The sequence below is a fragment of the Telopea speciosissima genome, chromosome 2, assembly GCF_018873765.1.
Source record: "Telopea speciosissima isolate NSW1024214 ecotype Mountain lineage chromosome 2, Tspe_v1, whole genome shotgun sequence".
Lineage (NCBI taxonomy): Eukaryota > Viridiplantae > Streptophyta > Magnoliopsida > Proteales > Proteaceae > Telopea > Telopea speciosissima.
In genome coordinates, this window is record NC_057917.1 from 70,315,612 (window position 1) to 70,423,517 (window position 107,906).

At 40.6% G+C, this 107,906-nt stretch overlaps 3 protein-coding genes and 1 long non-coding RNA gene across 5 annotated transcripts; 2 read left to right on the forward strand and 2 right to left on the reverse strand.

Annotated features, from left to right (window-relative positions):
* Positions 1-5,141: 5,141 nt before the first annotated feature.
* Positions 5,142-63,554, reverse strand: LOC122651467 (DNA topoisomerase 1-like). The gene is made up of 23 exons (XM_043844863.1): positions 63,508-63,554; positions 63,317-63,406; positions 61,819-62,667; positions 61,235-61,734; positions 45,396-46,050; positions 39,849-39,935; positions 37,935-37,981; positions 32,983-33,092; positions 32,728-32,828; positions 27,815-27,904; positions 25,599-25,682; positions 24,716-24,799; positions 24,470-24,538; positions 23,357-23,416; positions 20,618-20,689; positions 19,728-19,835; positions 19,566-19,636; positions 11,241-11,324; positions 7,910-8,021; positions 7,684-7,773; positions 6,901-6,966; positions 6,721-6,816; positions 5,142-5,443 (listed from the first exon to the last, which is right to left on the reverse strand). The coding sequence occupies exons 1-23, from the start codon at positions 63,535-63,537 to the stop codon at positions 5,333-5,335; spliced, it is 3,666 nt and encodes a 1,221-aa protein (XP_043700798.1). The 5' UTR covers positions 63,538-63,554; the 3' UTR covers positions 5,142-5,332.
* On the forward strand, positions 29,156-29,527 carry LOC122651469. The gene is made up of 2 exons (XR_006331461.1): positions 29,156-29,287; positions 29,378-29,527. It is a non-coding gene; the product is annotated as an uncharacterized LOC122651469 (long non-coding RNA).
* A 5,864-nt stretch (positions 63,555-69,418) lies between the features above and the next one.
* LOC122651862 (heat shock protein 90-5, chloroplastic-like) lies at positions 69,419-78,480 on the reverse strand. The gene is made up of 19 exons (XM_043845422.1): positions 78,151-78,480; positions 77,578-77,651; positions 75,594-75,719; positions 75,411-75,504; positions 75,117-75,200; positions 74,833-74,976; positions 74,628-74,744; positions 74,292-74,339; positions 74,117-74,203; positions 73,455-73,559; positions 73,234-73,374; positions 72,944-73,036; positions 72,636-72,713; positions 72,293-72,547; positions 71,420-71,522; positions 71,127-71,301; positions 70,918-71,023; positions 69,807-69,896; positions 69,419-69,684 (listed from the first exon to the last, which is right to left on the reverse strand). Exons 1-19 carry the CDS (start codon positions 78,421-78,423, stop codon positions 69,493-69,495), a joined length of 2,385 nt encoding a protein of 794 aa, XP_043701357.1. The 5' UTR covers positions 78,424-78,480; the 3' UTR covers positions 69,419-69,492.
* A 25,661-nt stretch (positions 78,481-104,141) lies between these two features.
* On the forward strand, positions 104,142-105,965 carry LOC122652766 (F-box/kelch-repeat protein At5g15710). 2 transcript variants are annotated; one of them, XM_043846612.1, is made up of 2 exons: positions 104,142-104,383; positions 104,417-105,965. In XM_043846612.1, the coding sequence occupies exons 1-2, from the start codon at positions 104,242-104,244 to the stop codon at positions 105,556-105,558; spliced, it is 1,284 nt and encodes a 427-aa protein (XP_043702547.1). In that variant the 5' UTR covers positions 104,142-104,241; the 3' UTR covers positions 105,559-105,965. The 2 variants fall into 2 exon arrangements, with proteins under 2 accessions (XP_043702547.1, XP_043702546.1); XM_043846611.1 differs by having other exon boundaries at positions 104,144-105,965.
* Positions 105,966-107,906: the final 1,941 nt, after the last annotated feature.

The following is a 107,906-nucleotide window of genomic DNA, read 5'->3' on the forward strand; positions in this document are numbered from 1 at the left end:
CACATACCATTCGATTATGACGATCCAAAGGGCATAGATCTCATCACACAATGGATCAATTCCAGATTTACCCTTATTTAATCTGATTTCCAACATAATTCCATTATCCCATATAAAATGATACCTAGCTATGCCCCTATTAAGGATGTAAATGGATCGAATACGGATTGAATATGAATTGAATGTGATCAGATCTGGATATCTCTTGATCGGATACGGATACCCCTAACTAGATTACTAGATATAGAGGCAAATCGATTTCGGATTTTCAACCATCCATTTACATCCCTAACTTATGTAACCTAGACCTTCCTCTCGCTGCCCCCCGAGATATGATTTGCTCTCAATACATGTCTCTCAATTGTCTTAATTTATTTTCCTCATTCTCTAAAACATGTTGAACCTTGAAGAACCTTCAATATCATTAGATATTTAATTTTTTTATTATTAATTGACATCTATTCGGATTGAATAGATTTTGTTTCGGATTATCCGAATTTGGATCTAGATAACCTCTGATGGATACAGATACCTCTAAATGAATAATGTAAACAGATAATTTCCAACTATCTGATTACAATCCTACCCTCTATTGAGGGAGGAGAAAGATAGACTAAGGAAGTGTTGGCGTAGGCCACACTCTCAGGCAAAGAACACTCGATCCCTATATGAAATATCCTCACTGCCCTCCAATGTCTGATACTTTTTTATTACGCACAAGTCATTGGTGGGTTTCTCTATTCCGCTTGCTCAGAGAAACCTCTCCCTTATATTATAATTAAATGTAGGGAAGAGGTTATCTAAATCGACATGATCGATAAGCTGGAATATTTCGGGATCATGAGGGTATGCTTTTGTGTGCCTTCAATTGCTTCTTGGGCGTAGGAACTAACTATGGAGCCGAGCCGAGCCGAGCCGAGTTTATAGTTCTCCTCGGTCTTTGGATGGGTAAAGAGATGGGCATTGATAAATTGCGGGTGAAATGTGACTGTTCTTCAGTGGTTTACTTCAATCGATCCTGTCAAATTTTGTCCCCTTGGTTCTGTCGCCAATCGTGGTGGACTTTGGAGTCCTTAGCTTCAATCACTTGGAAGATTAGTCATCATTACAAGGAAACAAATGGTGTGACTGATTATCTAGATAATTAAAGGGACTGCAACTCATGGAACCTTCGAAGTCTTTTCGAATCTTCTTCTACTTGTGTGGAATAAGCTGGTTTAAGATACGCAATCTCGTCCCAGATTTTGTTTTGAATATTACTTAGTTTTGCTGATTTTTGTGATTTGGTATCGGCCTGCTAATGGTTTTGCCCAAGGTTTGTTTTCTTATCAGTTGGTCGTGTGTTGCAGCGTGTCCTATACCCAGACACAGTCTGGCATAAAATGATAGCTCCGTCCTTATGAAAAGACAGGGTGGGGGGGTCAGTCATTTTGCGTCCAACTATGTTTGAGTGAAGGTACACTCCACGGCACATGACCCGATGGCATTCCTTGGTGCTTTAATTCAGAGTAATTTCAAGACCTTAATTCCTAATATGTCGTCGGAGTTTTTGAAGAAGATCTTTAATGATGCCAAAGCTATTAAAATTCCAAATTTTCCAATGGATGATCGATGTGGCTAGAGTCTTAACTCCATCCGGTATCTTCACTGTGTTATCAGCCTGGGATAATTTTCCAATGTTATCACTCTGATAGTCTTGCGTTTGATCGAATCAATTATTAAACATGTGTCTTGCGGAACCGTTGAGTGTATAGATGGTTCATATTTGGAAATATCGAAAGACCAGACTTTTTTTTTTTTTTAAAACTTTTATAGTATGTAATTTCAAATAAAGAAAGAAGGGAAAATTATCTCCTCTAGTTCACTGCCCGGCCCAGCCCGTAATAAGGGATGTGGACCCCACCCGGGTATAGTGTTCGACAAGGGTAGGGTGGTTATTGTGCCCCCTTTATTAGAGGTACTGGGGAACTGGGCAGACAGGGAACTGGAGGGGACAAACCACGTACGGTCATGAATGTTTGGAAATTTCGATTTCAAATGATTTAGACAACTAAGTCAATGGATCATTTCTTTCATTTTTTTTAATGGAAAAGAGATCATTAAATTTACAAAGAAATAAGATGAAAAATGGATCCTATCTTGATTCAGATACCATTTAATTACGACGATTAAGCATAGATCGAATCTCATCACAAAATGGATCAATTTCAGATTTACCCCTATTTATTCTGATTTTGCCATCATATATAATATAAAGGAGAAAGAATTCTGACAGGCTGCGTAGCATTAGCTACCACCTCCTTGTCTCGATCTAACTCTTATGAAATCTACCCATATTGTGGGAAGAGAGATAGACACAAGGAGACAATAGTGTACACTACGCAGCTAGACAAGGAACTCAATCAATCCTATATTATAATTAACTATATAAATAATATGGAGAGAGGCCGAGAGAGTAGACACACTGCCCGCACCAGCAGGTGGGATGGGGAGGGGCAGGTGATCTTTTCCAAAAGATGTGGAGAGAGAGTGACACAATACTGAATATTAAGCATAATCACCTCCTCAAGATAACCTAATTCTGAGATATCAAATGAGACCAAAACAGAAATAGAAGACACATATTTCGCTTTCTTTATTTTTGGGGCGGGGGGGGGGGGGGTGGTAAAGAAGAAACATATTTCTTAGAACTGAGGAAAGGGGGACTGCCAGAAATATTTCCATAATGTAATAGTAGTTTTTTTTCCCTTCTTTTTCAGAGATACGATGCCACACACATTTCTTAGGAAAATTATCCTCTCAGGTTTTCTCGTGCCACTAATAAGAGGGTGGTGGAACCTACCCGGGTAGTATGTTCTAGCAGGGGATAAGGTAGTCATTTTTGCCTCCTATGAGAGGAACTGTACGAACTGTACCGAGCAGGAGACCTGAGAGGATAAAGATCCCATTTCTTATAGCCCATAAGTAGAACACACGTATAATATGCAATATGTATAAAACGGCCTTGAATAAGAGGGAAGTTTTCCAAAAAATAAATAATAAATAATGGGTCAAAATTAAAAGCCCTTCTCTTCACTTATAGGATTTATAGGTAACTTCATTTAAAACAGGGAAGGGTTTTATGCACAGCCGCATAAGGTAGTGGCAGCAGGTTACAAAGTTACAATGCGTCAAATATATAGGGGGTTTTGGTCATTTCGAACCCCTATTGTGAGTGGGGAGTAGGACATTGTATTGTGCACAGCCATGCATGGAACCTATTGCCTTCAAAATAAATGATGAAATATATATATATATATATATATATATATATATATATATATATATATATATAGGTTCTATGGTCACATGCTTAATTTTATGGTAACATGTTTTTCATGAATGCAAACCTCCACAAATATACATTTGTTAACACTTACAAACCTAAGAAAGAGAGAGAGGTTGTAGACTTGTAGTGATGGTGGAGGGAATATGATTGCAACAACTAATGAGTTAAATAGCTCAGATGCAAAGAGGGGGATCCGATGTTCAAAAAGATGCTAACATGAAATATTGCATTACACACGTTAACGTGTCGATTCCTTTCCCTAACAAATCTACTATCATTATTATTCTCTCCTATTTGATCAAGGTCCAAAATACCCTTCACTGTTCTCAGACATTCATCAAAAACCTATGATAGCCATTGGTGAAGGAATTCCTCCTGCACCGTGACTTAAGAAAAACATGGTACGCCCTTTGTTTAACCTACTTTTGTTTGCTCATAAGTGTGAATTAATACTTCTAAAGTTCAGATATTTACGCATCAAGTATAATAACTAATAGATATGGCACAAATGCCCTTATTTGCAGAACTAGTTACAATTAAACTTCACTGCATAATATAACGTAATACACAATAGGCACATAATTAGTTACTATGACCATCCTATTCCAATTTCTTAGATAATCTGTTCAACAAATTAGATCTAGAATAATTTCTAGAATACCTCAGAAAATTACTTATTAGTATATAATAATTTATAACAGTTTGCAAACCATTTACATTTACAGAATATGCAATGAGATTCAAGATTCGTATCAATCTATAAAAAATTCTCTCTCCCGATATTTGCCTCATACCCACCCCCAAAAAAAAAAAAAAGAAAAAAAAAAAAAAGAAAAAAAAGAAAAAGGTGGCATCCAACATGGTCACAAACTTCACAATGCATAGGGGTGCAACTTGAGCCCTCCCAAAGCCCACATAATTTCTGGGTTACACTGGAATTTCAAGTCACAAAAACAAGGTAACCAAATAGTTAATCTGACACACAGGACAAATCCACAGAAAACCTCTTTATGGAATTATGGCCACAATCAATTCAGGCACCTACAGAATTAGCGAACCAAACGCAACAGGAAATACGAAGCTGTTTGGGGTTTTCCTTTATTATAAATAAGAAACAGAAATTGAACTACTGAGAGTGCTGGCGCAGGCCACTCCCGGGTAGAGTTCTTTTTCCCTAATCGTTATTTCATTTAGTATGAACGAAATCAGGTTATTAATAATAGCAAGAAACCAAACCCCTATCATATCTTGAATGTGATTAATAGGTGAACATTTATTGGTTGCCAGGGGAACAAGCAATCCAAAATCAACAAAGAACTCCATCAAATTCTGTAAATAATGATGTTCATCTTTTAAGCACATTTCATGATCATACCAAATGAAAAGGAACTCGAGGTACTCCTCGAAGCTGGACAGCAGACAGAAGATGCAATTCATGACGATCAATTACCCAGGGTTGGGAAATCAATACCAAACATTAGTGAACCTCGAAAAGCCTAACCCTATTAGATGGAAAGGATAAAAGCAAAAGAAAAATGCAGCCATTCGTGCTTTGCAAACTGAGATCATTCTTTGGCTAAGATTTTCCATAACGGGAAAGTTTCACTTCGGGTAAGCGATCCTTCTCGTCAATCGAAAGCATTTCTGGAGATCATTAGTGAGAAAGATTCAAAATGAGCAGTTACAAGGAAAGATGAGCAGACTCAATGAATGCTTTCAGCTTTTCTTCCATAATAAGTTCATAGCCTTGTTTGTTTGAGGGAATTTCTTAGGAAGTTACAAAGCATTAAAAGATCCAGAACAAATAATAGAAAAACAAAATTGACTAAATTAACAATTATTATATACATCTCATTTTGCCAACAATAAATAACTTGAGATGCCTCAAAAACACATGCTCAGTCGCCCAACCAGCTGTTGATCAGGAGATTAAAAGAGATTCTCAACGAATAAATGTTGATTGAACGAACACTCAGTCTTTCGAACTCGATCATTAAGCATTTTTTACACAACTTCAACCTTCGGCTTACTCTTAGGTCGGCCACATCGTCTTACATTTTTACCCAACAATAGTTTCAATGCCTTCTCTAGAGTAATGTCCTTCGGAATCATGTTCTGAAACAGACGGTGATCAACAGATGTTCAGTTACAAAAGCTAATTTGAGTGCTAAATCACTAGCCAGAATAGTAGTTATATGAGAATTTTAACCATGGCATTTCTTCAGCAGCATTTGAATACAAAAACTAACAATTGCAATTACAAGTCCTTGACTAGTTAAGATTGGGTGTATATTATATTACTAGCATGTGAATGTATACAAACTTTAGCCACAACGTTCTTTCAGCAGCACTTTGAATAAAATAAGTAACAATTACGGCTACAAATCTGTAACTAGTTGAGATTGTGCTCATATTATAATACTAGTATGTGCATTTGCACATAGTATATTAAATCTATTTGGTGTGCAAGATTGGTGGTTAAATCTAGAAATCGAATCAAGCATATTAATTGAATGTGCAGTGTAAGACTGCCACTTACAGGCAACAACAACAACAACTCAGCCTTATCCCAACTTACAGGCAATGATAGAAATATATAACCAGTGGAAACAGGAAGAAATTAATCTCCAAAAAAATAGAACACTAGCGACGATGAAGCAACTGATCCGAGGCAATGACTGGTTCATAGTATACAGGATCACTCACTTCGAAGAAGGATATTATAGTTATTCATTTAGTAAGTACCAAAGATACGGTGCTGATCAAAGATACTCATTACCCCGTTATTCCTACTTATTTTAGATGTTTTCGATTCTGAACTACAATTTATTAATAATAGGGTACACCAAATAGAAAAGAACTGCGAAAGGATGACATTCTCATTTTTCATACATAAATACATTAAAGGGCAGTTTCATTTTAGTTATGTCACAGCCTGAGGTAGAGGATTGTGTAAGGAAGCCAGGAAATGAAAATATTAGTTAAAAGATAATCCCTTGAACAGAGGCCAGCCCATCCACATTAGATCAGAGTGGTTTTGACAACTCAGATAATAGCAGTATTAAGGATTTAAACACAGAGATGACCACCAAGCTCAGCATGTGCCTAACATGGTTAGTTCAATCGCTTAGTGGTACAATGATACAATCATTCATTTTCTAATATTTAAATACAGAAATAAGATTGTTCACTTGCTGTGTATTCAAATGAACATCTTTATTGCATGGAAGAGAAAAAAGATAGAGTAAAAGGAAATAAAGCAACTTTATTCCAACAAACAATTAACTATAAAGGCATGGATCCCAATTGATCACAAAAGACAATTAATCTCAACATCTGGAGGGCACTTGAAGTCAACACCGACCAGGCAGATAAAGGAAAACTGCAAATACCTTAGGAACTGGTGCAATCGTGCGCCTATGTCTAATTGAAAACCCATGACTTGCAAGTTTTAAATAGACTGGTTGCTTATCCTCTGGATGCTCCCCCTAAAAATAAATAGATTATATAGAGTTTGCCAGAGTCAATAGATAATGGAAAATAAGAAGGAAGAATTATGAAAAGAAACATACCAACAGTACAGGATACTGTAGCAACTCAAGTGCTTGTTCTAAGGTGATGGTCTCCACATCCTTTATCTGTAATATGATTTGTATTAGTTTCATAGGGATAATGTATGGACTCAATTGTAAGTGATAACTCATGACAGCTGTCACAACATAGAAACAATATATGAACTCAATTGTACGTTTTAACTCATGACAGTTGTAACAACATAGAAACAATAATGGCTATTCAGAAAATCTTCTATGCACTTTCACCAAGCATATTGTAAAAAGAAACCATTACCCCAGAACAGCTGACATGATCAAAACAATTGCATTATGGCCTATGGAAAAGCAGCGTTTTCAACATAAATAATGTTTCTCAACAGCAGTAAATAACCACCATGATGCTCATTTTCACTTTGTTGTATTACACTTAAAACAAGGAACTGCTGCCATCTCTGTCTAAAGCCAATGAAATATGATGTCTGAGAACTCACATATTAACACCTACCAAACAAGATTCATGTCTCTCTCCTAAATGCTCTACAATATAAACAGAATTCCAGAATGATTTATACATGATCTAGTCATTTGCGTCATGTAACCTCCACATATTATTTTTTTTGGAGGGGTTGGAGTAAGGTAGAACATAGAATCCTGTGCATTTGGGGGATGTTGGCATTGAAGCCTCTGATCCCAAGTACTGTGCCTAGACTCATTTAAGACAAATGACAGATAGAAATAGATCTGATGGCCCAAGCTGAGGATGGAAGTATTATTAACAAGTGAAAAAACTGTGTTAGATACCTGAGAGACAGAAGCTCTCTTTGGCAAGTATCCCTTTCTATCTTCACCAAGCTGGACATAGAACCCATAGGGACCATTCTTCAGAAAAACCTGAAAGAGGAATGACTTCAATGTGGATCCATAGATGAAAAGATGAACAACTAAACATCACAAGGAATGGTCATGTAGTTAATTAGTATCATTTCTCAAAGGACAATTAACCTCAAAATGAAAATAAAATACACACCTTCTCATTAGTACCAGGTTTAAGACCCAGCAGTTTTGGCTCGGAAATCATCTCCTGTTTCTCAGAACTATCATCTTCTTCATCACCCCCGTACATAGTCTTTGCAATATACCTACATCACCAGTGCAAAACAAAGAAGAAAATAAGGATGACCATCCAGTGACATCATGGACCACTTTTTCACAAAGCTGGCTATAAAAAACCAGCTACCAACAGTAATGAAGACTAATTCTGAACCAGGAAAATCCAGTAGGAAATTAGCTTAAAAAGAGTCACAATTAGAGAATTGGGTGTTCAAAATGGGCTCAAAGTATGGTCGAGTGAGTAGTAGGTGGAACAGACCTGCAGAATTTAGTAAGGTTCTTTTCACAGAAAAAGAAGTTCCAGCAGTGTCCTAGCACTGTGAGGAAACCAGGTACAAAACTAGAAAAGAAATAGTAACCAGAATAAATAAGACACAATCAGAATTTCAGAGAAAATAAAAACAGAAACTCAGAACTCAGATTTGAACCAGATCAGAACAATATTTAAGGAGAAATGTGAAGTTGAACACAAACAGAAAAATAGATGAAACCAGGGTATCACAAGTAGCAGAAGAATGGATAAATCCGACCTGTTTGAATAGATTAAGTAGATTAAAAAGATGGATAAAAGGGTCACTAGGGCAGGAATCCACCTGCAGTGGTTTGGAATCCACAAAAAAGCCAAGAAGAGACCCACACTTCCACTAAGGAATCCCCACCTTAGCCTTCACTATGAATCCAAAAAGCACGCTAGTGAATTCACAACAACAAAGTTTCAGAAAAAAGAACTGATATATTACTTCAAATCTATTGGGTAGGCCTATGGCCTTTACATCTATTTATAATGTAGCTAACCAAACAAGGTATTTAGTCCCAATATGGCCCAATATGTATTGAGATCCTGGCCTTCGAAATGGTATAACCTGACATGACATGATAAATTTAAAAAAAAAAAAGTTTATGGATCGTATCAATCTGTATCGACCGAGTTAGTTCGATACAGGTCAATATGACTCGAGACCTTGAGAAATCCCGAGACGCTATTGCCAACAGCAGTGGCCACCACTACCACCACTGGAGCAGCTGCAGCGGCCACCGCCAACGCCACTGCCACCAGAAGCAGCAGCGCGCACCACCACTTCCACATAAGCAAAAAGGAAGCCCTCAAATTTCAAAAATAGGACAAGGGCAGTTGATTTCTTGGAATTCTTGACCATGCCAGAGAAGATGGGTAGAGAGGGATTGACTGGGATGCTCTGACAGGTTTCAGTTTCTGATGGATATGACAAGGCAGCTCATCACCTTAGCTTAAAGATGACCTTGGCTCCTCAGGGTGCAAGGCTTGAGTGATGACAGGCTACTGAATATAGTGATGGAAGGTAAACTGAACAGCGACGGGTCTGGTACTTATGTTCAGACTGAAGTCTACATATGACCATATGATGGCCAAATTGCAGTAGTAGTTACAAGAAGCTCTGCAACAGAAAATGAACCACTCATGATATGGCATTACTAGTTTTTCCTTTACTCTACTGATAATTCCTTTTTCACCCTCCAATATTTCCTTCAGCTTGCCACCTCATCCTTGTTCAGAGTACATAACAAAAAGATACAAGAAAGTGTTTGGTTATCCGATTGGTGACTTAACCCAACAGTGGGAGAGAATCTTGAGTTTTGTATGCCACGTGCTTCTTTGTTCTACAATTTGCCTTACTCTCTGTTTCTTAAATATTACAGGCTGACAACTATTTGATTAATTAACATGTTGATGGAATCAATGTTTATGTATATATGGTCAATCAATATTTTGATTGATATCCCAATTCATAAGAGCCATCCAATAGCAGAAGCAGGAAGAATAGCACAATTCGACTCAAGAACAGAGCATAGACCACAAGTCCAGTGCACATGACAAATGAAAATTTTCAGAACTCCTCGAAAGAATTATTCAACAATTTCCAACCTGGAATAAAGCACCATTTACACTAACATGGAGAAGGGGGGAGTCTAAGAAGACAATGAAGAAGTAGAAGAGAGCTCGAGGCATCCACTCTGGCATTTCCAGAGTCAAATATCATTCCAATTGGACACTTGGTTAATAAAAATAGTGTGACCTAAAGCATTGTTTGGGGCATCAAGCTCTAATACAACACAGGTCAGGAGTAAGGCATTTGGAGAATCCACCCATCTTCAGTATTCTCTTTGGTGTACGGCCTCTCAAACACAAAGATATCACCAGAGCTCTTCTCCACTCTTCAACCCCGGCTCCTTGTCATGCACTCTTTTTAGATAACTTTATGATTTGTCAAAATGCGTCAAACCCCTAATGTGAACTTTATTTAAGTTCAGCCCTGCCAGTGGGCAGATGGGGGTGCATCCAATGGACTGAGGACATCAACTTATTTCAAATATCAGCTCCAAACAAGAAAGGACCCTCAAAAGTAAGTAGAAGGTGACAATAGAATTACAAAGCACCAGTGTGCCAATCTATCCCATTAAAAAAGACAGAAGTTTTGTTTGATGAAACATAGAACAGATCATGAGGCACTTCCCTATAGCTCATTTGTGGCTGAACTTGACCAGTGAGATGGGTGAGGCATAATTTTTTATATGAATCTACCCATGCCAGTTCATATCTGCCACATGGCAAGCTGTGACCATTTTAGGAACCCTTTCAACCTTTATCGGTGAACTTTAGATTTGCCATTATACAGATAAGATGGTGTGAGAGGAGGCTCATCATGAGATTTCATTCTCTTCTTTCTCATATTTTCTCCACTTTCTCAAAACCTCTGGTCTAGATAGATCTCACCTAGTATGATAAACAACTACAGTATGAGCAACTAGGGGACGCAATATAATACAAGAGCACCCCATAAACATGGGGAACCAAAGCAGCAGCAGCAGCAGCAGCAGCTCCAAACAAAAAATTAACTCCAACAACTCCTACAATCAACACCAATATTAAACCCCCCCCCCTTCAATTCACAAAAAGAGAGACAGAGACCAAGCAACCCCATAACCACCCTCATCACAAATCCAGAGAAGTATCGAAAAAAATGATGAGACAGGAACAGAGAAAGAAATGAACCGGATCTAGGGATCGATGACAAGAGAGAGTCATAGAATCTTCAGATTTAGTTTCTAAAACAACCGCCTATATATGACACAAACACAATTTATACAAGTCTAGATCAAGAAAAGAAAATACTTATACAATATCAGAACAAATACAAGTATCAATAGAGAGACGTTGAAACTAAATATAATTTCCAACAAGTAAATAAAAAATGTCTATCCTAACTTACTTGCATTTCGGGTGCTCATCACAACCGATAAAATAGCCTGCACCAATCCTACTCACTTTAAAGACCAAAGTACCTGTTGAACAACTGCAAAAGAGTGAAGTGACGGTTATAACAAGAAGTAAGCTTTCTAGAAGCAAAGATGATTAACATGTTGCACAAACTAGGGGTGGCAAAAACCCTCATATTTCATGTATTGCCATCTTATGCAGCATTATTCCAAATTCTTCTGTATGTAAATGTTCGGCACTCATCATTCAAGGGTGTTGAAGTTACACATACACCCTAAAGAGAGAGCGCAAGAGAGAGATTCCTCAATTGACAGAACTTGAATTTTGTTGAAAGGTGAACTAGCATAGTATGACTATGTATGTCATGCCCAACAAACATAGTACAAAAACTCGTTAAAACTCGATCGAGATTTCAAGAATTTCGAGTATCTCGGTTATACCGAAACGAAACACACTTTTGAATTGAAAAATTACAATAACTCGATCGAAATTTCGGTACTTTGTAACATCTCGCCGAAATATCGGCAAGATGTTTCAAACCCAAGTTAAAAAAAAGTCCAAGTCCTGTGAGTCTCAGTCGAAATTTCAACCGAGAGCTCACAAGACTTGATTTTTCATTTTCTTCCACCCATTTCTTCCTCCTTCACTTCTCTTTCGTGATTTTTGAACTGGCCTTCGAATCTTCACCGCATCTATCTAGCTCTGTTGGTGGATTGACTATTGGCGACAAGGACAGCAGATGGAGTGGGCATTCTCGGGCCCCATTTTTTTCACGTAGAGAGCAGTCCATCTCCAGCACCATCCGAGTACAGTTCATCTCATTCACATCCATATGGCCATAAGCAGTTGATTTGGGGGGGGGGGGGAGAGCATATATCTTCTCCATCCAGTCCCAGTTTTGAGTACGACTCCCACTCAGGGACGTAGTGGATCGTCTTTTGTGGATGACATCTCATACCCAACCCTCCAGCCGTACCCGTACATGCTCCCAGAGCTGTTATATCATAGTGGATCAGTGGATAGTCGTGGTTATTCACACTTTGGTGACCCATATCCTAGGATAGGTTACCTTCAGCATGTTGATGATGCAATTTACATGGCAACTGTGGATGACTACACTCATTTCTTCTCCTAGACTATAACGTGGCATTCATATATCCTCCAGTCGGAGAACAACGCACATCGGCTCCATCGGACTATGAGTGGGGTCGAATTTGGACAACAGAGTAATTATTATTAGTAGACATTTGAGTCACTTGATGACTACTTAGACTTGTATTGGGAATTTGGGATATTGATGTTATTGACTTATTGTACTTAATATTATGACTTATGAGTTATGAGTCATTGAATTTATGTTTCCAAGTGAATTTACTTGTTTAAATTGCTTATTAGTTATTATGTCCTCTAGTACTTACAGTCTTAAACAATGTGTATGTGTAATTAATTAAGTTATACATTAGGATTCGACTGTCTACTGTCAATCAATGGTGCAAATCCAAAACACTACTTTGGGTGACTATTTTGCAATTTGAACATTTACATGTGTTTAAATAGCCTAAAATAGGGTTTCCATGAAGTTTCAGGCCTTAACTTAGCCTCAAAACCCACCAAAATGACCTATTGAAACCTTATAGAAAAAATACAATATTTCGACTGAAATTACCGAAACGAAACGAGATTTTAAACATTGCCAACAAATACATCTACAGTAACATGAAGGGTGAGGAATGGATGCAAATTCATCTCCAAAACTCCCTTGATCATATCTGCAAACTCTTTCAAAATGAAACCTATTCCATTAACCAAAGAGCCCCAAATTTGGTTATGGCTCCCTTATATTTCTTTTCTTCCACAATTCTCCCATAGGAATTGATGAGCACATTTAAGTGTGAAATCTTAGGACATAAAGCATGCATTTTACCAGATTGAACAGAGCTACTGGGGTTTTTTTCTGTGTTTTTCAAGTTTTAAGTCATTTTATGCTATGTTGGACTATCAGACGCCATATCTCCCAAGTTACACGTAAAGTGGTCCAATTTCTTTTCATGGTTGTGAAGAGGACGGAATTCTGAGCAAGGTGGACTACTTGCATGTCAAGTACGCATTTGTTTAGGCCATCATGCAAGCGATTATTCTTTTTAGGCTAGAAAAGAATAATGGGCCAGAAAATGAGTTGAAGTGCAAGCCCGAGCCCAGAACCAAGGAAGGATTTGATGCAATCTAGGCACCAGTCTACCCATGGATCGATTCACATGTGATCAAGGGCGAGATGGGAAGAAGTTTCACTGAAGATCCAAGGGCATAACCGTAATTTCAAAAAATTGGGAAATTTTCAGAAGATATCCGATATTGGGCTCATATCGTCCAGAACATTAATTGGAGCAACTTTAATTCTCAGATTGGGTCCATCCGAGGCTAGGATGGAGAGATATTTCCAAAAAGAGGATTTCATCCATTTTCCAATTCACTTTTCTATTTTTTTTATTATTTTGTTTTTCCCAAATCTTTCCACGTGATCCCTCTCTCCCCATCCCTAAAATCTGATTTCACTCTTTCACACGTTTCTCTCTCTCATATCCCTCTAATTCCCAATTCCTCTCGGGTTTTATCTCTCTTCTCTCTCTCCAAACCCCACACGATCCTCTCAAATCCCCACTCCCTTCTAATTCCTTTCACATGCTCTCCTACTTTCTCTCCCTCTTTCCTAACTTCTTTCACTCACTCTCAATTCTCACAGACTCTCTCTCTCTCTCTCTCTCTCACAATTCCACTCTCTAACCGTGCTCTCCCTCCTACCTCTTATCTCACTTATTTATTTTATGGGAAAATATCATCCCCCTCCCCTCTAAGTATCCATAATATCAACCCAATCCCCAAGTTTTGAATAATGATAATGCCCTCCCCTACTTTCCCAAGATTCTATCAACAGTACCCTAATCATTAAAAAATGCCATTAAGTGATGATGTGGCATGTACAAAATTTCTAAAACCCCAAAATACCCTTAACCCAACCCTAACCTAACATTCTCTCTCCTCTTTCACTCCTCCCCATCCCTCGTTTCTCTTTCTTTCTTTTCCCGTGAACACCACCACTGTCACACCTGCAACTCTTCTTCTCCTGCGAAGCCTCAAGCCGTAGATTGGTTTGGTGCAAGAGATAAAAAGAAGAAAGGGAACCAACTCAGTACTCTCTCAAGCCTCCCCTCTCTGGCTTCCCTCTTTCAACTCATCTCTATAACCCTCGGTATTCCAGGCGAAGGCCGGCGACGGTATCCTTTCTCACGCCTCCCTCTCTCACTGCCAGCGCACCCTCACCTCCCCTCTCCTCTCTCACCAGACCTTCCCAAATAGATTCACAGCAACTCTTCTCTCTCTTCTGCGATGAAATGCAACCACAGCGGCACCAATAGATGAATCAATGCTCTGAATCCTCTAAAGCTGCTCCATTCAATCTTCCTCATTATTATTATTCTTCTAACTAAAATTCTGCCACAGTTGGAGACGATCAAGAGAAAACAAAAAAACCAGAGAAATTTCCTCTCTCTTTCTCTCTCTCTCTTAGTTTCTCTGCATTGTGGTGATTGGAACTTGGAAGCAAGGAAAGTGTAGTTATTGGTTTAACGACAATGAAAGTGTGGGGACAATACACAATATACACGCGATTAAAGTAGGATCAGGTTTCTGTTGGGTGGAACTGGAAGGAAAGAGGGGAAATTTCCAAAGATAATTTTAGTGGATTCGTGATTCCTTCGCGCTTTTGACTCCAATTTTTAACTTTGGAGTCTCAGCATCACTGCAACTGAAGCGACCCAAAGCTTTATCTTCTCTCCCTTCTCAGTTCGTCTCTCTACTGCTCCTTGATTGGATTTTAAGTTCTCTGTTGCAACTCTAATGACCCATATTATTACTTCTAAGGAATCCCTACAAATTTTATGAGCGATTCTTTGAATTGGAAACACTCAAATTCTATTCGTTTTAGAACAAAGAGAGAATATCAGGGGGGAAGAAAGAAAGAGAAAAGAGGGATGGGGAGGAGTGAGAGAGGAGAGAGAATGTTAGGTTAGGTTAGGATTGGGTTGGGTTGGGTTGGGTTAAGGGTATTTTGGGGTTTTAGAAATTTTATACATGCCACATCATCACTTAATGGCGTTTTTTAACAGTTAGGGTACGGTTGATAGAATCTTGGGAAAGTAGGGGAGGGCATTATCATTATTCAAAACTTGGGGATTGGGTTGATATTATGGCTACTTAGAGGGGAGGGGGATGATATTTTCCCTTATTTTATTTATTTATTTATTTTTAATTTTCTCAATCTCCCACAATTCCCACTCTCTAACCGTACTCACCTTCCTCCCCTTGATCTAATCCTAGCCCTCCATCTCACCTATACTTTGTGTAAACCCTAAATCCTCTTGCACACCTTTATATACCCTTTTGTAAAAACGTGGAGGAATGCTTAGCTTTCAATTTTTATTTTTTAGTCTCTCTCTCTCACTCTCCCACGAATTCTCTTAGGCTCTTTCTTTTCCCTACCCCCTTGCTCATGTGTTGAGCTCATCTTTTAGTCTTTTAATTTTTGTTCTTCATTGTAATAGCTTTCAAGTTTAATGCAAATTTTATTTCAACTTCTTTACTTGTTCTTCTTAACTTAGTTTTAATGGTAATGTAATTAACTAGGACAGCCTATATGGATTTAGAATTAATTAATTAATTAGCATCTTCATCACTCAAACTTCTCCAACTTGCAAGATCGTGTGGGGAGTGCAACCTCTCCCCCAAGGTAATTGTCATTGTCTTCTTCTCTTCTTTTTATTTTATTTCATTTTAGCATTTTAAATTGTTTCTCATTCTCAACTTTGGGTTTTATCCTAGGCAAATTAGGTCCTTAGTTTTTAGGTTCATTCTATTTATAATTCAATATTTCCCGTATCTAGATGAATCTTTAGGACGTCAATTTCGGTAGATGCATGTGTTAGGACTGTAGTTTAGCTTAATCCATCACTTGTTACACTTTCGCCTTACGTGAGAAAGGTAAAATAGAGTGGCTACATCTCCCTGTGTTCGACCCGTGCTCGTACGACCCGTACGCTTGCGGTATTTTTTTAACTCAAACAGGAATCCTCCATGTTTAATAACTATTATCTAAATTACAAGTAATGATACAAACCCATTTTATATACCTTACTGCAAGTCTATTCCCTCAAAGTAGAAAGCAACTATAGAACTCTAATCAATTAAAAAGAAAAAAACAATTATAAACTCTGAAATTAATTCCTAAGTAAACTGAGAGACCTACCATGACTCCAATTAGTACATCACACCTTTTACAAACAGAAAAGCATATCAACTCAAAGAAACTCTAAATTCTTAGTGAAATTAAACTTTCCGGAATGGGAGCCTAATAGCTAATCTTCTAATTGCCAAGAACTTCCCCAATATAGCTTAGAATTGCTAGATCTTGGTGTTGTTGGACACGTAACTGAAGAATCTTCATATGGCACCAATATTCCAATAAACAAACAAGATTTACCTTTTAGAATATCCATAATTATAAATAATGCATATAATATGGCTCTTCTTTTTTTAAGAATATATCTCATGCAAATTCAAGCATTCATAATCTCCTTGAGCTGAATATGAACTTTCTATAGAGGCACCACGGCACCACCATTGTTTGAAACACAAGATGGCCCTGCATCAGCCCCCCTTCAGGCACGAAGTATGGAGGATTCTTCCAATCCTCTCCAGTTAATTTCCCTAAAACTTGATTAAGGACTACTATTGTTTCAAGGAAATAGCTGATCGGTTACTTTTAGGAACTAAACAAAAAAGTATCAGACATCATTCAAGTAGGTCTACTTGTTATTATTTCAATCCTGTAATAAATGTTATTTTAATTTTAAATGACTCCTAGAAAAAGAAAAGGAAAAAAAAAGTGGGTTAGGGTTACTTTAGTTTAAGCTGACATATGCCTTCAACTCAACTGAATAATGAACTTTTAAATGAAATAAGTAATGTTACAGTTGACATGATCTAGAAAGGTTTAGAGAATACATTTCCACCTAAATATTATCTGAATTTCATGGGATCCTGTGTCAAAATTTTAAACATGCTTAAATACTCCAAGCAGCTCCAGCTCATCCAACTTCTCAAACAGCCTGGTTGGCAATTCTACTCTTACCACATGAATGACTTTTCAAGCATGGTACAAGATCTCGGCGAGATGCATGGTGATATATAAAATATACCATATCTCAACCAAAATCTCGCTATCTTAGCGAGATTTCGGTGCTTGTTTCGATTTCAGTTCATCTCGGTCGAACCAAGCCTAGTACTATTGTTATAAATACCCAATTTTGACCCGGAACTCGACAAAACTCACCTAACTCGACATATCTCACCTCTCTAGTTTGAAAAACTCCTCCAAACTTGTGCTTTTCACTATTTTTGTTGGACAATGTCACAAACTGCTGGAGATTGAAGATTGGAGATTGTTGATTGAAGCTTCAAGAACAAAGCAGTTGCATTTCTTCTAAAAAAACACTGTTAGGTAAAAAAACTCTTCTCAAAAACTACCTTTTGCATTGATCCACCATAAATACTTGTTTGTTGCCTACGTGGTTTTTATCAAGGTTCTAAAACTCGATTTCGACACTGCTTTCGACCAGCCAGAAACTGAGATATGGTCGAAACCAGGGATTTTTTCCCAGCCAACTCGAGTTGGTGGTTTCGAGCCCAAAAAATGCTTTTTTGCCCTGGTTTTTTTCTAGTCTATTTTTGACATTCTAAACACAATGCATGAATGATTTTCACACACACACACACACTCAAAAAAAACTCAAAATGGTACTTGTGGTTATTGACCCAAGTTTACTAGTGTACGCACAGTGTACTAAGAGTCATAGTTGTCAAGGGCGATGCTTATTTTTTGCCAAATATCATTTAAGTTTCTTGAGTCAATAACCACAAATACCATTTTGAGTGTTATTATTATTAATTTTTTTTTGTGAAAATAGTTCATGCATTGTGTTTAGAATGTCAAAAATAGGCTGTACACAAAAAATCAGACCTAAAAAACCATTTCTGGGCCTCAAAACCTCAGTCTCGAGTTGGCTGGGAAAAAGTACCAGGTTTCGACCAGTTTCGACCTTATCTCAGTTTCAGGCTGGTTGAAACCAGGTCGGAACCCAAGATTTATAAGTCCAGGTTCTTCTACATCCATTGAAAGGCACAAACTAGCTTAAGATTTAGTAAAGCACCATAAAATATTAAAATCTATAGCAAGCTGCAGCTGAACCAAGGAATTCCTCAAACCTTTTTTTTCCCAAGTCAATTTAGTTGGCAACGCGGCCATTGCCAAATTGCCATGATTTAACTTGCATCTCGCAATAGTTTTCAGCTTGTTAAGCCACAATTTTTATCTTCTAAACAAACATGAAACTAGACAGTTCTTCAATTAACATAAGTCATTATGTCACAGTATCTGCATTAACAAGTAAAACAACACTTCTAGATTTTGACTAAAGTATTTGAGAATTTTGCATAAGCTTCAACCTACAGTTCCCTTCGTTCTAAGGCCCAAGAAAGGGTCGAGACAAATGGAAAACAAGTGAAGAAAATTTCACACCAGCTCATCAAGAGAGAGAGAATGAATCATACAGGTGATAGCAATATGATAATAATCCAACTTATTTGCACAATTATATGAAGTACTACAAGCCATCCAGCTCACAGTGCCATTTCCATTTGGCATTGGTCCAAGTTCATCAATCCATTAATCATACATTTGAATTTGAACCTTTAGATTACTGCCAACCATGGAAAGAAAACTCGGTTGAAACCTGTCGAAACCACCGAGATATCTCGTTTCGCAGGTTTCTGAGACAAGATGGAGGGGTATTTTAAAAACTACATGGTTTCGAATTGGTATCGACAGTCTCGACCATGTTTCAACCATGTTTCAGTCGAAACATGGTTGAACCACTTTGAACCAGGCCCATATAATACCTCATCTTGACCGAGAAAGGCATATCTCGACTTGGTTTCGACAGAAACCCCTCCAACCAAGGTTTCCCCATATTGGAAAAATTACCAGGTTTCGACCTGGTTTCGATTGGTTTCGACCAAATTTCGGTTTCAGCCAGGTCGAAACCTGGTCAAAACCCGAGTTCTTGATCCTTGCTGCCAACCCAGCAGTACCCCAGCTAGGTAAGCAGAGGGACGAAACGTCCTCCCTTAGTCACATAACCTGAACAATTCCCAAACTGGCATTTTCTGCTCTTCATATCCATAAAAGACATTACAGATTTAATACCTTGGGCATGTCCTGTTTGGAAGAGACGCAAATAAGAAATCTCCAAATGTTTCCTCTAACATTTTCTCCACCTGCAACACAAAATGTCAATAAAAAGAAACTAAAAGCTGCAATAAGGTAATCAGACAAATAGCCTAATTTAAACAACCAATCAATTCTCACCTGCCGTGGGCTGACATTTGCAGCATTATCACAATACATGCTAAATCGTGTCCAATAATCTTTTAGAAGGCCCTTCCATTCAGTCACTCCCGCAGAAACATTATCAAGCTATTTAAGGTGTCAATGGAAAAATGGGTTAATTACATGAAAGCAAAGAGAATCGTCAGCAATGGCGGACAAGAATTAATTTCATGAACAAAAAAATTAACTCTCTCTTCATCAGTTCGTCATAGGATAGTTGCAACCAGAGTAGCAAAGAAAAAGACAAGTTTCACAAAGACAGACAAGCCACTAAAATATTTCATGTGCCATTCAAATTTGCCTAAGCAACTGTCTGACGAGAAGGAACATCTAGGTGGAATCTAATGGTCATCAGGAAGCAAACACGAGTTGGATGACATATATGCATTATCTACCCTCAGCGTCAGGGTGCCTGATGGATGATGACAAATAGAGTAGATGAGGTAAGAGAAATGAGGAGACCATTTCTAGTGGGGATCAAAGAAGATTGGGTGTGACTTTGAGAAGCAGGTAGGTCATCTTGGGTGTGTTGCGTTGAATTTTGGGGTTTTATCAGCTCCATTTCTGGTAAGTAATGTTGGGGTCTCTCCACTTCACTTCAGGTTTTGAAGTAAAGATTGAATGATTTAGAGTGAATAGTCCCCCCCCCCCTTTTTCTTTCCTCAAGGGTGGGCCATGGTGGGAATTGACCTTTACTGTACATCTCCATATGGAGCTGGAGTTTTGGCTTGGGTGGGGTTTGTTGTGACAAAATCCGTTTTTGGCATAGGAAGGGGAGAGTTGGAGTTTGTATTATTTATCCTGCCACTAAATAAATAATATAAATTTACCAAAAAATAAAATCATAAAGAATTGATCAAGGAATTCACCTCAGTCTCCATATCAGCAGTGAAACTATAGTCTGTCACCTCAGAGAAATGGTGGGCAAGAAAAGCCGATACCTAATATGACAAGAAATCCTTTAAAACACTCCACAAAATTCTCTAGGACTCTCCATTTACAAGAATCGGTACAACAAAAAGGGAAGGAAGAACAAGAGACATGCAAGCACCAACAGTGAGTGTAGAGTAATGATAGTAAGATACAAATTATTTAAAAAAATAATAATTACATATTGAAAGATAATGAAGAAGAATTTTTTTTTTAAAAAGGGAAAATTTCACGGACACCCCCTATAAGTATATTGTATATCACGGACACCCCAAAAACTATCAAAATATCTACCTTCCCCCTGACGTTAAGCACAGTTAGCATCCAAAGTTGAAATGTCCATTTTAACCCCATTAGTTATTTAAATAATAACCTCTCATTCCATCTTCTTCTCTCTTCATACAAAGCAATGAGGCGGAAAACCAGCAGGAAGGGAGTGTATTTCAGCTGTGAGATCTACACTGTTTTCTCTTTAAATCAACCCCATGTTGAAGCTCACCGAGTTTCCACTGCTGATATTATGGCTTTCTTTCCTTCAGAGTCTTCTCATTCTGGTTTACTAGAGGAGGTCGTTAATGGATTCGTACCCAATTCTGGCTCCTCTAACATTGATAACCCTTCTCCACTGTACCAGAACTATGGAATGTCTGTGGATGGGGTGAGATGGGTAACAATTTGCGATGTGGGAAGGAGGGAAAGAACAAGAAGAAGATCAAAGGATCTGTTGTGTTGATGAAGAAGAATCTCTTGGACTTTAACAACTTGCACGCCTCAGTACTCGACCGAGTTCATGAGTTCTTGGGAAAAGGAGTTTCATTGCAACTCATCAGTGCTGTTCATGGCGACCCAGGTCAGTCACTTCTTCCTTCCTATTCCCCATCCCATCCCCATCCCCTTTTCTTCTCTTCATTTCCAACTTTCTCTCTTCATTACCATAAGTGAGCTAGTGAACTGAAACCCCAGAACTCTGGTTTTCTTCCTTTTCCTTTTCTTTCCGTTAGATCGTCTTATTCTGTCCCTTTGAGATTGCGATCGCATGAAACCCAATTAGTGGGAGTTTAGAATTTTTTTCTTTTTTCAGTTGTTTTGGGTACTGAAACGAAATTAAAACGTCATCCATGGCCACACATGATCAGAGATCAGAGTAGCTCAGATTGATTCAAGGGGTTGCAAGGTTTGAGCAGTTCGCAATCCACAGAAACAAAAGAAAACAGGAAATCTTGGGGGTTTTTGTTTTTGCTTATCTGAGGGACTCATCTCCCAATTGAATCATTGATGGCTTCAAGGCTTAACGGGATACGCCGATGGGATTTCCATACGGATAGTTACACTATTCTTTGTTCTTTTTTCTTTTTTTTTGGGTAAAATAACTATTATTTTTTCAGTTGTGCTTAAAAGAGTGTTCTTCTTGCTCCTAGAAGAAATAGGACAGACAGAAGTGGGAATCAGAGTAGAGATGGGACTACCATTCTCGTTCGTTTCAAACAACATTGTACAAACTCTCTTTTCCCTAGCTTAATATATGTTCTCTTTCCCATCATTTAAAAAAAAAAAAACCCATCCCTATTTCAGGGCCCTGAGAGAACTGACAGAACAAAGGAGAATTCTGATTAGGCTCAGGAGATTTGGGTCCCAAACCCAACCCCCTTAGCCTCTTTTGCAGTATCACCGTCCCTTCCCTCATTTGCCTTCTCGCTGAAATTGCAGAGTCGAGATTCAAGATCGCGAACAAAGGGAGCAACCTAGGGATCCTAGGAGTTCAGCACTAAAACCTCAGAAGCAGTGATGATCGCCTCGATATGCTCCAAATTGACAACAATCACCCTCTCTCTCCCAAGAATCGTCGATGGATACGACAGCCCAGGATCAAGAATCCTCATATCATGAGTTGGAAGCCCAGTTCGCCGCATGATCGAGTGCTTCCCAACCTCTTCCACGAGATTTTCCGCAATTTGACACAACGAGCCAAGCTCTGATTCCAGGCGCCTTTGGTGGTGGCGTAGCAGCAGTTGTAGGGCGTTTCAGCGGCATCGTTCAGGTGAAGGTTTAGGGTTTGTTGGATGTGAGCAGAGCAGAGAGGGATTTCTTTATCTGAATCTTCTTCTGCTTCATCTTCATTGGAAGGATTTGAAGACTTTGTAAGAGTTAATGAGAAGACAAGGACAGAAAACAATCTTCCCCAGCTGCAAACTTCAGGATTTGAGCTGCATTGAAGACGATGATGAGAATGGTTCTTGTATTCGGGGTTTTAACCTTAAGGGTATTATGGGAAGTTCAGCCTGTGGTAAGGGGAATTTCGCCATTATAAAAGAGTTAACAGAGACTTAACTGCACAGACCTAAAGGAGTGGACTAAGTTGAAATAAAGTCATAAAGTAAGGGGTGTCTCTGATATTTTGACATTTTTTTGGGTGTCCGTGATATACGATATACTTACAGGGGGTGTCCGCGAAATTTTCCCAACAAAAAAAAAGATAAATATCCATTACCCTAACATTAAAACCATCCAAGAATGCAGAGGAAAGACAAGTTTTATATCTGTTTCCAAATAAATCAGTGGTACAAAATGATGTAGAACAGTGAAAAAATGTTCAAACATTTTTTGATTGAAAGACATTGTCAGCTCCCTATAATTTACTAAAACTAAGGGAATGTACCATAAAAAAGGCCAGAACATACCATACGGCCACGAAATTCGGGATATAATACTCGACTCTTTACTGTCACGTAATTCCTATCCTGATGCCACAAGAAAAATCAAAAGTTAGGATTTGCTAAATTAATCTAAATATTGAATCTAGACGAAACGATAGATTTTCACAGTTCCTATCATGAATCAACTTAATAATTTATTCCAAATAAAATTTCATGTTGGACTATTTCGTCAGTAGATACCTAGTAAAAATGACAATCTTCCGTAAGTTAGAGTCAAAAATTTTGAATAGGATAGACAGGAATTCAAGAACCAACACTGGTGACGGCTGCTCAATAGATGAAGTCAGAAAATAAGCTAACTGCGGTTGAAATTGATTTTATGCGTACAACCTCCTCTGAACTTCTAAGCACGTATCTAAAAGTCTCAACAGATAATGAGAAGCAGCACAAAAGATCAAAACTACACACTGTAAAGAAAGTTCCTTTACAATTAGCAAGCATCTTTAATCCTTGGTATATAAATAATATATACTTTTTTTATCAAAAACCTTGTGGGAGGGGGTAGGGTGAGGGGAAGAATAAAGTGCTTCATGAAATATATAATGGGTGAAGGGAGTTTCTTAGAAACTTAAAGCACTGGAACAAACCACCTTGAATATCTTTCACCAACACTCTACTAAAGGCTTTTGTGACAAGAATAAAGAGAAAATAAGACATTGGATCCCATTGTCTTAAATGCCTTCTGCAGTCCCTAAAAAAGATTTTCTAGAACAAACGATAAAAATGGAAAGTTTCATTGTAGTATGGCATAATTTAATCTAGGTACAAACCAAGAGAACATTGATGTCCACAAGTTGCAATTCAGTATCTGATATAATCCATGATGTTCAATCTCAGACATGTTTTAATGATTCCAGCCAAATGTTTCATTTTTTTATCTCTGAAACCGGGAATCATTTCAGCGACAATAGTTAAAATCAATGGAATCCGTACATAAATTATAGTGATTTTCGAATCAAAATAGAAATCAATAACATTTTAATCTTCAGCCATTGCCAAATAGATGTTGGATTCTAGGATTAAATTAAAAGGGGGAAAAGAGTCTAAAATCAACACAATTGCACACTTTGGAGATACCTGTAAAACCTTCATAATACTTGCATAAGTAGAAGGTCTTCCAATCCCAAGTTCCTCCAGCTTTTTAACCTTTCACATGTTAAAAAAATAAATAAAGGTAAAGAAAGGCAAGAACCAAAGGCACATAATAATAGAACTATGCAAGACTAGTGACTGAAACATCAGTACTATTATCTCCAACCAAATATTATTAAAAAAAGTGATATTGAAAGGACTGAACCCACAAAAATGATAAAAGGAACATACCAATGACCCTTCAGAGTAGCGCGGAGGAGGTTGTGTGAAGTGCTGCTTGAGCTCCACTTTACCAAGACACAATGGATCTCCTGACTAGGAAACAAATGAATTGATGAAATACTAACAATTAAAAAAGGATTACCAATTGCCAAATTAATCTATGATATGAATGACAAGTAACCAGTAGTAAATGAGAAGGAACAGACTAGGACCAACCAAAAAATCTGTAAATTACGGAGCGGAAAAAGCTCTCATCTACAGGTCCCTTAAAGCATGAATTTCCTAAGAAATTCAACCCAATCAAGGCAGCAATAAAATTGCTTGGGTATAGTGCACCCAGGAGGTAAATATTCAACTAATTTGGTCTTGTGCAAAAATGCAGTTGCAAACATTGTTCAATGTATTGTTTCGTGAAGCATGGCATTGTCATTTTCATTTATATCCACATAAAGTGGCTTACAAAACAAGATCATAGTGTAAGTACTGAGGTTGGATGCAAAACGACACAGTGTACTGGGTACCAAGAGATTGAAACAAGAACATATTGTAAGTATTGAGGTTGTATACAGAACAGTAGAGTGCACTGGGTAAGTTGAGATTGCTTGTTAGGTGGTTCATATAGAGAAACTTTTTGCCAGCAAGGATTTTGATGTCTCTTTCAAATTTTTCTCAGTATCTTCTTTTTCTACATCAAATCATTGCATATCAAGCAACATAGAGGATAAAAACAACAGGTATTGGTCGATAGGAATGTGTACTAGTAAAGCACACCAAGCATTATAAAAACCATACAAGGGGTGGGAGGTGAATCTGTATCAAGGAGCACTAATATAGTCATCCCCAAGATAACTAAAAAAGCAGTGTCATAATGCCACATTACAATGAGCATTACCTTCAGAGCAGAGAGAACACCAAAAAGTTCCTCACGAGGATCCTTTTCCTTTTCTTCATATCCGAGAGGTGCAGCTTCTGTATCCTAGAAAAAATGGAGAACATGAAAATTACATAACCTTCCTCTACCAGGCATGAAGAGGTGAAAAGCTAGAAAGAACCTCCTATAATAAAGCCCATGACCAAATGCATGTGGAAAAGAAAATTATACATCAAAGTTTCCACATTCTAAAAACATTTAAGAAACAATCAAGTTTGGATAACCTTCTAGCAATAGGAACAATAAAGAATGAAATCAAATGTCAAAACTTTCATAAGTTCGTAATCAATTTAATCATATTGGAGGAAAATAATTAGGAGATTTCATCCCCAAATGCCATGCAAACTATAAAACCTTAGTGCCAGCTGGACTCTTGTGGAATAAATTATACCAAGCTCATCCTGGAATTAAGAGGTGGAACCAAGGTTTCAAGTATCAGTATCGGGTATTGTATTATAACGATGATTTAAGAGACATAGCATATCGGAGAGACATAAGATACGATAAAGATATAGATGGAAATGGTCAAAAAACACACGGAAATGCTAATACATGAAAAATACAGTTTTCAAGCATCAAACCTATAAATAAACAATATATAAAATGTACCATGTATATAAAGGAGAACATACTATGGTGAGATAATTGCATTCAACTGATTATGCATAAAGGATGAGGTTTATTACATATACTAATACCATAGAGAGCTTCAGGCTAGTTCAAACTCAGAGATGGAAGTGATCTTAAATAAAGGTGCAACTAATATGATCTTGTGCACAGACCGAACATACGTGCAATACTGCCCCCAATTGACTAATGGTAGTACAACCAAAGTTTAAAGTACCCATATATTTTTCATTTTTTCATCATTTTTAATATTCCAAAAATAATAAATAAATTTAAAAAATACATAAAAATAGAAGAAAAAAAATGAAGCAATTTATCCATAAAATATTTCATACTTGACATTTAATTTTCAAACAACATTACACTCATTTGTTTCAATCTATACGTAATTTTTTCATTTTTCATAATTTTTAATTTTCCATAGTCCATATTGTATTTCATACATTACATATAATTTTCAAACAACATTGTAACAACATTGTACCCATTTGCATCAATGTACCCATAATTTTTTTATTCTGCGAAAATAGGTGTTTTTGGAGGTTTTAAGGTAAGTATCGAGACGTATCGGTAATACCGGCTGATATGGTACGATATAATTTTTTAAATAATATGTACCATATCGACTATATATCGTACTAGCACCTTAAAGATACGACACGTATCGGTAACTATCATCCGATGAGGTAGGATACTCAAAACCTCCGGGAACCACTCCAGGCTTCACATGGGAGCTCCCAAGGCATGCTACACAGATGATTGAAGTGACGCAAAATGAAGATGCTTAGAGTTTTGGCGTTTCCTTGCCCGTCAGTTTTAACTCTTTCCACATTCTGGTCCAATCTCTGCAAGAATTTGACTCCATGTATCACTGTAGTCAAATTATTCTGAAACTATTAGTAGACCAAATTCACTTGTTCCTTGCCCAATAATTGTCACACTTCTCAAACAACCCTGACATATGCTTTCTAAATCAATATAGACAACATTAAAATCCTTCAGTAGAAACCAGACGAAAACTCAGCTCCAACAAGCACCAGATCATAAAACTTAAAAAAGGCCAAGTACAAAAGCAAAACAGGGGAAAAATAACAACAATGTAGCATTTTAACTAAGTTATCAATTTGGTTAAAATATGTTTGACAAGAAGAAAAACAATTGTAGGGAAATAGAACGGAATACCACAGAAAAGAGAACAAGACCTCCTACAATAAACCAGAAAGCAGAAAGCTAAAATTACAATGAGTGCTTTCTCAAAATATGATGGAAAGGGAATTTGAGTGTGCTTAACCATACCAATGTTGTATTGGATGTAAAGACAAGCTATAATGAGAAAATATTTCATGTAGAAGGCCATTAACCTAAAATTTCTCCGCCTGTGATGGAACTTGGAAAGTCGGAAGGGACTAGAACATGGTTTAGAAAAGCACCAACAAAATAACAAGTTCCATGAATGATTTAAATTTTGTAGCAAAGCAACATCAAACAATAATTCTTAAAGCCAGCAATTTTCATGACACTGCAAAGAAAACCCAAAGGCATCGAGATACCTTATAAACTGCTTGATATCCAAGAAAGTTGATTCTTGAGCAGGTAGATCGAAGAATGGACTCACCATCACCTCCAATATCAAGTTGTATCTGGTTTGATAAAGTAAATATCAGATAAATGGAAATTTCAATTATTTAAGAACCATAAGAAATAACTACCTACATGTATAAACGTCATTACCAGAAAAGGCGAAAAAAGACCATACGATCCATAACAAGAAGGATAATTTTTATGTAAACAATGCAATCTGGTTTAACACAAGAAACAAAGGAGAAAAGCTACAGGGAAACAAAGGCATATTCTTTCCACCAAGAACAACAAACAAGAATGGTGATGGGAAAATGCAATAAATAAAAGCAAGTCTCCTTCCATATCCCTCCCTTCCTCCATCTTCCATAGGATTGCTCCACCCTTTCTTTACAGGGAAGGAAGTGTATCTATGTCTGAAATACAAGAAAATGGACTCCACATGACCAAAGCTACAGGTAAAATAAAGGCACATTCTTTTCCACCAAGAACAAAAATGGTGATGGGAAAATGCGATAAATATTATATAAACAAGCCTCCTTCCAAATCCCCCCCCCTCCATCTTCCATAGGGATTGCTTCCACGCTATCTTGACAGAGAGGAAAGAAAATGGACTCCAAATTATTCATTTACCGTGTCATATTCTGTTGTCTCAACACGAACACTTGGGGAAAAAGAAGAGCCCGGTTAAGACAGGTCAGAACATCATGAGTACATAATATAAAGGAAAATTACACTGCCACCCCCTGAGGTTTGTCCTAAATACAGAGCGACCCCCTGAATGGACGGTGTTAAATAATACAATGTAAAATGCCAACTTTGCCCTCTTCTAATATCTTTAACCAAAAACTGTTAAATAATACAATGTAAAATGTCAACTTTGCCCTCTTCTAAGATCATAAACCAAAAACCTATTCAAATGGCAATTTTACCCTTCAATTAAAATAACCCTATTCTAATTTCTTATTTTTCTAACATAAAAAAGTGGGACCCACCACTATTTCTTCTTCTTCTTTCTTCTTATTCTTCAACCACCGCCCCATCACCGCTGCAACATTTGTCCCACTCCTTACGATCAAAGCATCACCCTTCTGAACCCTCAACAGTAATACCCAATTTCAGATTCAGATATTAATTACAGTAGGAAAAACAGTACCCAAATTGGACCTATCGATTAGGGCCACTTAGAATTTCAGATCAGAAATGAAGAACAGATTTAAAAGTGAGCAAATAGCCCCAATATTGCAATCAAGTGAAGCTCTAACATAGGGGATAAAGCTCTTAAAATTTCAAATCAATCTAATAGCACAGAACTGGAGAAAATTAATAGTTTACTAGCACAGAACTGGAGAAGCTTTGCAGGCCAGAACTATTTTGATCCACATGGCCTTTTCATCCCAGTGCTTTGATCCGGGCCCCTTCTTTTCATCTCAATTTTATTATTGGTCAGTGATCACAGCCATGCCTCTGTTTCATGTTCTATTTCATAGGTTTTTGTCTTGTCTGCTGAGCTCAAGTTTTCCTTGCTTTTGCAGGTAAACAGCCTTTTTACTTTATGTGTAACAATCGTCAAATGGAAAAAGGCTGAGCTTAGACACTGTGCTAGGCTTTCTCGAAACAAGGAGGATTGATTTACTTTGTATTGCTACCCGTTTTTCACCAACAAAAGACAACTCTTTCTGGTCTGAAATCGAGGCATCTCCGTGTTCTTAGCTGTGTTCCAAAGATATCAGATCACCTCAAGACTCCAATCGAACCCCCTTCTCTAGGTGCAGAATCAATCCTCAAACTTTGGTCTTCAACAGATTGCAGGTTGGGCAGATCGATCTTCTTGAAGTTGCAGGAATTTCTCTCCAATAAGCGAGATCTATGAGCATAGCGAGAGAGAGGAGAAAGCTTTCACTTCTTCGTTGAAGTACGATCGGTACTTGGAGATATGAAGCAATCCAAATGGAAGAGGAGGAGAACCAGAGAGATGAAACAACCACTGAAGAAGAACCGTACAGCCGCCATAGCTAAGGGAGCTTATGCTCTGGAAAACCCTAAACCTTCTTTCTGATTTGAGTAACAGGGGAAGGGGGGTTGTGAAGTTAGGGATGCCCTATGGGCAAAATGGTAAGCTCACACCTTGGAAGGGGTATATTAGTCATTTGAAGGCAAACTTAACCAACATTGTAACACCTAACTAACGGAGTGCGGCTGACTGTAACAACTAACCTAAACTCAGGGGGTGCGGCTGTATAATTTAGAAACACAGGGGGTCGCTCTGTATTTAGAACAAACCTTAGCTGGTCGCAGGGTGATTTTCCCATAATATAATGAACTCCTCAAAAAAGGATATCACTAAATATGTTCCAAGAAGCAGGCCACCAAAACCCCAAAATTTACATAAATTGCATTTAAATCAAATCCAGTTCAACCGGCTCGAAAAATTATCCAAGATTTGAAAGACCAAAAGTAGCAAGAAAAAACTGCACAATAGATTCTGGGAGCAGAAAAAGCTTCATATGGATTTCTGCAGGAATGTTTCCTTATCTTTGAAAGAAAACCCACAGTAACCTTATTTCTCAACCAAATCATAACTTGATATATAATTTTCCTCTAAATCAATGAGCTATCAAATGTTAGGCTCACATGCCAGATTGGAACAACTAGCCCATATAGCTGTACAGTCCGATGAAGTTAGCAACCTCCTTATCCTCCTAATGCCCCAAATTTAGTTCGACACCAATATGTTTGTAAAATGTTTATTCAGTTTGAAAAAGCAGAAGATAACACGAAAGAAATCAGGAGACTAGACAAAGCTCCTAAGATATCGCTTCTCCCACAATCCATTGATATGATATATTCAAATTCACATAGTCTACCCTCAGCTATGTTGCATGGGTTTAGGTTTGGGTTTGGGTATGGGGAGCAGGGGTTGCAGATTTCCAGAAAACAGAGCATCCACCAGTTCTGTATTCAGTGACTATTTTCTATATCAATTCTCTATCTATTGGTGTAAATTTTGATAGCTGAATTGGGCCCCACAAGAATCAATTGATTTGAAGAACTATTAAAAGATGTCCTGACACAGTGAGGACTGCTGGACATGTGGGTCTTATTAACAGCCTATCGACTTCTATTTCTAGTGTCCTATTTCTTAATTTATTTTTTCCCTGTTCCGGACTATTTTACCATTAATCCATGCAAATTAGGTCATATCAGTACTTTAAACAGTACATTTTTTGGGTTTTGTATGTAAGAATAGGTCAGACCATTCCAATCATCTTGTTCTTCTTATAAATAATGTATTACAGCAGCAGCTTCAGCCTGTATTCTCTCCCAGATTTCATTTTTGAATCTTTGGTTCTCTATGCAGTTAGAAATCCTAAAAATTATTCACGACATTAGACAGGGTGTGAATAATTTATGTAAATGAGGTCATTTCAATACTTCAAATCACAGTTGTCACGGTGTCAACGGGACCCAAGGCATTGGAGGAGGTCCAGACATAAGGCGACCAAGGCGTAGGCGCCCAAGACGTTCAAGGTGCCCAAGGCACATGGACACCTAAGCGACGCCTTGACAACCATGCTTTAAACAGTAGATTTTTTGGGGTTTTATATGTAAGAATAGGTCAGACAATTCCAATCACCTTTTTCTTCTTATAAATAATACATTACAGTAGCAGCTTCAACCTGTGTTCTCTCCCAGATTTCTTGTTTGAATCTTTGGTTTTCTATGCAGTTAGAAATCCTTATTCACTATAGTAGACAAGGTGTGGGCATATGTCAAGGAGTTGGATCCACATGAACCCAAAACCAAAGACATGAGACATCTGACTAAAAGGGTACAGATATGAGAACTCAGCTCAAATGTATCAAAAATGAGTGTTAATCATATTTTTACAGACTTGTTTGAGTGGACTACTGCAAGGTGTGTGTTGGACACATATTCCATACCCATACCCATGTTGTGTCGTGTTGACAAGGGAACTCCTAGGGAAGAAGCCGGAAAAAAGCAATTGCACTTCAGAATACAACATGCGACAAGTAAACCAAAAACAAATACAAATATGAAAATGCTCAATATATAAACTATTATCTACAAACACTTCTTGAATTTCTTCCTCCTTAGAGATGATTAAACACAACTCAACTCAACTCATCCTTATTGCAACAAAATGGGGTCAGCTACATGGATCCTTTTTTTCCATTCAGCTCTATTCAAAGCCATACTTATTACAAGTCCAAGCTATGCATGTCTTTCCTCACTACTTCTCCTCGAGTTGTATTATATTAAAGCCTTATAGACTCATGTTGCATCTCAAATGGCAAAAATTATACACAGCATGCATGCCTAGGTGCCTGGCCACCGCCTTGGGTCACCTTGTCACCTTGTCACCTTGACAACTATGGCATATACAGTAAGAAAATGATGCACATAGCAGTACCAAATAGTGAAGGCCATGCTTTCGTATAGAATTAGGACAATTAGGTCCAATAACATGATTTTTATAAAATATAAAAATAAAATGTGTCATTCTAGAGGTGTGTATTTAAGAAATCGCATCACATAATGCCCCACCGGCCCCACCTAAGGAAATAGTGGAGCTTGCACCATCAACATGCAGTTGCTAATGAATGTGCAGAGAAAGTCAAAGCATGGAATTTAGTTTGGCACTCAAGCAAGTGGCCAAAACCCGGCATTACTAATTAAATGGTATCATTCACTGGTTTAAATCTGATCACAGTGGATTCCATTTGGGATGCCATTGTTCAAGTCCATGTAAGAGTATAACTTCAAAGGATCTTAATCAAATATTACAAATAGGATAGCTGGAAGGAAAAATAAATATGACACTTTGGATGGAAAATGAAAAAGATGACACAATGATTCAAACCTGATCAATCACAGTGGGTTCCATTTGGGAGGCTATTGTTCGAGTCCATATAAGAGTATATAACTTCCAGGAATCTTCATCAAGTATTCCAACTAGCATAGCTGAAAGGGGGGGGGGGGAGGTGACAGCATTTTTAGTGCAACCTGTCTCCAGGTTTCCAACAGGAGAGGGAAAAAAAAGGTCCAACTCGGAATAATTACTCAGGGAAAGTTCAACCATAGAGATGTAGAATCAGTAGTAAAATTTATATATTACATGGTAATCTCCGAATGCTGGTTGGCCTGATAGCTTCATGGGCCTCTTGAGCATTCTTCACCTTCTTAAAGTACTTACGAGGGCGGTCTGATGCAAAATCCTGCCCATACCTACATTAAAAAAATAATAATTAAAAATCAATTTATCCAAAAAAATATTTTATATCAAGAGAAGCAAATTTAGATATATCAAATTCAATTTCTGAACCATCAGATCTAATGTTATTAGATTGGATTAGACATAAATCCCCTGTCGAAACAGAAGTACATTAACTCCTTAAGTGGGTTTTGAACCTAAAATCTTCTACTTACCAACTTAACACCCACACCTCCAAAGCTAATAGTTATCAAGGCGGCAAGGCTACCAAGGCGTTGGAGAGGGTCCAAAATCTAGGCAACACCAAGAAGGCGGACCAAGTCGTCCAAGGCACCCGACTAGGCGACGCCTTGATAACTTGTGGCACTGAAGTCCTTGACATTATACGACATACATCTTGCCAACTGGTTAGGCTTTCGACCAACAGAAATCATTGAAGATCAACTGAATGTGATTTTTAATTTCACATATCTAATTCACATACTATCACAGTGAGTTGCATAAGGAAGCTGGGTAAGATAGCTGGGAAGGGTTAAAAGGGAGAAAGGGGAATGGGGAAAAAATAGAGGACATCGTGTCACAGCTATTCATGTAGAAAACTCAAACAGCCTCTAAGTTGCAAACCTCTGATACTGTTGATGCAGAAAGAATTTATTTTAATACAATTGACATTCAAATTCCAGTACATCCTTGCTAGATTAGCTACATGGCTGCCTTTAAATTTCTATATGTTTTAATATGATTTCCGTTATGCATTAATGTTTTCAACAAAATCAACAAGAACATTAGAGCTGATTTGGGAGTAGCTCCAATACATGATAAGCTGCGAGAAAGTCATTTGTGGTGGCATGACCATGTACAACAGAGGCCTTTAGATACTCTAGTACGGAGGAGAGATTTGATTCAGATAGAAGGAGCTAAAAGAGTCAGGGGTAGACCTAAAATGACTCTGGGAGAAATGGTGAGGAAAGACATGCATAGTTTAGGCCTTGTAACAAGTATGGTTTTGAATAGAGCTGATTGGAGGGAAAGGATCCATGTAGCCGACTCCATTTAGTTGGTATAAGGCTGAGTTGAGTTGAGTAGAGTATAGCTCATGAACTGGAACATCATAGAGTTGTCATATTAAGAACATTTCTAACACAAGTTCCTCCAAATGTAACTCAGGCATAACATGGTTAAGCCAGAACTGGGCTAGACAAGGTACGTTTGGTACCCAAGGACTGAACAAAGCACGCCAATCCACTCAAGTGCAGCTGGAATTATATGCAACCGAACACCAACACAGGCATAAAATCCAAGTTCTTCATCATGAATGGATATACATTTCGAACCATCATACAAAAAAAGGTTACATACCAAGTCCTAGACTCTAAGTAAATATAGGTGAAAGGAAGTTCATTTTGATTGAGCAGAGGATGGAAAATGGTATGGAGTTCCACTATACCCCACATGCAGCTCACATGTACACCATAATTCAATGCAATTGTCGATATTGAAACATGACCTACCCAAATATCATAGACAACACCAGCCCTACAGAATGTCACCCTCAGTGATTAAATACCTCGTCTAACATTTTGATGGGGTTTGTGTAGATTGTTTATAAACAGTGCGATGCATGGATCATGCCTTGTATTTAAAAAACAACACAAAAAAAACAGAAGACGGAAAGAAAGAAAATCATGGAACGAAGGAACCAAAAGTCTGAGCCCTTCTCTGCTATGTCAGCAGTGACTCTCTGATCTCCTTGGCCAACATCTTTCTTCTTTGTTTTGATTTTTGACCCTGTCTCTTTCTTCTTCTCTTTTTTTTTTTGGTGCTAAGCACACCTAGATGTGATGGCAGGGAAACCAACCGTCAACTCTCTCTCTCTCTCTCTCTCTCTCTCTCTCTCTCTCTCTCTCTCTTGTTCCCTTTGAGAGTTTATACCTCAGCCGAGGAATCAAAGAAGAAAGCGAACAAGGGAAACTAGCAAAGGTTCAATCCGCTATATCAACAACAATCAAAATCGTCTATCTGGCCTCCACTTGCTTCCTTGGACAGTTGTTTTACCCAAGTTATTTGGATTTTTTATATAAAGAAAATGGAGTCTGTCTGGGAGTGTAGCCCTCGCGCCCAGACACAGAGGAGCGCAAAATGACCACCCCACTCCGCCCCCTATGAAAGACGGAAATCCCGCCCCTTTTAATGCTTCCGCGCACGCTCCCAAAGGCCCCCGCACTGGCGCAGGGACCACACTCGTGGAAAGAGAATGCATTCCTTTTAATATAATAGTGTAAATTATAAACTAAGGGCGAAGAAAGCAAAAAAAAATAAAATATAGCATAGTTAGTGGATGATATTTATCCACTTTTGCCCACGTGTCCTTTCCCAACCGACATTGTCTCAAGAATGTCTCCATGTGACTCCTCCACTCACTACCCTTACGGTCCATGTTTTTAGATCATTCATGCACAGCTAAGTTGCCTTGACCCGTGACAACTATGTTTAAAAGTGTACAAAGTTTGGTACAAGCTTAAAACTAGATTGATCAAAACAAGGAAATTACACAACAGAGAATTTCTTGGTCCAAGAAATACCATTTACAGGAAGGGAAAATTAGGTTCACCACCACTTTTCAAAACTTATTTGTGATTTTATACGGTTAGAATTTTACCCCGAAAGATTCGTGTAGTTTACAAAATTTATTTATAATAACATAGAATCAGCTACTACAGCATTCCTTTGGATAGGAGCCGAAACTTCTAGGTTTCTCCATCTGATCATGGAAAGAGATCTCGGTCGAAACTTGAGGAAACTAGGACAGACACTTATTTATGCGAGAAACCAGGGCAGACACTTATTTATGCCAAATATCGTTTAAGTAAATATAAATATTTTCATTTACTTAAGATATTAATCATAAATAAGCAAATACCACCCTATTTGAATTCAATAAAAATAGTTAAAAAATCAAATTCCAAAAAGATAAAAAGTCAACCCCCCCCCCCCCCCAGTTCAAGAACAAAAACTGGATTTTTCGACAGTAGGTGAAATTTTCAACTTTCTAATGCTGGGGTTTTTTCTCAAATCTAAAAATTTCATAAATCTTAATATGGTAAAACATTGCTAAAAATAAAAAGTGCAGTAAAATATTCATTTGTTTTGAAGTCTACAAAAATATTTTCATTCAGAGCGATTTTAAACAGCATTCGCGCACACCAAATTAAGCTTGACCGGAACAGTACTCCTTCAATATAAATCAGATTTAAGCAATCTAGGATTTGTTGGAAAGCTTTCAAACAAAGCTTTATTGCCCCAAAAATCAAATTTTAGGGAAAGGTCCCCTTGACCGGAGACAATTCTGGGCGTCTCTGTTTGATCGTCTACACTTGGTGCATATGTCCTCTAATTTTTGGCTCCGAACAGGTCTTAGTATTTTGGCGATAACCTTCTATTCTGAGCTCGGACTGACTTGATTCTTTTTCCATAGTAAAGAGGACTCAGAGAGCTACAATTTCATGTTTTCTGAAATTTGACACAACCATGGAAAAAGAACTCAGTTGAAACCGACCGAAACCACCGAGATGTCTTGCAAAACCGAGACGAGACAGAGTGGGAGTTTAAAAAGTTAAAGGTTTCGGTTGATTCGACTGGTTTCGGTCGAAATTGGTCGAAACCAGTTGAACCAAACCAAACCATGACTTCAAAGTAACAAGTTTCGATCGAAACTTGCCATTTCTCACAAGTTTCGATTGAAACATAGGAGAACTTGGTGGTTTCAACACAAGGAGTGGGAGTTTGGCTAAAAAGTGTGGAGTTCTTCGCATATTTCCTTCGTTTGGTGCATCTACAACCTACATCAACGCTCTTAATCCAATGTGTAAACCTCTCTTCTCAAAGGTAACAGTGTTATTGTCCCAAAAATCAAATTTTTTGTACAACACTGTTGAATACATGACAATTTGTTAAATTTAATATATGTTAGCGTCCTTGGCCCGATCTACGACTCTACGGAGTCGGATTTTTTTTTTTTGGTAGGCCAATTTAATCCAGTGTGTGAACCTCTCTTCTCAAAGGTAATAGTGCAATAGTGTTATTTTTTTATGTTAGCGTCCTTGGAATTGAGCAAGTGTTAACTGTTGAGAACCTTTTTTTATTTGGATAAAATGTATTATTCAGTGTTCTTGTACTTTAACTACGTATTTATAATACCAGATTTAGTGTATCCTTCAGTGTACACTAGTAAACTTGGGTCAATAACCACAATTACAATTTTTTATTTTTTTTTTTGCGAAAATAGTTCATACATTGTGTTTAGAATGTCAAAAATAGGCTGTACACAAAAAATCAGACCTAAAAAACCATTTCTGGGCCTCGAAATCTCAGTCTCGAGTTGGCTGGGAAAAAGTACCAGGTTTCAACCAGTTTCGACCTTATCTCGGTTTTGGGCTGGTTGAAACCTGAGATTTAGAACCTTGCACATGACTAATCTAGACCATGTCCTCTTTATACTGGACACATAATCTGTCTGATGGCAGAATAGGGTGTCTTGTGATGTTCGGAAAAGTAACAGACCCTTGTGACAATAATAATTAGCCAATGACATGTCTTAGCTGATTTACACTTATTATGTGAACTAGAAAGGTACATGAATTTAAATGATCATATGAATTCATAAATAACTTTGAAAATAAGGAAACTTCAAGAATAGGATTTCATTTGTATAAAACCATAAATAAGTTTTGGAAAGTGAAGGAGACCCTAATTTTCCTTACAAATACATGCTAATAACACATAAACATCATAGACAACCTCCAGCAAACAAAATTATGTGCATGCATGTCCATGGATGTAAAATGTCTTATACTGACCTATCCATGACCAAGGAATGTATGTCCTCCGCAGCTTCATTGGAAACCTTAAATCAAATATGGGAAAAGTGAGAATATTAAAAGATAATCATCTCAATTATAAATGGTCCAGACAAAATATAGGGGTGCAAGAAGCAGTTCAAGCAGATGAGAAAAAATATATATAGTAATGTGTGTGTGTTATTAATAAATACTTAAATGAGTTTTATTTGTAAAACATACTATCACATAAAAATGTGAGAAGGTAACCATGATAATATTTAAAGGATGTAAACATGAACCAATGTGAACCGCTTGTACAGGGTGTGGTTGATTATTTTAATGGCCAGAGCTCATACCAACCATTAATAGCTAAGGAGCATGTAAAAACCAGTTATGTGTACTCAACAGTTGACACAAAAACCATATTTACAGTAATAGTAACCAACAAACAGACATGCAAGAGCATGCCGCATATGTGGAAACACCAAACAAGTTATAACTTGATCCCAAAACATCAATGCTTGTACAAAATTGAACTTCTTGATAAAGATTTGTTAGAAAAAAATGTTAAAGGAACAAGAGGGGAAAGTTGCACCACCACCAAACCACCACACTATTCAGAAATGGAAATCAAATCTCAAAGTTGCCCACGATAATTCCATCAATGTTTGAGGTCAATGACATGCAAGGCCACATTACCACAAAATCATGGAGAAAATTCAGGACTCTAATAAAAGTTCAATGAACCTTTGCCAAGAGGTAGAGAGATCTGGTCATACATCATAACATTACAAAAATTAACAAAATATATTTTTTAGAACAAGGTAAAAAAAAATAATAACAGCCTTTGGAATCACTTTTAGAATGATGGTAGTGTTCTTTTTCTTTTCAAAATAAGAAACAGGAAAAATGCAATGACATTTTAAAACAGATTAATTTTCAAAATAGCGGGAAAACATAGAAGATGCTCCCACAATAAAGACAATATTCTCTCCTTTTGTGAGTTTTCAAAAACTTCTTAGTTTAAGGCAAAGTACAGTCACCAGCAAATGCAGATGGAGGACAAAAGATTCTTGCATCTGTGAGCAAAAGTACAGCACCCCACCACCCTCACTCCGAATCAGAGAGCAAAAAGAGTATCACATTCCCCCTTTTTCTTCTACCTCTCTCTCTCTCTCTCTCTCCTCTGTGCACTCTCAACCTCTCAAACTGTGAATGCCATTATGGGCTTATTTTTGCCATAGAATTGAAAGCCCTTTCCTATCCTCTTAACTCAAAATCCTCTTTGCTATTTTGTTGACGATATCACATAGACAATCCCAATTGTAGGTCATTCCCCTCGTTTTTTGAGGTCCATATGGTAGATCTGGGAAGAGGTGGTAGGATTAAATTGTCAGAGGACTGCTTGTGTGGGGAGGAGCCTTTCCAAGTGAAATGCCCTAGTCTCTATACATTTCGTGGGAATAAAAGGAGGATAGTTCAGGAATGTTATGAGAGTGTCAGAAGATGGGTTGCTGATCCTTGATAGGCAATGGGAAATTTCAAGCAAACAATCTCATTTGTCTTATATTCCTCCCCCGGAGAAAGAGAGTCAATCCAGCCCAGATCTTTCCCTAGACCCTTCTCCATATAAGTTAATTTGGAAGCCTAAAGTAACCACCAAAGTACAAATTCATAACATGCAAAGTGTGTTTCTGAAGGCTCACTGTATGACTTTATGGTATTTTAACAAAATCTTACTAATAAAAAAAAATTACAATATGACATTAAATTCATCACTGGATTAAGACAACAAAGAAGAACAAAAAGAAATGAAAGGTAATATGCGTAATAGCTCGAAAAGTTTAAAGAAAAATTTATTGTACATTACTGATAGTTGAATCAAATAACCACACTAAAAGGAAGGTTTCATGCAGCCAAAGTGATACCTACGTGGAGACCATCTGTCCGCATGTATGTTATCAATCCCGTTGCCTCCTGATTCGATAGTTTAACTCCCTCATATAACTTCTGGGCAAGCTGAATTACATTGAAAAATAAGTTCCATGAGACAGCAGACAATGAAACAATACATAATAAATTTAAGGAAAATTAATAGTCGGTAACAAATAGATTCAGGCCATCCACAGAGAAGCGCACTGATGAATTAATGCTTCAGGTGATTTGCTAGTTTGACACCATTATGACGATGTGGAGCCCGCGTGACACTTATAGCTTCTTACTGGCAGGGTCAAAATGTTTTATTAGCAGGGATGGGAACCTGCAAACCCTAAAAAGCTACACATATTTACAGCCTGCAACACAGACAACAGAAAGTAGTTTTGCCTATTGCATGCATGCTATTTATTTTCCTCTTTAAATTCTTTAATTGAAAAAACATAAAAAAGTAAAGTTCCTTCGAACGTGCAACTTCTTTTAAAACTGTTTTTGACCTGATATTCAAAATCCTGTCGTTTTTTCATGCTAGATGGTCCAATAAAAAGAAAATTGAGACATCAACAACATCAATCATTCTTAAAAATAATCCTACAGGCGTAAAACATAATATGTAATAATTAATATATAACAACAACAACTCAGCCTTATCCCAACTAAATGGGGTCGGCTACATGGACCCCTTCAAGACAAAGTATGGAATACTGAGGTCCTCACAAAGGGAAAGGGAAGTAAGAGAAATGAAGAAATGAGATAAGAAAAGTGAGAAATAGAAAATTAAAAATGAAAAATGAAAGTAAGAGGAAAGAGGAAAGCCCAGGAAATCAAGGTCGGGCTAGGCAAGGCTGGGCCCTGCCTGAGGCTTCATCCCATGCCCGCCCTGCGGGGTGAAAAGCCTAGCCCAGGCCATGTCCAGACTCAAGGCGGGCTCCGGTTCTCAGGGCCAACTTACTCGTCAATTTCTAATAGTGATTACATGCCTACTGATGAGGAGACAGATACGGTAAGTTCAGGCAGTAAGTCAAGTCACGCATCAGGTGGAGAGGGTTAGGGCTACAGATATGGGGAAAGGAGCTGGTCCCTCTCGCTCTAGAGCAGCTACACCAGAGGCATGGGAAAAGAGGAAGAAGCAGAGATAGGGAAGATGCCTTTCAGGAGATCACAAAGTGTGAGGGTAGCCCTACCACCATTACCAGATGATGATGATGATCCCAATGAGGTCCGTCAGTAGGATCCTGCCATATTGAGGACTCAGGATACTAGTGACTAGGCAGAGAAAACTTAAGCAAGTCTGGTCTGATTGGAAAGGTAAAATGGGGGAAGCCGTTTCGAAGTTTTTCTTCTATCATAGCATCCCAGCTAAAGCCACTGAGTGAGCATACTACCAGAGAATGCTTGACATTGTGGGCAAGGCTGGCTAAAGAGTGAAGGGGCCTACTACATATGAATTGATGAATGTTTATTTGCCTCCATCAAAAGGAGCCGGAGTATATTGACACAGGGGGCATGGGAGAACTATAGAATGACTGAGATGTGAGATGATTGGACTAGACCCATTAGACAGTCCATCATCAACCTCATGGTCTATTGTGATGGTAGGACTACTATCTTTATGAAGTCTATGAATGCATCCAAGGAGAAGAATGATGCAAAGTATATATATAAGTTGCTGAAAGATGTTGTACAGGAGGTGGGAGTAAAGAACGTTGTCCAAGTGATGAAGGACAACGGGAGCAACTTTAAGAAGGCTGGTGAGACATTGACGCACAACAAGAAGTACCACCTCTTTTGGACACCATGTGCAAATCTTTGCATTGACCTCGCGCTAAAGGACATGAAGAGATCCATGGTAACGGGTGTGATTGAGAGGGCAAGACAAGTGACCACATTTGTCTACAGCCATGGATATGGCTTACATCTACTAAGGGAGAAGTGCAGAAATTTGGTGAGGCCTGACATTACTCGATTTACCACCAACTTCATTGCATTGAAGAGCTTTGAGGCGAAGATTGTTGGTCTGGGGTCCATGTTTGCTTCAGAGGATTGGTTTAGTATGGTAGCACAGGCGACCGACCATATCTAGTGACCAATTTTGGCAGGACCTGAAAAGGGTCATTCTTATACTAAAGCAAGTGGTAAAGGTATTAAGGATGGTTGATTCTAAGAAGAAGTCTACCTGGCCACACCTGTATGCAGACATGGAGATGATGAAGGAAAACGTGAGAGTAGTGTTACCACGTGGTAGGAGCATGTACCTGAAGATTATTGAGGATCGATAGGAGAAGCACATGATGCATCCACTACATAGGGCTGGTGAGTTTTATATTTTTATTTTAAGGTATTTAATTTACATTCCATTTACATCTTCTAAAGCATTGACAAGTTTTTTATGGTTGGCAGCATATTATATCAATCCCAAGTACAAATACAAGCGTCAATTTGGGATAGAACAATTACTGATAGATGTAGTGGAAAATGTGGCATCAAAGTTGGAGCCAAATCCAACTATATAGTCGAGGTGCATGAGGTGAGACTTGGTAGCTTGTTAAGTATTTTTAAGGAAGGTAATTACTCGATTTCGTATTAATGTGAATATTACCAATGTTTGAAATGAGCATAGGTAACGACCTTCAGGGATGCTCTTGGGACTTCCGGTCATGTAGCTGCAAAGTTTGGTCGAGAAACCACAGCTCCTAGTAAGCCCACAGCATTAGTTGTCATTTTGTCTCCATTCAATTAATTTCATATACATAAGTACCAAGTACAATCACTTAACATGAATAATCTTAATACTCTAATGTAGGGAAATGGTGGGTGCACTATGGGAGTGGTGCACCTAACTTGAGAAAGATAGCAATAGTGGTGCTCCCCCAGACATGTTCAGCCTCCGGATGCTAACGCAGCTGGAGTATATTCTCACATCGACGCAAAAAAGCGGAACCAACTGGGTCACACACGGTTGGAGCAGTTGGTGTATGTGCATTATAACATGAGACTGACGATGCAGCACATACGCATGGACATGGATGGTGATAAAGACTTGCAAACATTTTCCAAGTGGAGTCAAATGAGGAGGATACCCTATACAAGTGGGTGAGGGATTGAGGTGAACCTGCCATGGATCGGCCTGGAGATAAGCCTAACCCCGAGATAGCTAGTCAGATGGGTACTAATGTCAACGAGTTTATGGTGTCTCGAGAGGGCCATCTTCATTCATAGATACCTCAACCTTTTAAATCTCAAGCTAGCGGGGATGATGTTGAGAACATCGACCGGTCACATTCTAGTGGCCACACTCACACACCATCCCCATATGATCGTGGCGGTGATGATGATGATGATGATGATGGTGATAGTGGTAGTAGTGGTGGTGGTGGGAGACATAGATTTGCAGGGATGCACGAGGGGTACCACAAGCCGAAGTTGGAGCCAAAGACAGCCGATCTGCTTCCCAAGCGAGAGTTAGTTCGATCATGCCACACAGGAAGTCGACCATAGTGCACGTGGAGGCACGTTCAGGTTACTCGAGAGGCTAGTGTCGCCAATTCATACCACTTCTTGAGAAGGAGGATGATAACATGGAGTCCATGGACATCGATGTTATGAGCTAGACTGACAACAGAGGCTGGTTCTATAGGATAGTAGTAGCCTGAGGGCACCATCATATGCCACAGGGAGCACCGGTTCTGATTATGCTAGGTATGGTAGTTATGGTGGATATGGTGGATATGGACAGTTTAGCTCTTCATCGCTATTACCCTCTATGTATGAGGGTAAGTCGCACATTGGGTCAGATTTTTTGGACAGAATCTTCTCCTTCCCGGCCCCCTAACCATACATATGGGGACGGTTCCAAAGGCACCATCCAGTAGCAGTGGCTCTCAATCGAGTTCCTCATGGTTCAGAGGTCTGTACCCTAGGTTAGGGTACCTCCAATATGTTGACAATTCCATTTACAGGGATGTTGAGGACTTCAATCGTTTCTTCAGCCATACTATGACATAGCCAGCTTTTATGGATACAGTCGGAGGATAAATTGATTTGGCAACAGCCGCAACATTCTCATGGTTTTAATCCTGCCCGGAACTCGATGTGGTACTAGTATTCTAGGTCTCTAGGATGGGCATAGGAGTGACTTGCTTGTATTTTTTGACTTCAATATATTTGACCCTTTGTAATGAACCATGTATGATGTATGATATATGAAATGGTTTATAGTTTTATGCCTACTCACTCCTAATGCATGTTTATGATGTTTTAATTGAATTACATGTGTTCTAGTGCTAAACAGTGTGTGGAATAGGCCATATTAGAGAATGTATACAGCAAGGTACAACGTACACTACCAACCTAAGGTCTAAAGTCAAACTACCATTTTGTGTATGAATTTTTAAAACCTAAGGGTTCCACTATGTTTAGAGGACCTAAAATAGGGTTTCCTAGAATTTTTGGGACCTAATTTGGCCACTTGGGCCTCAAAACCTTTCACCGAAACTTGCATCCAAAACTGTAGAGATTTCAACCGAAATATTGGTTTCAGTCTAAATATTTCGGTTTCCAGCCTAGTTTTGACCAGGCTCGAAACCAATATCTTGAACCTTCATTGGAAATAGTATTAAATTGCTTGGCAAGATGTGTTCATGTACCAACACCCAATTGGTGGTTCCATGTAAACCGAGTTCTTGTATCCAAGATTAGATAGATCTTACTCCTAGATACATACATACATACATACACCAGAACTCCATACAATATAGATGGTCCCAACTAAGTATTTCGGCTCTCTTTCAGGCTACAAGAACTCGTGAAAGCCCCAACACTTCGCCTATTACTTGTTTGACTGGCAGCAAAAAAGATTAGCAGGTTGTGATTTCAAGAAATAAAATCAACCAAACATCCACATTTTTCCAGTCCACCAACCAGATTCAATGTTACAAATCTGAAATTAGGTCATCTATGTAACACCTAAGCATGTCTATCTGTCACAAAACTTAAACTCACATATGTAGCACTTATTTCAACAGCAAGCCCAAATGGCAGCATCTCAAGTTGCAAATGACTTCCCACAGGCCATCCCCTTATTTCCCTTCTACACAGGATCTGATTTGTTGAATTTGTCTCGGCATTCGGCAATGACAAATCAATCAGGGGGGAGTTCAGTAGACCCATAAATGATACATGGAAGGAAATAATTTATTCAATGATCAAAACCAACAAAATTCAAAATTGAAGCTGAACAGTTCAACCAAATGTAAAGTTTACAACTATAAATATCCCCCTTAGAATGTAGTATGCAAACATTAAACCTTCATGGTTCAAACATCACTATAAAGTTTCAGCGAACCTGTAGGATTGATCAAACATACGAAATTATTTAGATAGAAAATACCCAAAATAAAGAACCATTCGACTTCATCAGTCACAATGAGAAAGGGAGAATAAAACCAGAAGTTTATCTATATATAAGATAAAAAAGAGTTAATGCATGAAGAAAAAGTGGAGAAATATGAGGGAGGAACAGAAAATTTTGAAAATGACACTAACCTTCATCGTGTATGTGGCTGTGAAATGTAATTTGTTTGCAGCGTCCTGCTGAATAGTTGATGTTATGTATGGTGTTGGAGGATTTTTTCTTATTTGGCTCCTTTTAGAGCGTACCACTTCAAAATTTGATGAAGTAATCTTCTGTTCAATGGATTTTGCCTCCACATTTGAGCTGATTGACAGCTGCTCTAACTTCTTAGAATCGAAGTGTGTCAAGTGTGATGTGAAAGAGGAGCCATTGTCCAAGGAACCAGGCTCCTTTTTGTTAAATTCGACATCAACAGTCCAATACTCATGTGGTTTAAATTCATCAATTTCCATTTCTCTATCACATATTAGAGCCAAGGCTGCTGATTGGACCCGTCCAGCAGATTGGCAAGCAGGCAATTTCCTCCACAACAATGGTGAAATGTTGAATCCAATCAAGTAATCAAGAGCACGACGTGCAAGGTAAGCATGAACCAAGTCCACAGCAATGTCTCTTGGAGACTGCAGGGCAATTTTGATGGACGATTCAGTTATTTCATGAAAGACGACCCTTGCTACAGTGATGTTTTCATGCAAAGCATCCTGCTGTAGCAACATCTCTGTAATGTGCCAGGCTATCGCCTCTCCTTCACGGTCGGGATCAGATGCAAGGATAAGATTTTCTGCCCTGAAAATCCAACCAAACCAAAAGAAAACAAGAACAGTCAGAACCAGAAACAAAAACCCAATTTTAATAAAGAAATGAAGGCAAGCTACACTTGTCTAAATTTCTTCACTAGACAGCACCCAGTATTTCAGTCACTAGGAGGGATGATGTAGAAGGTCCACTGTCCAGTTAGGATCCAGGGACCTCCTGTATCAGCCATGCTCTCAGTACCCACATATATTTCTGCTCCTTATCTCTGAGCTATTGGACTCAATGCTAACCATTAATCAGGTATGGAACCATAGGGCAACATCAAATAACAACTCTCACATACTACAAAATCAAAAACAAAGAAAAATTACAGTGGATAAGATCTCCATACTATAGGACAAATCACAAACTGCTGGGTTTACTCGTTAACTAAGGCATTAGCCCATTATTAGCAACACTGTGGACCATCTATATGGAACCATAAATGAAAAACCAATAGAACGAGCGTGGAGATTAGAATTGGTGGAATTTCAGGGCCCATCCTCCCCTCTCAACATCCACCCTGTTAAGGCAGCTAGTTGATATTTTCAATTGTTCAATTCAAACGGCCACGAAAAGAGCATTATTTTGTCAACCTCATAAAAAATGATGTTGCAAACATGTAAAGCTCATTTCAGCCACAAAACGTAAGCTTTTCAGGTCATTTATATTCCTCTGTTAAAAACTCAACCATCAAAGTCGCCTAGAAAGCCTCGTCCAACAATTAGTTGATCAACTCAAATAAAGAAAAAATTTATCGACAGCACCAATGGAAAGTTCAATGGGGAGAGGAGATTCTAACACAACAGAAATAAAATGTGTCATCCAGGGAGGACTACTTATTTATGCTACACAGCCTTGGACACATCTAGTGATAGATGGTGACTCAGCCTTAGTGAATAAATGGTCATCTCAGGATTTCAGATCCCATGGAAGTCCGTGCATCTGAATTTTGATTAGGCTAGTGAAACTCTTATGCAACCAGGGGAATTTCTTGTTTTCTTGGGGCCGGAAGGCCACTAATGCCTTAGCTGATGAGTTAAAAAGAAGGGGTTCATAGAGAATTGATGTATATAGCATCATTCCCAATTGTATGTTTGCTTTTCTAAATGGCCCAGCTTTGGGCATTTTGTAATGTTGTATGTGTTTTAATACTCATGTGCAGCTTCTATATTATCCCAAATAGCCCTTTTGGCCAAATGGCCAATAAAAATTTATTACTTCATCAAGAAACAGTATAAAGGCAAAGTTTGTAGAAGATTGCTAGCTGATGGACTCCTCAATCCTCATTGGTCGATAAACTTGTAGCCAGTCACTGACCTACATGTAATGTAGACCAGTCACAAGTAATAACCAGTCCACAAGAGGATTGCAAATCAGGTCCAGCAACAGTAAATACTTTGATCGATTCTCAGATTTGCAGGAAATTTCAAAACAATAAAGTAAAAAACAAGAAATCAAAGAAGGGTAGAAGAATATAGGGTAGTCTCTTTCATACTCGGGTCTCTCACCCATGGTCTCTCTCCATATTTTGGCCACCATACTCTCTCATAGAGCAAAGCACAAAGCTATGTTTTTTTTCCCCTCAATCTCGTCAATCAAATTCGTGTACAAGACTCTAGTCCATACAAACTTATATAGAAGAGTCAAAAACAGACTCAAACACTAAAAATGAAAGGTCTAAACCAATCCTTAACTAATAAGGTAACATAAACTGGGTATGAAACTAAAATAATGAAAGAAACTGACTCAAAACAGAACTCTAACCAAGGCGCCGCCTAGGCGTCCAGATGCTTTGGTCGACTTAAGCGCCTTGGTGTCGCCTTGAATTTTTGCCCTCTCCAACGCCTTGGGTCGCCTACACGCCGTGACAACTATGAACAATTCAGAATCAGAGTGAGGAGAATAATTGGCTTGTCAATAATGACAGAGGCCCACTTTATTTATAATGAGAATTACAACCCCAAGGGCAACTCATAGTTGTCAAGGCGTAGCCTAGGCACCGCCTAGGTGTCCAGGCGATTTTGTTGGGGCCTAGGCGACCTCCGCCTTATTGCAAGGCGTCTTGCGCTGGTTTTTATTGGTATCGAACCCGGTATTGGCCCTTATTTATGCCAAATATCATTTAATTAAAATGTTTCATTTACTTAAGATATTTTTCATAAAAAAGCAAATACCCCCTATTTGAATCCAATAAAAATAGTTAAAAATAAAATTCCAAAAGGATAAAAAGTCAACCCCCCCAGTTCAAGAACAAAAACTGGATTTTCGACGGTAGGTAAAATTTTCAACTCTCTAATGTTGGGGTTTTTCTCAAATATAAAAATTCGATAAATCTTAATATAGTAAAACATTGCTAAAAACCAAAAATGCGGTAAAATATTCATTTGTTTTGATATCTAAAAAAATATTTTCATTCAGAGCGATTTTGACAGTATTCGCGCATACCACATAAGGTTTGACCAGAACATAACTTCTTCAATATAAATCAGATTAAAGCAATTTTGGATTTGTTGGAAAGCTGGTTTTGTGCTCTACCTAATACTAAAAATCTCATGTAAAAATAAAATCATCTGACTAATCAAACTTCTTAGAGAACAAGAACATTTCTCTAAATCGAGAACAATTTAATTATTTATAGATAAGATCATATTTTCTAAGAACAGTATAAACCAAATGTATGTTTGATTGTTTCAAACTTCCAATAGCTTGCTTCTTCAGTTCTGTTGTCTTCTAGTTCTATGTTGACTTTTGATGACTTGATGTCGATTAATATTGATTTTTGATGACTTGATGTGACTTAATGTGGCTTAATGTTGATTTTTGATGATATAAGTTATATATTGTAGCATACTAAATAATGTTAGAAAAGGGGGAAATAAAAAATAACACTTGGGGGAGCCTTGGTCGCCTAAGCGCTTAGACACCCCTCCAACACCTTGGGTCGCTTTGCCACCTTGACAATTATGGGCGAACTAGTACATTAGGGATAAAACAATAAAATAAGAAAACCCTAATATAAAGAGAAATTATCCTAATCCAACGGTTCTCAACACTCCCCTTCAAGTTGGTGCGAAGATATCAAACATGCCCAACTTGGAAACCATCGGATGGAAGACTTTACATTTTAAACCCTTGGTAAAAAAATCAGCCAGTTGATCACTAGTACTGACATAAAGGATGCAGATGATTCCTTGCACCAGCTTTTCTTTGATAAAATGCCTATCGATCTCCACATGTTTAGTCCTGTCATGTTGGACCGGATTGTGTGCAATGCTAATAGAGACCATGTTGTCACAATATAGTCGAGGGTCATTACTGGAAATTCCCAAGTGACCCAACAAACTTTTAAGCCACATAAGTTCACAGATCCCTTAAGCCATGGCACGAAATTCGGCTTCTAGACTGGAGCGGGAGACAACAGCCTATTTTTTTCTACGCCATGTAACAAGACTTCCACCCAGGAAGGAGCAGTAACCGGAGGAGGATCTCCTATCATCAATGGATCCGGCCCAATCAGCATCGGTGAACATTTCCAACTTCAAGTGACCATTATGGGAAAATAGAATTCCTTTTCCTGGGGCAAACTTCAAATACCTCAAAATCCGATGAACTGCATCAAGATGAGATGTCCTGGGATCATGAAGATATCTACTAACAATGCCCATAGCATAGACTATATCCGACCTGGTATGGGATAAATAAATCAGCTTTCCCACGAGTCTCTGGTATTGTTCCCTGTCAACTGAGTCACCTATACCTGCACATAACTGATGGTTGACCTCGATGGGAGAGTCGGCCGGTTTGCATCCCAACATACCAGTGTGCTGTAGAAGGTCCAAGACATATTTCCGCTGAGAGATGAAAATACTCTTGTCGGATCTTGCAACTTCGATGCCCAGAAAATATTGAAGTGGAACTAGGTCCTTAGTCTCAAATTCCTTAGCGAGTAGGGTCTTCAAATGGGAAATTTCAGCATTACTATTCCTTGTTATAACAATATCGTCAACATAGACGATGAGGACAGTGATCTGAGAATCACTTCTTTTGACAAACAAAGTATGATCAGCTTGACTTTGTTTATACCCAAATTTTTGCATAACCTTCAGGAACCTGCCAAACCACGCCCTAGGCGATTGCTTGAGACCGTACAGAGACTTTCTCAATTTACAAACACAACCAGCAGCAGATGGGAAAGAAAAACCAGGAGATGGATCCATGTAGACTTCTTCTTCCAGGTCTCCATTCAAGAAGGCATTTTTTATATCCAACTGTTGAAGGTCCCATCCTAAATTAGTTGCACTTGAGAGAAGGGCCCAGACTAAGTTCATCTTTGCTACAGGGGCAAAGGTTTCTTAATAATCGATTTCATAAGTTTGGGTGAAACCCTTGGCAACCAGACGAGCCTTGTATTTGTCAATCATCCCATCTGATTTTTGCTTGAATGTGAACACCCATTTACAAACAACCAATTTCTTCCCTGTTGAGCGAGGAACAAGCTCCCAAGTACCATTTTTGTCTAATGCCCTCATCTCTTCTTCCATAGTGGCTTTCCACTTTGGATCAGTAATGGCATCTCTCCAATCCTGTGGAGTAGACACAGAAGACAAGGAAGAAACAAAAGCCCTATAGGAGGGAGATAAGGACTCATAAGAAACAAAGTGAGAAATAGGATGTTGAGTAGATGATCTAACACCTTTTCGAAGAGCAATAGGACGGTCATCATGTGAAGGAGAATCATGTACAAAGGATTCAGGTAAATTATTAGTAGAGGAAGAATCATTACCTGATGGAGGAGTCGGATTTGGTGGAGGCTCCACAGTAGGTGCTGGAGGGTTGTTTAAGGTCCCTTGCTTCTTGGATTTCTTCCTAGTATAGATCTGGAGATCTTGAGGGGCAGCAGCACTAATTGTACCTGTTTCAGTAATAGACTCAGACTCCCCCTGACCCGAGATTTCCCTAGAAACAATGGGAAAGTTATTATCAACAACCAAGGGTCAGTCGGAAAAGGAACCTCTTCTTCCTTAAGACTCTTCCCCTGAAGAGGTGCCATGAAATAAGGTTCAGATTCATGACAGGTAACATCCATAGTGATATAAAGCCGGCGGGAAGGAGGGTGATAACATTTGTAACCCTTCTGAAAGGCCGAATAACCAAGAACGATGCACCTAAGGGCACGAGGATCTAATTTGGAACGAGAAGGAGAAGAGTTGTGAGCAAAGCAAACACACCCAAATATTTTGGGAGGAAGAGAAGAAGCAATCGTGGGGTCAGGGAGAAAGGAAAGAGGGGTCTTGAAGTTTAAAACACTGGAGGACACCCGATTAATGAGATAGGCAGCAGTTAGAACCGCATCTCCCCAATACATTTTTGGAACACCAGTAGTGAACATCAAGGCACGGGTCACATCCAAAAGATGGCGATTTTTTCCTTTCAGGTATGCCATTTTGTTCGGGGGTGCGTACACATAAGGTTTGGGAAAGAATACCATGGGATGAGAGATACTCTTGAAAGGCACTATCCACAAATTCGGTACCATTATCACTACGGAGTACCCGGACAGCAGCATTGAATTGAGTACAAATCATAGTATGAAAAAATTTAACGCATGTAAAAGCATCAGATTTATGATGAAGAAGTAAACCAAGGTAAGACGAGTACAATTATCAATGAAAGTAATATACCAACGACATCCATTACGATCAACAATCCTAGAGGGACCCCAAACATCCGAATGTATAATAGGAAAAGGGACATCACTGCATAGTTATCAAGACGTCGCCTTGGCGTCCAGGCGGTTTTCCAAGCCCATGGCAAAAGGACGCCATTTCGTATGTCGAAAAATGGAGCGCCATGGTCTGCAAGGCGTCGCCTTGGTCGCTTTAGGACGCCTATGCTTCTGGGCGGTCGCCATATGTATTTTTTTTAAAAAAGATTTTTGTTTTTTAATTTTTTAATGTAATTTAAGATATTCTAATTGATATAATCTGATTGGTGTGATGCTTTTGGTTCCATGCTCTGAGAAGCATGGAATCATATGTTACAAAAAGAAAAAGAAAAAAACAAAAACACCTAAATCGATTCAACATTTCAACACTAATCAACTTAACCCCAAACCCATTTGACCAATTGACCCCAAAAGTTGAAAAACACGAAAAAGAAGAAGAGTTGAGGACTGCGAAAGAAAAATAGAGAAGCAGTGGCGACTTCGAGTCTTCATCTCTTCGACTTCGACTCCGTCGAACACTCAAACCTCACTCCTCAGTGCCCAACTGCCCATCATCCACCGGCGTCCGGCGACTCGGCGAGGATCTCCAACGGTAAGTATTGTTCTTTTTTTTTTCTTTTTTTCTTTTTTCCTTCTAAAACCTAAACCCTTTCTAAATTCTAAGTTCAAACCCCTGCGGCCCTACTGTTCTTCTTCTTCTTGTCTTCTCCACCCTCAACCTCCACCGGTGACATATCCATCTTCCACCGGCGTCCGGCAACAACTCCATTAAAGGTAAGTCCGTGAGTCATTCAGCTTTTCTTCTTCTTCTCTTCTATTTTTTGTTTTTTTTTTTTTTTTTTCTTATGCTGCATTGCTGCTGCTGTTCCATCACTTGATTCACTTCCATGTCCCTCTTCTCCAACTTCCATCCCCAGTCCGGCAGCCCCCAACGGCGACATCTTCAATCTCCACCCCCACCAGCGAGTCGACATCTCCAATTCCACGCCTCCACGGTAAGAGGTGCCATTTTTTCTTTTCTTTTCTTCTTCTAAAATCTAAAGTCTAAAGACTCTAAACTCTGTTCTTCTAAGTTCTAACCTTCTCTGTGACTGTGTTTCTTCCTTTTGGCAGCAGCAGCCTCGTACATCGTCCGGCACTATTGTCTTCCATTCTAGCAGCATTTCCAGCCAGTAAATGTCTTTTTTTTTTTTTTTTTTTTCCAAGTCTCAGTGCTTCACTTATTCTCTTCCTCATTAGTCTAATTATAAATCTGTAATCAGTATTTTTCCTTCCAAGTTCCAAATTTCATTTTTTCCTGATTTTCTTTTCATTTTTTATGCTTCACTGCTTACTTGCTTAGAGTTTCAAATTTCAGCAATGTATTACTGTGTTACTAAATTCCTGCTTCCTATATGCCTTTGGTTGGACTAGCAAACACTTCAATATTTTATTCTATTGTGAATCTGTGATAGTTTGATTAGTGATTACACTTTCTATAACATAGTTGTTTTTTTCTTTACTTTTTAAGCTTTTATACACTTCAATTCTCTATATTTTTTATTTTTTTCTATTTTTTGTCATTGTAGACAACTAGACATCAGACAAAGGGGGAAGTGGAGTACAATGGCCAATGTTGATGGTAGTAGTGGGGCTGAAAATATAAGTACAGCGGGGTCAGGGATTGATCCAAGCAAAGATCCGAAAAGAAAGGCCAAGTCTAATGATCCGGGGTGGAAGTATGGATACTGGCCTAATTTAGAAGACAAAAATTGTGTCAAGTGTATCCTCTGTGGGGTGGATACCAAGGGAGGAATAAAAAGATTGAAGCAACACTTGATTGGTGGCTATGGAGATGTAGCCAAGTGCTCAAAGACAACTGCCGAAATTGCTAAAGAGATGAGAGAAGCGATCTTGAAAAACAAGAAGAGGAGGATGGAAAATTTGGATGATTTGGATGTTGGAGGTGGAGATTTTCATGTTGAAGGATCCGAAGAAAGGCATATAGAGTCCGATTTGGGGGGTGGGGACTTGAGCCTTATTCCAAGCTCTGGAACAGCTTCAAAAAAAAATAAAGTTGTCATTCAAACGCCAGTCAAACAACAAGTAAGGGGTCCCATGGATGCTCATGTAAAGAGGCGGACTCCTGAAGAGGTTGTTGCAGAGAGGCACGGTAAAGGTCCCCAACAGACTACAATGGAGAACCGTATGAGATCAGAGGAGGAAAGAGATAAACTCCGTTCTTACTTTGCAAGGTGGGCTTTTGAAAGTGGTGTTCCATTCAATGCATTGAAGCTAAGGAGCTTCGAGGAGTTGGTTGAGGCAATTGGACAATATGGGCCAGGTTTCAAGCCCCCTTCATTTCATGATTATAGGGTTCCTCTATTGAAGTCTGAGAAGGAGAAAGTTGATGAAATAAAAAAGAAACATAAAATCTCTTGGAGGAAAGGGTGCACTCTCATGTCTGATGGGTGGACCGACAGGAAAGGAAGACACTTAATTAATTTTCTTGTCAATTGTACAGAAGGGACTTTTTTTTGGGGGTCTGTGGATGCATCAAGTCAAATACAAGATGCAAAAATGTTATTTGAGACCCTTGATAGTAGGATTGAGGAGATTGGAGAGGAGAATGTGGTTCAAGTGGTCACTGATAATGCTTCCAATTATGTTGTTGTTGGAAGGTTACTAATGGAGAAAAGAAAGAAGTTGTATTGGACTCCATGTGCAACTCATTGCCTAGACCTTATGATGGAGGAGATAGGCAATATAAAAATATACAAGTCTGTGATACTGAAGGGAAGAAAAATTACTACATTCATCTATAGGCATGCTCGCCTTCTTGAAGCTATGAGAGTACAAACAAAAGGAGCAGACTTGGTAAGGGCTGGAGTAACCAGATTTGCATCTTCATTTTTAACACTTCAGACCTTATTGAAGCATAAGGATGCTTTGAGGAGATTATTTCTTTCTGACCATTGGGAGCAATCTAAGTTGTCACATACAAAGGCAGGGAAGCAAATTGTTGAAATAGTTATTTCCACACCTTTCAGGAATGGTGTGCAGGATTGCTTGAGAGCATCATTGCCTCTTCTTTAAGTATTGAGGATAGTAGATGGAGATAAGAGGCATGCATTGCCTGAAGTATATGTTGCAATGGAAGAGGCAAAGAAGCACATAATATCAAACTTTAAGGGCATAGAAAGGAAATGGAAGAAGATTGTAAAGATTATTGATAAGCGTTGGACAAGTCAGATGGAGCGACCAATATATTTGGCTGCATTTCTCCTTAATCCAAGCAAGTACTTTAAAGCAATTGAGATGGAATCAGATGAATCTTTAGCCAACTCCTTAAGGTATAAAGCAAATGATGCCTTTAATGATGTTCTTGTAACGATGGTGCCTGATACAACCTTGCAAGACAAGATCAGTGAACAATCTGCTGCTTATACTGGAACTAGAGGATCTTTTGCAAAGGATATGGCAATTAGACAAAGGGACAAGTTGAGTCCTCGTAAGTATTTTTTCTTTTAATTTATATTGTTTAGTTGTTTTACTTGTTTGTATTTTGTATTGTATGTTGATTTTAATTTAAGCTATATTTTTTCTTATATATATTTATGGTCATTTGGTGGGAAAAACATGGAAGCTCTACACCTGAGCTTACAAAGCTTGCAAGGCGCTTACTTGGTCTTTATTGTTCATCTTCTGGTTGTGAGCGCAATTGGAGCATATTTGAGTTTGTAAGTACTTGAGTATTTCAGTACTAAGTTAATATTATTTTTATTTTTTGTTTTTTGTGTGGTTTTAATGTTTTATGAAAGAATGACTTAAAGAATAAAAAGTAATATTTTCATATTTTTTATTTGTTCTTCAGATTCACACCAAGAAGAGGAATAGGTTAGAGCATCAACGTTTAAATGATCTTGTCTACATCCAGTATAATCACCGTCTTCAAGTAAGGTTCTAAGAAAGAAAGGAACAAAGCAGAAATTATGATCCATTGGAGCTTGATGAGCTAGATTGGAGTAGTGAGTGGATGATTGGGGCATCAGATGATGAATTAGTTCATCCTGGGGATGATCTCACTCGGAAAACTGTATCAGCAGTAACTAGGGCATCTTCATCGTTTTATGGCGCCAAAAGAGCGAGGAGGTCTGGACCATCAATAGCTCCAGTTCCACCCCTTCCCTCTTCTTATTCACGGCGTGCTAGGGGGAGGGTTGAGGAGTCTTCAAATGAAGAACTGGAGCTCGGGTTGGAGTTGGATGAACAAGATATGCGTGATGATGAAGATGTTGAGGATGATTTTGGTATAGAAAGTAATGATGCGGACAAACAATAGGAGCAAGAAGATTTAAATATGCTTAATTGGGATTGAAATTTGAAGTTGTGAAGTACTTACTGAACAATTTGTTTTGGATTTTGGATGGTTTTATTTTTTAGACTTTTCTTCACTCTAAGTATTTGAATGTTTAAGCTTTAATGATTACTTAATTTTGGCATTTTACTATTTTAGGTTATGTTATGTTTTCTTTTATTGAGTATTGATTGACAGGGTCACATAAGTAGAAATATAGTAGATGACCTTAGGGCCTGCTGCCTAGGCACTCAATTTGGCATCACAGAGGTAAGTGTACTAATTTACCAACTCTTTATTCTTTATATTTAATAATTTATAATGTTGTTTGATTCTTTGATATTTATATTTCATTATTTTCATATGCTATATTGCATTATTGCTATGATAATATGATGAACTTAGTTTGTTAATTTATTTTTTGATGAATATCTTGCATTGGTTTGACTCTTTAGTATTTATTTGGCAAAGAAGTAGAATTATATAATTTTTAATATGCTATTTGTGCCAAATAAAATGGTTATATAATAAAACAGAACACTAGAACGCTTTGTTCGCCAAGGCGCCGCCTTGCGGTCGCCCTATCGCCAAGGCGCTTAGGAAGGCCCTCAAACGCCATGGTCGCCTTGCCGCCTTGATAACTATGCATCATTGTTACTGCCACTAATATGGGTAAGAGTTCCTTGTGTGTTTAGCAAATTCACACACATCACAATTTAATTGTTCTAAACCACAAATCCGAACTAAATCAGGAAACATACAACGTAAAATATGAAAAGAAGGGTGGCCCAAGCAGCAATGCCAATAAACGAGCTTTGTCACGGCGCTATCAGAGCGGAGAGTATGAGCAGAAGAAGGCACCGGAACTGTTGGTGGAGAATCTAAGAAATAGAGACCATCACGGACCCGACTATACCCAATCGTGGCGCCCGTCACCAGATCCTGAAATAAACAATGGGATGAAAAAAAATGAACAAAACAATTTAAATCACAATTAAGACGGTAAATAGACAATAGATTGGCACATAACTTGGGAACATGTAAAACATTAGAAAGAGAAATACTGGAATCACATGACATAGAACCTTTACCAGAGATGGAAGACATGGACCCATTGGCAACACGCACCTTATCCCGCCCCAAACAAGGAGAATAGGTACGGAAGACCGTGGGGTCACTTGTCATATGGTCAGTAGCACCAGAGTCAAGTAACCAAAAAGGACAGATGGAAGAGACGTGAAAATTACCTGATTGTGCAAGATTCGAATTAGGAGTAGAGGAACTAGTAGTCATTTGAGTCACCAGTTTTTGGAGAGCTGCCATTTGATCCGCAAAGAAAGGGGTCATGGTAGGAGATGCAGAGCTGGTGTCAGATGTCTCAGTAAGATGTGCCTGGGAGTGTGTGCCAACCGGTTTAGGGTTGCGCCCATTTTTGGGGCGCCCATGAAGTTTCCAACATGTTCCCCGTGTATGACGGGGTCGACCACAGTATTCACACTGAACAGGTGGCTTGGAGTAAAGTAGAGAACGTCTCATGCCCTAAAATCTGCACACGGACTGGATCATATTCTGGATGGAGACCAGTCAAAAAATCATAAACCCTTTCCGTTTTTCTCTCCTTTTGAAATGTACCAGCATACTTCAGCATACTCAGGGTGCACCATAGGAACAGGATGATAAAAATCCAATTGCTGCCACAGGGTTGTCAAGGCAATGTAATAAGCAGTAAGAGTGGGTTCCTTCTGGACAATATTGCGAACTTGGCAACGAATCTCATAACTTTGGGCATAGTTTCCTGCCTGTGAGAAAGTTTGGCGAACAGCATCCCATAGGTCCTTACCCAAATTAAGTAAAACAAAACTCGGACTAACTGAAGAATCCACGAAGTTGATCAGGAAAGACATTACCAAAGCATCATTAGAGGATCATGTAATAGCAGCACTAGGGTCAGTAGGCTTTGGAGTGGTTCCTGTAACAAGCCCATCATAGTTGTGTCGACAAAGAATGAGCAGGCAAGCTCGTGACCAAGTCAGGTAGTTCGAGCCATTTAATTTGATAGGGCCCGGTTGAAGAGAATTGGAGTGCCCAGCAGAGGAACCATTGTGCCCAAGAGAGGGCGTGGAGTTGGTGCCCGTAGATGTGACGCTAGTTTTGTCATCACCCATCGTAAAAACAGTAGGAAGGCAACAGGGGAACCAAATTAAAGGCGCAGCAATCGGAAGGGAAACCAACATAAGGGGGAGTAGCGATCGAAGATCGTGACCAAGAAACGATCCCAGAACAAGGAGGGAGCCGGTGGAGAGGGGCGTGGTGACTTGATGTCGCAACGGCAGCACCGGCAAGGACGAGCCAGCGGTGGAGGCATGGTGATGTGTGGTCGCGTTGGAGCAGGGTGCAGCAACGACAGCACCGGCCAAGAAGGGGCCGGCGGTAGAGGCGCGGCGACTTGAGGTCGCGACAGAGCAGGGTGCAACGGCAGTAGCGCCGGCAAAAAGGTACCGGCAGTAGAGGTGCAGCAACTTAGGTCGCGGCGGAGGACAGCACGGCGACGAGGGTCGAGGCAGCGGCACCAACCAAGAAGAGGGTTGGTGGTGGAGGCACGGCGAGTTGAGAGTCGGAGCGGTCAGGGAAGCGGTGGAAGGGCGCAGTGATCGAGGTGCATAAAAGGGAGATATTAAGTGTGCATGGTACGAGAATCGTCTACCATGCTAGACGAGGAGGCGGATTGTCCAAGGTTGAGGCGGTGGCGGCGGTGGAACGGAAAGCGAAAAGAACACCAAAGGAATTTTTAGGGTTCCGTGCTTTGATACCAAGTTCAAAATCAGAGTGAGAAGAATAATTGGCTTGTCAATAATGACAAAGGCCTACTTGAGTTATAATGAGAATTACAATCCCAAGGGCAAACTAGTCCATTAGGGATAAAACAATAAAATAAGAAAACCCTAATGTAAGAGAAATAATCCTAATCCAACGGTTCTCAACATAAAGTAATAAAGTTTTCTTACTTTCTACCCATATTTTAGGCCCATTAAAGTGGCTCATTACAAAGAAAACCCATGGGATCAAAGGCCCAACACCTACATAGCCCAACCCAAGACTTATTTCCAAGCCCTTTAGGTGACTTATCTGCATCAACATGTTTCGAACTAAATAAGTTTGACCACCAGTCTCTTTAGGGCATTCAATAAGCCCAAAAGCAAATGTTGAATTTACCATCTTAAGTTGGGAATCTTATACTAGTCAACTAGTGATGCAATAGAATCAAGGCTCTCTCATTCTACTAAGGTGATAGTGTCTTTTTTTTTCCCTGGGCCCCTTTTGCTCTGATAAATCAGAATTTTGTTAATCAAAAAGGAAAGCATTACTGTCCTAGATCTTATTACTTAAAGATCATAAAATTTAAGGACTTCTAAATCTTACTGTTCAAGGACAAAGTCTTGCCCACACTTCAGGATGGATAACAGATCAAGTTATGAGCCTTATGCCCATCCAGACATCCACATAGGCATGGAAGTCATTATGAACACAAGCAAATCTTCTAATCATGAGTCTCAATCAGGCAGAGAAGATATATAACTATAGAGGGAAAAATAAGGATCACAGAAATCATCCACAAACGAATCAAACTTGAGGAGGGAGCATGGAATCACTTGGAAACGTAGATTGGTTATTCAGAAATTTTCTTTTATGAATTAAGCTAACTGCTCCTGTGGATCAGAGTCTGGTTTATCTCAAATTCTGTTCTGAATCCACTCAAGTAGGCTTTATTCGAAGGGAGAAAGCTGTATAACTTCCATTCAGTTTTTATTGTTGCCCAGCAAGTGCTAGGATTACTTCAAGATATTTCAACTCACACTGATTTGTGTCATAGAAGTCAGACCCTATGTATTCAGCTGCAAGTCTTAGAAGCTGTAAGAGTTAAAACAAGGTGTAAATAGGCACACCAGGAATAACCGAATAAGTAATCAGATTTTTTAATTTTAAGGAAAGAAAGAATGCATGCTACTGTTCCAGCTGGAATCCTTTACCTAGCAGACTAATAAAAGACAAAGTAATTAGCTACTAGCTGCAGCTAGGCTAGTTTCAAGAGCTGTCTTACAATCATGCTATGTTGCTACTGTATCAATTCATTTCCAAATACTAGAAGTGTTATTCAGTCAGATTACCAACCACAGGTCTGCTACTGGATTTAGTTGCTTAATTCAAAAATCTAGGTTTTATGTGTCTCTGGTTGTACATTCTTCTTCAAGTTTTTGAACTGATTACATGATCAAAATATAGTTAGTGAACTCTCGCAAAAGATATTAACTTAAGGAGAAAAGTTCTCTGTGGGGGAGTGTGCCGCTCACGCCCAGACACAGTTGGGGGGGCGAAACAACCGCTCCGCCCCAGTGAAAGGCGGATATCTTGCCCCCCAAGTTGCTTCTGCACCCCTTCTCAGTGCCCCCCCCGGGGGCCGCAGGGGCCATGCTCCCCGACAGAGAACGGCCTTCCTTAACTTAAATACAAAAGATTTTTCATTATCTCAAGTACCATGGAAATCTTAATTCTGCTTTTACATTCTACTCAATTCATATCAATTTCCACACCAACTGTTCAGGATTATTTGGTTTGTTTGGTGGATGATTGGTTCAATTAGCAAGGTTTGAGATTTCAAGTACTGTTACCTAGTACAGATTATTTCAATCTGCCAGAAAGAGATTAATATACATCAAATGTCACTAGCAAATACTAATCAGACCAACATTTCAAAGAATTGAAGCATCAATGACTGAAAATTATGCATGTATGACACACTATTTCGTGCATGTTTCGGTAAGCTACTGGGCTTGGGCTTCTGCACTTCCAGAAGCCAGCTTCTAAGGAGAAAAAAGGCACTATTAATGAGCTTCTCATGGAGTCGTGGTTCAGGCGGTAAAGATTATAATAGAAATAATTTCACTGCTTCTGCTTCTTTCTCGTAAAGATTATAATAGAAATAATTCCACTGTATCTGCTTCTTTCTCCTAGAAGCTGGCTTCTGGAAGCCAGGAGCAGAAGTCCCAGAAGATTAACCAAATATGCCTTCTAGTTTGTAAATCAATTAAAAGTAAAGGAGGCCCAGGCAGTACCCATTTAACGCAACCTTAATACTCTTAAGATGAGTCCATGCAGCAGATGGAACCTCCCACACCATACTGAAGTCATTGTCTGGTCGTACAGATCCTGACCTACCAGCCAAATCTCTCACATGACCATAGCTAGGCAGGACTTCAAACATATCCCCGAGGTAGCCCTGAATAACCTTTGCTTTTGTGAGGGACTCCACTACTACCACAGATTTGCCAGTGGGAGGGTATAATGGCTTCAATATGCTCCCAAAAGGCCTAATCTTTCCCTCATCTAACAATTTCTGAGCCTTTGGCAACTCATTGCTGGAGGAATCTTGCACAGACTTGTTGCTTTTTCTCAAGGAGGCCTTACTTGATTTTGTAATAGTATTTTTCATCTGAGATTTACCAGTTCTAGTAGACTTCCGATTTGATTCCAACTTTGTGGACTTCTTGTCTGTGGAAGGAGCACTGCTGACCACTGTCAACAGTGTCTCCTGGCTCTCCTCTGCTGGAAGATTCTGAAATACGTCAGCTCTAGTTAGAAATTATTTATCAAATAAAACATCAAACCTTAGTCTTTAACACAAGCCACCAGTACTTACTTTTGAAGCAGTGTCGGATTGGGTGGCTTTGGCAGCATGAGTAGATTTTTTAGAACCTTTAGCCTTAGTTCCAACAGAAGATGAACTTGTGCCAAAAAGTTCACCATGTTTCTTACTTCTTGACTGCTGCATCTTTTGTCCTTCCGTGTTAGCTTCTTGGTTTTTACTGGATCTTTTAGATGAAGAATTAACAGATGATCCTGACTTCACATCCTGCAAGGCATCTTTGGTTACCTTCTCATCCAGCTTCACTGAATCCTCAATTTCAGCAGCCGTCTTGCTAGCATTAGGAGCACTCCTTTTAACAGCTAGGGAGGAATCTGAAACTTGTATATTTCCATCATGACTTCTTCCATGAGCAGCCAATGACTTTGTACGCTTCAGCTGTCTGCAGACTTTCTTGTCAGAAAAATTATCAACTCCACTATTTCCAACTCCCAAAGCCAGATTATCAATTCTATTAACTGAATTTATTGACTCCTGGGGTATCTCAACAGAATGAACTGAAGAAAAACCTCGACGACCATATTGACAAGATGAATTTGATCTAAAACTCTTGTTTGAACACCTCAAAGTATTAATGGGATTAACAGTACAAGGAAACCCAGCTCTAAACTGGGACTGGAAAGTATAAATTGTACCATGCCCGAACCCATCGGCAAGGCTTCTGATGATAAAAGGTTCATGTTCAACCTTGAAGCTATCCTTTAATTGATTAGCAGCAATCCCGCAAGGAACCCTTGTTCTTCTGAATTTAAAATGAACATATTTCCCATATTTACTGCTGTCGCCACGTAGCGCATACGGCAAACAAGTGCCTGGGTAGTTCTGAAATTCCCTGCATTGTGGCTGCAAAACCAGTTCCAACACAACAAGAATGCAATGGTTACTGATAATACTTCACTTTCATCCTGCTTCATGTTAAGGAGTGACACAGAAGAAGGCATGTAATACTATTAGAAGCCAATTCAAGTTCAAATGATTTTCTCCAAGCGGTTCAACCCAACTGGAAAATTACATATTATTGAAAGGGACAACGAAAATTTAAATGCAGGCAAGAAAAAGAAAACAATTTTGAGGGCGCCAATCTAGAAAAATAAAAGGACTTGCCTAAAGGTAAGGGAATTAAATTCTGAATTCAACATTGATAATATCAATGGCTTGCAGAAGCAGTGCCATTGCTTCAGTATACATAATAATTCCACACTATAGCAACGAGTAGTAATCATGAATCATTTCAATGGTTCACAATGCGAATTGATAGCAGAAGAAATATTATTAATATAGTTAAGAGAGATGGCCAAGTGAAAGGAATCACAAGTTTAGAATCAAAGTCAAAACTGATTTCGAAAGAGGTTACGAATGGAGGGAAGAAAAGGGAAAGAGGGAGGCTCCGGAGCTGTTCTGGTGGTAGCAGATACTAATTGCAACCAAACAATTTCCCCCACAGCCCAAACCGGATACAAATATACAAAGAAATAACTTGGAGAAGCGTTACCATAGATAGAAGTCGAGATGAACAGGTGAAATTTCCGTGCAAGCAACCCATGGAGAATAACCTATGCGGCTGAAGCGCCATTAAAGCCTTCTACAAGTCGCATAGAAAGCCAAACCTCTTAAATTAGAAAACAAAATACAAGGTAAGATTAGTAGATGAATGCAAAGAGGAAACAAATGAAGAGAGATTACTGCTATGGGTTCAGATTTTTCAGCCGGCATTTGGATAACATGTTTGCAAATACGTTATCCAGGCCGCCTCCTGCTGCTGACTCTGCTGTTGAACAGGATTGGAGTTGGTGCTCTCTCTCCTCTTGACTCCTCTCCGCCGTCCTTTGGGATTACCAACTGTCTACTAGGGCGGCAACAGATGAAGTCAGTACTTCAGATTTCAGACCCAGAGGTGGTCCGTCGACGAAGCGGGAAGGAACAGAGGTGTGGTTGGAGGAAAAAGGCAAAAAAATATATGGAAAATTACAAGATTAGCTAACATTAGGTTTTCAGTTTACGAAACTATCCTCAATATTTTATTTTAATTAAAGTAACCAAAATTAAGATTGATATTGCAAAACTAACCAAAATAATGCTTCTCCTTCAAACACACGTGTTTTTACGTTTTTACCCCCTTCTCTCTAACCTGCTATTCACCAATCACCGCCACCACCTCCACGGCTCCACCCGCGCCTTGCCACCAATGTCTGTGTATCCCTTGGCATGAACATCTTGCATTTGCGGACAGGAGTTTGAGAGCCATGAAAGAGAACTCAAATCCTGTTACGATTGGAAGAACTCACCCTCATAAACCGGTCTACAAGGGGAGGGAACCCAATATCATATATGCCCACATCCAATCCCTTATGGGACCGATGTGGGACTATTGCACATAACATTATCCCACCCTTTAACGGCCGACATCCTCGTCGGCCCACTCCGGATCAGGTAGCCCTTTCTAGACGGCTACACTCTGCTCCAAGACCCTTTCTTGATGGCAGGTAGCCCTTTCCTAGCGGCTCGCACTCTGGCACCAGGTCGTCCCTCACAAGTAGCCAACCGCAAAGGATGGGTCAGTGAAAGCACCAATGTTACGATTGGAAGAACTCACCCTCATAAACTGGTGTACAAGGGGAGGGAACCCAATATCATATATGCCCACATCCAATCCCTTATGGGACCGATGTGGAACTATTGCACATAACAAATCCATCACTCCATATTGTCGAAAAGTTTGAGACAACCCTAGAAACATACCTGAGATGGGGATCTCGTTCAAGGTAGCAAAGACTGGTACCCAGTTTTGTCCCAAACCTTCCCATTTCAAGATTTTTCTTGGCAACCGAAGCGAAACTTCAAAGGAAAATTCTCAAACTCGTATCGGTAATGAACCGAATTCAACTACCGATTGGAAGCCAGAGGTATTTTACTGTCTGTACACTCCTTTGTGGTTCTTAATTTATCAGTAGTAATTTGGATTTCAGTTTTTGACGGTTCATCACGGGTTGGGACTCTATAAAGTGATAGTAATTGTTCATTCCGGATAAACAGTGTTTTTTTATGAATCATAAGATGTTTTGGGATCCAATTCTATAATCACAGGAATCTCCAGAGGTGATGCCTGGCATATCAAAAAATAACCCTATAGAGGGAGAGGAGGCAGAGAGGGAGAATGGGGGCAAAATTGTAAAAAAAAGAAAAAAGTAGGCATATGTAGAAGAAGATACTGTTTTGGCTAGTTTTGTAGGGCACACTCAGCGATGTGTGTGGAACAGCCCAACCATCGATGCCTCAGTGGGATGCCCTCCAACATGTAATTTTTATTTAAAAAATTGTTTCTTTTTTTTATTTTTTATTTTTTATGATTAGAAAACAGAAAACCAAAGCTAAGTTACAAGAGCAGATACATTTTGTAAACAACTGTTCTTAGCCAAGTTCCTAGCTATCATAAAACAAAATTTATCACCCAACCTGGTATATTTTACATTTTGAGTGATGTTAGATATATGCAGAAAGTCTTTAAAAAGAAACCACGGCCATAAGCATTTGGTTGGAGATGGAAGAGTCATGGTAATCAAGTCATTCTCAACCCAAATCTCTTTAATCTGCGACCTAATGCCGGCTGCATGGTGGCATCCCTTCCTAATAGCAAAAAGAACTGCTACTAACTCATCCGTAACTGGTAGAGTTCCTGTATCAAAAAACTTTAACTTGCCATCTATCAAAAAGAAATATGACCACCCAGCTATGATTAGTTCAGAACTAGAGTATCCTGCACAGATTAAAACAGGGAAGGTAAGCAAAGGTAGTTTAAAGGAACTATGAGAAGTAGGAACAGAAGTAGAGTCATTCATTACAACTAGGGAAGAAAAAGTGGGGGGGGGTATAAGTTTAAATCCGAAACCCAATTTTGGACATTGTTTATAACTCACATAGGATCCGGTGGCTGTTGACCCACCACAACCTTATTTCTAACAGCCTAGACAAAATAGCAAGTAATAAAAAACACAATGAAAAACCAACGAAGGAGGTACTTGTTTGACTTGAACTGGAGGAAAAAGAACAGGCAAGTGGATTTAAAATCATTCAAGGCCAGAGAATCGGTTCGTAACCCCAAAGGACCTCCCACCTCCCACCCAAATGTGTTTGACCCAATCACAAGAAAGGAATAGGTGCCATGATGATTCAACAACAGATCCACAAAGAGCGCATGTGGAGTCAATCTGGATCCACTTCGAGAGAGTATCCTTTGTGGGAATTTCTTCATTTAGCACACGCCAGACGAAGAATTTAAATTTAGGGTGAATAGGAATTTTTCAAAAGAACTTCCACCAAGCAACAACACAATCAGTATTACAACAAGAAACAAATTCAAGAGCAGCCAGCTTGGTAGTAAGAATACCATTTTTAGCCTTAATACACCACCATCTATCGTCAGAATCAGTAATACCAATGGATTGTATAATACAAGAAATAGAAGCTGGGACCATATTATCAATCAGGTCAGAGTTCCAAGTATTATTATATAAACAAGAGTTAACCAACATTGATTTGTCAACACAGGTTATAGGAGATAGGAGGATAGTAGCAAGATTACCTGGCATTGGAGGAACCCACTTGTCATACCAAAAGAAAGTAGAGGAACCATTACCAATTCTCTTGATTACCAAGTTTTGCAGGTGGGGTATAATATGTGAAATACTATTCCACACCCAAGAGCCTTTCTTATTTCTTACTGTTGGGTCAAACAGCGAAAGCTTATGGAAATATTTGGCCTTGAGTAACCTAGCCCACAGCGAATTAGGTTCACTGAGAAGTCGCCAACCCAATTTAGCTACTTCCTCTACCTATTAAGCTGAGATTAAAAGTGAGATGTTTGCCTGGGCCCTCCTCAACCCCCCGCCCTCTTAGGTCCTAGTCTATCCTATTCTAGGAGTGGGAAAAGGAAGGTGTGAATTAGGAGACTTAAACCCAGGAGGTAGGATGAGCTTTAATGCCCCAGCCTCTACCAAGTGCACCGGGCATTTGTTGCTGGTACTATTTCGACTACACTTCATGAAGTTCCACTCATTCCCTGGCCAACAAATCACAATCTACCTCCTTAAGAGTAACCCATAGCCTCAAAAGACCAACTTAACTAGTAAATTAAACAAAACAATAGATGATCTGTATCATCAATTATAATGTTGTTACCAATATTTTTGGCATCTCAAAGGCACCAGTCGTATGAGTTGAAGATGCACGAGTGTGCCAGAGTCGCAAGCACTCGAGAGATCACTGAATGGATCATATTTGACTTCTAACCAAGAAAGAATGGAATATTTACAATGTCTCATTTGCTCCAACAACTTTTAATTGTAAAAATTAAAATGTCTAGAATAAGAAATATGAAATCAAATTGTTTATTTGCAGCAATGTATCTGTTGAATCTTTATAACTCACCTAGTCTGAACAGGGGCTTACAACTTGATATGTTAAGTACACCAACACTAAAACTACTCTAAGACCAAATTGCTCACTTGCCAGTAATGAATTTGTTGAAGTCTTTACAACTCTGTCAACCACAAACAATTGAAGCTTACAACTTGATGCTAATGGATGTCTCTTGAAACACGGGCCAAAGACATATTGTTGGAGTTATTCTCCAACAAGATGTAAATCTAAAAATCAAAATCTAAAAAATAAAAAGATAAATGACACCCAAGATAACTAATGTTTTGACATATTGTAGCATAGATGTCCAACGTTTCACATATTATGTTTGGGATACCTAAATTGGATTATAATTAACCCAATTTTTTATTTTTCAAATTTACCCTTGTAAATAATTATTTTTATTTTTTAATATAAAATAGGGACCTACATCACCTATCTTCCCCATCCCTTTTTTTTCTTCCTGTAACACCATCGTCTCCACTACTTGTTGCAACCCAACTCAACTCCACCAGCCCCTACCCCTCCTCCAACCCTAACCCACCATGGCACCACCATGAAAATTAAGAACCGGCGGAACCTGGGCATCCGTTTTCTTCTGAGCTGAGATACAAACCGACTCCTTTGGAATAAATGAACGATCTTGGTGTAAAGAAAGCTTGTAGACGCTTGTATACCATGGGACCCCCAAAAAATCAGAAAAGAAAGATTCATTCTTTACGCTCTTATTTCCTATTCCTCCTCACAGACAAAGATAAATTTTAAGTATAAATTCACATTGACAAAAATCCAACAACAACACCGACGAGAGGAGGGTTGAGAGAGAGACCTGTTTTAAGTTTGTAAATCATTTGCTAACAATCTTTATGTACAGAGCTCCAACCCCCCTCCTCAAAATTTTTTTCTTCTCTATGTACAAGAGTTACAAAATTGCATACGAAAATTGACTAATCAACAATCATAAAATTGGATATTGGTCAAGTTGAGAAGAAGCCATTAATGGCAGTGAGAACGAGCTCAGACTTGAGATCAAGAGCCGTCTTAGCGAAGTCAGTGCCCACCTGTTCTTTCATCAGAGATCCTGGTCCTGCTCTCGTACTCCTCTATGATCAAAAGAGCGATATCCGCCATTTATCCTCTCTTATTCTCTTCTCCTTCCTCTAGAATGCTTCAAAGCACCGAGCACCACGCAAAACTGGAATTTTTTATAGATCTCGCACTGGAGCGAGGGTAGGAAACAAGGAATGGGAGTTGAAAAAAACAAAAAAAAGAATAGCATTGAGAGAAAGATTGGTTACATGAAGAGAGGATGAAGAACGTGGGAGAGATGTAATGGCAGAGAGGGTGGTGCATGGTGGTGGGGTAGAGTTGGAGGGAGGGGGTAGGGGCGGGTGGAGTTGGGTTGGGTTGTAATAGGGAACGGGACGGTGGTGTTCCAGGAAGAGGAAGAAGAAGAAAGGGTGATGGGGGACAGTGATGTGGGTCCCTAAGTTTTTATATTAAAAAATAAAAATTATTATAATTATTTCAAGGGTAATTTGGTAAAAAAAATAAATTTAATGATTGAATTAATTATAATCCAATTAACATAATATGTGAAACGTCAAATATCTAAACTATAATATGTCATAACGTTAGATACCTAAGGTGTCATTTACCCAAAATAAAATAAAAGATAAAATGTAAAGATTATTGTGTTTATATGGAGATGCCTTCTTTTATTCTTAAATTTCTCTTTTATGTCAAAACAGTTTTGGTGGTTTTTGGTAATTACCAGATAATTTTGCAATTTTTTGTTTGGTAAAACAGATAGTTTTGCAATTACCCACTTCCTCGAGGGTTAGTTATAACTTATAATTACCCTGCTGACCGTTTGTTGATCATTGACAGTTTGTCATCACTAAAAACAGGTCAAACTTGATTGAAATAAGTTTGCTTTATTGACCAAAATAAGATGTAAACAAATGCAAATTTTAAAACTATAAATTAAACAAACAACCTTCCCAGCAATTTAAGTTTCAAAATTATTTAACCCTGCTTTTCTGATAGTGTCAATACATGAAGTCTAAGACTTTGAATATTCTTTCAATACTTGAATGTATTGATTTATATCTTTCTGTCACAGTTACAATTGATATCTTTTGACTTGTCCTCTCATGCTCAGCTTGTAAGGCCTTCACGTAAAACCTGCATCAAGTATCATAAACAATACCAGAAAAACATACCTATTTTCAAAAAGTGCACAGAAAATTATCAATCTTGCCAAGGATCACTCTCTGCCCTCACTTCTGATGGCTCAACCACTTCGGCTTCTGAGGTCTCAACAGAAACTTCACTGGATTCCTCTATTCCTGCTTCCTCCGAATCTGATCGTCCCCACCGTCCTCCGAGGGCAATTGCCATCATCTCATATATCTTGTTACCCAACTCAGCTGGACTGTCAGGCTGTACAGAGAAGGCAACAAAGCAGGAAGCAAGGTGACTATTAGAATGCAATAAATTAGGCAAATGCTGAAACAGAAAACTAAACCCTGCTAACAAATGAAAGACTAGTTTAATAGCCTTACAGTGAATCCACTGGAAATCAAGGCTGTTTCATACAAGAGATCAATAGCTCTTTTGGCTTCGGCACTTTCTGAGGCATTCTTGCATGCAGCCTGCAGTTATATACCCACCAGTATCAGCAATTTGATTATGACCACAACTAAGGAGTGTTCTGCTCATAAGCAATACAACAGTTTGCAGGCTCACAGTATATATTTTCTAAAATGGTAAAGTATAACTGCTTTTCCTTATTCTTTGGGACGTTCATAAACATCAAACATGATACAATTACAGAGAAAAAAATGTACCTTTAATATCAGGTAGAACCATAAAAAAATGTGTTCTTTAAAATTTCTCACTTTCCTATTGTAGCTGCCATCCCCCCCCCCAAAAAAAAAAAAAATTATTACAGCAGCTCTTAACCATAAAATCTACCTGTGATTAGTAATTTTGTGAGTAACACTAAGCTACAGCCCTCGAAACAAGTATTTTGGTCAAAATGACTGAAATTTCATGAAATATTTCGAAAGGTCAAATCAAAAACAGGTGTGATACCTGGGTCTTACCATGTTTCAATCAAAATTTTGCAATTTTGGCAAATTTCGACCATGGTTCGGATTTCAGTATCATTTTGGTCAAACCCTTTGTATAAAATGCATAGTTTCAATCGAATTTTTGCAGTTCTAATGAAATTTAAGCCATGTTTTGAGTTTTGTTATCGTTTCACTAGTTACGACACCAAATAGGGAAACTTTCCAGAAAACCTCAATTTTTGTGATTTTTGGCCAAATCACTCCATATCTTTCTAATGAACCATGTATAACATTTGATAATTATGAAATGGTTTCTAAATAAGGTTTCCTAGAAGTTTCGGGACTAATTTGGCCATTTGGACCTCGAAATCATCAATCGAAATATAGTTCTGTGAAATAATTCAGTTCCAAGGTTTCAAGCCTGGTCAAAACCAGGCTCGAAACTGAAACCTTGAACCTTGCATGGTTGCTCCAAACAGTAAAGAAAAACTTCAGATGTAAATGAACAAATTACCATAAGCCCCTATGTAGGGAGAGAGAAACTTCAAAATCAATAACGTAGTAAATCTCGGCCCAAATCAGCTAAAGAGCTTGATCTTACATTTAAGTCTTTAATGATAGGATGATCTGGATTGATCTCCAATATTCTTCTCCCCCTCATGAACTCCAAGCTTGAGGTGTCTCCAAGGGTCTGTGCTTTCATAAGTCTTGAAAAAGGAGTGGGAAAATTCAGAAAAACCTTTATTCAAAGAGAGAAAGTTCAAATGGATGACTGAAGTAGAAGTCCAGGCATCAAAAGATATAACTAACCTTTCCATATTAGCAGACCATCCAAACTTGCCAGAAACAAGCACACAGGGAGATGAACTGAGACGCTTTGAGACTTGCACTTTAGCTACTTTGTCACCAAGTTGCTGCTTTATCCAGTCACAAAAAAAATTGTACTCTTGCTTGTTTTCCCTTTCTGTTACCTCATCATCATCACCTAATGTACCAATTCACGTAATGAGTAAGGAGCATCCCAGGGGAACAGAAAGAAAAGTTGCAGTAACGAAAAATATTCAATCAATCAAATTTGATGCCTTATTAAATAATAAACGAACCTAACTCTAGGTCTTCCTTGCTAATGTCAACAAATTTCTTTTCTTTGTATGTTTGTAGGTTCTGGATGGCAACCTCATCAATAGGTTCTATTAGACAAAGGACCTGCAGCAGAGAATATCACATCAGCAACCCATGGAAGGAAGACCTGCAACAGTAAGGGCCAATGGAAGACATTAAAAAGCATTAAGAGATTTAGGTTTCTTCATGCATCTTTCTTTCTTTATTATAACCAAAGAGCCTGATTAAAATATTTTATTTCATATATTGTTCATTTTGGACCAAACTTGGCCATCACTCGAATAGAACTTAGACAGCACAGACAGTACTCGAGTCATTCAGAAAAATATGAAAATCTCTGCACCAACATGGTTACTATTTTCCACTAAAGATGAGAAAGACCCGTCTCTTAGAAGCATTTTTATCATCAACCATATACTTTCTATGGACCTTACTCCTCCCTCTCTCCTCTCCAATCATCTTCAGCTTAAAAATAGAAACACATTGCTCTCTGATCCCATTCTTCTTTGTCTTCTTGGCTGGTGGGGAGTGTTTAAGGGTGGTTACTAGCTTCAGTAACTCTTCTTATTTACATTAGCTTCTAGAAGCAACATTTTGGCCTCCAGAAACAAACAGAACCTGCTTTCTATGCTTTTAGGAGGTGGTGAACCCAATCTTCACTAATTTTTTTTAGGTGTGTTGCCCGGGGGGGGGGGGGGGAAGAGAGGACTGCACTTTCAATGTTCAGGGCATTTAAATTCACAGTACAATCTTATTAGTAGAAATCACACCATCCTTATTAGTAGGATACAATATCCTTTCTCATCCTTCTTCAGTTCGCATGGTGTCTCTACAGACTACAATGATGTAAATACCTCAATATCTTTTTGGACCAACTTCTCCAAGAATGGGGCAGTTTTTGCACTTTTCAAGCTGTCTGTAGCCAAGTAGTAGATAGCCTTCTGGTTTTCCTGCATGCTCTCAACATAGTCATCTAAGCTAATCAATTCTTCTTCACTTTTGGAAGAGTAGAACCGTAGCAGAGGAGTTATGCGCTTGTGATTTCCTGAATCCTCGATGCAACCCAACTTGAGTAATTTCCCAAAGTTCTCCCAGAATTTTTTGTAATCCTGCAAAAAGATAAATCAGTTACACCATGTAGATGCTAATCTGAGATCCAACAGTGCACCCAGTACCTTGGATCAAATTGTCCCATACCTCTTTATTTTCACCATCAGATATCTCCTGGATCATATCAAATGTTTTTCTAACAAGCCTCTTTCTCATAATTCTAACCTGTCAGTTCACGAAAGAACAGAAACCGGGAAAGAAACAAAAGTCACCATCATTATCAATGACAGAACAAAACTGACTAAACCGTACTATGAATATTAAATGAAACAGAGAATGGAAAAGCTTTTATAAACAAACCGGAGCATTCATTGTTTGTAACTTATTTTTGGGCCAAGGGAAAAGACTGCTATCAAAACCATTTGATTTGAAAATGCAGATAATCTTTAACTTACAATTCGGCTTTCCTGAAGAATTTCTCTTGAAACATTAAGAGGAAGGTCATTTGAATCTACCACACCCTTTACAAAGCTTAAGTATCGTGGAAACTGCAAATGGGAATCACTATTTAGACCAGGTTGTCATATGAAGATCTTCTTCCAAGGATACAAGAATTAGTAAGCAGTATATTTGATCAGAAAGAACGTTTCTACATGGCCCATCAACCAAGAAGTAATGGCAACCCCACCACCCAAAAAAAATAATTAAAGTACTCCAAATCACACCAGCACCCCATAAGACTTACCAGTTCACCATCAAAGTCATCTGAAATAAATACACGCTTGACATAGAGACGTATATTCTTTGTCTTGGGGTTTACAATGTCCTCATTGTTAAGAGGTGCCATGCCAGGAATGTAAAGAACACTTCTAAATTCCACCTCACCCTGCCAAATTTTAATAACAGATCAGACTCCCAACCTAGAAACTTGACCAGTGCAATAGCCAATGGATGATCTCAATGTACCTCAGTGGTGAAGTGGGTAGATGCAAGTGGGTCCAAGAACTCATTAAATGTCTTCTTGTAGAACTCATTGTACTCATCCTTTGAAACTTCTTTTGGATTTCGCATCTACAAAATTTTAATGAAAAAGATCACTACGACAACTAGAATAGTACATATAGAAACCCACAGATTTATGTACAGAAAGAATTTATAATGCAAGAGTTACACTCCATTCATTCCAATGCAAAATGTTATCGAAATTGTATGAAAATAAGAAGAAATCATACAGGAAAAAAGAAAAACAGTAATGGTTTGACTGAAATCTAATACAAAATGATGAAGACAACATTCCATTAAATAATTTGGATGTTCTTCTCCAGTGAAATGGTGGGAATTGGTAAACAATACCATCACCACCACCATCACCCTCATACAGGCTGGAATATTTCCACAGCTCCATGCCTAAACATGTTTCTTATTACGTACAATAAGGAAGAGCCCTAGTTACAAAGAAAAACAAGACAAGTATCATAACCAATACTTGATTTTCTGGAAATAATTTACCATAGAAACAAATGGAGCCATAAGTAAAGCAGATACGATGCACCATCCCCCCCCCCCCACCACCACCCCCACCGCCCAAAAAAAAAAAGAGAAGGAAAGGAAAAGGCTCAAAGGCTCACCCATATCGGTTTTGTTTCATTGGCTAATTCCCAATCCCAATACTTCTCTGTTACAGTCTTCTTCTTCTTCTTCTTCTTCTTCTCTTCCTGCACAACAAAAAAAACGTAAGCCTGACTATGCTATTTAAAAAGAAAAGAAGCAAGATGACCAAACAATCCAAATCCCACTCATTACCTCTGGTTTTTCTTCTTCTCCCTCTTTTGGTTCTTCTTCCTCTTCTACCTATCCAAGTCTCATTTTAATTAAAAACAAACAAAAGAAAGCAAGTTTTACTTTGAAGCCACGGAAACGCCAAGTTACAGTTTGACAAAACAATAAAGAATACCACTCTTAAAGCAATCACCCTAAAAAGAAGCTAACGAAGGCACCATGCCCCCATTGAACAACATTAAGCCCAGACATCCTATTTGTTTCCAACAAGAAACAAACAGTAAGAAATGACATGACAGCTTTAAACAAATTCCTTTGAACTGATAGCTACAGAAGTACAATCCAGAAAGGAACCCTCACCTCCACAGTCCTTGATTTCTCTTGCCATGTGTAAATAGGGAAGGAAACAAACTGTGAGTAATTCTTCACCAAACTCTGAATCTTAGTTGGTTCTGAGAATTCGAATTTATCATCTGGCTGCAAGAGAAAAAGGCAGAAACTAATGATCCTGTATGAGGATCCAAGTAGTAATACTAAATGGTGAAAGGAGGGAGAGAAGCACTACCCTCAGGTATAAGGTAATCTGAGTTCCACGCAGCAGTTGATTATCAGGATCAGTCTCTTCCCTTATCAAGTACGAACTACTGTCAGCCACAGCTTCCCAGACGTACTGCTTATCCGACATTGGGCTCTTTGTAGACACAACTACCTATCCCAAGTTCAAGAATAAATCAGAAATAAAGCTGTGTATGAATTAATGAGAACACAAAAATCTCAATCATTTCTTACAGAGCTAACACAGAGATAGAGTAACTTAAGAATGGTAATTTCAAGTGTATTGCCACATACCTTTTCAGCAACAAGGAATGCTGAATAAAATCCAACTCCAAATTGACCAATCAAACCATTATCTGCTCCAAGATCTTTATTTTCCTGCATACAGGTTCAACAAATAAGGCTCAATAGAGGGGTCATGGTCACCAATATAAATATGAGTCAAAGAAAAGACATAAAACTAAGCTACAGAAGCATATGAAGTAGAAAGGTGTACAGGAATCCCCCTCTCCCATACACACACACACACACACCGGAAAAAAAAAAAAAAAAAAAGAGGTAATAATAAAACCATTAAAAAAAAACAACCTTGAGAGCCTTCAAGAATTTTGATGTTCCACTTTGAGCAATGGTACCAAGACAATCAACAAGCTCTTCCTTAGTCATTCCAATACCTGTATCTCTGCAAGATCAGCAAAGCTTATCATCAAAAACTACTCCACCAATCAAGATAACAAACTTAGAAAAGGTAAAAGACTCAAAGTACCATACGTTATAGTAATGGTTCCATTGTCTGGATCAGGCTTGATGCGAATCTCCAGTTCACCAGCATCTCCAAGAAGAGAGGGTTCGGTCACACTTAAAAATCTCAACTTGTCTAGAGCATCACTTGCATTACTGAGGAAGACCGCGGCAATAAAATAGAACAGATCAATCAAACAAAGGAAGATATAATAAAAAGAATGAAACTATCTCTTCCAAGTGGAGCTTTCAAGTAACGATGAAAAGAAGGGAGAAAAACTGTTCTAAGACAATCAGTCAAAGTTAAAGGAGTAAAAGAAATTTTCCAAGGTCCCCACCACCAATCTTAGTAAATTCGCAAATTATTCGCGCATACAAACTTTTGAACGAATAAAATGAGCTTTTGACGAATTAATCCAATGATGCGGCAAAATTCGCACATTTTATAATAACACGAATCTAACGCATTTTATTCATGAACACGAATCACAGACTTTTTTGTTAAAAAAAAAGAGGTTTTATCTTCCCCCCCCCCCCACCAAAAAAAAAAACGAAGCAGAAGTGCAAAACTTCAATTCCTTCACCCCTTCTTCCTCTTCTCTTACCCAAACTCCCTAAGTCTCTACTCCCCAACTCTCAATGTCGATCTGTCGTCAACTCCTTTCTTCTTCTCCATCTCTGATGACCATTGCTGTGGCCCAGAGCTCTGCAAGTGCCTCTGACCAGCATCCATTTGTGTATCAAAACAACTTCATATGCCGCTGGTGTCTCTGAGATAATACCAGTAAGATATTCTACATCTAACTGTTTACTTTTACTCCCCAACGAAGGAGTAGCGGAGGTTAATATTCGATCTTTCGGGGGGAAGTTGTTCATTATTCTGTTAACTCTCTCTATCGGGTTGCCAACTGCACCTATGCAGATCGGAACTCGGAAGTTCCCTTTTCTGTAGAAGTTTTGTGTTAGCATGTGAGGATTTACAGAGAATGAGGCTGAGTGCTTTCTTAATAAAATACTGAAATCTATATATGTATGCTGCAAATGAGGCCTTGAGTACTTAAAAAATACTGAAGGTTCTACTATTTCCAGCAACAGAGAATGACTGTCTTGAATGCTTAATAAAAAACTGAAAGGTTTCATTTATGCCTTTTCCTGCAACACCATTATCTGCTGCTGGTTCATCCGACTTCTAACCATACTGTTTAAGAACATGCTTACTGTTGGCTGTCATCAATTTTCCAGGTGATGTACTCTTCTTTTACATCTATGTGAGTTTGTGTGTGTGTCTGTGTGAGTATAAAAGATTCCTAATAAAATTTCATAGTGTTATGCTCAATTATTCATATGTTCTGTTGGAAGTTTCTTATGTAGTACATATTTATCAACAGTTTCCAGGGCCTGAATGGTACCAATTGATTCAAATAATATACAGCATAATTGTTGTTGTATTGCAACAGTCTGTCTTGACATAGTACTGATTCTAAAATAACTAAAGTTTACCTTCTTCCGTTATGTCATCGATCTTGATGTGTCATATGATAGTCTTATAGTATGTAATAGAGGACTAAGTATTCAGCTATTATTGTGTGGTTGAGAGGCTTTCTTTTGATAAAATTATTGTTTACATGCTATTATTTTGTTTATTAGGCGATGTACATGTCTATTGCATAGTGAATATATGCCCAAAATTTTGCTCACGAATTTTTACAAGGAACCGAATTAAACAAAAAATAAACACACGTGTAATTGCCGAACACGCTTTTTTGCACCATATTTTTGAAAATTATAAATGTGATCTAGTCCGCTTAATTCCAGCATGCATCCGTAACCCCTTTTTTTGCCCAACTCGAATTTACTAACTATGCCTCCAATATCTCATGAAACAAAGAGTCTAGCTTCCAAGTACGGTGTATAACAAAGAGTAATAGATTCCCAAGGGTCAAAGAAGTAGAAAATGAAGAATCTATTGCTCAAGAGAAATAGCAGTTAAGTCAAGACAGGCTAATAGACCCACCTCACAAGCTCTCGAAGAAACACTTCCTTGTGGCTATAAAGACTGTGAACTATTAAATCCAAAAGCCGACTGACCTGCAATCATTTACAGAAATCATAACCTATGAGACACAATCTACAATGATGACAAGGCAATAAAAACAGATAATGGAGGAAGGTAGTTAATAATAAGAGAACATTTAACAAACTTGAATGTATAGAAATAACCATGCGAAAACGAAAGTAGAAATTGATAGCCAGAATCCGAAAACTTCCAGTTGTTCAGGGCAAATGAAATCTTAATCCAAGAGAAGCTCGCATTATCTTGAAATAAAACTCCAGCAATCGAAGAAAAAAAAATTCTTACGTTCTTTATTTTCTTTCCCCTAATTTCGTTTCTTTGAAGGAAAAGAGCCATTTCTCTCCTTACACAATCAAATGGGGGTATAAGGCTATACTAACTCGTAACCAGACGCAACACCTCACCACTACTCAGAATTCAACCCACCTATGGCTATCAGAAACCAGGGAAAACAATATTAACCCATCAGACTGAACAAAACAGTAGCGAGCAACATAAAGAATGAAAACCCACCTCCGCCTGATACTCGAACTTCTCCCCAGAAGTCTCAGCGGCTTCTTTCTCTGCAACAGCCGCCGCCTCACATCGGACAACCACTCGACTGTCCCTCTTTTCTACCTTCCACTTCAATCCGGCGCCAGAAAGACTATTTCTGAGAACATTTCCGGGTCGAAAAGCAGTTCCTAACCTCAGAACTCTACTGCGGTTATGCACGGAAAAAGATGATGACGAAGGAAAATAGGAAGCAGAAGCTGCAACCAAGCTCCTGCTTAGAGCGGGCGCCATTAAAGCCCAGGTATTGAGAAGCTGTAGAGAATAGCTAGGAGACCTAGACCCAATAGCAACGAAAACGATCAATCAATTGAATGTGCAAAACCCTGTCCAGGGGTTTAAGTGGGAAGGGTTGTAACTTGTGAGGATGGTTCTAGAAACAAAAAAACCCAATGGCGGAGGGTGGTGTTCTGGGACCTTTCCGAATCGTTTGTAAGGCGTAGATGCTGCCATGTCAGCAGACACAATATCCAGATAATTTCTATACATCCTATTTAATTATTAACCCATAAAATAACTTCTTTCAATCCCAATATGGATCAGGTAAAGAGTGGTTTGTTCTAGAATTTATGTCTGATATAGGTTGATACGGCTCGTATCAACCTCGACCGGTATCGTACCGATATCGGTATCAGTGGTGACCGATATAGCTACCGATATTGATATTATATGTAGACATTCATTTTGTCACCCTGAATAGTGCCCATGATTCTATCTTTACGCTTAGGAGATTCCCCATTCCACCCGGTAAAACCAATGCAACGTTCTTTTGGTGGGGTGGGTTTTTTTTTTTTTTGGGTGGGTAGGGTGGGGTTTAAGGGGTGAGAGAATTGTATTGATTTTCCAAAAAATGAGAGTAAGTACTAAGTAATAGTTAGGGGTGGTGTCAAAATGTAGCTTGAACCGGTAAAATGATCTAAAAATCTGATCCATATCGGACTAGTTTTGTACTGGGGTATCAAGAATTCAAGATTGGCTGAAAATCGAATTGTACTGAATTGAACCGAACTGACCAATATCCAAATCGAAAATCGAATAGGATGAAATCAATAAAAAAATTATTCAATTTGAAGTTATGAATAGATGAATTGATTATCCATTGATTTCAATATTAGTGTGAATATTTCTCAGTGTAAGGGGAGTTGTTACAAATCATTAAGTATAAGGCCATGAATAAGGAAATTGATTTGTAACAATTCTTCATTGATCTCCTTGTTCACTATACAAATTTTGTTGGACAACTACGTCCCACCAAATTTGCTTTTTCATGGATTGCGAAATGTTGCAATGGTTCACGCCTCTCTCTCTCTCTCTCTCTCTCCCTCCCTGCAATGTAATGGAATTTTTATCTTGTCTGGTTCCCTATTCGGTACGATTGTCCAATTCCTCTCATATGGAGGCAAAAATGACGACTTAACCTGAATTTTTATCCTCTCAATTACATTGCCCGTACTTGACGTCAAGTACAGGTGTTACGGGTGAAAATCTCCGATGCTCGGTTCGCCCACGGATGAACCTGCAAAAACTAAGCGATGAGCACAAGAGAGCCGGTGTGGCTCCGGCCAAGGACTCTCCGATGCTCAAGTCAGGTCTCCAATGCAACAGCGTAACTGCGTAGTGAAAGCAAGATGAGGAATGGTGCTCCATACCTGGGTATTTATAGAGTGAGGATGAGATGAGGCGGTTGGGAGAGTCCTTCTTTCGGAAGGCTCTCTCGTGTAGAGCGGAGTGGAGAGCTATTTTCGGGGCCGGGCTCTTATTAAGGTAAGAGTCCATGTAGAGTGTGACTTCGTATTGCGCTGGGATAGTGACTCGATTCTTATCCCGTGATTTTTGGGATGCGGTGATGTGGCCCCGCGATCCCTGGTGGGGCTCTATGGTAGCTTCCGTGGAGGAGGGCTCGGCCTGGGTGGTCGGCTTAGGAGGTCAGCTTGGGAGGTCAGCTTTGGCAATCACCTCAGCCTGGGAGGTCGGCCCGAGAGGTTGGTCTCGGCAGTAAGCTCGGCCAGGAGTTTACGACTGACCTGTGTGAGCTCGGCCTCAGCCACTGGCTAACTTGTGCAAGTCCAGCTCTATCAGGTAACTTATCGGAGATCGGGTCGACCCGATTTTTGGCTCGGCTTAATTTGGTTCTCGGACTGAGGTCAGGTCGGCCACATGGCAGCCTCTGATTGGTGGGGTGTTTTATGCCTCATCACAGGCCCCCCCACTCATTAGGGGTCGGCTCGACACTGATGAGTGAAGTTTTCAGGTCTGCTTGTCTGAAAGATTTTTACGACTGAGCTTATTTTTTGCCATGGATTTGACGTTGCACGGTCTGACGGTTGGGCATCAGTGCCACGTCAGCAGAGTCATTATGGCAGGCTCGGGAATTCAAAACGTCCTTTGATCTGGGCCGTTGAATTATGCTGAGCTCTGCTCGGCCATTGGATCAGTTCAACCCAAGAGTTATAAATAGGTGACTCCTAACTATTCATTCTTCACTGCTCCAAGTTATTGACTTCTCGGCAAGCTCGGATTCTTCAGCTCTGCAGCGCTCGGTGCTTTCTGGTTCATGATCAGCTCGGCATTTGCTTCGTTCGCGCTTAGCTCATCCTCAGCTCTTCTTCAACCAGTAAGTCTTCTCCGCCCAATATGTTAGTTGGTAGTAGTCCCATGGGCGAGCTGTTCACCGCGACACCAGAGGGCGGAGACCGAGCTGAGAGCTCCTCGCTCGTTCTCCCACCATAGACTTATTGGGCTCAACTTCGGATGAGCCCGATGTAGTGGAGCCTCGTCAGGCTCCTCCGTTGCTCCTGGAGTTCGACCACGCCGCCAAACCAATTGCCCCGGACCAAGCCGAGAACTCTGGGTCGTCCTCATCCGATGAGGAGTCAAGTGAGGGAGATTCTTCCGAAGTGGGGGTTGGTTCGGTCAGCTCGTCCGCTGACACCCCTGCGCTCGAAGAAGGGAGTGTCGACACCGTTCTGAGCACGATCACGGATGCCGACCTCGACTATCTGAGGACGACCTATGCCATCCCCGAGGACATTCAGCTCCGAGCTCCTAACCCAGGGGAGATGGCCTGCTACATCAGGCCCGATGCGGTGGCTTTGTACGAGCTACCCTTCAAGTATGCGTTCAAGCTCCCCGTCATTGGCCTGGTGGACCAGATCTTGGACCATTTCCACCTGTCCCCGGGTCAGCTGGTGCCAAACTCTAAGCTGGCCGTGTACGGCTTCTATGCCTTATTTTGCGAGATGGGCCGAGGCGCAAGCGTGGCGCTTTTCTCTCGGCTCTTCTTCTTAAAGAAGTCTCCAGAAAAGGGGTGGTACTACTTCAGCCGTCGATCTGGGAAGAGTGAGTCCCTGGGCGGCCACAAGTTTTTCATCGGCACGCCGAGCTTCAATAAGCATTGGAAGCCCCGCTTTTTCTTTACTTCGATTCCAAACAGCCCTCTCCGAGCCAAGTGGAAGGAGATCCATTTGAATTATGTCAACAGGGTACTGCCCCTGATCGAGAATGAGCTGACATCGCTTGACTTGATCCCCCAGCGTCCGCCCCTCGATGTCCTCCAGCTTCAGGACGAGGGGTTTCTTCAGAGGTGGCATATGACCCCTGATAAGAGCCCGAGTCGAGCCTATTTCTGTTGGCCGAGCTAGCCCCTTTACTTGGTCTTTTTTTCTTATTCAATTTATTTTTGATGTTTGGTTTCTCTTGCAGCGGTCGGCCATATTCCCCCTATGGATACCGCTCGGCTAAGGGCCGAGACCCTTGCGGACCGGAAGAAGAAAAACGCTAAGAAGAAGTCCCAGGGTGAGTCCTCCAAGGCCCCCAAGGGCATAGCCGTGATGCCGAGCCCGCCAGACGCTGTGGTCGGCCTTGAGGCCGAGAAGAGTACGGGCCCAGCGGGTCTCCGAGGAAAGGGAAGGGCCAAAAAGGCGAGAGGAGCCCGCCAAAAGATACCAAGCATCAGAAGCTCTCGGTTAATCTGACGAGTGGTGGCCTTCCGCCCGTGCCTTCACCCCCCAACATCTCTCGATATGACTTGGGGAGGGCCTCGGCCAGCAACGTTCCTATGAGGCCGACCTGGCACCTCTTCCCAGGGGACTCGGCATTGACGCCGACCGCACATGCCAAGGAATGGCTGGACATAGGTCGGCTTCCAGCTAACAGGGAGAAGCTCGACGCGCTATTTGACCCTGAGCTCCTCTCCACCCTGTTTCAGGATTTCAACATGGTAAGTTTCCTGGTCGGCTCTTGTGATTATTTCTGACCTGGGTAATCTGTCCTGACTTTGGTTCTCATGCTTTTTTACAGGGCTTCGCCAAGGCAGTGGAGACCATGCTTCATTTTGAGCGGCTCTTGACCGAGAACCACTCCTTGAGCGTCTAGTGCAAGAAAGCCTACTAGGATGCCCAGGATGCCGTTCAGAGGCATCGGGAGACCCAAGAGAAGCTTATTGCCATCGAGGCCAAAGTAGAGAGCTCTAAGGCCGAGGTGATCAGGGAGAAAGAGAAGGTCTGGGCTTTGCAGGCTCAGCTCGCCGAGGTGAGGGAGAAGGCCAAGGAGGACCTGGCCATGGCTCTGGACGAGGCAATCAGCGACTATCTCCAATCGAAGGAGTACGCTGATGTGTGCCATGAGATCAGGAAGCCTCCCTATGCCGAAGGATTTGAGGCAAGCTGGGCTAATCTCTTGGCCGAGATCAAGGCGGTCTATCCCGATCTCAATCTCTCACGTTTTGACGACGATGCGACTACCTTTGCCGGGGAGTTGGGAGATGAGGAGGGAGCCGAGGTTGCCCAAGCTCTGCCCATTGAGGAACCTACGCAGGCCAACCTCTTCGCCCTTGACGCTGAACCCCAAGACCCCCTTGCCGAGCGTACCGCCGTGGATGTTGCCGAGGTCGCCTCCAAGTCCACCGCTAAGGAGATTGAGATGTAAAAATTTGTTGTTTTTTTTTTTTGCCGAACTGCCTCATTGTAACCATGCCGAGCAGTCAGCCTGTACTGAATAAAAAATCTATTTTTACGAGAATTTGTCCAAGTGTTTTAGCTCGGTATTATTAGCCTTCTTTTCCTTGTGTATGTTGTTCCATTTGAGGTTGTGGCCAAACTGACGACTCGTTCTGCCAACCGAGCTTAGGGATTTGTTTGTTTTTTACCCATGCTTCACGTGGTCGTCGGTTCGGCCATGCCATGCTCGAGGTCAGGGTGATTTTTGCCTTAGTTAATCTGCCGTTCCCATCGATCCGATCAAACTGGCTATCATATAAGCGGACGCGTGGCCGAGCGCAATGCCTTAGCTTAGTTTCAAACTTTGTTCGGCTCGGCCAAGGGGAGAGTTGGCTCTTGTTGGTTCAGACGTTGGTCAGCCTTTGAAGACCTGTCTTATGACTTGATTGCCGACTTATGAGGGTCGGTCTTTGGGGTCAGCCAGGTTTATAAGGACCGGTCTTACGACTTGGTTGCCGACCTATGAGGGTCGGTCCTCGAGGTCGGCCAGGTCTATGAGGACCGGTCTTACTATTTGGTTGTCGACCTATGAGGGTCAGTTTTTTAGATCGTCCAGGTCTATAAGGACCGATCTTACGACTCGGTTGCTGACCTATGAGGGTCGATCTTCGAGGTCCACCAGGTCTATGAGGATCGGTCTTACGACTTGGTTGTCGACCTATGAGGGCCGGTCTTTGAGGTCGGCCAGGTCTATGAGGACCGGTCTTACGACTTGGTTGCCGACCTATGAGGGCAGATCTTTGAGGTCGGCCAGGTCTATGAGGATCGGTCTTATGACTTGGTTGCCGACTTATGAGGGCCGGTCTTTGAGGTTGGCCAGGTCTATGAGGACCGGTCTTACGACTTTGATTTAGGAGCTTGCAAATACGTTAAGTGGTGGAGAAAGACTTTATTTAATTGAATCAAACGTCGGGGCTGAAGCCGAATACAAGCATGCTCAATTACTGAAAAAATTTCTTCAAATTTTCCGAGTTCCAAGGTCTCGGTACCTTCTTGCCCCCCGGAGTCTGCAAGCGATACGTCCCAGGGCAAATTTGCTTGGAGACTATGTACGGGCCTTCCCAATTTGGTGCTAACTTTCCTTGCTGCCTTGGCTGGGATGCACTAAGCTTTCTGAGGACAAGGTCCCCTTGACGGAAGTGCCGCTCTTTTACTCTTGAGTCATAGTACTTTGCCGTCCTCTGTTGGTATGCCGTGTTCTGGAGTAGTGCATTTTCTCGAACTTCGTCGAGGAAGTCCTGGTTGGCTCTCAGCCCATCTTCATAGGTCTTCTCATCAAAGTTGAGCACTCGGTACGACGATGCCATAATTTCAACTGGGGCGAGGGCTTCGGTCCCATAAGCGAGGCGAAAAGGGCTCTCCCCGGTTGGTGTTCTTACCGTCGTCCTATATGCCCATAGGACACTTGGGAGCTCTTCCACCCATCTTCCTTTGGCCTCATCTAACCTTCTCTTAATGCCGGCTAGTAATGTTCGGTTGGACACTTCTACTTGTCCATTTGTTTGTAGATGAGCTACTGAGATGGGCCGAAAGTTAATGTAGAAGTGTTCGCAGAACTCTCGGAAGGCCAGGTTATTGAATTACGTGTCATTATCTGTGATGAGCACTTTCGGTAGTCCGAACCGGTAGATGACCTTATCTCGGAAGAATTTCTCCATATTCTTCTTGGTGATGGTTGCAAAGGGCTCAGCCTTGACCCATTTAGTGAAGTAATCGATCGCCACTACTACGTACTTCTTGTTTCCTGATGCCGGGGTGAAATCTCTGAGAATATCAATTCCCCACATAGCGAAAGGGATTGGGCTCAGCATTAAGGTCAGCTTTGTTGCTGGTCGGCTCGGGATTGGTGCAAACAGCTGGCACTTCTCGCATGTCTTCACATACCTCATCGCTTCTTCTTGCATTCTTGGCCGATAGAATCCTTGCCGAAGTATCTTGTCTGCGAGAGCTCGGCTACCCATGTGACTCCCGCATATTCCCTCATGCACCTCGGCCAAGGCATACTCGGCTCCCTTCGGTCCAAGGCATCAGAGAAGAGGGGCCGAGATTGCTCTTTTGTAGAGCACTCCGTCGATCATGGTGAACTTGGCAGCTCGGATCTTAACCTTTCTTGCTTCATCTTGGTTCTCCGGGAGTAGGTCATTTTCTAAGTAGTTGACAATGGGGTCCAACCAGGTCGGCCCATCCTCTTCAATGTGCTTTACGCTTTTTTCTTGCAAGGATGGCTTCTCCAAGATCTCTATGTACACTGATCGGCTCAAAAATTGGAGGTCAGCTTCGGCCAACTTTGACACGGAGTCAGCCGTTGCATTCACTTTTCTCGGTATTCGAGTCATCTCAAAGTGCTCAAGTTTGAAAATCAGACCTCGTGCTTGGCTCAGGTAGCTATCATCTTTTCGTCTTTCGCCTCATAGTCTCCATTGACCTGGTTGACCACGAGTTGGGAGTCTCCTCGGACCTTCAACCGCTTTACGCCCATTGCCTTGCTGACTCGAAGTCCGGCTAGGAGGGCTTCGTACTCGGCCTCATTGTTTGAGGCAGGGAACTTGAACCTCAGGGCATATTGGATCAGAAATCCCTCGGGACTTACCAGGATCAGGCCGGCCCCGCTTCCTCTGAAATTGCTTGAGCCATCGACATTCATGGTCCAGGTCGGGTCGAATGTAAGCCCCAGCCTCTTCTGCCATTTTTTTCTTCCCTGACTTCGAGGTCGGGCCCTGTGCCTTCGGCAATGAAGTCGGCAAGGGCTTGTCCTTTTATCGCCGTTCTTGGACGATAGCTTATATCGTACTCACTCAGCTCAATAGCCCAGGTGATCAGCCGTCCTGAAACGTCGGGTTTGTGTAATATTATTATACCCGCACCCCGGGAGTATAATTAATTATTAATTCTTCCCCGTGACGTGTAGTTATCAACGCCACGTGTCTTGGTGAGTTGTTCTCCTTGGTGGTCAAACCCACTATATTGACCATAGTACGAGGTTGCTGTGGAAACTAGTCGGGACCACGGAGGTTGCACCTTGACGTGTCGGGGTAAGTAGTTGACCAAATTTTGTTGTGTGCTTACCGCCCTCTCAAAGCCCTCAAGTATGGTCCAAAGGCCACGACCTCTTATGGTGGGAACCACCTTCCTACTCGCACGGAGGTAAGGTTCTGGCTGCCTCCGCCACGCATCCAATGCGCTAACAAGGACCCTTGTGGGTGAGACCCTGTGGCTAAGGTGCTATTGGTGCCCTGCCATGTTTGACCCTACCCAAATAGACCCTAGGTTACACTTATGAGGCCTTATCCAAATAGGCCAATAAATGTGAAGTCTATATGAGAGAGAGGGGTAAGACTATTCCTTAGTCTTTCTTTTTTCTTTCTCTTTCCTAACCTAATCGTGAAAGGAGAGGAGAGCTTTGAAGAGAGGAGGAGAAGGAGGAGAAGGAAGGGAAGAAGAAGAAGGAAACACTGCTGGGTTTGGAGCTTTAAAGAGGGCACCTCGTGTGTACCTCAAACCAGGTAAGCCAAGTGCCCTTTTCCCCCATTTTTCTCTCTTCCCCCTTGCTCGTTTGAGCTTGGGTGGTTCGTTGGTTGCAGCCCCAAGATGGGGATTTCTTTTGGAAACCCAAAGGGTTAGCTCGAGCCATGTGTAGTTTCCCCTTGTAGGATGCTATCCCATTTTCATTACAATCCTATAAAGACCTCTATTTTGACCTCTTCTTGAATCTATTTGATTCTAAAGCTTCAACCACCAAAGAAAACCCCAAATCTGGATTTTTGAGCTTTTGATCCTTTAAACCCCCTTAAATCTTTGAATGTTGGGTGTTTCTAAGACCCAAATAGACTCCAAGACACCCCCTCCCTAGTCCCTTGAGGCTTAGAGAACCAAATGGGACAACCCCGGGCTTTTAAGACCTTGAAATCGCAAGGTTGCATCGGAGGCAAGTCTGTGTGCCTCCGATGTTGCCTCCGATGTGTCTCGAGCTGCAGGGAAGGTCGGAGGCAAGGTCGGGAGGTAGGCTGCCGAGTCCGACGTTGCCTCCGATGCGTTTTTAAAGCTTATAACTTATGTAAACGGTGGGGTTTCTCTATGAGGCCTCCCCTACACTCTCTCACACTCTTATTCACTTCCATAGGTGCCAATATATGTGCAATGGGGTGATTTTAAGCGGGAATCGTTGCGCTTATACAAATTCCATTTGAAGTAATTGGTGAGTGGGTTTGGGTATTGTTTGAGCTTGTTTACTATTGTTTATTCATGCATTTATGAATTATATTGTGACATTATCATTCAAGCATGATTGCATATTTGCATTTATTCTTATTCGATGATGATGATTTGGATGATATGGATTTGTGTTGGGTTACGGTCTTGGGAAGTATTGGCACGGAACCCCGTGTACGTGGAATTGTATATTGCATCTCATTCTTGCCTGTATGCGCCGTGTTATCTTGGTACCGGGTGTTAGATGGAATGGGACGTTGACACACCGGATGTACCTCTCAACACGATAGGATTCATGTAGTATATCGTGGTTAGCTTAGTTCCCTATGCTACGACCCTTACCAACAGGGGTTTAGGTGTTGGGTAGCAGAGCACCGCTTGCTGTGGAGAGTTAGAGAGGCCGAGGCCAGGGGTAGTAATGGTTATCGGTGTCGCCTCGGGTGGTGATGACTACGACGGCGCGGGCTCCATAGTAATAATTGAGGTTGCATTGTGGTGAGAATGGAAGGATCCACAATGTCTTCCCGAGTTATTGCGTAGCATATACCCATTGACTTAGCATTGTGTGTTAGGTGATAAATGAATTAATAATAGCATGCACCATGGACTATTTGTGATTGTGTGATTGTGCATCCCCTTTTCTCTCTCACTAGCTCGGTGGAGCTAACCCCGTGTACACATTCTTTTTAGATTTTTATGCGAGATGATTCTTGTGGAGCCAGAGACCGTGGCGAGGATCATGGCAATGGTTGCCCATGATGATTGTGCCTACGGTCGTATTGATACTTGGGACTTGTTCCCTTCTTTTGTTTTCTTTTTGGGGCCACGTGCCTTGTATAAATATTTATTATTATACTTGTTTTGGGGTAGTTATGCTATGGTCATTCGGGATATCCATCCAAACTATTTATATATCACTTAGCCGTGTGAACATGAGGTAATTCATCAGTAAACGCTTCCGCTTATTTTATGATCGTTGGAAATGTAATATTCCTTTATCTTTCGCACTACGATATTATTGTATTGTAATATTGGTTTATGGACCGTGAGTTGGCCATCGCATCGAGATCCTGGCGGTGAGGTGGGATGACGCGTGTCACCCCAATCATACCCCGATATTGTATTTTATCCTTGTCGGGATAGGGTGTGACAACATGGTATCGGAGAAATGATGCTCTGCACCGACCACGGTCTTGCGGACTCTTGATTTACTCTCCACAATTAGGTTCTAAACTAAAAATCTTCAAGAACATAAATGATTGTGTGGGACATAGGAGAAGGCGATTGTGGTGAAACAAGGACTTAGAAGATAATAGGTAACATGGAACTTAGGACTTGAACCTTAGTACATTAAGTTACTACAACTATGTAATTGCTTGGTTGAGTCTTAAGTAGGTCATAGATGGACAATTATATGCTATAATTCATAAACACTAATGAATCAATCATAACTAAGCACAATTATCGAAGAATGATTTAAACAAGAGAGAATTAATCAAATACATCGAGATACATATAAGATTAATTACAAATATCCAATTATTCCAAATCTTCTTCGGAGGCAATCATATCCTTCCCATTTCAACATTCATGATTTCATCTATTCCAATAAAAACATATGACTCCATCTGCTCAATCAAGAGATACCAATCTAAACACCATAAGCTGTTCAGATTCTCTGTTTGGGCATAACGTGCCTTTCCCAACTCAAAACGCAAGACCCCATTTGTTCCAATTCAAACTTTTGATTATGGTTATCTCGGATTAAATATACAAGTCTACCATTTCTAAAAGTTCCCGATTGTTCATCCTAAGACAAGAACTAGAAGAAGCTGATCCGGGATAACTTCAAATTGTTGAGAGAAAGTTGGGATAGTCATTTGCACCACCGCCACCATTGCGACCAAGAAAGGTGTTGATGTCATCTACCCCTCTCTCGATACCCTCTAGGCTCCGAGTCGATCGAAGAGTTGCTTCGTGACCTCATCGAAGCATCCACCACTCGCAGTTCAATCGCCGATGGTCGTTAGAATGTCAATACCTCCCACCGATGAAGGTATAGGGATTCCTTCTAGGTGAACAGAGGTCTTCTCTTCCCCAATGGAGACATTGATAATGCCGCCAAGCGTGCTGCAGTGAAGGCTATAGGAACCCCCTTTACATACGAAACAACCCGATAGTTTTGTGTACCGGGTTCCGGTGTTCGACTTGCATAGAAATGTCGGATGAGTTTTGGGTAATATGGTTCGGGAGGTTGAGAATGTCAGTCCACCCCAATGCCTCGAATCTCTATTCCACATTGTATGCTTTGAGATCATCCAACACTACATTTCGCCCCTTCCATTATATTTAAGCGAAAGTAGTCTTGATAAACTCTTGGTCCTCTATCTTTTGAAACCAAAGTGGATCTGGGACGAGTTGGTGCAACTTGTTCCACGCATGCACGCCGTGTTCTTGGAGCCATTGATTGTTTTAACCTGCACCAAAAGCCAAGTAGATAGCAAATTAATACCTTGAATGCTAAGGCCTAAGTAGATGATCAATGTAAGGTTATGAGGTTTAAAATCTAGCATTTGATTCTTTTCCCAAAGCAAATTAAATTACAGCAATATTCTTAGGCTAGAAAATTCTGATTTTTATCAAATTGTGATCTAAGAAGTTGGGAAAAAGGGAAAGGCATAGCCATTATGTGAATGACATGATAAATAATGAAGATTCATGGTCATAATATGCCTAGAAAGTAATATTTTATAAAAAATAGTGGGTTCAAGCAAGAAATAGGTTTATTCAATCATGGAGCATACCTTGAACTTCAAAGAAAATTTTCAGATTTTGTGGTTGGAAGTTTGAATCTTAGGAAACAAGTAAATATGATTTGTGACAACTCAGAGAATGTAAGCTAAGCCCTATCTAGTAAGACCGAATCAAATATGGCAAAAGAGAAGAGGAAAGATTCTAAGGATTTTATCAACAATCATGTATACAAGAAAATATGTTTGAAGATAAGACAATGTGATAATTTTCTATGAGATTTTATGGCATGTAAAAGAATTAGATTTGAACTTGGAGAGTTTTCCCAAAATATTGTGAATTGATAGCTTTACCACAATCAAAACCTGAACATAATCCTAGTAAAAATTCAACTAGACTTGACAAACATAGCAACAGTCTCTAAAATGCTTGCAAAGACTTGAAAATTTATAAAAGATGCAATAATCAAACAAAGATCCAACAACTTAGTGTCATCGATCAAATAGGACTTGATTTACACCTAAAAACCCTAGTTTCGCCAATCGGTTTGGTATGAATTTGGTGTACATGGCCATGGGATTACAAGCAAAATCAAGACATGATCACAACTTGAGATGATTCATCCCAAATCCAAGAAAGAGAAAGTAGGAATGGGAAGAAAGCCATATCTTGAACAACTGAGAGTTGAACCTTGAGGCTTAGGATTACAAGAAAACCACCTAAGGGGAGCTTGAAGCGGAAGTCCTGTAGAGATTTTTCTCCCTGGGTTATGTCCTTTTCTTTGGAGCCAAAAATGAGTTTTAAAACTCGTGGCTCTGTTTTGTTAAAATTCTACGAACAAGCGAACGAAGCGGATCCACTTGTCGTGAATCCGCTCTGCACAAAACTTCGAAATTATCATTTTAAAAGCGTGCGGATCAACGAAGCAGATCCACACTCATGCATCCATTCGTAGATCCGTTTGACTTCAACTCTCTCTGCCTTTGAGACTTCTGAGACCGGACGAATGAAGCGGATTTGCATTCCACATCCGCCCGTTAATCCGCTCTACCTATTTTCACGGAGGAGTCACGAACGCACCGGAATCTCGACGTCGCTTGTGAGTCCACCCGATTTCTTTTAAGATTTTGAGCCTATTTTGGAGACCTTTTGACCACACCTATATGTGATGATCATGTGCCTATACCCTAGATCGACCACCCCTGTTGTGTGACCCATTTGTGGGGACCACTTAAGTCTAGTTAATACCTTTAAATTGAAAGAGGTTACGACTTGTACCCGTGGGCCAACTAATAAAAAGTAGCAGGCATTGGTAACCGTTGTGACTCCTCTCTTACATAAAGGAAGAAGAGTTACCTTTGAGGATGAAGATCCTTAGACCCTATGAATGTAAGGACTCAAACCTTATGGATAGGGAAACCTAAATCTATGCGGGTAGAGACCCTTAAGGGGGTGCGTAGAATCTAAACCTGTGGGTAGGTACTAGGAAAGGAAAGTAATAGGCTGGTTTGGGCTGTTTATTTGAGTAAGCCATGAAGGTCACGTGTATTTGGAAGTCACTCATAACACCTCAAGCTAGTGATGACTCTATTTGGACTTTACTTGGTCCATCCAAACCTTGTTTAGACTCATAGAGAAAGTCCTACACCGTGATTCGACTTTCCAAAGAAAGGACTTAGCGAACCGTGCACGAGAACTTCTTGTTACGGTGGATTGACCTAGATGACGAGATATGTCCATAGGAATTTGAATGTAATTATTGAATCTATGCCTACATATTGGTGTGATATATATATATAGTTATCCCTTAGAACCTTGGACTTGTGTGACTAGAGTGATTTCTACGGTACTATAAGTATGACTTACCTCGACCTTCTTTGTGAAACTAGTTGGAGCCCGACCTTGGTTGACCAAACCTTAGGGTAATGAATAATGAATTTAATGACCGAGTAGGTTAATTTATTGAGACACTGCTTGAAGAGTTGACTTGGACCAAAACTATTAAAGGGTTATTGGTTCTCGAAAGAGGACCGATGTGGACTCTTCCTTGTGGGATAAGCTGTGTAGTAGGTTTAAAGGTTGTGAAAGTTGGCGAAGGATGTAACAAGACCTTCTCCAACCAGATATGAATGGGGTAATGGATCACCAAATGCGTTCCCTCCATTTGGGAGTGAACAATAGGAGATTCCATCAATATTCTAAATCATTCTAAAGTTGGGTTAGGTAATGAGACAACCGGATGTGAAAGCCTTGAGAATGTAAACCCTATGTTGGGTCATGGACAGGTTAAATCCTGTAACCCAAGAATGACCGAGTAGTGAAGGCTAGAGTGGTATCACTGACTGGAAGATCTAGGGAACCTTTGGTCCTTGAGACTTAACTTAGTAGTTGGAACCCTGTTTTCCTAGGGTTATTGTGAACCACACCCCTGTGGTAATTTGACCCTATAAGGAAAAGAGAATTGTGGAACGACTTCTTTGTGACATGTAGGCCTTGCCTCATCTTGACCCAACCTTTGACTTAGTTTAAGATGTGGGTGACTTGGGATGTTGTTATCCAATGACCCTTATCATGAGACCCTAGTTGCCTCAAATTTCGGGGACGAAATTTCTTGTAAGGTGGGAGAATGTTATACCCGCACCGGGAGTATAATTAATTATTAATTCTTCCCCGTGACGTGTAGTTATCACGCCACGTGTCTTTGGTGAGTTGTTCTCTTGGTGGTCAAACCCGACTATATTGACCATAGTACGAGGTTGCTGTGGAAACTAGTCGGGACCACGGAGGTTGCACCTTGACGTGTCGGGGGTAAGTAGTTGACCAAATTTTGTTGTGTGCTTACTGCCCTCTCAAAGCCCTCGAAGTATGGTCCAAAGGCCACGACCTCTTATGGTGGGAACCACCTTCCTACTCGCATCGGAGGCAAGGTTCGGCTGCCTCCGACCCCGCATCCAATGCTGCTAACAAGGACCCTTGTGGGTGAGACCCCGTGGCTAAGGTGCTATTGGTGCCCCGCCATGTTTGACCCTACCCAAATAGACCCTAGGTTACACTTATGAGGCCTTATCCAAATAGGCCAATAAATGTGAAGTCTATATGAGAGAGAGGGGTAAGACTATTCCTTAGTCTTTCTTTTTTCTTTCTCTTTCCTAACCTAATCGTGAAAGGAGAGGAGAGCTTTGAAGAGAGGAGGAGAAGGAGGAGAAGGAAGGGAAGAAGAAGAAGGAAACAGCTCTGGGTTTGGAGCTTTAAAGAGGGCACCTCGTGTGTACCTCAAACCAGGTAAGCCAAGTGCCCTTTTCCCCCATTTTTCTCTCTTCCCCCTTGCTCGTTTGAGCTTGGGTGGTTCGTTGGTTGCAGCCCCAAGATGGGGATTTCTTTTGGAAACCCAAAGGGTTAGCTCGAGCCATGTGTAGTTTCCCCTTGTAGGATGCTATCCCATTTTCATTACAATCCTATAAAGACCTCTATTTTGACCTCTTCTTGAATCTATTTGATTCTAAAGCTTCAACCACCAAAGAAAACCCCAAATCTGGATTTTTGAGCTTTTGATCCTTTAAACCCCCTTAAATCTTTGAATGTTGGGTGTTTCTAAGACCCAAATAGACTCCAAGACACCCCTCCCTAGTCCCTTGAGGCTTAGAGAACCAAATGGGACAACCCTGGGCTTTTAAGACCTTGAAATCGCACTTGGGTTGCATCGGAGGCAAGTCGTGTGCCTCCGATGTTGCCTCCGATGTGTCTGAGCACTGCGGGGAAGGTCGGAGGCAAGGTCGGAGGTAGGCTGCTGAGTCGACGTTGCCTCCGATCGCATTTTAAAGCTTATAACTTATGTAAACGGTGGGGTTTCTCTATGAGGCCTCCCTACACTCTCTCACACTCTTATTCACTTCCATAGGTGCCAATATATGTGCAATGGGGTGATTTTAAGCGGGAATCGTTGCGCTTATACAAATTCCATTTGAAGTAATTGGTGAGTGGGTTTGGGTAGTTGTTTGAGCTTGTTTACTATTGTTTATTCATGCATTTATGAATTATATTGTGACATTATCATTCAAGCATGATTGCATATTTGCATTTATTCTTATTCGATGATGATGATTTGGATGATATGGATTTGTGTTGGGTTACGGTGCGGGAAGTATTGGCACCGGAACCCCGTGTACGATGGAATTGTATATTGCATCTCATTCTTGCTGTATGCGCCGTGTTGTCTTTGGTACCGGTGTTAGATGGAATGGGACGTTGACACACCGGATGTACCTCTCAACACGATAGGATTCATGTAGTATATCGTGGTTAGGCTCGATTCCTATGCTACGACCCTTACCAACTGGGGTTTAGGTGTTGGGTAGCGAGCACTGCTTGCTGTGGAGAGTTAGAGAGGCCAGGCCAGGGGTAGTAATGGTTATCGGGGTCTCCCTGGGTGGTGATGACTACGACCGGCGCGGGCTCCATAGTAATAATTGAGGTTGCATTGTGGTGAGAATGGAAGGATCCACAATGTCTTCCTGAGTTATTGCGAGTAGCATATACCCATTGACTTAGCATTGTGTGTTAGGTGATAAATGAATTAATAATAGCATGCACCATGGACTATTTGTGATTGTGTGATTGTGCATCCCCTTTTCTCTCTCACTAGCTCGGTGGAGCTAACCCCGTGTACACATTCTTTTTAGATTTTTATGCGGATGATTCTGTGGAGCCGAGAGACCGTGGCGAGGATCATGGCAATGGTTGCCCATGATGATTGTGCCTACGGGCTGTATTGATACTTGGGACTTGTTCCCTTCTTTTGTTTTCTTTTGGGGCCACGTGCCTTGTATAAATATTTATTATTATACTTGTTTTGGGGTAGTTATGCTATGGTCATTCGGGATATCCATCCAAACTATTTATATATCACTTAGTGTGAACATGAGGTAACTCATCAGAACGCTTCCGCTTATTTTATGATCGTTGGAAATGTAATATTCCTTTATCTTTCGCACTCGATATTATTGTATTGTAATATTGGTTTATGACGTGAGTTGGCCATCGCATCGAGATCCTGGCGGTGAGGTGGGATGACGCGTGTCACCCCAATCATACCCTGATATTGTATTTTATCCCTTGTCGGGATAGGGGTGTGACAAATATCTTCTTGAGTGGCTGGTCGGTCAATACCACGATCGGATGAGCTTAGAAGTACGGTCTTAGCTTCCTTGCGGCTGTAACAAGGGCAAATGCTACTTTCTCGAACCCGGAGTATCTTGTCTCGGCGTCGACAAGAACGTGGCTGATGTAGTCTATGGGTTTTTGAGTTCGACTTTCTTCCCTAACCAACACCGTGCTAACCGCTACAGGGGTAGCGGCTAAGTAAACTTGAAGCTCCTCTTTTGGCTCGGGTCGGCTTAGAAGAGGCAGGTTCTCCAAGTATTTCTTGAGCACTTCAAAAGCTTGCTGGCATTTGTCCGACCATATAAAGTCCTTCGGGTTCTGGATATTCTTGAGGGCCTTAAAGAACGGCAGACACTTGTCGCCCGACCTTGACATGAATCGTGCCAAAGCCCCCACTCGCCCGTTCAGCCTTTGTACTTCTCAGATCGTCCTTGGAGGGCTCATCTCTCAGATGGCCCTGATTTTTGCCGGATTGGCTTCGATGCCTCTGATAGAGACCATGAAGCCGAGGAACTTTCCCGAGGTCATGCCGAATGCACACTTGGTGGGGTTCAGCTTCATTTGGTTCTTCCTCAATACGTCAAAGGCTTCTTCCAGGTCGGCCAAGTGGTGTTCGGCCTTCAAGGTCTTCACCAACATGTCGTCCACGTAGACTTCCATGTTCCTTCCGATTTGCTCGCGGAATATATAGTTCACGAACCGCTGGTATATCGCTCTGGCATTTTTCAATCCGAACGGCATGACCTTGTAGCAAAAATTTTGTTGGTCGGTTCGAAATGCCGTCTATGGCTTGTCCTCCTCATGCATCATGATTTGGTTGTAGCCGGAATATGCGTCCATGAAACTCAACATCTCATAACCGGCCATGGCGTCAATCAAGAGGTCGATCAGAGGTAGCGGATACTCATCTTTTGGACAATCCTTATTGAGATCGGTGTAGTCGATACACATTCTCCACTTCTCGTTCGGCTTGGGGACCATGACTACGTTAGCCAGCCAGGTTGGGAATTTTTCTTCTCGAATGAACCCTGATCGATGGAGCTTCTCCACCTCTTCTTTGATCGCTATCTGTCGATCAAGGGCGTAGTTCCTTCTCTTCTGCCGGATTGGTTTTCGGCTTGGATCTATGTGGAGTCGGTGTTCAACTATATGCCTGGGTATGCCCGACATGTCGGCAGCCGACCAGGCAAAGACATCGGCGTTCACCCTTAAGAAAATTCCAAGCTAATTCCTCTGATCTTCATTCAGCAATGATCCGAGCTGGACCACCTTTGCTGGGTCCTCATCGCTAAGGGGGAATGGGGTCAGGTCTTCTACGGGTCGTCCTCTCCTCTCGATGAGCTCATCCCGCTGATCCTCGGGGAGGTGTTCGACGCACATTGCCATTCCTCGGACATTGCCTCTATTTTGCTTGGCAAAAGTAACATAGCCCTCCCGTGCCTTCTTCTGGTCACCTCGGACTTCACCGATACCGTTCTCGGTGGGGAACTTCATCTTCAAGTACGTCAGGGAGATGATGGCTTGGAGAGCGATCAGTGAAAGGGCAGCCCAGTATGGCGTTGAAAGCTACTATCGACCGTACTACCATGAATTTGACCTAGATCATCGCCTGGCATGGAGCTTACCCGATCGTGACCAGCAGGTCGATTGAACCCTTAATGGTCACGGCAGCTCTCGAGAACCCATGAAGGAAGGTGCCCTCCGGCTTGAGCCGTCGTCGCCAAAGCCAAATTGCCGATACGCGTCTAGCGACATAAGGTCCACGGATGCGTCGGTATGCACCAATACTCGATGGACGGGTCTCTTTGCAATTTCTACCTGCACCACTAAAGCATCGTCATGAGGCAAACTTATACCTTCGTGGTCGGCTTCGGTGAAGGAAATCGTTGCCGCTGGCTTGAGCTTCTTGGTGGGCATCTCGGTGACTCCGACAAAGCGTGTGTTTGCCTTGGCCTTTTGAGTAGTCTCTTGTCCGGGCTCTCCGAGGATGGTGTATATGGGAGCTCCCTTGCCACTGCTCGGCCCGGACCCGTCCTCTTTCTTCTTAGCTCGGGCTTTATCTTCATCTCGCTCGATTCGCCTATTTTTGGGCCTCGGCTCGATTCTTCTTTGATCGCACTCTTCAGGTCGCCGATCGCCACGCTCTTCACGGCCTCCCTTGACATGTCGCTTCAAGTGGCCCACTTTTATCAGCTCTTCGATTTCTCTTTTCAGCTGATAACAATCCTCTGTGTCGTGGCCGGTGTCCTTGTGGAATTGACAATATTTATTGGGATTTCGAGATGACCCTGCTTGCATAGGTCGGGGCCGGCGGATGTACCCACCGTCTTGTATTTGCATAAAATCTCCTTGAGTGAGGTATTCAACGGGGTATAATCGGGGCTCCGAGCTCGATTCGATCTCTCGGCTCGGCGATCCATCTTGGGCCGTTTATCTTCCTTGCGATCATCGGTTGTCGGCCTTTTCTTATCGGCTTGGCCTTCGTTTCCCTTTTGGGCTTGGAGAACCTCAGCCATATTTGTAAATTCATTACACCTCTCCAAGAGCTCGGCCAGGTTTCTGATCGGCTTCCAGGCCAAGTCCTTGATGAGGTCCATGTCGATGAGCCCGTTGCTCATAGTCGTATGGGCCGTGGCCTCATCCAAATCCTTAATGTCTAAGGATTCCTTGTTGAAGCGGGAGACGAATGCTCGGATCGACTCGTCAGGCCTTTGCTTCACACTGAGGAGGTTGACCGTTGTCTTCTTGTGTTTCATACTACTCTGAAAGCGCGTGACGAAGGCTTGACATAGTTGAGCGAAGCTTGTTATGGAGTTCGGCGGTAACCAGGAGAACCATGAGGTTGCCGCACCCTTAAGGGATGCAGGGAAAGCTCGACAAGAAACAATCTTGGTTCCCCCGTAAATGGTCATCATCGCATTAAAGTAGTTGATGTGATCCGTCGGGTCGGTCGTCCCGTCATATCGGTCGAAGGGGGGAGGTTTGAACCCGGTGGGTAGCGGCGCGGTCATGATCTCAGGAGGATAAGGGTAACGCTCAACCAGCGAATAGGCGTCCGGGGTCGCTTGTTTCTTCAATCCCTCCACTTGCTCTGCCAAGTCTCGTAGCCGCCTCTCCAGCTCAATTTCAGGTGCTCGGCCAATCGGCTCATCCACCCGATACAAATTATTTTGCTCGCTCGGCCTAGGTTGACCATTTGGCTCCTCAGTCCGAGGTCGGTAGGCACGGTCATCCCGTTGTGGTCGATCGTTCTGGTCAACTCGGTTAGCACCATCCTTCCTTGTTCTTCTTTCCACCTGGAAGTTGGACCCACGGGGGCTCCCCTATTGTTCTTTTCGGGGAGGCAAGCTTTGACGCCGGGGGGTATGACAAGATCCTTCTCCTTGTCTCACAGCGTGTTTCCCATTTGGCTCGTTCCCTTGTTCTCGGATTCCCCTCGGTTTCCCATCCTCTTCGAGTCGTCTAGAAAATACCGACCTCCTCGCTATCGAGCTTGCTGGCTCGATTTCCTGCCCTGTTCCCGGGCTTCGGCGATGCTCTTGCTCATCCCGTCGAGCGCCTCTGCTAAGGCGTGGAGGGGGAGTCTTCTGAAGAGACAGGTGTGAGGACGCGGCTTGGCCCTACGTCGGCCACCATTTTGCTGCAAGTTTCTCTCTGCACGGACCGGGGCTAGAGGGGGCGCGACCAGTGGTTGGCCCATCAGCCCGCCTCGGGCCATCTGGTTCATGAAGGTACGCAACATCTCATTGGTGTGGAGCATTTGCAGCTGCAAGTCCATAACTTACCGATTGTTTGCCGGGGCTTCGAGGTCCAAACTCTCCGGTAAGGGCGGCGGCGCTGGTAGGCCCAGCCCGCCCAAGTTTGGCTCGGCCTGTACCCGGTCAACCGTAGCTGTGGCTAGCACACCTCCCCCATTCCCACCCTCTGGTGGGGGAATGGGATTGATCGTGGTGCCCATGATGGGCTGCGTACCCCCTGCCCAAGGGGGTCTTCTGTTCATCCCCTATCGCGAGGCTTCAGGGGGTGGTGATCACCTCGTCTGCCCAACGGGCTGTTGCTCGTTCGTACGGGAAGTCGAGCCATGCTACCCTGATCTCATGTGCACCATTATTATTGCTCCTGAAGTTGGTAGAAAAGACGATGACCTGCTGATGTCGTTCCCACAGACAGTGCCAAATCTATTGCGGGTGAAAACCTCCGATGCTCGGTTTGCCCACGAATGAGCCTGCAAAAACCAAGTGATGAGCACAAGAGAGCCGGTGTGGCTCCGGCCAAGGACTCTCCAACGCTCAAGTCAGGTCTCCAATGCAACAGCGTAACTGCGTAGTGAAAGCAAGATGAGGAATGGTGCTCCATACCTGGGTATTTATAGAGTGAGGATGAGATGAGGCGGTTGGGAGAGTCCTAGTATGGTAGGAGTCCTTCTTCGGAAGGCTCTCTCGTGTAGAGCGGAGTGGAGAGCTATTTTCGGGGCCGAGCTCTTATTAAAGTAAGAGTCCATGTAAAGTGTGACTTCGTATTGCGCTGGGATCGTGACTCGATTCTTATCCCGTGATTCTCGGGATGCGCTGACATGGCCCCGCGATCCCCACTGGGGTGCTATGGTAGCTTCTGTGGAGGAGGGCTCGGCCTGGGAGGTCGGCTTAGGAGGTCGGCCTGGGAGGTCGGCCCGAGAGGTTGGTCTCGGCAGTAAGCTCTGCTCAGAGCTCGGCCTCAGCCACCGGCTAACTTGTGCGAGTCCGGCTCTGTCAGGTGACTAATCGGAGATCGGGTTGGCCCGATTTCTTGCTCGGCTTAATTCGGTTCTCGAACTGAGGTCAGGTCGGCCACGTGGCAGCCTCTGATTGGTGGGGTGTTTTATGCCTCATCAACAGGCAATGTAATTGAGAGGATAAAGATCCATCCATTTAACCTCACTCGGGTAGTATGTTCGGACAAATTTTTATCCTATGCAGTTACTGCATGGTGCAGTACTGCATCATGTGGTGGCTACAGAGGCCATGTGCACCATGTGGGGCCCGCTGTGTCACATGGCCTCTGCTGCACCGCACAATGCAGTTACAGGAGAGGATAACGATTCGTGTTCGGACAGGAGGAGAGGAACTGGGGACAACTATACCGGGTAGGGAACCAGAGAAGATAATGATCCGGTGTAATGTTTGATCTACAACAACTCACGATGGCAGTAAGATTTGAAGAGGTAAATCATTATTACATTATTACAGCTTCAAGAACATAAAAGATAAAATACTGACCAATGAAAATCCAAACACACGACCAATATGAAGAGTTGAACGGTTTTACCATAGTCGATCGTGTAACTCCATCCAGAACTTTCCAATTAAGTAAACTTCATTACGATCGATCCCTTCTTCCAACACCCCCCGAGTGGTAAATGAAATCTATACAAACAGGTGCAGAAGTAATTGATTCATCTCCCTTTGAAGCCGGCCCATGAATGTGAATACCCTCATCTGACTTGATAACCTCATTTGTGCAGATCATACAATACCAACAAATTGAAACTAGAAGCTTCAAATTAAATTCGTCGCTAGAAAGACTAGTGCCTCTCCGTTGGACACCAAGGAGAGATACAAGAGTGGCCACTGGGGAAAGACCAGTGATCGGCGAGACCGTCAAATGTATTCTCTTTGTGATTGTAGAAGGGGCGAGGTTGAACGTATAAGAAAGTTGATAGGTCGAAGAGTTCCGATGAAGAGACTGATAAGGATGGAGCGTAGATAATGGAATTTGGAGGCCACAAAAGAGAAGAAGAGGGCCACTGGGATGAGAAACCAGAAGCGGTCATCGCTGAAGATTTCTAGGGCAAAAATCGCATCTCTTTTCTCACCTCTCTTTTCTGTTCTTCACTCCAACTTGATTGCAAAAATGGTGAATTAGGAAATTCGTTCATCGTGGTTGTGGTTGGAGCTCTCATTGCTCGAATGCATATAGTCGTTGCGGTACCATCGATCTCCTCTACCCTCTCTTTCTCCCTTGTTCATCATCGATCTTCCATCCATGTCAGATACTCCCAACCCATACTCTCCTCTAAACAAACAGAAATCGATAAACTATACAACTGGGGAGTCTTGGAGGTAAAATGCTAACTTGACAAAGCTAGTCAGCAAGACTTTGAGAATGACATAGTTTATGAGTTTATTGAGCGTTTTTGGTTTATGTATATCTGTGTTTTTTTTTGTCATTTTTGGATCCTGAAATGTTGTATGATAACATTGGAAAACAAAAAAACGCTTCTCTAACTAAGAAGAAATAGGAATTTGTATGGATTGCACTTAATAAAATCGATTTTGTTGTTTACCAAAAATTACGTAAAATACCATTTGTTCATAGGAGCAATGGCGATGACATCTCCCCTTTGGAGCCCAATTTCAAGTAGCCCTTTGAGCGAGGCCTACGACATTCTCGACGAACTACTTTCCGATCTTTCATCGGTTTCCAAAGATCGTCACAAGAAATCACGTTGGAAAGAAGATATTTGGCTGAGGCATTGACAAATGTGGCCTTCCCAAAAATAGCCAATTGGATTGTAGGAGAAAGAAAAGAAAAATTGAACTTTGCTTTCATAGGAAAATGGATGGAGATCTGGGTTTAATTTATGTTATCCATTACAATCTAGTAACCCTTATCTATGATTGATCTTCTATCCATTTAGGTTGCCTATCGGCCTTGTAATTGATCTTGTTATCCACTTAGGATGCTTCGACAGAAGAGACCCTTTTTGTCAAAGTTGAGACAAGTTTGCGAGTGTCAGATGATGATTGTCTTGTTGTTTTGCCATAGTTTTGTCTATCACTAATGTACGTCATGGCTTATTGCGAGCTCCCCTCAAATGCTAAACTCTTCTCACCTCTGTTCTCTAGGTTGCAACGGACAACGATTTGGTTTGTGATACCCTAGGGTTTTCAAAAGGGGAAGGACAGGACAAGTCTTTGAGAGTTGCAGTGGTCGTCGAGAGTTGGAGTGGTCATCCTCTTTCTCTTCGTATTGAACAGAAGACAACGACGCTTCTCCTTTGTCACATTTGTACAATAACTCTTCTCCTTTCTCACCTTCGTACAACAACTCTTCTCCCTTCTCACCTTCGAAATGTCATTTTGTTATGTTTTATTATCAAAATACAAAAATACTCTCACTCATTTAAGTGAAGCTAGTGTTACTCCAATATTTTAACAGAATGTTTCTCACATGCAGAAACACCTTGGTATTTCTCAAATGTGGATCAAAATGTGTAAATATTCGGTTCGTTAAAAAAAAAATCAAAAATCAAACCAGACATATCATACAGTTTCCACCCTAGTTCAAAAAAAAAATCGAAAAAACACTAGATTCGTTTTTTATAATGTTGCCATACAGAGACCAGACAACTCTAATTTCAATGCCTCTTGGGCATGGATTATTATCCTCTTCAAATACTGTTAGTGCAATAACTGTCAAGTGTCAATATCTCCACTTAGCACTATCGCACTGCCACACTTTAAGGAATTAAAAAGAATAATTTTTCCTTGAACGTCGTAATTACGGTTAAGGAAGAGTAAAATTAAAAAACTATTTTTCAGACAGGTCGTTGGAGTCGTAAATGCTACTTGGTGAAGTTTCTTTTGACATTTGGGTTTTCAAAAAAAATTGTTACTAAAATGGTGGCAACCGATCATGTAATTGTATTTAGAATGTCAATGAATACAACCCCTATGGAATGCACCCTCTGCTTTTATTGTTTTCGATGCGAAGCAGATGGACAAGCCTCTGTGTTTTTTTTTGGGTAGAAGATGGACAGCCTTGGAGCATTTAAAAGATAGAAGAGCAGCAAGACACCAAGACCAATATTACTCTTGATTCTTTATCACACAAAAATAAAAATTAAAAAAGGTATTAAATACATAAATAAACAGATAATAAGAAGAAAAGTAAGAGTAACGTGCACACAAGTTGTCTGCTTTTTTTCGTTTGAATTTTTTTTTTTGTAATTTTATATCAATATATATATGAAATTAAACCCGGATCAAACCAATCCGATAATAAATTGATACATGAAATCAATCCGAAAACCTGTAGCGAAATCGAACCAACACCGAACATTCTTTATTGGTTTGGTTTCGGATACGGATTTACACCCATACGGCCATACCCACGAGTAAAGAGACCGCAACCCTCAACTCGTGCTCACCACACCAACCAAACTGCTCCATAAATACCCCATACTGTCATCCCACTCAGTGCTGGGCCACACTGCCAAACAAGGTCCCACCCCATGGGATAGACTAGAAACAGATGATCTGAATAATCAAAAATCAACATTTCCAACGGTCAAGAATGGTCCCCTGTATCTAAAAACAACCAGATCTCTTTCTTCTTTTTCAGCGAATCAATCATCGTCAGCAAGGGCCACCACTAGCGACAAGAAGCAACTCAACACGTTGGAAGCACAGGAACAGAAGAAGAGTCCTTCTGTCCTCGACGTTGCTGGATTGGGTTTCAACTTTTCAAGGCGTTTATTTAACTTTGGGAAGGAACAAAGGAACATGAATAATCCAGAGAGCTGTGTATGGATTTTGAGAATCCAATGTTAAAGCTTAAAAAAAGGTTCACTCTTCTCTCGATCTAAAAAGATACATTTTTTTTTATCCTTTAATGGCTTCCGTTGGTACATTAAAAGTTCCTAATGTTAATGTATCGTGAGAGCAATTGGGTTTTGTTGATCAGAGGGCTGGATTGGTCGTTCTTTGAGCTATTAGGGTTTAGAAGTTTAGGCCTTGCAGTTTAATAGCTGAAAAATCGACTGTTCTGGTTGTTTTTCGGTGATCATAACTTACCTGTGGATTAGGGTTTAGATTGGTTGTTTTTGATAGTCAACTCATCTGGGAGCTTGTACTCTGGAATTCGGCTTGTTTGGGGGAGATTAATTTCTTAAGTAATGGAAGGAAATGGAGCGGTTTTTCAATCTGAAACCAGAGCATTCAGATCGATATTTTCGAAAAATGACGTTTTTGGTGAAGATAATACTTGTCCGAAGCAAGATACATATGTGGGTGTATCTGGATCGAGGAACACGAGCCCTTCCGGCCGGGCTGGATCCAGGAATACTAGCCCTTCGCGGCAGAAGGTGATCAAGACCAAGCCACGAGGCTTCGACGAAGAAACAACTGCAACATTTGGCAAAGCAGTCCAACCCGATGTTCATATGGAAGACAGTATTTGGGCGATGTTACCGGAAGACCTGTTGAATGAAATCTTAGCTCGGGTTCCTCCTTTTATGATCTTCCGTCTCCGATCTGTCTGTAAACGGTGGAATTCGATCCTCCAAGATGGTAGCTTTCTTAAATTCCACTCTCAAGTGCCATCCCATGGGCCATGTCTTATTACATTCTGGATGAACTCGCAGGCCCCGCAGTGCTCTGTGTTCAGCTTGCCACTAAAAACTTGGTATAAGATCCCCTTCACCTTCTTACCCCAGTGGGCATTCTCGCTAGTTGGTTCTTCTGGTGGTCTTGTTTGCTTCTCTGGACTTGATGGGCTGACTTTCAAAACCTTGGTCTGTAACCCCCTTACTCAAACTTGGAGGACCCTCCCTAACATGCATTATAATCAGCAAAGACAATTGATCTTGGTTGTGGATCGGACCAACAAATCATTCAAAGTGATTGCCACTAGTGATATATATGGAGACAAGACGTTGCCAACTGAGGTTTATGATTCAAAGCTTAACACTTGGTTGCTTCATCAGATAATGCCGGCTGTGAATCTATGCTCTTCAAAGATGGCATTTTGTGACTCTCGGCTATATCTAGAGACCCTGTCACCGCTTGGTTTGATGATGTATCGCCTAGACACAGGGTACTGGGAACACATTCCAGCCAAATTTCCTCGATCGTTATTGGATGGGTATCTTGTTGCTGGCACGCAGAAGCGCTTGTTTCTAGTTGGAAGGATAGGCCTTTATAGTACTCTTCAGAGTATGAGAATTTGGGAGCTGGATCATGCAAAGATCATGTGGGTGGAAATCAGTAGGATGCCACCAAAGTATTTTAGAGCGCTGTTGAGATTGTCTGCAGAGAGGTTTGAATGTTTTGGACAGGATAACTTGATCTGCTTTACTTCATGGAACCAAGGGAAAGGTCTTCTTTATGATGTTGATAAGAAGGCGTGGTCTTGGATTGCTGGCTTTGCTCTTCAGTCATACAACAGCCAGGTCTGTTTCTATGAGCCAAGGTTTGATGCTTCCATTTACTGACTAATGGTTTTTGAAATCCTTTTTGTTCTTTATTTAGGGCCTCATTATTGGTCATCATCCTACTTGTATTTCAATTTCTCTATCATGTCACTCATGTAGCATTCTATGAGTTATTCTTATGAATTCAAGTTGGTATTCATTTGCTCTCCACTCAGATTATTGTTTTCAGGATCACTGTAAATTGCTGCATGCCTATAATTGTCAGAATCCCTGAAAAATGTTGCATGCCTATAATTGCATCCCTGTAAAAGAATTAAAAAGTTTATGGTTTAATGGAAAGATACGGCCCTTAGTAGAGAGTGGAATGGTAGAGCAATATTGTTGTTGCCAATCCCAAGTGGATGGGATGAGGGTGTAAATTTATCATCTTCTAAAATGTAAATTAAAGGACGATGGATGATATGTCATAGAATTCTGTTGGTTTTCGAGAGTGGCAGTATACCCTAATGTCAGTTGCATGTATAGTTTGTACATTAGGTTTTTTATCTGGACATGACTTTTTGTACAAATTTCTTCATCATAGGGTTTTGATATAATTATATAAATACAGTTCTCTCACCTAGAAGGAGGGTTTGACTTTCTGTCCCTATCTGAGGGGTACCCAGCATTTCACTGTCTGGGTCTTTATACAGTTATTTAATTGTTTGACCTAAATTCTGATGTTTTGGTGGAAGCATTTTCTTGATAGGATGAAGAATGGCCTGCCATGGGTTTCAGTTGGTTTTCCAAGGGATCAATTGAAATGGATTGAGAGAGCTCATATTCCTCAGTGGTTATGGAGTATCATGCCAATATTATTTTTTTAGGAAGTAAAGACCCGTATATGGTGAACTAAGCAAGCAAGCATGCATGTGCCATATGTGCACATACACAGGACATGCAGATCCATGATCCAACTACACCTAGGGACACACACACACAAACAAAAATGGAATTGTAAAAGAGAAACCCTACTGTTACCATTACTTACTACATTGAGTTGTAGCTGCATCAGCAGTGAAGGTGCTGTTATCATGCTCTTGGCTTTTGCTCAAAGATTAATTGCTGAGAAAGTTTGCATGTTGTATATCTATCAGGAGCACAAAGCAGAAGAAGACTGTTCATTATATTGTAGATGCACAAACTAAGGCTAGCTCTGGTTTCTCTGCCAGTTGCTTTGCTGCAATTAGTAAAAGTAGGAGTAGAACAAATGCGATGTTTGAATTTGGTGAGCTGCAGCTTTCAGAAAATGACAGGTGTATACAGTAAGACTTTTAGTTTAGGTCTCAACTTAATAACCATACATAAGAGCTAAAGGCATAAGATGATAATAGGAGTGTCGGTTTGTTGCTCTATATTTGTGCCAGATGGTAGATGCTGATTGGATAGCAGTCAATTGCAGACTTGGTATAGCATCTGTTGGTTATGATTTCGTTGACGGCTTGTTTTGGATTAAAGGAATGATATGTATTGGTCTCTGTTCGGACATGGTTGCTGCAGGGGAAGGCAACTTCAGAGCCCCACCATATTCCACTCCCACAGGCCACAGCAAGCTTGGTTTGGTACAGTAAAACCTACAATATCATGTGCATGCAACACCATAACATTATAGCCACTTAAATTCTTATTCGGAGTGGATTTCTCAGTTGGGGCTTAAAGTTCTGTTATGGAAAGCCCCTAGATTTAGTTCCCCAGGAAATGAAGCTTGAGATTCAGAAGGTCTTCTGAACAAACTAGTATTAAAGGCTCTAGGCCTCCCGATATGTTCAGAATATTGTTTGACTGGATTCTGAGTCTGATTTACTTCCCTGTGTTTTTCAAAATGACTGTTAATGGCTATTAACCGTAGTTGGAAGGTTTGTTGAGCATATCTGCGAAGGTGTCATATATGTTCTGGTACACAAAGACAGAGTCAGGGAGGCTGGCATTGAGTATTTTCAAGAGCCAAATGAGATGATCATTGTACAAATTAATTAAGTTGTTGACTAGCTTGACACAGCCATTGCCACTGTTTACCATGGAAAGTTTGACTAGGTATGCATTTAAGTGATGCAAGCCCAACCAGCACCATCTTCCTTGTACCCAATCTGTACAAGTTTCTGCAGATACAAGAGGCATCGTAACTGCTAATGACTTTCATAATTTCCCAGTTACGTGCTTTGTATTTTCCTCAAACCTTGATGCTGGTGCGGTTTGGGTTACAAGTGATATTAGTGTCAACGTACTCTTAATCAGACTTTTGGCAGTACCATTTGTGAGACCCTGAATATTGGCAGGGACTTTCAACAGAAGTTGCTTCCTCTGTGGGTGCAGGCAATAAGTGGTGGAAGGTCACACTCAGTTCTCATGTAACTCTCCAGGGGAAAGGC

What these genes read in the sequence shown, in the direction of transcription:
- LOC122651467 (XM_043844863.1), bottom strand. Translation starts at nt 63,537, where the DNA reads ATGCCGGCTGAAAAATCTGAACCCATAGCA. An exon ending in GCTACTCTGAAGGGTCATTG is followed by an intron (nt 24,539 to 24,715) that starts GTATGTTCCTTT and finishes AACATGTGAAAG; the next exon opens with GTTAAAAAGCTGGAGGAACT. An exon ending in CCAAACAGGACATGCCCAAG is followed by an intron (nt 11,325 to 19,565) that starts GTATTAAATCTG and finishes ACTCTTTTGCAG; the next exon opens with TTGTTCAACAGGTACTTTGG.
- LOC122651862 (XM_043845422.1), bottom strand. Translation starts at nt 78,423, where the DNA reads ATGGCGCCCGCTCTAAGCAGGAGCTTGGTTGCAGCTTCTGCTTCCTAT. An exon ending in AGTTCGAGTATCAGGCGGAG is followed by an intron (nt 77,652 to 78,150) that starts GTGGGTTTTCAT and finishes AAATGATTGCAG; the next exon opens with GTCAGTCGGCTTTTGGATTT. An exon ending in CAAGGAAGACCTAGAGTTAG is followed by an intron (nt 71,302 to 71,419) that starts GTTCGTTTATTA and finishes TTGGTACATTAG; the next exon opens with GTGATGATGATGAGGTAACA.
- LOC122652766 (XM_043846611.1), top strand. Translation starts at nt 104,242, where the DNA reads ATGGAAGGAAATGGAGCGGTTTTTCAATCTGAAACCAGAGCATTCAGA.